General features: G+C 48.5%; 13 protein-coding genes and 1 non-coding gene across 19 annotated transcripts; 9 read left to right on the top strand and 5 right to left on the bottom strand.

The window, feature by feature from the left end:
* The first annotated feature begins 23,023 nt into the window (after positions 1-23,023).
* Positions 23,024-46,724, top strand: LOC131205548 (probable phospholipid-transporting ATPase IA). 6 transcript variants are annotated; one of them, XM_058197691.1, is made up of 16 exons: positions 23,024-23,839; positions 29,956-30,076; positions 30,713-31,255; positions 31,404-31,539; positions 31,636-31,777; positions 32,174-32,283; positions 32,372-32,593; positions 33,291-34,064; positions 34,145-34,501; positions 34,579-34,835; positions 34,902-35,094; positions 35,167-35,285; positions 35,361-35,495; positions 35,606-35,665; positions 42,138-42,229; positions 44,590-44,827. In XM_058197691.1, exons 1-16 carry the CDS (start codon positions 23,722-23,724, stop codon positions 44,685-44,687), a joined length of 3,477 nt encoding a protein of 1,158 aa, XP_058053674.1. In that variant the 5' UTR covers positions 23,024-23,721; the 3' UTR covers positions 44,688-44,827. The 6 variants fall into 6 exon arrangements, with proteins under 6 accessions (XP_058053674.1, XP_058053675.1, XP_058053678.1 ...); XM_058197692.1 differs by lacking the exon at positions 42,138-42,229 and adding an exon at positions 40,919-40,950; XM_058197695.1 differs by lacking the exon at positions 44,590-44,827 and adding an exon at positions 40,919-40,950 and having other exon boundaries at positions 42,138-42,198.
* A 129-nt stretch (positions 46,725-46,853) lies between these two features.
* LOC131205550 (cytochrome b-c1 complex subunit 10) lies at positions 46,854-47,468 on the top strand. Its single transcript, XM_058197698.1, has 2 exons — positions 46,854-47,014; positions 47,185-47,468. The coding sequence occupies exons 1-2, from the start codon at positions 46,968-46,970 to the stop codon at positions 47,303-47,305; spliced, it is 168 nt and encodes a 55-aa protein (XP_058053681.1). The 5' UTR covers positions 46,854-46,967; the 3' UTR covers positions 47,306-47,468.
* On the bottom strand, positions 47,190-49,410 carry LOC131205549 (zinc finger protein 16-like). The gene is made up of 4 exons (XM_058197697.1): positions 49,291-49,410; positions 48,481-49,217; positions 47,676-48,413; positions 47,190-47,610 (listed from the first exon to the last, which is right to left on the bottom strand). Exons 1-4 carry the CDS (start codon positions 49,405-49,407, stop codon positions 47,544-47,546), a joined length of 1,659 nt encoding a protein of 552 aa, XP_058053680.1. The 5' UTR covers positions 49,408-49,410; the 3' UTR covers positions 47,190-47,543.
* Positions 49,411-51,254: 1,844 nt separating this feature from the next.
* Positions 51,255-59,632, top strand: LOC131216757 (E3 ubiquitin-protein ligase SH3RF1). The gene is made up of 10 exons (XM_058211330.1): positions 51,255-51,368; positions 55,836-55,944; positions 56,044-56,419; positions 56,616-56,963; positions 57,104-57,687; positions 57,766-57,887; positions 57,965-58,572; positions 58,654-58,872; positions 58,955-59,227; positions 59,299-59,632. Exons 1-10 carry the CDS (start codon positions 51,255-51,257, stop codon positions 59,468-59,470), a joined length of 2,925 nt encoding a protein of 974 aa, XP_058067313.1. The 3' UTR covers positions 59,471-59,632.
* Positions 59,633-61,756: 2,124 nt separating this feature from the next.
* Positions 61,757-63,766, top strand: LOC131216050 (conserved oligomeric Golgi complex subunit 8). Its single transcript, XM_058210449.1, has 3 exons — positions 61,757-61,840; positions 61,911-62,398; positions 62,470-63,766. Exons 1-3 carry the CDS (start codon positions 61,786-61,788, stop codon positions 63,730-63,732), a joined length of 1,806 nt encoding a protein of 601 aa, XP_058066432.1. The 5' UTR covers positions 61,757-61,785; the 3' UTR covers positions 63,733-63,766.
* Positions 63,767-66,584: 2,818 nt separating this feature from the next.
* Positions 66,585-109,652, bottom strand: LOC131215092 (tyrosine-protein kinase-like otk). Its single transcript, XM_058209469.1, has 12 exons — positions 109,571-109,652; positions 106,412-106,540; positions 106,160-106,342; positions 70,375-70,525; positions 69,807-70,016; positions 69,280-69,728; positions 69,062-69,205; positions 68,392-68,994; positions 67,467-68,317; positions 67,205-67,389; positions 66,783-67,125; positions 66,585-66,716 (listed from the first exon to the last, which is right to left on the bottom strand). Exons 1-12 carry the CDS (start codon positions 109,650-109,652, stop codon positions 66,609-66,611), a joined length of 3,438 nt encoding a protein of 1,145 aa, XP_058065452.1. The 3' UTR covers positions 66,585-66,608.
* On the top strand, positions 97,920-98,046 carry LOC131206754 (U5 spliceosomal RNA). The gene has a single exon (XR_009156810.1). It is a non-coding gene; the product is annotated as a U5 spliceosomal RNA (small nuclear RNA).
* A 3,937-nt stretch (positions 109,653-113,589) lies between the features above and the next one.
* LOC131214872 (sorting nexin-17) lies at positions 113,590-117,877 on the bottom strand. The gene is made up of 6 exons (XM_058209201.1): positions 117,279-117,877; positions 115,691-115,886; positions 114,895-115,613; positions 114,606-114,827; positions 114,434-114,541; positions 113,590-114,322 (listed from the first exon to the last, which is right to left on the bottom strand). The coding sequence occupies exons 1-6, from the start codon at positions 117,339-117,341 to the stop codon at positions 114,155-114,157; spliced, it is 1,476 nt and encodes a 491-aa protein (XP_058065184.1). The 5' UTR covers positions 117,342-117,877; the 3' UTR covers positions 113,590-114,154.
* Positions 117,878-118,127: 250 nt separating this feature from the next.
* LOC131216178 (major facilitator superfamily domain-containing protein 12-like) lies at positions 118,128-120,239 on the bottom strand. The gene is made up of 5 exons (XM_058210595.1): positions 119,787-120,239; positions 119,397-119,719; positions 119,052-119,335; positions 118,509-118,979; positions 118,128-118,440 (listed from the first exon to the last, which is right to left on the bottom strand). The coding sequence occupies exons 1-5, from the start codon at positions 120,211-120,213 to the stop codon at positions 118,299-118,301; spliced, it is 1,647 nt and encodes a 548-aa protein (XP_058066578.1). The 5' UTR covers positions 120,214-120,239; the 3' UTR covers positions 118,128-118,298.
* A 3,062-nt stretch (positions 120,240-123,301) lies between these two features.
* Positions 123,302-126,847, top strand: LOC131211113 (UDP-xylose and UDP-N-acetylglucosamine transporter). The gene is made up of 2 exons (XM_058204471.1): positions 123,302-124,085; positions 125,530-126,847. The coding sequence occupies exons 1-2, from the start codon at positions 124,000-124,002 to the stop codon at positions 126,467-126,469; spliced, it is 1,026 nt and encodes a 341-aa protein (XP_058060454.1). The 5' UTR covers positions 123,302-123,999; the 3' UTR covers positions 126,470-126,847.
* An 822-nt stretch (positions 126,848-127,669) lies between these two features.
* LOC131206597 (CD2 antigen cytoplasmic tail-binding protein 2 homolog) lies at positions 127,670-129,250 on the top strand. Its single transcript, XM_058199214.1, has 2 exons — positions 127,670-127,867; positions 127,950-129,250. The coding sequence occupies exons 1-2, from the start codon at positions 127,725-127,727 to the stop codon at positions 128,896-128,898; spliced, it is 1,092 nt and encodes a 363-aa protein (XP_058055197.1). The 5' UTR covers positions 127,670-127,724; the 3' UTR covers positions 128,899-129,250.
* On the bottom strand, positions 129,087-136,955 carry LOC131215091 (uncharacterized). The gene is made up of 2 exons (XM_058209468.1): positions 134,856-136,955; positions 129,087-130,718 (listed from the first exon to the last, which is right to left on the bottom strand). The coding sequence occupies exons 1-2, from the start codon at positions 136,953-136,955 to the stop codon at positions 130,041-130,043; spliced, it is 2,778 nt and encodes a 925-aa protein (XP_058065451.1). The 3' UTR covers positions 129,087-130,040.
* Positions 131,308-133,834, top strand: LOC131206588 (uncharacterized). Its single transcript, XM_058199201.1, has 2 exons — positions 131,308-132,952; positions 133,023-133,834. Exons 1-2 carry the CDS (start codon positions 131,308-131,310, stop codon positions 133,832-133,834), a joined length of 2,457 nt encoding a protein of 818 aa, XP_058055184.1.
* An 837-nt stretch (positions 136,956-137,792) lies between the features above and the next one.
* On the top strand, positions 137,793-138,546 carry LOC131216724 (vacuolar protein-sorting-associated protein 25). Its single transcript, XM_058211282.1, has 2 exons — positions 137,793-137,931; positions 137,989-138,546. Exons 1-2 carry the CDS (start codon positions 137,882-137,884, stop codon positions 138,458-138,460), a joined length of 522 nt encoding a protein of 173 aa, XP_058067265.1. The 5' UTR covers positions 137,793-137,881; the 3' UTR covers positions 138,461-138,546.
* Positions 138,547-139,484: the final 938 nt, after the last annotated feature.

The raw sequence follows: 139,484 nt of genomic DNA, 5'->3' as shown, positions 1-139,484 counted from the left end.
CTGTGTTGTGATAGTACATTACCCTCGAGGGAATCGATAAGTCGTTGGAATCGCTGCGGAAGATGCCCACCAGAGTGCGCCAGAGCACTTTGACCGGTTCCTGGCCACACGGGCGCAACTTTCAGCGTGTGCTGTGAACGATGGCGTAAATATGTTGGCCGCTTCTTTCGCCCCACCTTCCGGTCGAAACACGTGCGCCCCGGCAGCGTGGCAACTCTCAGCACGATCCGAACAGGAGAAAGTTTTGACGGGGAATTTGTTCCCTGCCGACGTCAACATCACGTCCTCCCGCGGCAACATTAAACCGTTCAATCATCCAATCTGTTCACCGAGCCGGCGACTGGCGCACCAAGCGGAATGCCAAAGGCTGCGCCAGGCCGCATGCCTGTTCGCATTAAATTAATTACTCCCACCGCTCCGGCTCGGCTCGGGCTGTCCTGTCAGATTCGCCGGCAGAAGCAACCGGCCAGCGAACGTCGAAGTGACACGGCCACGTTTTGGCAGCCGGAAGCGATGGCTCATTACTGACGCCCGGCGTGTCTGTGCGTGCGAGTCGATGAGATTTATCCGATACGCTCACTCCGGTGTCGGCCTGAATCCTTGGACACTCGTCCTAGACGTTCTACTCATCTTGGGCTGGTCCAAGATCCCTAGCAGGTCCTTCGCATGTAGAATAATAATAACAACTCGTTTTAACTACTAACCCTTGCTACCCATTAACGAGCCCCATCGACGGGGCTTGTCAACTATTATGGATCTAAATTCCAACGCATGACCCACGTCACGATGTCAGTTGTCTGCGTTAACCGGCTCGGAACGGTTCCGTCGGCACACTCACGGGGCCGAGAGAGGGGTAACGAAAATCAAAATGCATAACAAAACAATTAGCCACTTGTGCATATCAGTGACCGGAGGCCGGACGACGATGAAAGCACGATGGCACCGGAGCAGATTGGATCACTTGCTCCGCTCTCCAACGGCCCGAAAGGCCCAAAGGCTTATCACATCCGGCTCGTTTCCGGTCGAAACACGTCGGAGCCATATGCACGCCTAGGTTGGGCCTAGGTGCCGGGGACATAATGGAATAACATTTGTTTCAATCAATACGTAATTTACCCAGCGATCGGTGATTCCACGAGCGCCCTGGACGCCGAGGACAACGCCGTGTGGGACCATGCTCGGGCATTCTGCTCCGGCATTCCCGGCATAATTTCCACTTAAAATTTTCATCCTCACGGACCGGCACGAGTGCGCGTTCCAGTTTCCGACCGGTTTTGGATGGTAATTAGATTTTAATTGAAATTATTCCCGGTGTCTGGCGGGCGCGCGTAACGCACCAAAGCGGCCAAGCATCTCACGCATTCGGCGGCGCCCGTGACGTCAAACCGTAGCAAATTAGTTTGCATCCTTGTGTGGCCCTCTCGCTGAGACGACCCATATCAAAGGCTGGCTATCGGTAAGATTATAATTGGCAATGTGCGATCTTACCGGCATAGCTGAGGGCGGTTGTCTCGCCGCGGTAGTGCAGTTTTGCTTAGAAACTGCACAAAATATCCTTCTTGGACCCGTGAGCCCTTCGCTATCGGTTCCAAGTAGACGCTCGTTACCGGTTCGTTAGCGAAAGCTCAAACGGACGAGAAACGGTGGAAACCGGAAGTCCTTCAATGCACTTAGATTCGAAGCCCTTGGCATTGGCTATGGGGAAGCAATATATTGAAAATGGGATGGGCAGTTAGCTGTGAAAACTAACGGTTAATTCAAAAAGCTGTTGTCGATTAAGCGGCCGAAATGTTTCACACTGTCGCTCCAACGCAATGTGAAATATTTCGCCGTCTCATCTAAGACAGAAACCACTTCGATATCGGAAAAGTTGTTGTCTTGGATAAGTAAGAAAAATCCATCTGCCGGAAAAAAGCTGAAAAACATAACAGCAACAGTTCGAAAAGCAGGTTGAAAATCGGTTGAAAAGCGAATTAGTGGGAATTAGTGGGAATTAGTGGGAATTAGTGGGAATTAGTGGGAATTTATGGGAATTATTTAAGGAAAAAGAGGGAAAAAATATATAAATATAAAAATATATCGATTATATATTATTATTATATTATATATTATCTATATACGTACTATATCTATATACTATAGTCTATATACTATATATATTATCTATATTATCTATATTATCTATATACTTATATATTATACGATTATATATTATATATTATCTTACTTTATCGATTGATAAGAATCGAACAACGATTGAAGGATTCTTTTTTTTTTTTTAATGAAATCGCGTTTATTGAGAAATTGATTTCGTGATTCCACATTATTTTTGAGAAAGTTTTGTACCTATTCTTTTTGGACCTGTCTAAGACTTTTTCCCAAATACCTTACCTACCTAAGCCTACCCTACTAACTAAAACTATTACATTTAACATTATTTAAACTACTTTCTAATTACATGTGATTGAAGGATTCTGTTTCAAATAAATTCATTAAAAAAATAAATAAACACAGATAGTTAGTTAGTTCAGATTCGTTAGATTCACTGAGATTAGTTCAGATTGGTGTATCATTATCATTATCATTATCATTATCATTATCATTATTATTATCATTTTTAAGAATTTCTCTGTGGGCATAATTAACGGCCCTTTTCATACTGTTATCAAAAAACTTATATTCTACCTGAGGATGCATTTTTTTTACCAAGTTGTAAATTTTGTTTAAAGCACCCATTCCTTTCTTTTTTAAAACTAATTTTGTACCATTGCGCCTTTCGTAGGTGCATTTATCTAAAAAAACAGGAGAAAAAATCTTATATGCTAGGAGACCGATAAATTTGTGTGCATCGAACATCATATGTTGGTTATAGACTAAATTGGTTAAAGCTAGCTTTTCTACTTCCTCCGCCGACGCCTCATTCAGCTGTTCTAGCTACTTTTCGTTAGTTACAGGCAATGATAGACGATGAATTTTCGATGAATTCGATGATGACGATGAAGAGATGAATGAATTTTCAGTATCTTTTGTTGGTGGCAAATTGACATTTTTTCGGCATTCGCATTGGCAGCATTTCGAACAAGTTGACTGTCGTTGAAGACGTTGAACAAGTTGCTGCAGTTGCACAATCATATTGGCTTGTTGCTCAATTACCTGCCGCTGATCAACATGCTTTAAACCAACCTGTTCAACACCAACGGCATGCCCCGAATCTACATGCTCAAAAACAACAGCATGCCCCGAATCTACATGCTCGAAAACAACAGCATGCCCCGAGCAATTGCAATTGTAGGTGGATCTTTCGATTTGGTGGATCGGCCTCGTACTCGCTGGATTTCACCGGAATATCACTGGAACTGAGGAACTGACCAGGAGGAGGATCAGCAGCGAAAGACGTCGGATGAGAGAGTTGAATAAAATCGTTTCGCTTTATTACGCTAATCACACTTGAATGTTTTGCTAGATTGCGCGTTCTTAATGTGTATAAATCGTGCCTTAACATCGTTGTGTGGACTGCCGTTTTAATTGCGATCACTAACATTACGATCCTCTTGGAACCACACCGAATACACTCCAAAAAAACTGATGGTGACAGAGGGACAGCAGAAAAAGCATAGAGCGAGAAACCCCTCGCCCGTTGTATATTTTCAGTCCGTCAGTCTACAATTCGGTACGGGTTTCGCCACGTAAGCCTTAAGTGAGGTCGATATGGCGTGTATATTTTCCTGATCGGGACAACCAAGTGCCGGTTCAACGAAAGGGGGTCGTTGTGTGATCATCCCACCGGTGGCTGCGATTTCTTATCAGTCCGAGCCGTCGGCAGGAGAGAGTGATAATTTGTGTGTTCCGTTGCTTGCCTTGGTCCCGACAAATCGGCTCAAACGTTCAGTGGCCTTTAATAATCGTGTTCGCTTGTTCTGCTTCGTTTTGTATGGTAAACCACCGATTTATTTATTCATCGCCAAAGTGCATCATCGTGCTGTGCGATCGCGCGTTTGTTGTTGGTGCAAAGTTAAATTACTACGCTCGGTGTGCGTTAGTTGCCGGAGAAGTGCCGTTACAGTTCGGATGATCTGTCGGTTGCCTTAATTGTGCCATCTACGGCTTCTCGCGATATGTGTTGATTTAATGTCGATCCGGGAGTCGCGCAGGATGAATGTAATCGCGAAACTGTCGCAGCTGGTTGGGTTACCAACGCCGATCTTCCGGAGGCGTGCTAGACGGCGAGAGTACAGCCCGCTTTTGCACCTGGACGACGACAGACGTAAGTAGACAGAATCGTTGCGTATTGAACCCCTTTTCGCTCCCTTCAGGGCTACTGAGTAATAGGGCAGTGTTTGCGTCAGGCCTAAATGATTCGCAAACTACGTGCTGTTGACCCGAACGGATGGCCAGAGACGAGGCATTCGCTGCCGGGGGAAACGGGAGTGCGCATGCGAACGGTCGATTGCGAAGCAAAACAGAAAACAGCTGATTTCTCGGGCCAGCTCGGCACGTTGCATACTTTCAGGGGCAACGCGTGCTCAAAAAAACCGTTGCTGGCCGACGCACGTTGCAACCACACGCGGATCGTCAACAATCAACGTTTGTGGTTTACTTAAAGTGTGTCGCAACAATATTCACGTTGCATCCGGAAAACGACTACGTAAAAGGATGGTATTGATTGAGCCACATCAAATTGTGATCACTGCTTCGTTCGGCTCCTACTGTTTCGATCGCCACGATTAATATACCCCGTGAAGTATTTTACTTAAGTATCCTTTAAGAATCTTTTTGTACAGGGCCTATCAATCAAATTTGCGATCGTGCGATCGATTAGCGAAATCACGCTATTTTAGTTTCCAACGAAAACGAATCGTGTTTGGGCCGCTGCCTAGTAAGTACCTCTGTGAGCTAAGTCGGTTCCGATAAACACGATTTCGTTATTGTCTTGATGCTTCCTTTATTAAATTCATTGGCATTTGCGTGCTTGTCCTCGCTGCTCACTCGTCTATTTCATTAGCCTGCCGCTGCATGCACAAATCAATTGCAGAATTTCGATTCGATGCAACCTTGATTCCGATCCGGGCCTGCCACGACCCGTTCAATTACGGACGTCGCATCATGTCCGCCAACACTGCCGGTCGCGTGATCCTTCTGCTGTTTACCGTTTGTTTTAATCGATTTCGACCATACCACAGGCGCTACCGGACCGGTAGACAAGAACGACGCCGTATTCCTTCAACTGCTTCCATACATACTTTATGCGTACGCGTGAGAAACATCGAATACGTCCACACCGAAAGCATTCCAACTGCCTGCCTTCGTGGCGGTCATGTCATTTGTGGATAACTATTTCCCAAACCCCGCTCATCGCTTGTCTACTCCTAATGAGAGGGTTCAGTAATTGTGTGCCTCAAGTCTAGGCTGAGCAGCTTTGGAACATCTTCGAACCACGGTTTTTGGCCGTCGAAAAGAGTTCATTAGGTATTTATTGAAGCCAATGTTTCCCGCCGCCGGAAGTGGGCTATAGTTTGTTTATTTGCCTGTCCAACGTTAAATATATTGACAGTAAAAATATATAATCTGGAGCGAATCGATAAAACGAATTGATAGCTCTTTTATGACGCAATGTTAAGCGCTTCGAAAGATCAATATTTTCTGTTGCGAGGAAGCCCAAATTAGACGCATTACCTAACGACTTTATTTTAGTTTGCTTTGACTTATTTGGCTGTTTCTTATTCGTAAATAACAAGTAACACAATTACAACAATACTATTAAACGAATTAAATTATTCTTAAGCATTTTTGAAAGGATTATCGTTTGTGACAATGTAACAATTCTTCCTACGGTTGCATAGCTTTCTGCTTGCATCGTTAATTTACTCAATCAACAACCTCCATTGAACGAGTCTCTGGAGCAATCGTTACCAACTGGGCTGTGACTTGCAATACTACAATGTGCACAATGCAAAACCGACCACGCCTACGTGTCGGTCATCAAATGTTACCCTCCCCGATTGCGTGTGGTTTAAATTGTAACCGTCACACATTCAGTGCGCTGTCATAAAACTGCGAAAAAGAATACGACGAGCCTGCACATCATTACGGTGGGCCACATCCCACACGACTGTAGGACGACGACGTCCTGGCGCATTGTAATGCAGAATCGAAATGAAACATTGACTCACAACTCCGCAAACGAGCGCAAACAACGCGAATGGCCATCGCGCCAAATGGTCCGACAGGTGATGGACTTGTGTTAGCATTAGCTCCGATCATCCCGTCGTCCTGGCCGGGGGCTTGGCAAACCCAGTGCCAACGCCCCGGGCGCTACCAGGCACAATGTGGCACAAAGTGTGACAGCTTCGGGAAACGAATCCATTAGACGTTTCGAAATGTGGCGATAAAAAAGTCAATCCCCGAATTACCTCTCCCAGAGTGCGCCGGGAATGGATCAACCACACCCAGATCGTTGACCGGATTTTTCGGACCCATTACGAGTGTGAAAGGTGTGCCCTTAGCCGTATCATCTTCATCGCCCCATTAACGGACATCCGCATGTCTTTCCAAACTCTCACTGCACGCACCTGCCGAAACGGTGCTGACAGCCGGATAGTGACTGCCCACGAGTCCACTAAAAGCCACACCGAAACCGATTGCTGGTGACGTTGTTGATTTTGCACGCTTCAAGATTTGATTAAGCCTGTCCCAGCGGGACGTGACGGTGCGCCATGCGACAGAATAGCTGACGAATTGAAACCATTCAGCCCTTGGGAGAGTTATTGAAAGCCGGAAGATCCCGTTGGGTGTCTTTGGAAAGGTTCGCTGTTAGAAATTCGGAGCGAGAAAAGTACTGATATCCGAAACACTGTATGGTGACACATTCTTCATCTTGTGATTATATAGCTAAGTGACGTATTCGCTAGCAAATGTAATAAAATCAAAGTACGATTTTTTTAATTAAAATTTTATTAACCCGATTACTTACTCCACCAAAGCCGGGTACGGCTCGTCAAAGAACCGTATGCCGTTTACGAGCCGCAGGCTATTAATCGGAAAATATTTGCATCGTAAATCTGGCCCAATCTGGCGCGATCGGGGCCGACGCACCCAGGGCCGAAAAATAAAATCCATCTTTATTGGCTGAAGCAACCGAGAACGCAACGGTCATTATCTCCTTGACATAGCCTTACGAGCCTTCCAACATTAGAGAGGTGCGGCTATCGGAAAGCTCTGCGTCAACCTCAGGGCCAAGTCCACGTGCTACGCCGGCAGCGATGAGAATGAGCATTTCGTTCCACTTATCGATTCCCCGTCAAAGGAGGAAAGCTCAAACAGCGATACGCCTTTTGGGAAAATTTCGAATCAAGTACGCGGTCGATTATTTTTACTTTTGTGTTTCTGAATGTTGAATGCTTAGCAAAATAACCGAATAAAAAGGCGATTTAAATTGGTACTAGCCATAAAGCGATAATTATTCCACGGAACACACATTAAAGATGTAGCGAGCATGTGTGACCTACAATCCGTCGTTTCCCCAGCATAAAGCTGGGAATCCGGGCCGGACTTATCATCCACCGGCGACAGCCAACCGCCAGTGGCAATGGGTGGATTATAAGCGTGCAACTATCGTGTATCAGCATACATTTTTCCTGCTCCCGAGAGGAGCCAGAATAGAAGCCAGAATAAATAATTTATCGTTTGTTGAATGTTTTCTCTATCAACACGCGCGAATGCGGTGGCCCCAAAAGGCCTGGGATCCTGACAGAGCTGTGCCCAAACTATCGGGTTGTGCAATTTTGGCAGCTTACGATGGCAATGGCAGTACCTTAAGGCTGTCGGCAAGATACACCGTCAGCATAACCTCTTGTTGGATCTGGAGCTTAAAGTGGTTTTTGCTTCATGACAGGGAACCTTCCGAGTGGGCTACAAAGAGTAGTTCAATAAATTACCGAAAGCTAATATTCGAAAACCCAGATGCTTTTAGCCCCGCAGACGAAGTGCTCTGCATTTTAAATTGATTAAACCTGATCGCGTTAGCAGTTGATGCCACAACGGGACACTTTTATAATCAAATAAAACTTTCATCAACCACTAATGACATAAATATTTACTTGCAACACCAAGCCATCGGAACCGACACCGCTTGGGACGAAACAATCTCACCGACACCGGCATTAGCTCACACTCCGTACCGGGGTGGCCTTTTTTCTTCGAACGGCTGCTCCTCTGAGTCACCCAGTCAGGCACCGATGGAGACGCCTGGTCCTTTCGTCCTGGCAGCGTATCGCAGTTGAGGGAAAAAAAACTTCCACAACACACACAGATTGCCGCCTGCCCGACGGGGTGGCAAAATAAAATTGTCTATTATTCATCACTTCCGGCCATCATCTGTGTGTGAGCGGATGTCCTGCTGTGAGCCGGGCCGGTTCGTTCACCGTACACAAAATAGCTCGATTTCAGTCTCTCTTTCTCTCCAAGGGCACATGATGGCAGAAAGTGCAATCCACGAGCATGATCGTAAAGTCGAAGCCCATAAAATCGCTCCCAGCCCCACGAGGAGGCCTCCTAACGGGTCGTTTTATGGTCAAAAGGGAGCCGGCCGGTGCCGAGGGAAAACTAGTCCACCCACGGCCGCGTGACTGCCGGTGGTCACTAAATCTGACCAAAGGGCTAGGACCAGCGTGAGGCCTCGGGGGCGATGCTGTGGTGAAGCAACTTCGACTCACCCGCTTCCGGTTGGGACCCAGCGCTCGATAAACAAACCACGTCGCCAATTTGCCCTTCGGGTCTTGACATTACAGAAGAGAAAGCGAAGCGACGACTAAAAGGGCCCGAGGGTTTCCATTCCGGAGGGGTGTCCTTTCCCAATTATTGTACTTCCGAGCACCACAATTCGAGCCACGGCCTGCCTGTCTCGCTCCCGCCGTAACGGCGTTAGGATAATCAACTTCATTCACGTCCGAGCGTCAATGGAGGCGCCTGGTACGTCGGGGCAAAGTCGAATGGGAATGTTTTCTAATTTCCATGTGCTTTGTGAGTTGGCGCTTTTATTTACTCCCAAACACGGAGCCACATGCGAACGCCATATCGGTGGCCGCAGTGGTGGAAAGCTTAGGCCATAAATGAAAGCCAAAATTATTCAAAAGGTTTGAGGAAATTATTGACCACGGGGAAAATACATTACGGTTTAAAGCATCGAAAATATCGCCGAAGATGGTGCGTGGTTTAGCTGAACCGCTCCACTGAACTTTGTAGCAACGAACGAAGGTTTTCCCAGAAAAATTCCAAACAAGACTATCCTATTAACATCGAGAAACCCGAGATTTCGACCCGCCCGAATCCGAAGGCTGGTGGCAAGGGGGGCGGGTCGCAGGCAAGGGCAGCAACAAACCCATGGTCGGCGATATAAACAAAACCAAGCGACCCTCGCTGGCGTGCCACTGGGCCGCCTCACGCAGCCACTGACCCCGAAAAAACACAAAAAAGGGGCTCCATTCGATCCGTGTACGGCGGTGTCCTTCACCGAGTGCCGCAAATGCTCATCCCTCCGCCTCTCCCCCTTCGACCACGTGGACTGCTCGAAGAGGGAAAGAGAGAGAACGGGAAAGATTTGGCAAGGTGCTCGGGGGGTGCGGATGTGGACGGAATCGCGTGAGTCCACCGCCGCCACCGACGCAAGGACGCCGAAAGGACGAACCGTGCGGTCGGGGTCCGTTCGGGTGGCCCGCCGAAGCCGAGCACGCTGCAGTTCGGTTCTAGGCTGGCATGTCCCAAACGAACGAGCGTCCGACCGTAAGATCAGTTGCCGCAGGACGCTCGGTCCGTGACAATCTTTTGCAGCAGCGCGGACCCGGGAAGCGAATCGTCACCAGAATCGCCACGTGTGCCCGGGGAAAACAGAAACGGAAAAACGGGATGAAGCAAACGCTCCATCGGCGTGCGGTTGGCGCGTGAATGTCGTTATAAAACAAAATCTGTGACATAAAAGTGACGGAAAAAATGAGAGCACATTGGTGACGATAATGCGTCACGCGAAGTGAAGTGAATCCGTGTTCAAATTCGACAACCGACGTCCGGTTCTGTACCAAAAGTGCCCCACAGTGCCCTCGTAGTTCTCTCTCGCGTAGTTAACACCCGAAACACTCAAGTGCCGTGTCGTCCTGCTCGCAGACTCAGGGGCCGTGTGCAGTGTCGCGCTGTTGAAGCGCCAATGAGAAAGGAGCAGAGCTTAGCCCACGGCCTAACAACCACCACAGGGAAGCCCAGATTCCACTGCCGCCCAGCCGTAGTGTTCGCCGTTTTGTTTACCATAAATCTGTAAGGATCAGCGGCGTTTCGCTTGTGCGGGCCATGAGGGCAGACGTGTGAAAGACGTAGTAGTTGTGCGAAGTTACTGTTTGTAGCTGTCTTTTACCGTGCATAAATTAAAGTACCCCTTACTAGGAGCTTATTTTTAACCGGGTTCGCTCTGCCTCAATTTGCAACGCTAACGTGGTCCAATGGACCGCATCTTTCGTGAAACGCTCGGTCGAACTACTCACCTGCACTCGGGGGCTGAGGCCGCGTACTTTTCAAGATCTAACCCCACCAACAAAACGGCGGCACAAATCTCCATCTCAACGGTTGACTTGGCGGTTGGCTTGGCTCCTCCAACTGATCCGACGTTTGTTTTGCGGTCAAACGTAGCAGAATGGATGCAAAACTATTTTCGTTCAACCACAGATGACCGCCTCTTCGATAGATGCCGCAGGAGATGATGTCCCGACCCGGCCCGAGCTCACGCGAACCGGGCAAATCGAGATGGAAACGAGAGAAACCGAAACCCTTACTATCGTGTAGCTGAGTTAAACAAAATAAAATCGCCCCGAGGCCCAGCGTGCCGGAATATCCTGCCCCCGCGGGGCCTGGGTGTATCGTAAATTTGCGCCAATTGTGACCGCTCGTGTTGGCACGTGTTACTTACTATTTTACGCCCCTTGCGTTCGTCCCTTCCTTCCGTCCGGGCAAGACTGCCGTCTTGGGAGACATGGGACATGAGGTTTTCCCTCGAAACCGAATCTGGCGCAAGGCTGGCCCGGTTCGAAGTGTATGTCAATGTCCTGTTCGTGGGGCGAAAAATGATTGACATCCACCGAGCTGTGAACCGGCCTTCTTTTTGTGCCGTCGGAACACTGCACTTTGCTGCCAACTTTGATTTACTTACCGGTGTTTTTCCCCCCGACGTTTGAATTCTATGAATTATACTCAGTCCTCTTACAATCGGCTTCTTGGCCAACAGAGTAGGTGATCCGATCCGGTTGCCGATGGTTTGACCGAAATTTCGCCACAGTAAAGGCCCAAGGCTCTGATTGAATGAAGCCCCCGCCGTGTAACGCGTAATGCTTCCCGATGTGCCACGTAAATACATGTGGTTTTGCCTACCACGAAAAGCCACCCTCGGTCGTTCCACGGCCCCCGGGGCTGGTTGGACCATTTTTCTTGCGAGCCACGCACATAAATAAATTGTTTCGAAAATCCGCCGTACGAAGTCCGCCCGCCGGCCAATTTATTAGCATCCAAGCAACCCGAGCCCTTCGCAAGATGCCGCGCGTTAAGCGTGTGGTGGTGTTTCGTGGAGTGAATCGGGACCCCGTTCGGCGGTAAGATATTGATCGCCCTCTCCGGCGGCCATCGGCTGGCCGGTCTCCTTTTTCGTGTCGTGGCAGCATGGAGCGCTGTTCTGTTTATGTGCTTCAGTTTTTCCGGTATTTACACAAACCATTTCGCCGCGAGCACGGCGGTGTGGCTGGACAGTAAATTAGTTTCCAGTGAACTGCGCGGTGTAGATGACAGGACTTCCAACCTACTAGATGCTCATCTCGGTTGGCTCTGTCGTGTTTTGGGAAGGGCTGAGAGGACGAAATAATTTTCCCGTTTCGTTCGCCAATCGACGACGGTTGAACTTTCGAAAAATTGGTCCGGATTCTGCTCCTGTCATTGCAATGCATAATTGAGTGGAGTTCTCGTTGGTAGCTCAATAATTCAGCCAGGCGTTCCAATTAGATCCCAGAAAACATCGCCTGAAGAGTTGACCGATTTTGCAGCAACAGAACCCGTATCTGGATCAGAATGTATGTCGAGACTGTTCCAAAGCCCCACAGTGTTCTTAAAACATACGGTCGTGCTACATAAAATCTGTATATTATCGCTGCCGCCGTCGTTTCGGGCACGTTAATGTTCAAATGGTCGAAAGTTTAATACCACTTTGTCACACGCTGGTTTCCGGGACGGGTTTGCCCGTAGCGCGTAAAAACTTTTGCCGGCCACACGCTGGAAAGTTTCGGCACTCCTTTCTACTTTAATGAGCCATGGCCGAATGCGTTAAGTTGCGAAAACTCTGGACGGCCGTTTACCGACCGAGGCGGCTTTGGCGGTTTTCCCGGGGCCCGGAAAGTATTCAACTATAGTTTTGACTCTTCGATTTTTTTTGTGCTGTGCTTTGGTAGCATTTATTGATAGTCAAACGCTTCAGTTCTTGGCCGGCAAAAAGCCAAATATCGGTACTTTGCGCGTGTCCGTGGCATAAATCATTTGCGCTCATCCTCGAATCATTAGGAGCGATTAAAATCCATGGCGCATAATGGATGATCTGCGTTTGATCATAAATTAACGCATTCCAGAATTGGACAGAAACACTTAGAGTGAATTCATTTTTCAGACAGGACTTTAAGTCTTTCTTTTTTCAAACCCGATTTCTCTTACCTGTTCCTGTTCAAGATATTTTTGATAAGAAAGTGATACGAAACGTGTAGATTAGGGTGAAAGCTCGAAATCAGTGCAATCAGTTTGTGGCCATCGAATTAATAATTTTTAAACCCGATCGTGTCGACCGCCGACATGCTACAGCCTTCGAAAGTGACCCGAAGGCCAACGTTCCCAGTGCACCACCATGATGGACGCTTCGGGTCGCGCGCCGAAACCGGAAGTGTAGCCGCCGAACGGGCCGCCATCGATTCGTGAGACGCACAAACGAAACGCACGTCACGATGCGCAAGAGTGCGAACAGTCTGTCCCCGATCGCGATCCTACCGAACACACCGCCACCGGCACGCTTCCTGGCCCAGCCGGAAACGCCGACGACGCCGCTCGGGGAGTCCGATGCGTCCACGCCGACGGCCGGACCGTGTGGCTCCGTAATCGTCGTCGAGCTGCCGACATCCGGTGCGATCCGACCCACGTCCGTCCGCACTGCATCCGGATCCGGTGCCGCTGGTGGACCGCAGCGCTTCAGCAGTCTGCTTGATCCGGGCGACATAACGCCCATCACGTCGCCGTTGCCGAACGGATCGGGCACCGGTTCGATCTACACGATCTTCGGCGGGGGCCCGTCGGCACCGGAAGTGGTCGGTAATGGGCGCCGTCGCAGTTCGCTACTTCTGCCCAACAGTGCCAGCAATGGCAGCGCAACGAGTGCCAATCATCGGGAGCCGGCCCGCGAGCCGGGACCAATCTCGAACGCCGGGTCCGCGGGCACGGCCCCCAGTGCCAAGTCACGATCCCGCCGATCGTCGGAGCTGTCGCAGCAGAACTGGCGCACGGGCGAACGGTCCGCTTCCGCCTCGGTGAAGTCGCACGCTTCCGGCAACAGCAGCTCCCGGAAGCGCCACTCGACGCACATCGAGATGAACGGGCCGGCGGCGCACGATCGACCGCGCTGCCTCAAGTCGTCCTTCCTGCGCCGGAAGTGCAAAGAGTATGCGGGTAAGTTTGGGAACCGGAATCGGGGCACTGTTTCACTCATGATGAAATGATGATGAAGTTTTTTAAAACTAAAGGTGATATTAAAGGTTCATTTAAAGACCGGAAGGTCGCGTTATGTTGCACTACTCGTGAATATAAGAGACCCAGCATGGCCACCGACTTCCGGTTATCGTGAGCACGTGCGAAAGTGTATGTGTAAATTTGTTTTTGCTCGCGAATTTGCCACACCTTTGCGCATTAATGAGGCTCACGTGGCGGGGAACTCAGTTAGAAAGGCTCTGTACGGGCATCACAGATACGACCCCCCCATTCTAATCCTTCTCAACAACAACGACCCCGACGAGGTGTTGATAAGTGCCATAATAAGTAATGATGTAAACGACCGAACCTCTGTTGAGCCTTTGCGGAGCTTTGCGGGCTTTGCCAGGAGACACGCACACACGGGCGTGAACAAACGCGGTGGTAAATAAAAGTAAGGCCACTAGGACAGCTTTGCCTAACGACGCGGAAACGTGTGAACAACGATCCGTTCCGTTCCGTGACCTCGAAGTGTTTACCACACCTTCGTGTGCCGAAACCGATCCTTACAACCTGTGCGTTGCCGGCCCTCTCCGGGTCAAGGACTATCTGGCGTTTCGGGTGGAATTGAAGCGAAATGTGTGCACTTGCAAAAAGCATTTGTCATAAAAATGGGAAAAGGAGCTTTCATAGTACGATATTAAACTTCATTAAAAATACTCAATCCCTGTTTAAGTCAGCTCACGCGGAGCTATTCCCTATTTACCGTCATCTGACCCCAAAGTCGATAGAAAAAAAAAACTGTCACACACAGAACAGGACATACAAGAAGGTGATGGGAAAGCCTCCACCGGAAGTTGAAAATCGGTAAACGGGAAAACCGGAACTGGTTTTTATCACTGCTTCCAGAGATAGGGCCCCCCCTTTGCGGTGGCAAACAGTTCGGCACGGTCGTCCGAGTCAGCACAAACAATAGGCGCAGGCTGCGGTCAGGACACAACACTCGGACCCGCTGCCGAGTGTCATCGGGCAAAAAAGGAACGTACCGCAAACGGTGCAAAGTGCAAGCCAAAGTCCTCCCACCGGCACCGGTGGATGCAAATAGTCCTCCGAACCGGACTGCCCTGGGGCCCCTAGTCGGGCACAAACCCCGAAACCGATCTATACACTTTAACCGGGCCCGGAAGGATGCTTCGAACGGGGCCAAACACGTCCAACTTGTTTCGACTCCGGTTGGGTGGGCCGTAACCCCCGCTTTCCCCCGGTCGGCACGAAACCTCCCCCGAGCAGGAAAGGCTGGTTGCACCAAATCTGACTCACGCCATTGCCGGTCTCGTTCGTCGGGGATTCGGGGCTTTTAATCGATATTTATTAAATTTCGAACCGAGTGCGCTTCTGCTAAAGTATCATCCATCGGTCGGCCATCGATCGTGGCTGGCTGGCTGGCGGTTGTCCTGATGGCACGAGTAAACGGCCACCTTCCGCCTGACCTGAGTGCCGAGAAGGAGGCACTTCTCCTCGAGCCGGAGCTCGAGCCAGATCAAAGGTAAACTATTTTGCGGCAGATGCGACAGAATCGTTGCAGGAATTTATTATTACCCTTATCCCAGGGTGGCCAGTGGGAAAGTATTTGCTGTTATTCCGAAACCGAATGTTGTGCCCTTTATTATTTCGTTTTATTTTAAATGAAACGTAGAATGACGAACGTGGGGATGCGACAACACTGCCATATTCCATATACGTTCCCCCGCCGTCCTGTTGACGCATTCACCCGACCCGATAGTAACCGACGATTGAACAAACACTAACTCTTCCACCTATTTTGCGCCAGTTTTTTTTTGTTTTTGGTTCACTGTTCCAAAGTGTCCAAAAAGGTGATGGTTCCAAAAATACTGCCCCATTTTCCCCGATGATGGCTCCGTGGCACAAACTGTTCGAACCGCTCCGATGCGTTGGGCGCCGAAGCCATAATATGTTGTACGTTCCGATAAATTCCGACAGCAATGGGTCGCAGACTTTGGGCCCAGGGACAGGTGAAATATTAAACCATATTGAGCCGCGTGAAGGCTACGTATGCTACGCTTCGTTCTGGGCCGATTTCTGACATCGAAGAAGACTGTTTTCAATTTTCGTGCAATCCTTCGACATGCCCCGACCTGCTACAATCTTGCCTCTCGTGGGCCGCTGGCCAGCGGGGCACTGGTGCGAAGCGTGGCACTAAATACTGCTCCATTTGAAATGAAGCACGATGGGACCGAAATTGAAGTATAAATATTAATACTTTCATTAACCCAAACGGACGAGTTGGCCGCGCCTCTCCGATTCTACGAAAAACAGGCCAAAAGCTTAAATGAAGTTTCCTTTTGCATAATCTGGCCGCGGCTGAAGGTCGATCCTTTCACTTTGTCACGCATGTGAGTCACCCGGGGATGGTCTGCCGGGTATTTCTGCGCTCTACTCGACCCACGGGGGAAGCCCGCGATTACTTGTGCTTCCTCTCCTAACCCCACGTTCTCGCCTGATCCTTCCCTCCGGCCAGTAATAAAAGCCAGCGAGCGAGAGAGAGGGAGAGAGAGCACAAAACTTAATTTACGTTCAAATGTCATGCTATGGACCGGCACCTCGACCGGAACAACTTAACCGACGATGTGACACCCTTTTTGGGAGCGACAAACCGCCTCCTGTGCCGATTCGTCGTAGGCAGCCGTCTTTCTGACATTTCCATCCAACTCTGCGCCCCCGTGTGACACGTGGGAAAATGGCAAATTATGACATTCACACTAAATCATCGCGTTCTGCAGCCGTCGGTGGTCGGTACCGAACCGGCGTCGGCCAGACCGTAAAAGTCGTTCCTAAGCATCTGGGATGCGGAAAAAAAAAACCAATCCAGCAAGCGTCTACGAGCGGACATGCTCCAATTTCCGGCCACGATGCGCTCGACCGAATGACAGGAAATTGATGTTCGCATGTCCCCGGGACCACCACGAGTAAGGGAAACGGAATTTATACAATACCTACGAGGCCGTTGGCGTAACCCATCGAACGAGCCCATCTGTAATGGCCCTTTTGCCGTGGTGGGCAGCAGTTTTCCATGTGACGCCCACCGTGATGGCCAGGTTTTCTCCGGTGCCTTTTGCGGCTCGGTGCGCGTAACGCAAAACAATATGGAAAATGCTGCCCTCGGGAGCAGTTTCTCATTGCGGTTCGACGTCAGGTGTCTTGACTAGTGCTGCTGGAGGACGAAAGTAAACAGCCACAAATTATTGACCATGATGTCATTAACAGCGAGGCCACAAAATATATTACGGGGTGGTCTTTGGTTTTTTCCCCTATGACGAAGAACTGACGGAATTTCCCCGGAAAAAAACATAAATGCTGTGGTACACGGCCACGGCCAGATCCAGTTCGAGGTGCATGTAAACAAATGAGCATGTATCCCAGGAGTTGGTTCACACACCAATGCAAATGACATCTCCACCCGTGCCGTAGCTCGATCGGCCCCGAAATGGTGACATTACAAAATTCCCCAAAACACGGAAGTTAGGCCCGTCAAGGTTACGCAGATGGCTCAGACAAACGATCGATTCACACGGAAAGCCAAACAGTAGCCCCCGGGCTGCCCCAGAACTTGAGTACCTCCGGTTGCTACCGGAAAAGGCGTGTTCCGACGGGATTCTTAAGCAGGTCGGCAGATAAATCATCCTAATCAGAATGGCATAATGGAATTCAGCGTTAATTGGCGATTTGCATTTTCTCTGACGCGGCTCTCAAATCTCAGACCGCGCCGAGCTCGGCTCATTTATCTTCGACGCGAAGAAGGGCCGCGGTCCCATTAAGGTACGTGACTTCCTTCGTAGACGGAAGACTCTGTGTTTGAACTGTGCGCGTCACTCCGTGAGGTTTATGTGTTTGCACAGCTTTAATTTCTTTCGGGGTAAACGGTAAACATATTTTGCTACGCAGACCACGGCCAGTCCCGTTCGTTCCCATTCTTGGCGATGAACTCCCTGGCGCACTTTATTTCACTGCTACACATGCATGTTTTCAACGCACAAGTCCTTGTTCGACACACCAATTCCCATTCGTTTCGTCGCCCGGCTAACCGCTGTCGGTGGTCACGTTGTCCTCGTCCGGTGTGCAGGGTCCGTCACGCAGGAAGGCCAGCCCACGCTGCTTGCCCTTCGGCGAGGCGATGCGACAGTCCAGGATGCAGCGGCTCGGGTACGTCTTCATGTTATTGCCACAGACGGGCCGGTATATCCTGGGGCAACCGCAGCGCTCGTGGCCACCCCGTGGCCCGTGGCCACCACGGTGGTCTCCTTTGCCTGGGCCACCACCGCCTGGTCCGTGTGTCCAGGCGCTGCCCACCAGCGCCATTATGACCACCAGCACCAACAGAATCGTGCAAATGTGACGCATTTTCTTTTCGTTCTCGTTCCTTTTTTCTTCTCTCGGAGGGATCCCCAACGGTTGGTCGGCTACTTTTCCGCACAAGCTGTTCCTCGCTACTGGTGGGTGGTAAATTTTTTGGAACCTATTTTATTTGCCATCGACAGAAGTGCCCCAGCTGCACGTGTATTTGTTGATAAAACTGGCACAGAACACATCACACGAAGCGCTTCCCGTAGGCTGAATGGGTCCGATTTGTTCTAGTTGAATATGTGTTTGTGGAGCACCAACGTTTGACACCAACAAGAACCCCAAAAGTTTCTTTTTTCTCAAAAGCACATGTGATCCTAAACTTAAATATTTGTGGGATTGCCTTTCTAAGTTTTGGTCGTTGCTTGACCAAATATGCAATGGTCTCTCGGAACGAACTGCCAGACATCACAAGACACCACCAGGTCCAATGACGCCACAATGCTCCAACGGGAAAGAGGGCAGCCCGAATGAAGGCACCGTAATTGCCTGCGATGACTCATTGTTAGCACTTCCATTAGTCCACCGAAGGTGTTGGAGCTATGACTCATGCGTTTCTAAACAACGTCCACCAATTGACTTGCGCTAGGACTAATTGAATTTCCTGTGACCATCCGTTTAACAACCGATCAAATACTGCCTGCCGGCCCAGGAGCCAGGTTCTGGATCCGTACCGGGGACACTGGACTGATTCGCTGCCACAAGCAAGGAGAGCACACCGCTAAGCCGGTTAAGCTTATCAAGCGTTTAGCTGCGGTCGATCCACGCAAAACCCGTAAATTGTCGCACTAGTTAGACGCATTGTTACGCGGCCCGCACCATAGGCCCGCCAATCTATCAACCCGGGAGTCGATGTTGCGGTAGGATGAGTCCTCTTGAAACGGGAAGTTTAGTTGCGTTCTCGTAGTTTGGCATAGAGCCTAGGAACTTTTCAGTCAATTATCCGAACCGCATCGCTTCGATGTGGACCAACATGGACATCTGTACCCTCCCGAGCCGCGTGCCACGTCCGTGATCTGTGGCCGTCCGCGACGGCGAAGCAGGCAAATCACGGCTTAATTGAGTTAAGCCCTTCTGCGGCGGCGAGCTTCCCACATAAATCTACGTCAACCGGCGAGAGATAAACGATGCACCTCCGTCGACGACGAACCTCTTGAGCTTCAGCCGAACCGTCGAACGGTTGTTGTTGTTGTGGTGGTTTCTGACCTTCCATTTCTCGAACCATCGATGAAGACCATTGTTGTTTACATTTTTTGTTTACATTTTTTTCCCAATTTTTTGACAGCTGTCAATTAAGGAAATTAGGGAAATTAGGAAATTAAAGAAATTAGGAAATTGAACGAAGAATTCATCTTTGTCCGAACTTTGAACGAAAAAAGTAGGCGCCAACGATGGCTATTGAATAGCCCCCCGGTCGTTCACTCACCGGCATTCACTCGCCCACTCACGCCAGCGATGAATTTAAACGTCATCTGCGCACTATGTGGAAAAGATGGTCATAAACCAACCAAAATATGAAATAGACTATTAAGTATACAATCAAACATTTGATTTAATAATTACTTGTTTCAAAATTCCCCCAAAGTTTTTTACACTCATAACGTGTTTTGAAACATGGGCGGCGACGAACCGATAAATTAAATTGATGAACAGTGCGTTACGCGCCATTGAAAAACTTATCCAGCGAATTTGGTTTTATGAATAGATTTTAGTTTTTCTCAATAGAAGGCTCTTTTCACCCTAAAATAGGGTCAATAATAATTCCTAATTTATCATACTTGAAATCGTGTATTCCACATAAAATGTTGAATTTGGTCAAACCACATGCAAAGAAAACAAACACGTTGAAAAGAGTTCGTAGATTCTTCCTAAAACCAAATATGTCCATCTATGCGGTACAAATTTCCCACTGTGCCGCTCTACCCTGAACTCGCTGTCAAATCGGGCAAGAGTGTTTTGTGTTTTGTTGGCCACGATTCCGGCTGCTCGCGTGTTCCACCGTTTTGTCCGCGTCATTAAATGACCATCGGGAACTTATCTTGCGCCGTGAACTTATTTCACCGCGTTGGCCGTGTTTTATGTTTATGTTTAAGTGGGCAGTGAACTGTGATCCCGACTTTATGTGTGATGATTTTGTGACCAAAGAAGACGCGTTGATCGAATCGAATGGTGTATAATCGAATTAAACCGCGCGAGGCAAGTGTGCGTAATGGAAAATGTTGCGAGCGTGTTGGTGAAAGATCACGCTCCAGCTGCGCGATCCAAACTTTCCGTTTTTTGCCGGCTCAACGGCTACGTCATTAGCAGGCTGAGGAAGCCCCGTTTCCATTTCCCGCCCGTAATGTAATTAAGCTGGGGACCGTGTTTAAAAGTTATTTGTCCCGAAGGGACAATTCATTTACCTGCGCGCTAATGTCCCCAGTGACGCACCGGACAAAGCGGGACAGTTCTGGCTAAAATGTGAAACTCATTTCGGCGAATCACGACTACGATAATTGCATTTGCGAGAGTCGGTTCCCCAGAAGGAACGTACGCCGACGATGTGTGGTTTGGTAAATGTTTGATGACTATCGATCGAGATTGATTGTTTCGATTAGCATCGCAGTGTGGGAATACAAACACAGACATCACGGTGTTAGTAGCTTGAGTTCGCGGTACGCGGTCGCAGTGTCCTCGTTCGCCATGGTTCATGGGCCATGCCACGCGCCCGTGGGAAGTTTGAGTCAATATTGTTGCCACCACAGTGCAGTGCAAACGAATGGCAGATGCTATTGGCTCACCTTTAGAGGCATCAGTGTTCTGTGCATACTTCTGACACATCATTTTGCAATGAGGTGAAGATGTGAAACGGTACAATGGTGTGATATTGTGAAAATCGATGATGATCTCATTAAAAAACTCACCACGCGATCATTTGCTGAACCGCTTTCTCCTATCCACGCGGTGTCAACGTAGCTATCGCGCCAGTAATTGACTTCTTCCCGGAAGCTTGCAAAACAATTCGAGTCAATCTAGCTCCAGTATTCCGCCAGCGCCTCTGCCCGTGAAACGTGTATTTTATTGCTCAACGAATCTGGTTAGCGTAACAATTGATCCTGCGGAACCACCTTATATCGAATAAGTTTCATGGCTCATCGGCAAAGAATGTGCGCCGTCCATGGTGTCCTAAAATAATTCACGCCCTGGCGGACGTTTGTTAATCGGAGGCAGGAGGAATACAACATTGAAACAGCTGCATCCCTTTCGGCGTTTTTCGTGTGTTTTTTCCGAAGAATAGCGTGAACATCAGAAACCAGACGTGCGTTGTTGTTGGGCGGTTTATTCTCCCCTGCTTTTGGAGCGCGCAGAGTCAACTGTTTCTTATTTTAGCTACGGCTTCGAGCAACACACTTCACCCTTGGCTCTGAATTTCGAAAAAACATCTGTTTCAAAGTTGGAGAAACATCGGTGATCGCATTCTGTTTGGTCTATGGATCAGCCGTTGACAATGTTATTAATGCACACGAAGGACCGCAGCATTGCTTCAACAATCCGTCACAAATCAACTATTTCCTTATTTTTGGATGTGTTTGGGTTTCTTGAAAAGGTACATTCGAATTCACAAAAGATTTTTACAATATATTTTATTGTCACTGATCATGCATCTGGAGACAAGAAGCAGCAACGATTGCGAGAATCACGCCGGTATCTCTAATGGGTGTTCATTTTTCATGAGAGAATTACTCGCCCGATTGGCCAATTTTCAGGTCATTTAAGCGAATATTCCACGTGACAAACATATGGTCGGAGTTTATTTTTAGAACGCGAGCAACCAAAGAGCTACGATGCATTTAACACATCCAGCCAACAGTAGTGCAACTAACCTTCCACCCGCAGTTAACGAAGTTGATGGAAGCACTCGCACTCGAAACCCGACTGAGACGCGATCATGTTATAGCTAAAGTACGCGCATCAATTACAAAGCCCATTGCATAACCTAATCGCCGTGTGTCCTCCGTGTCTCCCACATCAGAAACAATAGTCCGCCGTGGCAAGCACCATAATGGTGCCAGGGCGTGACTTTTCGAAGTGGAGAACTTTGCATACCGAATGGCGGCATCCACTCTAGTTGTGGAATTATAAAGTATCCACTCGATGGAGACTCGACTTCTGAGGAATTTAATATAAAGTGCATACTTCTGTTGCACCAGCGCCGGCCAATTGCTGGTGGATGACAATGCCCGCAAGCCGCGAGAACGGAATCCTAGTGGTATGCTTGAATTCGTCGTCCAATGCCTAGTATCCTATCGGTTTCAATTGAACTTATTACACTGTGTGCAATATGGACTGAATGTAAGAACCTTAACATTTGTGCCACGTCGTACGATCCTTCCACTTCAACGCTTTGTCTAATAGAGTTTATGTTATGAAACCGCCTGCAATACACTCTCCCTTGGGTGGTACAGCATTGAGTAGTTAAAATTCATCACGAGCATTACCCGTGGGGATCTGGTGGGACGCACCTCAATGTACAGCTCGCGATAGATAGGAAGGAAGTAGTGGTTTGCGTTGATAACGGATGCTCGTTGGGAAACCCCTGGCAGAACGTGTTGCGTTCCGTATCGCAACCCTGTCAGTTTGCCACAATCCGTTGGCCACATCGAATGGCGCCAAAAACCACATTGCATAGGTTCGTTGTTCAGCTGGAAACATTGGGATGCAGAAGCACCGAAACCTAGCAAGGTGGTGCTTATTGAATTAGTAATTATTTCTCTAAAAAATCCGATCTTTAGCGTGATCATTCGATGACTCCGATGCTCCAGTCCGTATGGGTGCAGCGCCTTTTGTGACATCCAGTTTGTGTTACGTGAGTTGTAGCGGAGGTTATGTGGTGCCTGTGACTATAATTTAATGAGCAATACGTACGGTGTGTTGTTGCTTATCGTGTGCCGTGTGTTGATTCTGTTCGGGAACTAGCGATGTATCGCTAAGACCAACCCACCACCGCTCTGAAGGTTACGTGTCGGAAACGGGTGAAGAAAAAAATAATAACATCGTTTAAACACACCGCCACCTACGAAGCACCTTGCCGCAATCCAATGTATTCACTGACCGTACGATCAGCCATCAGCAGCAACAGTAGGTGCGAACCATCGCCATCAACCAAGCGAATCGTTACGCAGATACGCGAACGGGTAATCAGTCAGCGAGGTCAACAACGAGTCATCTGGTCGCCCACATCGCCGGCACTGCCGAGGCTTTATACTATGCTTGGACTCGACGCGCCCAACTCGTGGGGCTTCGCACCATCCCCAGCATCGCACCGCATTGGCTCTCTTGGTGTTTGTTTACTCGGCATTTACTCTGTCTGAAATTTGGCAACGAGAGAGAGCCACATCGGCGAGCCCATCTGCAGCAATAGCCGATTGCGTTACTACAACTACCAGCCTAAAAGCCCCAAAGTCATCATCGTCATCGTCATCAGTGCAACATCGTCATCAGTCCTCATCATTTTGCCAGCATCATTGGCGCCATCGTCGTAGTCGTCGTGTGCGATAGGTATCCGAAAACGGTTAAACTATGCAACAGGTTGGCCAAGTCTTCAACATACGGAGAGGATTCGTGGCGCTCATCATTCGGATACGGCGGAGTCCAGCCTTATCAGACTTTTGCTGCCAGCGTAAACCACCAGCCGGACGTAAGCTCTCAACTTCTTGTTGTTACATGTTACATTTACTTTTCTTGAGCTTTTATCGTGTTATATCTTGCCGCATTACTTGGTACACCTATGTTTACATCACTGCATTCGACCGCCAAACTCGAGTGTGATAGAGGATTGTTTGATAAGATTCAAGGAGCGGTGCTGCGTGAGACACCGCATGGAAGGTGTGTCGATGGACAAAATATACTCATCGGCGACCCATGTGGGAAATATATAAGGTTGGGGAAAAAGTAATCGACGTTTTTCACGATAGAAGCCTTCAGTGATCGATATCTCGTCAAGTATCGTTCATACAGTTTCAAGTTTAGGGTCGTTTTCAAGTTGATACTTTACACTTAAAAAAAATGCTAACACTGTTTATTGTTTGTTTCATTCGTTTGTGAGTTACGGGGAGTAAACCATAGAAGTCACCAAAGAGAAAATTGAGTACATTTTACTGAAATGTTACGCACGTCTTTTTTGACTCGCCAGAAAGTCCTGGAGCTTGATTGGGAAGTTTTAATGCATCCATCGTATTGTCCGGACCTTGCACTAGACGATTATATATATGACGCTGTTTTCACAAATGATCACTGTTCCATAGCTCAACTTAATGAAATTAAATAGTGTTTGGTCATTAAATGCAATTTATTATCATTATCGTACGTGCAACATAATACTCCCGAGTCTCCAGTTCAACGGTTCTCCTCCACGCTGCAATAATATCCGCCAAGTCTATGTATCTCGTTGTTTTGTTCTTTATTGACTCACCAGCGGCGCGAGATGGTGGTGGTCGAGGGTAGGTTGATTTACGGAACATTCGCCCAACTTTTCTGGTCGGTTCTGAAACCTAGAGCGCGGCGTCTAGCGGGCAGCAGCCGTCATGAGAAGGAAATTGGTGAAAGTGGTGTGGAAAGTGCCATATTTCTATTAGCACGTTTCCCGCTACCTTGAAACGAACCATGTGAGAGTGTGTTTACCTTTGAATTTCCTTTTCCCTCCACGAGTCGGGCCCGACGGCTTCTGTTGCTGGAACTAACCGCCTATCGCCAGCGGAGAAGATTGGGAACGCTCCGGTGGGCCTTCCGCGCGACTGGGGTTAATTGATTTAACGATCAGTGTGACCATCAGATGGCGAGTGTGGAAGGAAAATAGGAACAGAGCATAAACATTGCCAATGAAAGAGAACTCACCAGAAGAGCTTAGTTAACCTTTTACGAACCATCGGGTGAAAACGAGAATAAATAAGTAAACAGACGCACCAATCTGATCGACCTCAATGAAGAACGTTTTTCGCATGCCTGCGATATGTGTGGACGGTGACCGTTTGTTTTGATTAAATCGGACGACAGTGGAATGCCTGAAAATCAAACAGCTGGACAAAGAAATTGAATTACAACACATCGTACCAAATGTTGACCATCTTCGACTCCATTTACCCGTTGTGCACCACAGTACAAAAACATTTTCCCAAGCTAAGCACAAGGAAAGGTAGTCCGTGGTTTGTCCTTTTGCGCCTGCGCCACCATCTGTCAGATGCTTCGCCAGATCGCAACGAAACGGAATGGGAAACGGGAGAATAACAAAAACATAACACCGAACCGAGCTGAAGCGACCATGCTGCACCAATACACAGCTGCGGCACACACGTTTGCGAAAGGACCTTTCCCCGCCTGTTCGCGGGTGTGCGTCAGGATTTTGCTCCTTTTTACAAGCGGTATCGTATACATGTGTAACATTTCCCCCGTGTTGTGTCCTTTCGCAACTGGTCCCGGGCATGAAAAATGTTCCACTTTCTCTGGCTTGCGTCGTCCTTGTTGGGTCTGTGTGTGTTTGTGTCCGAATTTACTTGCGAATGCTAGCAGGAGAGTCCTCGTTTGACATTTGTCTGCGAGCCAGCAGCAAAGCCACAGACTGTTCACGTTCACGGTATCTCGCGTTCCGTGCGTGATTTGCACGGGGAAAAATAAGGAAAATGCAGTTGTTGTGCTAAGCTGGAAATCCCGTGTGCTCAGTGCGTCCGGTTTCCCGTCGGTGGAGAACTGCCACGTTTAGATTGCGCTTTTGAACGACCGGAAAAAGGTCCAATTTGCCAGTAGTGATAAAGTGCATCCTGCTATGGCTTGCATGATCGGAAAATCGATTTCAAATTAAACGCGAAAACGCTGCACGGCGAATGGGCAGCGTTCAAGTGTCTTTCGGCTAATTCTACTACTGTACCGTGTATTAATTGTCGTAACCACTGTAGTCGGTGCTCTTTGTCATGTTTTCTTCACATCAAAGTAGTTTGCGTCTCTGCATGGAAAGCTCTTCCAGGGAGCCCCAATTGTGTTATTGCTACTCATCGTAGCAACCATTGGAGCGAAGGGGCAAACGATGATTTGGTGGATTATCGGCAAGTTCGAATCGTTTCACTCGGGGAATACTGGCTGGAGAAAGTAGTGGCAAACACATCATCTAAGCCAAACGGAAAACCCCCATCGTGCGGAGCATCAATAGCGAGTTTTGGGAACGCATTGTGAAAAGTTGTGTGAATGAGAAGTGGACGGTGCCAAGAATCAGTAAACTAGGAAGTTTCAGAATGTCCTTACGTTCCTTTCACTATTCGGGTAAATGCAAAACGGTGAGACATGTTAGCATATGTCTAGGCAGAGTTTACGATTGAACTTCCGTACTTCCGGACAGTGAGAAAAGCATCGCAAGGGTATGATAATTAGGTCAATGAAATGCATAACCCTCACGCAGCAACGTATCTACAGTATCCATGGAAGTGTACGGTATTTCCGGCTTGAAACCGCAGTCATGTGCAGATAAAATACGAATCTGCGTCATCGAAAAGCGCTTGGAAGCGAACAGTGCACAGTGGAGCAGGAACCGCACCTAAGGATAATCACTTTCGAGCCCCCCACTAACACATCCGACGGCAGCGTAGCAGTACCACCAACCGTGGGATATGGCTTTCAACTCCATGTATCGCGCACTGAGGTTGCGCTTAGTAAACCGTAAGCTGTCCATGCGTTTGCAGATCCCTAGTGGTTTTAGTTTGATTCACATCTTGCACCATTATCTGAGTGACTCCTCAAGGCCAGTGCCTTCCCTGTCCAGTTAGTATCCCGCTGCGTAGGTAATCTACTTCGTAATGATGGGTTTTCCCAGCAGAGACTGGTGTGTTTTTCGTGAGCTCTATCAAAGCATACTGCAACCAGATCGGTGACTGTGTCATAGCTTCTTTCTTTCGGGTAAATATTGAAAAGGATAATTTTTCCGTTCCCGAGCAGAGAACATCAGCTTCATTCCCGCCGCAGGCGGAATTGAATCGCCTGGGCTTCCATCAACGAATGCCTTTTTGTAGTCAGCAGCCGCCTACTCACTGCTGGATAGCGTCCAGCACTTAGTAAGATTTGTGCCTTTCCCGGAGCGCGGTGACCTGTTCGCGATCCGTTGCACGTTGTTCGCAGCAGGGCCACAACCCGCGAAGATCTTTCAACCATTATGATTTTTACTCGCCGACCAGGGCTACGGTACTCTGAAGAGATCTGCACCGTTATGTAAATGGTTATGCTAGGGAAGCAAATGAACGTATTATTATACAATTTTTGCATCGAATTGTTACGGCACCAATAGCGAAGTGACCGTGAAAAGTGGATGTTCGAGGACCTCGTGAAGGACCCTCTGAAGGAACATGTTTTGCTTTTTAGTAAACGTTCTTCCAGCCGTTTTCAGGATCGCTACACATTCCGTTACACAACCATAAATGTTGCAGAGAATCTAATTAAGAACACACGGCGAACTTCGGGAAATGATTAATGGATATGCTTTCGTGCTACTTTTGCAGTAAACGATAATTAGTGGTGGTCTATACATTTTAAACGGGCGCATACTTCCCATGAATTCCCATGACACGACAAGCCGACGGCGGAGGAGCAGTTCAAACACTGTTGGTGTGTTCTAGCTCGCGAATATGTAACTCTTGTTATTTTGAAACTCAGTGTCGTTGCCAGTGATAGAACACTACCCTGGGGGCCATTTGTATACATATCAATAGTTGATGAGACGACCAGACTTGTTTGTAAACACTATCAGTCACTGAATAAGAGAACATGGAAAATATTTTTTGAAAATAGGTGACCGTACTATCTTATCAGGTGCACCCATTGCCTTGTAGAGAAACATACTTAACTGTTATTGACTTTAACCAAGCACTGCGCCATTTGACATGAAAAATACTTCACTCACGTTTTCGTGCAGCACAAAAGCTAATCTTGGCATCATTTTCATGATAAACGTGTGATAAAATAATTATTATTCAATCTTGGACATTGGCCACGTGCGTGGTACAGATTGACACTCTTGTCAAACGGCCAAGAACAATTAACAGAAATCGTTCACTGTGTAGCTATAAGCTAGAATTAGATTCCCAATCCTCATAACAAATCTGCATCGGAGGCTTAAAGGAAGCAACGATACCAAAAATCCTTGTGCATTCACGGTTGCAACAAGATTTGGATCGGGCAAGATACAGACCACCGACGAGCAGCTAATAAAATAATTCAACATGGATTTATAGGTTTTGCGCTACCGGATGTTAGTGCCGCTTGCAGCACCGCACACACGGTTGCACTGCTGTTGAGATACAGGCAACGAGTCTCGAAACAGATCCCGGCTCGGTATGCCTATTCCGCATGACTAAAAACATATCCTAAATTCCCAGAGAATAAAGCAAAGAGTGAAAGAGAACAACGAATATTGGATGTGCAGTCGTTGCCAGTCGTTTAAGGACACGGTGCTCGCATTGTGGAGCCACCTTGTTTTTGGCACCGGGTCAGCAAAACATAAAACTGTAGCCAGCCAAGTGCATCTGCACCGTGGCTATCGCATCTTAGAGCGTTGAATGCATTCGTAGAATGTGGGTGCCCCGTTGGCTTGACTCTCGTACATGATGCCACGCGCCCTTACGCGACTGTGCGACTTTCCAAGGGCAGACATCGAGTCTGATACAAGTGGGTCATCAAGCGAGTCAAGATAACATTCAACGGGGGGAGGATATATGCTAGAGCTGGACAGGATCAGATACTGGCGGAACTTTCGCTGCCTTATGTACCCTGTTAGTTGCCGTTATCCAAAAGTACGACGCAGTGGAAAGCGCAGCTTCTTCATCTTTTGTCGTCTTGAACGAAGGATGCTGCTTTGTGCCAGCAGGTATGCCGCCAGAAGACTCTCTGGAATAGCCAGCATGGCTGGCGTCTTCGCTAACGGTCGCCAACACGCGGGACGCTAGGGCTGTATCGATCTTTCGAGTTTTGCAACTGTTCTCCTTTTATCCGGCGATGTTTTAAGCGAAAATACAAGTATCATAACTACAAGTTCGATTTGATGTTGATTTTCGCTCTTTATGTTGCCATACTCGTAGCCACATCCCATCGTTAGATGCCGAAATAATGGTGATTCTGAAATGTATCGATGAGATAGTTCGACACCTCGTATGAAATATTACTGCACAGAAAGTGTACGAAAAATGCGTTCCTGAGCGTTACACAAATATGCAGCGAGCGTGGAAAATCGTTTCAAAAAGGGCAATTTCATATTTTATGCTCCAGCAGAGGACAAGTGTGTCAGCGAAGGAAGCAATTTCCGTAGATCACCTTCCCTCTGCCGGGTTCTCTACGTGTTTCGTCGACAAGCCCAGTCAAACCAATCCTACCTACCTAGGCAAACCTGAAAGTCACCATCCGGTGGCAAAGTTGCTTTAAAACCATTAGGGGGCAAGTATACAGAATACTGTGGGCATCGATTGGCTTACCCTCCCCGTCCTCAGGCGTTGTTCATGTCCGCAGGCCCTCATATTGAAGGGTGTATGCTAACGACCGACCGGACTGAAGCAAATGTGTTCCGACGTTGACAGACATTTTCGTTGAATTATTGCTGGCCTCAAGCGACTACCTATCAACAACCCATATGACCGTTGACTTTTTTCCAACGTGTAACTAATTCAGTTGTTTAAATTATTTTAAACATTTTTTTACCTAACCACTGAATTAACTCCGCTAACATTTACGAAGATCCATCACCCATTACTGACCGGTGCTTCCTTCCGTTTCGTTTCCCTCCTGCAGATGATGATGATGCCACGACTTCGGGCATAACGTTGGATGACTCCGATAAACGTGTGATACGGCTGAACGAACCGCAAGGACAAAAGTATTGTAACAATCATATCTCTACTGCGAAATATAGGTAAGCTGATTCCGGGTCAACATCCGTTACCTCCGGGGTGTCTATGGGAAACAATGGCGTGTACTGGCTGGTATATCATGGCAGACCACCCGTAACCCAAGGCGTTCGGTCACCCTTAATCGTACTTGTTATGCATAACACATTATGGAATTATGGTCCCAACATCCTATTTCTGGCACAGCTGAGTCATTTATCGACCGTGGATCATAGGCAAAAATGGGGTTTCTTCACGTGTAAAACGAGAAACCGAAACCGTCAATGAACGTTATCTCCATCCATTGCGTGTATGGGAGGTGTTTCCTTATGTGGTCGTTAAAGATTTATGATAATTTACTTTGTTCCGGAATGAGTTTTCGAAAAATTTCGTACGGTTTCGAAGGTTGTAATCATGGTCGATTGTTTTTTTTCATTTTCTGATAAAAATTTTTGGATGTTATTGCATAAGTTAATGTAATTTGCATAAGCCTTGACATGTCCAGACCGTAATAGCTCAAGAGCAAGGATAAAGTTTAATTGTTTACTTTTATCTTACTGGCTGCAATAAGGTATACGCCAGTTGGGGAGAGAATTAAAAAGCTCTTTCGTTTTGTGCTTTACTATCATGTGGTTTTTCTTGTTTTTGTCCCATTCAAACAGTGCCCTTAGCTTCATACCATCGTTTCTATTCGAGCAGTTTCGACGGTACTCGAACTGCTTCTTTTTGTTCATCGCATTGCTGCAGCAGATACCGGACGTGTCCCCGACCGGTCGTTACACCACGCTCGTACCTTTAATCTTCATCCTTTCGGTGAGCGCGATCAAGGAGATCGTCGAGGACTTCAAGCGGCACCGAGCGGATGACGAGATCAACCACCGGGTGATCGAGGTGCTACGCAATGGCCAGTGGCACTCGATCATGTGGCAAGAGCTGTCGGTCGGCGACATCGTTAAGGTGCAGAACAACACCTTCTTCCCGGCCGACTTGGTGCTGCTGTCATCCAGCGAACCGCAGGGCATATCATTCATCGAGACATCTAACCTAGACGGCGAAACGAACCTGAAAATTCGCCAAGGTGTCCCGGCCACGGCCAAAATACTGGAAACGAAGGATTTCGCCCAGTTCCGTGGCACGCTGGAAAGTGAACCGCCGAACCGGCATCTGTACGAGTTCAATGGCGTGCTGAAGGAGCACGATAAATCGTAAGTGATGTAACCTAGCGTTGGTCCCGGAAATGAAGACCACCTGCTGTCGTTTGACACCAGTTGCTTCCGGTGCCCCGTGAAAGGGTGGTTAGTTTGTTTTGTACTACTGTTTACTTTATGCCTTTTTGCATTCCTATCTTTGCAGGGCGGTAGCGCTCGGACCGGACCAGCTGTTACTGCGCGGCGCCATGCTTCGCAACACGGCGTGGATATTCGGCATTGTTATCTACACCGGTCACGACACGAAACTTATGCGAAACTCTACCTCAGCGCCGCTGAAGGTAAGTGGTTAGCCTACGAGCTCTCCCGCTACTGTGTTGCTTGACCTATTGGCCCTTACCACCGATTTTTGTTTATTTCTTTCGTCCCAATTTCAGCGCTCCACCGTTGACAGACTGACAAACACGCAAATTCTTATGTTATTCTTCATTCTGATCATTCTCTGTATCGTGAGTTGCATTTTCAACCAAATTTGGACTAACGAACATTTTAAAACCGACTGGTACTTAGGCATACGCAGTGAGTATACGATATTTTTAGCGCCGTGTTGTTGCGGCCCAACGGGCGCCCTTCGCGCTTCCGATCGTGCTGCGACGCAACAGTGACCTATTTATGAAAGGCTTTCTGTCACGTTTTCGTGCCTGTCCCTCCACGTGTGGTCCGCATCCGGTGCGGAGGATATGCGTTGAAAGGCTCAATATACTTTTGAAATGTCAATGCCAGCAGCCGGGTACCACCGGGCACTGCTGAATGCTGAAAGAATTGTTTATTAAAATTATTCTCCCCCGGAAGTCGCATATGCGGTAGCAGCAGCACGATGATTTTCGAAGGTCGCTTTGGTCGCTATCCTTTAACGTACGGTACTAACACGCAGACACCCGCCTGTGTCTTTCTCGTGTTTGTTTCCCATTTCAGATCTTTTGAACAAAAACTTCGCCTATAATCTGCTTACGTTTATTATTCTGTACAATAATTTGATTCCAATATCGCTGCAAGTTACGCTTGAGTTGGTGCGGTTCCTGCAGGTACGAAAGCACGGGTGATGCGAAACGTGACGTCGGCACTGACCTGTCGATTCTCTTGCTTTACCCCTTTTAATACCACTACCTCTAGGCAATCTTCATCAACATGGACATCGACATGTACCACAAGGAGTCGAATACGCCGGCGATGGCGCGAACGTCGAATCTGAACGAGGAGCTCGGTATGGTGAAGTACATCTTCTCGGACAAGACGGGAACGCTTACGCGCAACGTAATGGAATTCAAAAAGTGCACGGTAGCCCGAACAGTCTACACAGCCGAAGATACTCCGGCCCAATCCCGGCTGGTGCAGGTACGTCATATGGACCACAAGTCGATAAACATATTCCGTTTGCGGCACCGAATTGACCTCCTTAAAACGCGCAAGAGTGTGCGGAAGGAATGCTAATGAATGTTTAATACGCTAGCCACAAAGAGTCGAATACCAAAGCGGGTTGACTTATAAATAGCAGTTATTGTTACTAAATTGTTGATCTGTTACTAAACAAGTTGTTTGAAAAGCCTTAGAAAAGGAGAATGAGAAAAGCGAGAAGTGATAGAGAGTTGTGTTTTTGGTGTTACCTATGAAATCGAGAAATTTGTTTTTAAAACATATAGTTAGCGCGTGTCTTGTTCATGTTTGAAGAAATCGATATCGCCTACGAATGTTGTATGCTTATCATTTGGATCTTCTGAATGACCCAATCATTAAAGAGGCAACAAAATGATGTTTGCTGACACAAACATTCCATTTTCGATTGCCTCCATTGATTCTGATGTGAAATTACGTCAATTTTTCAAACATTGAGCACAGGCAAACATAAACTTTTGTTTACAATTTGAGATTGATCATGAAAAAAACACGAACCTCGTTCAAGCTTTTATTATGCTCTATTATACTCTTCATAATGTAGATGTTGTCACAATGTCTTCGTACAACGATCCGAAAAGAGATATGATTTAAAGCAAAATATTCACAAAATGGTCGGTACGGTTTCTTCTGCTTCTAGAACATTATGAACAACCATCATACTGCACCGATATTGCGCGAATTCCTCACGCTGATGGCAATCTGCCACACGGTGATACCAGAAAAGAAGCCCGGTTGTGACGATATGACCGACATCCAGTATCACGCCGCCAGTCCGGACGAGCGGGCTCTAGTGTATGGAGCCAAGAAGTTTGGTTACGTGTTTCACACGCGCACACCCACGTTTGTCGAGATCGAGGCGCTGGGTGTACAGGAGCGCTTCGAAATACTGAACGTGCTCGAATTCACTTCGACGCGCAAACGAATGTCGGTAATCGCGCGCAACTCGAACGGTGAAATCAAGCTGTACTGCAAGGGAGCAGACACGGTGATCTACGAACGGCTTGCACCGAACGGGGTAGCATATCGAGAGGCCACCCTGACCCACCTGGAAGAGTTCGCCACCGAAGGGTTGCGAACGTTGTGCTGCGCCGTCTCCGTGATCCCGGACGACGTTTACGACGACTGGAAGCACACGTACCACAAGGCATCCACCTCGTTGCAGTATCGAGAGCAAAAGGTGGAGGATGCAGCCAATTTGATCGAAACGAACCTGATGCTTCTCGGTGCTACGGCCATCGAAGATAAGCTACAGGACGGTGTACCTGAAACGATCGCATCGCTGATCGAGGCCAAAATAAACGTGTGGGTACTGACGGGCGATAAGCAGGAGACGGCCATCAACATCGGTTACTCGTGTCAACTGTTGTCGCACGGCATGGACTTGATAATTCTGAACGAAGATTGCTTAGATGTACGTACTTAGCACATTGAAATAGGGCGAAGTGTCTCACGATCGACAGCTAACACGAACAATCTATTTTTTTCCTGTAGAATACGCGTAGCTGCATCCAGCGATACAGCGAACGGTACGATCAATCAATGCGCAAGGACAACAATGCGGCACTCATTGTTGATGGAAAGACGCTTAAGTACGCACTGAGCTGTGACTTGCGTCGAGACTTTCTCGATTTGTGCATCTCGTGTAAGGTTGTGATCTGCTGTCGGGTGTCGCCAATCCAGAAGGCGGATGTTGTGGAACTGGTGACCACGAACACAAAATCAGTTACGCTCGCAATCGGTGATGGTGCAAACGATGTCGCGATGATACAAAAGGCACACGTTGGTGTCGGTATATCCGGTGTAGAGGGACTGCAGGCGGCCTGCGCATCGGACTATTCGATCGCACAGGTAAATTATTGGGAAGGTTTACTATGGTTAGCGTCACTTCTGATAATTATGTACACTACTCGTTTTGTTCATTGCAGTTCAGTTATTTGCGAAAATTGCTGCTGGTGCACGGGGCCTGGAATTACAGCCGAATGTGTAAATTGATTCTATACAGCTTCTACAAAAACATCTGCCTGTACGTGATCGAGTTGTGGTTCGCAATTTACTCCGGATGGTCCGGCCAAATATTGTTCGAACGATGGACAATCGGTTTATACAATGTATTTTTTACTGCCCTGCCCCCGTTCGCAATGGGTCTGTTCGACAAGGTGACCTCGGCCGAGCAAATGCTAAAGTAAGGATCTCGAAAGGGAAAATGCTAAAAAGGGGATGACTTTAATGTACTATTTATTTTCTCCAGAGAACCGAGACTCTACGAACCTTCGCAAAGTGCGCAGTTATTTAACGTGAAAGTGTTTTGGCACTGGATCCTCAATGCATTGATACACTCAGCGGTACTGTACTGGCTGCCAATGAGCTCCTACAAGGGCGACGTTATATGGAGTAATGGGCGCGATGGTGGTTACTTAGTGTTAGGCAACATAGTATATACAGTAGGTGTTTCCTGGTTGCGTACTGCAGGATTTCAGCTCTCATAACGTCATCTCTTTTTCTTTGCGTTTCAGTATGTCGTTGTAACGGTTTGTTTGAAAGCAGGTCTCATCACCAACTCGTGGACATGGTTGACACACTGCTCGATCTGGGGATCAATGGTGCTGTGGCTATTATTTATTTTCATTTACAGGTACGATCAATTGATGAGTTTTTGAAAGAAGAACAGATGGTAATGTAATTTACTTCTTTTGTTACATCCCAACAGTAACATTTGGCCAACGTTACCGGTGGGAGCTGTGTTTACTGGTATGGACGATATGGTGTTCTCTTCACCGGTGTTTTGGCTAGGTTTGTTGCTAATCCCGGCCACTGCATTGCTGCCGGATGTTATTGTTAAAGTGTAAGTAGTTTTCATGTGCTTCTTTTTCTATCTAGCTTGCACTATGATCAAGTCTGATGTCAGTTCAATTTGGTTTTGTGACTCTCTGTTTTTCGGTTTTATTTAAACAGGATAAAAACTCACAAACAAGAGAAGAAACTTGCGCCACCCATCAAAGAATCGAGATCTTCGTAAGTATCATTACAAAAACATGATGCCCGAAAACTACATTCTTCCCCTCTTGCTACTCTGTCGGTCTGTCCTATTCTTCCGTCTCTATTTCGTTTCTCTCTGTGTATGTGTGCCACTTACCATTACGATTTGATACTTTTCCATTGTCAACTAACATCGATTTCCTGTTTGCATCAACTTATGTGCAGTGTCAAAATAAACTTAGCTTTGATCCGCGTATTGGTCTGACCGCTGAGTACGTTTATTAATTGTGTGTATACCGCCAAACCTACGTTTGTACTTAGTATGTTTTTGTATGCTTATATGATAGTTTTGCTAGTGGTGAAGTTATGTTATTTTAATTATTATTACTATTAGTTATTACATCATCCTCTTCTGCTTTCTGCCTGTCATATTTTAAAACTAATATTTTATTCAACAGCATATTAGGGACATGCATCATATCACCAAAAAATCACCATTGCTAAATGAAATTCGATTTGTCGATCGCTTAGTGTGTGTATGTTTAGTTCTGTTACTTTATGCTTATTCCAGGCCATTTTTCATCCGTTTTTCGGTTTAATTCCTGACGAGTCCAAAGTTTTCTATAAGAAAACTATCATTATTTTAAACTGAGCGTTGAAAATAGGACTACGATGTTCACGCAGCATGTTCGCTACAATGAAGGAGGAGGCAAACAATAATTAAGACTTCCACTTAAGAAAAATAGAAGAATTTCAAAAACCTGTGTTCATTTCTTCGTGTCGCGTTTGTATGTGTTCGTGCCTTAGTTCGATTCATTCCTAAATGCGATCATCATGTAACAGTAGTGAACATTGTATGCGTCAATATAATTTCTCAATTGCATTACATTACTAGAAAATAGCGCTTTCTACTATATTTTAGTACTATAGACATGTTTGTCTTTCAATAAATATGAAATCTTATTCTATTTCTCTCAATCGAACGATTGATTGTAACGCAATCAGATGGCTGACACAAGCCACATAAATATTTGAAAGTTAAAATTCACATATGAACTTTGTAGATTCTATCAGACGCAAATCTGGTTGGTACCAATACACCACATGCACAAAACACACACTTTTCCTGTAAAGAGCTACACTGACTTCGAAAGCAATTGCATGAAAAACTAACATCTATGGGGCAGAAACATTGAAAATCATGAAATATGAACCGTAATCGTTAGACTATTCGAGCCAAATATGGGAGAATTACTTATATAACTGATCTCAAGGAAACAGAAATCATGCGACTGGTTACTAGTAATTTACTATGCAATGTAGCGCTAGAATCAATGATAGACCGCACGCATTTTTGGATCAAGTTGGGACTAACTTCGTCAACAAAAATGTATTCCTTAGTCGATCTTCCTATTCCTGTTTCTATTTTAGGTTTTTTGTACACTTGGTTAGAAATATTTTTGTAATAATTTTTTTATTCGTTTAGTCTTAACTAAACTAAAATCGTCATTTTCCACCAAAAAATATATTACGCGTGACGTGTAAACATACATGACATGTTGAACGAACATCGCCAAAGGAAGAGTGTGCGCTTTTATCAATTAACAGGGTCTTGCTTTCTTTGACTAACATTCGAATCAAACTGTAACCTAAGAATCTGGACACGTTCGTGAAAAATATCGTCCGATATGAAACTGTTAGACTATGTTGTCGAAATGGTATAAAAGGTGACCTTAAAAATGGTAGACCTCAATATTGTGTTGCTAATTTTAGTATTCTAACATTCCACGTCATAAAAAGTATTACTAATGCGCAATCTAGGATCTATATTGTGTGATGTTCAAAATGGTTTTGTAAAAATTGTTTATTGTTCTTCTCATGTACGAGCTGTTTTTACATTTTGGCAAGTTTTTGTTGTAAATTTTTTTACCGCTTAACTAAACTGTTACATTTGACTTTTTGGGATAAACACTTTGTTTTGTTCTTGATTGATTATGAGCGTCTTTTTGAGAATTTTGCTCGTGTCAACGATATCTTACAGCAAAACAACATTGAAATAACCGTCCTCGATCACACTCAATGCAAACTTAACATTTTATTTTGTATCCTTACCACGGCTCGTCCACCACCTATGCGCGTTCCACCCGGTAACCCGGTAGAAGCTTAACGAAGATTCTCTCCTGGCGTAGACGTAACTCCGTGGCGCCCCTTCCAGCTTGGCATCACAACAGTATCCGTATAACCGAGTTGCACATGTAGAAGTTACGATTACTACGAGTTGTAGAACGCATAACAAGGCTGTTGAATTTGAATCTTTTGTAGCGTGTCGGGCTCATACTATTGTTGGTTACCGAAGAAGTAAACCGTCAATATTGTTTTTCTCCGTTTTTTAGTGTATAATGTCGATCTAATCGGAACAATGTGTAGGTAGTTTATGTAGCATATCAAATTTGTACGATAACAAAAGGTTTGGTGTCCAGCTGCGATGGAAACAGGCCACAATGAGCGACAAACGTAACACATTCCGTCCATCCGAGGCTGTCGTTAGCTTAGACATTCTTGAAATTCTTTTCTTTCTCATTGTAGTAATTGCACTGGTTTTGAAGACACTTCTCAGGTTCTTTATTTAAAATGCATTTTTTTGATCTGCCATTTCCAACCAGCTTACCGATATATCTGCAGCCTAGCCGTCTGTTGGGCGGCATTCGTTAACAGCGCGTTAAAACTTTGAGCTATACTGAACAGATAATATTCAAAGGCTATCAAAGATCGTCGATAAAACAAAAATATGAACTTAAAAGCTAAGCTTCAACGTAGATAATAAGACGAACGACGAAACAGTGCAATAGGGTCATCCGTGCTAAATAAGATATAAGAATGCACGCGAATATTGTAGAAGAATGCATGTGAATATCGATAGTATGGGAATATTAGGAATACCAAGTTATGCAGGAACGATTCCAAGGAACCAAGTTAGGCAGGCAGAATGTTATTCCAATTGATAGCGTAGGGTTCCACCGGTTGTAAATACATAAGTGTAGTGTTAAAGAACTCCACAGAGCAATTGTTTCTGTTATGTTCATCAATTAAAATGTGCATTATGCTAGATACCACGTCTCGTTCGTACGAGCTTCAGTGTTTGTGTACGTGCAACTAGGATCCGTGTGCTCACGAGCAACCAGTGCGATTATAATCCTGTATGTTTCTTTTGTATTCGTGACTAATGTACCTCGCGTGCTCACGCGCCTGCTCATCAACGACAAAAGTGCCGCCAGTAGCATTATTTTCAGCCAAAGTATGGGCCAGTTTAACGCTTGCGTTCCAGTAAACACTGTACATTAAGACCATCAGTCCTCCATTACAACAGGAAGGTGTTTTATGTGTGATTCAAAGATAATTTTTTCCTACTAAGACAGCACTCGTGTTGTGCGTAATAAACTCATCTTTCTGTTGGCAGTGGCTGTAGCTGTGTATGGCTCTTGTTTGTTAATATAGGTCATTTTATCGTACGCCTCGCTATCTGGCGTAATAGTGGTGCAATTACTGCGGCTTACACTCTCCGTGATACTTTGTTGTGCTTGCCTCAGGATAATGGTGTTCCGCTTTAAGCCCTTTCGTGTTATGTGTTGCCCGAACCTGCGGGATAATCTGATTGGTGCGGAAGCAACCTTGGGATGGGGAGGTGGTGCCCATAGGTCCACAAATTTGTCCACCTGCCGCTACATTCGCCAACACTGTACCTTTTATCCCTCAGTGATACAGAAGCCTACCGCATGATGCCACACGGAAGACGGAATGACTATTACGACGAGCTGGCGTAGGTTGTAAAGATTCGTGTTTTGCTCGATCAGGGCACGACGGTACTGCTGGAAAAGGTTTTCACTTCACTTTCAAAAGTGGTTAAAGAAAAGGTTTTTCAAAAATTCACTTTCATTAACATCGGAAACATTAATACAAATCAAAGAAGCAGTCTATCATCAAGTTTTATAGTGTAACGAAGTGAGGCTCCGGTTTTCAGCTAAATAAAGGGGGTTTTCAATTAAAATCTTTCAATCAAAATCGATCTAAGAAGACGGCGATGTGTGTTCGTTGCACTTCGTTCCTCATTCAATGCAGACATTTTGAGGCAAAATTTATTGATTAGTGTAAACGAAGAAAACGGTATAAAGAGAAAATCAGTCACCTAGGAAGATAAAGAATGATTTTTTGTACTTACTTCTATAAAAAGGGACAAAAAAAGAAGGAATTAAAAATTCGTTACCACTTTTAAAACATTATCTTAAATATACACCCATTTATAAGCTCATCGCAATCGAATTTGAATTTTGTCTTCGAAGCATCGAAGACAGACATCCGTCAATAGCCCAGCAGTGATAATTTGAATACAAATATTTATGACAGCTTCAAAATAGGCACATTTTATATGGAACAATAGCAAAATATGAAACACCCGTACTTACTTACAAAAGCCAATTTCTTTCGGTTCAGTAACGTGTCTGCAATATTGGATTCGTTTTATGTTTATACTGCACGTTATGTTACTTATTGATGAAAAATGATTAATCTCACTGAAATAGTTTCAAGCACGATAAAACAAATAAAAGAAATTTATCTTTACAAACCGAAAAACGAGACAAACATATAATAAGTTCATTTTTATACAACAAACAATACACTTACCAACCATCAAATGTTGAAGTATTACCATGCAAATTCCAAGGGAATTTTACTCTAGTATTAACACCATCCATGGAAATTTATTAGAACTTATCATTTCCCTAGTGAGTATTTCGTTTGAGTTTATTTTTAATTGCTTCGCACCAAGTATCCGAAACGGCGTGTGTGTGTTTTTTTGTCCCTGCAACCTTATAGGAGGAATGTTACCATTATCAGTTGACAGCTTTTTACATCACAATTTTACTTTCTTGAATTTATTATTTAGCTCAATTAAATATATGAATTATTGCATACAAAAACACTTGTTTTCTTGCAGAAGTAGTTTTTGATTGGTTAATCAATGTTCTTCGTTAGATTTGCGTTCGTGCCGTATGTTGTATAGTCTTAGAAATTACAGCATCGCGATCTTTAAAAACAAAAATAAAACCAAAAACGTAAACATACACATCCCAAATGTATCGCTCACCTCCACCACCAACTACATGGAAAACCTGTGTCTGTCGCCAAAGAAAAGTTACCACTTGATCGAGATCGCACCATAGACAAGCGTACTGTAATTCCTATTTACAAACACACCCTTTAAACATTTCCAATTTTCCGACTTTTCTTCAGAACTATGCATGCCTTGGGATCGATTATCCGGTGTAAGTAGCTCAACTAGACATGCAAAGTATTTAAAAAATCGTTAATTCAAATCACAGCATCACACAATTTTAGCGTACACACTTCATCATTACCAAACACGAGCAGTTTCGTCCAGTTTGCCATCACTGAACATTGGATGTTTTTGAACGCTGGCTTGTAACTCTGTTGAAAACTGAACCTAAAAACGTTTAATTTTTTATCGGTTCATCCCATGGCTGCTAGCAATAAAACACACTATTTGGTATGCAGCTTCTACTTATCGTTTTGATATCTTTGTTTGCCAAATAACTGCTCGTTAAATTGCTATTCTACACCGAAAAGTGTGCACGTTGCAATGTAATTTCTTGATGTGATTTGATGTACTAGAATCCTTTCAGTAAAGCAATTTCTGTACATTCTTATGTTGGATCATATTATAGGTTTTTTGAAAGAATTCGAATTATGCTCTCTTTCATAATGAAAAAACAAAGACTGTCCCGAATGCTTCCTGCACATTGCTACGCTTGAGATTAGTGAAATTGCTCGCTGTTGTACAAGCTTTTCATCACTTCCCGGTTGAAGTTGACACAAAGCAAAGCAATGCACAATAACTGATTGGGGATTTAACTTACAAGCTAAAGAAAATCACTGTCTAAAACTCTTCTTACCCACCAGACGTTGCATCTGTGTCCGGGCAGCTAACAAATTGTTTCATTTGCCGTTCTTCGTAGTGTCTTCGTAGTGTTCTTCGCCTATCTTTGAATCCTGAGTGCGTGCGTGCGTGTGTATGTGGTGTTCTTCCTTTGAGTTCAAATTTTGTCACATGAATTTTGCGAATGGCAAGAAACAACATCGGAAACAATGAGCTCGAAAGTACCCTATTCTATGTACTGTTCTTTACCTTTAGTGTGCTATTTCAAATCCATTCTTTTCATTTCGCGGACGTTGGACTGACGAACGTTTTAGGTTTGGTGTTCAAAGACCATTTGTGATGGGATTGTTTTTCTTTTTTTGCACGGTACTAAACAAGTTGCCACTGCGGTTTTTGATTTGTTATGTTATCCCTTTTCTATTTAATCCCCATGGCTCTTGTGCTCTGTTTCATCTCTCTCTGGTGCCCTTTTCTTCCCGTCTCTTTGCGTCGCTCATCAGCAGTTCGTCTTTCTTTGTTGAACTTTATTTTATTGGACCAAACGAATTGTTACAGATTAACCGAAACCGCAAGACTTCTGCGAAACGTACGGCGGGTCTTCACCGGAAGATCACACGCAACCGAAAATAAAGAACTAGAGTTGAAGCGTGAGTATTCACCGTGAAACTGTCCTTCCCGTTTCTATCTTTCTCTTTTTCTATCACAAACACAATAATTGTTGGATTAATGTTTAAACAAGCAACAGTACAAAACAGTTGGCTTCTAACGTTAAACGTAAACGCTAAACAGTCGTTCTTGTAGAATTTAGACTAATAATCGAGACAAAACTAAAACACTTGTTGGAACATATTGAACAGCGGATCAACAGCAGTGTTCTATTCAATCGACGAACTCGTCGATACACGCATAATTCTAAATTGTAGTGTTTATTTTCTCTTCAACGTTACTTGTTTCATGAGACACTGACGACATCAAACTAAAACCTCTCCAATTGATAAAGCGCTGATAAAGACCATGAATTGTGAACTTTTTCGAGTAGGAGATGGTGATTCACTCATCTGTAGAAGGTACCGCGTACCATGCGTCTCCATGGCCAACGCCTTTCGAATTTTTCGATTCTAACCGTAACATTAAAATTGTATTCCACTCGCCAGCGCTAATCACAATCCCAACTGGAGCTTCTTCGGTCCTCGTTCCTCAAACCAACCTTGCTATAAATTTGTTAAAGACTAATATCGTCATCCGCTGTCTGGGAAGGAAAAAAAACACCTTACACAACCGACTGACGCGATTCTACTGGCACTTTTTCGAATGTTATTACCATGAACCACGGCCATGTACATAAAACATTCACGTTTGGCCTTCTAACGGGCACGCTGGTAGTTGATGCGGTGGTGCGATGTTGTTATACTGCGATTCCGTTCTTTCGTCAAGTCGAGAGCAGCTTGTTGGCTGGTCGGGAGTCCTAGGGACTAGTTCCGCCCCATGACTAGGTTCCGTCTCTAAACCCTACTACGGTAGCCTTACACTACTGTTCAGCATTTCAATGGCTGCCCGCTGCTGCATTGTATGTTTGGGCTCTTCGATTGTGTACTGTCGATTGCACGTGATACACGCGCTATGTTTGACCAAGGGAAAAGAAAATTATACTACTTCCAGCGCGGTCGTGACCCTGCCGTTGACTCACTCAATAATTTAATGCACAATCGTGAATGTAATCAGTGAATAACAATAATGTTTCATTCGCCGGTATACATTCTACAGTCCCCTCGAGGTGCAGGACAAACATGGGACTGCTTTCGTTCGGTCAGAAAATGTGTTGTCACCAAGCGTCACAAAGGACAATTTTTGTATTGCATTTTTTATCAACCTCCGCTTATCGTTCTTTTTTTACGTATAGCAAAGTTTTCATTTGTGTTCTCACTTTCATTTTGGACCCGTCGCTAATTGCTGCACACAATTGCACAACACTGCCTCTAATGAGTATCAAACGTTCCTCAAAGAGATAGTAGTCACACTGCTCACACTACTTACTATGTTTCAACTATTTATTCATTTTCGCTCGAACACTTTTGCACCTATCGGTGCGCCACGCGAATGCCACGACGAAGAAATGAAACCAACAGTATCAATAAATAATCCCCGTTGTTCAACAAGGAAGCCCACTCAAACGGCGCTGATTGACACGTGGCATAGATGACTTTCCAACACGTGTTTGTCGGTTTATTTGTTGAACCAAGAAACTAATCAGAAATCGTCGGACATTGAACGAAGTTTCAGGGTTCAAGGATCCATAGTGTCCATGTTTTTTTCCAGAATGACTATGGATTTAGTTTAATAGTTAACAGTTGATTACGAACTCAAATTCCATCGCGTACAAACGGAGACGGACAGTGCTTCGCTTGTCGGTTTGAATGAATTGACAAGCAATGAAACCATTCATAATTGAAGTCAGCTTTTCTTGTTTCTCATGTGTTGTGCAGTATTTGTATTTATGTGTTTGTTTAATGACTTTAAACTTTTACAATATGCATTGTTTATTATTCATGCGGCTTTTTGCACATAATATTCAAACTAACTCATACACGCCACACATTATCGCTGCTTCTTCACCCAAAAAAACATACCACAATTGCTACTCCAAAAATATACATTTGTGGAATTCAATGTTATTATGGTTATATTAAAAAAATCATGAACCTATTATGGAAAAATACGATCTGATAAGAAATGGTAGAAACATGTTACTAAAATTGAACGATATTCAAAATATCCCATTTTCAAAATTAGTTATCAGCGTCCCCAGATCGAAAGTAAATTATCAGTAAAGTTTTAATGATTGTGTTTTTCTCGTACGTTATCTATCTTAAGCAAGTCACATACTTACTCCATAGCTGCTTTTCTAACAATTAAATATTGATGTGAGAGTTTCATTACCATTTAGTATAGTAAGAGTTATCTTTCATTCGTTGCCTGAACTCACAACATCCTTTCTTTCCGCGTCCAGATGGATTTGCGTTTTCCCAGGAAGAACATGGAGCTGTACGGCAGGCCGACGTTATCCGGGCGTACGACACGAACCTGCCGAAACCGGATGGAAACTGAGAGTGCCACGGTTGCGCGTACTGTTACGACAAATACTTTACTGTGTGCTGAGACGGAGCCAGTTCCGGCTGCTTCGGCGACTGTCGCACCGTTGCAGTCGGAGAAAGTACGTTTCCCAACATGCCGATACCGGCTTGAGGCGCGTGTGAGGAATAAATTCTGCGTCTCGATAAAATCGTATCATTTGGCCAAACTTAACATGCTCTTCATGGGTGTAATGGTGTGTAATGAATAAGTAAAGTTTTGTGTTGAGTGTTGTTGAGTGCTCGCAGGTTGCATTTATTGGATTTATTCGGCCCAGATAGACCTGTACAAAAAGGGATTGTATTGTCTGTAACTGACCTGAAAGATGAGGGTTAAACTATTTACAACATCTAACAACTACCTAACAAAAGTATGGAAGCAGATCTGCATCTAAATCTCGTCAACATTTGACTTAAAATGGTGTCGGAGCAAACCACAAGCTCATACGAGCTAAAAAAACAAAACGGCTGACATCTGTACAGTAACAACGCTTTATTGAATGGGTTCAAAGGTCGCATGGTATAATTAATACTAATCAAATATAAGAAAAACAATACACTATCGAACTAAAATTACTACTTATTAGCTTTACAATGCAGGGTAAACTTTTAGGTATGATTTAAGGTCACTTAATACGAATGTGAATGGCATTTGCAACGGATTTTCTACTCTCTATTTGATTCCTGCAGTTTATCCAGGTTTGACAGTTTTTTATTCAATTTTATTTAGAAAAACAACAATTCATTGTACTCTAAATTTCGGTCCCAATGTTTTGAGTAGTCTACCACAAATACTAGATTGTTCAAATTTAACCGTATTCTTTTTTGTCAAGAAATAATTACTCCGTTATTTAACCCACCTTCGAAGTCAGTACATATCAATCGTGCTTTTAAAGTATTCGTTTTCTGTGGCTCTTCACCAGTTTTCTTCGTTGCCTTCCTTTTTATGTTGTTTTTGCCTATTCTTCAGCCCCTATGAAAAAAATGAAATGAGATCTTTATTAAATTTGAATGAAAAGTAGCGTGAACCGTAAAGATAAGTAATTACAATGGGCCTCATATTGCAAATCAATGCATGTATTTATGGATTTGATGTATGTTGGCTGATTCAGTGTCTTTTTACGTGTTGTTAATGTCAAGCCGCAATCAGATGTAACAACGGATCTAATGCAGAACACTGTAGTATTATGAACTTCTTGTTTTTCTCTCTTTCTTACAAATAAGACCTTAACAAAGGTAACAAAGGGCGAAAAATCAATGCCAGTCTGCTATATCTACCATATTGAATCATTTTAAAGATCGAAGCCAATTTGCCCTTGGATGGGAGTTTAAAGTGATTGCATGGAAACGTAAAACGAGTGACACAGATCGATAATCTTTCCCAAGATCTATTTCAGCAAACAGTTAACAAAACGATAACCCGTGAATTTGTACTAACGTGAATATAAGAAGCGAAACAAAGTCCTTAATAAACATTAACAACGGGCTATGGGAAACCCAAATACTTTCTATTGGTACGCAGAATTTCTCGACGCCATTAGACACTAGAAAAGAAATTGAATCCAAAGCAACCTATCTAATGTTACACATTCGGACGCAATTGGTGATAAAACATTTGTTTCGAAAGAATAAATTCTAATGTCCTTTAAAAGAAAATCAGTAGTCCTTCAGTGTACATTAGAATTACTCTACAAATTACAACAAACAATAAAACCGTAGACCTTGTAGCAGTAACCTTAAAAAAACACTGGTGTGCGATCGGTAACGGATGCCGTAAGCAATGTATAACATAATCATTTGGTTCGGTTCGCATGTCTCGTACATATGTGCATTAACCTACAGGAAATAATAGTGGACAAAGAAATAAAAGTCAAAATATGATTCGATGATTGCTATATTCAATGTTGTAGCAGCTGTATCGTTAAGAGACAGACTATCAATGAGAACTTCTTTGCCTAAACAGACTCAAGTTTTATTTTTAAAAAACACTCGAAAGGCAAGCATTCCTGTTCAAATTTTCAGCCTAAAACGGTTTGGATTTGAAAATGACACTCACGATTTATCGCGACATCGTACTGAATCATTCGAGCGTACGATGTAAACTACCCGTACTTTGACAGTCCGTGACGTCGATTGTCAATGCTTGCGTTCGAAGTCCTGTGTTTTTCTTTGAAGGTTTGGAAAGAGATTTATCTACGCTTCGATACCGCGTTCTTCGCTGCTGATCGTCTCCGGATCGTGAATTAACCTGCTAGCCATGAGGATCCCACTTGGACGTAAACAGGCCGAGCAAGCCGCTCAATGGCAAGTACCAAAAAACTCAGACAGGCCACTAGCAGGATTGGAAGGGCAGTGAAGAAAACGTCCTCCGCTTGCAGACTTATATAATGCCCCCGTTTTCGCTTATCCGAGATTTGCATCCCATTGATTGCCACATCCGGTAATTGTAAGTTATTTTTCGCTAACCATTTCAGGGCAACATCTGCTGGAGCCTACGGAGCGGCAGCGGCGTTAATCGGATGCTACCTAACCGACTGGCGGGTGATCGTCTCATACATCCCCTTCTACGGAGGCAAGTTCGACAAGAAAGAATAGAAAGGCCCTCAACTATGGTACTTCGAAGAGTGGGTTAATATCGTTCTAGTAAACCAAAAACTTGGTCTGGAGCAAACCTTCCGGACCACAGTGGTTCTTTGCGTATGTGACATCTCGTGTGCTTCAAATTTGCAGTTTCAATAAGAGTACAGAACTACGGTTATCGATCAGTGTATTTTTTCATTCACAAACTAAAGTACGCCCTGCCGTATCGACTACGATGATAGAGGCGCAAAAATTAAGACAGATGGCTAACCTTTGATTCAGTATTTATCTTTGCCAAAATTGCTCGTTCGCGAAACTCCCTGCGGAAAAGAAAATGAAACTCCAAGATCAGCAATCGAATTTCGGAACACAACAATATACGTACCGTTTCTCTTCTTGCTTTTGCTTATTCTGCTGTGCCAACTCTTCCGGGTGCATCCGCTTTCGGTGGACGTAATAGTTGCCGCTCGAGGCGAACTTTCGCGAGCAAAACTCGCACGCGTACTTGTGCACGCCCGTGTGCTGCACCATATGGTTCTGGAGATTTGTTTTGAGCTTGAATGCTTTGCCACATTCGCCGCAGACATGCGGACGTTTGTTCGAATGCTTAACCCGGATGTGATTCTGTAGGCACTGCACGTTGACGGCAGAGTAATCGCACTGGTCGCATTGATGCCTGACCTGAGAGTGTTGTATCATGTGTTTGCGCAAGCAGACTTTGTTTTTGAGCCACTTGCCGCACTCCTCGCACTGCACTTGATGCAATGGTGGCTGATGCGTGGTCATATGGTACGCCAAATTGCAGCGATTATTAAACTGCTTCGCGCAGATGTGGCATACTACCGGTCCATTACCGTCCGGCTGGTGGTCGGCGTGCACCGCAGCCATGTGTTCCTGCAAGCCTTTAGTTGAACGGTACGACCGATCGCAAATGCTGCACACAAGGAGCGTGTTCTGCTCTTTGCTGTGATGCGAGGCCTGGTGAGTTGCCAGCACGCTTGAGTAGCTGAAGCGACGAGGGCAGTGGCTACACTGGAGAGGTCGCTTATCTTCCGGTAAATGATTTTTAATGTGCAAGCGAAGCGTCTGCTGGGAAGTCATAATTTTTCTACAAATCGGGCACCTGAAATAATTGCTCGGTTAAAATGGATCAAATACGCTACGCTATGCTTCCTGTTGATAATACAAACTCGAATGCTTCCGGCTGGACATGGGTAGCCATGTGTGTTGCCATCAATTTCAGTCTTCTCATCTTACGGCCGCAGCACTCCACGTATCCAGTGGTACTGTGCATCGTTTGATAGTGGTTGAAAAGCTCTTCTATCGTTTGCCACCCACCATGGTTGCAAATGTCACATTCAAGATCATAAAACTTTTCCATGTACTTGCGCAGCTGTCCGCCACGAACAACAAACTTTCCATCCTGCAGCAATTTGGGTATGGTAATCGTATTGTCGGCTGATTCTGACCCTTCATCAATGTCCACAACAGTACCCTCGTCGTGGCCACTGAAATCACTTCGTCGATCGCTGCCATCCTCGCTAGTTGGTTCTTTTTCGAGTGCATCATCAGTTTCTTGGATTTGCACTTCTACGTAGCATGGTTCTACGGCTCCTTCGTTCGCCCCTTGCACGGTCTGGATTGTTATTCGGTGCGCCACCTTAAACTGTTGAACCTCATCGTAGGATGGTGGACCGTTTTCGGCTTCCGGCGAAGCGGTCGGTGCAACTGCCACAGTGGCGAACTCTTCTTCCTCGGCGATGTAGGGTGGCTTTGCGGAGGGCTCTTGATAAACGATCGAATCCGGTTGGTTGAAAGCAAGGATAACCTGATTATCGCCCACCTCTCGGTAGAATTCTTCGAAGGCCTCCACTTTTTGCCAACATTTGAGGCAAATATGTTTCGGCAGCGAACTTTCTTTTTTCACCTGCAAGGTTCGAAAAAAATCCATAGATTCAGGCGGCTTGTAAAATCGAATTAACTCTATCTCACTAGCTTACGCTTAGATTCAAATGGGCTATCAGCTTCTCGCACACTTTCGCCTCGCACGCCCGTTCGTCGAAGATGTCTATCATCTCGCCGGTAGTGTAAAGGCACAATCTGCAACATACTTCCATTACTGCATTTAACGAAGTTCCGCAACAAACCCGCGAAACCCACTATTGTTTTGTTTTTGTTTTCGCACAATCGCGAGGAAAACTCGTTTTGTTTACAATCCTTGTGGATTGACAATCGAATTCATCGAAAACATCGATCGCGAGTCGTTGCATCTGCTCACTTACATAGATTTTCTCGCTTCTCACTTTGGCAGTTGAGGCGGATGACACGAATTATGGCCCTTTCGGTCTCTCTGGTATGCCGCCTGCCAAAGTTAAGCCTTTCGTTGAGTTTAAAGTAATCAGAAATATGAATTATAGCGAATTCATAATAATTAATCAGATACTTCGGCGTATATTATTTGAATTCGCCCAAGCCACACTTCAGGCGTGAGCAACATTGTCAAACCATGTGAAACGGGTTACAACCGCGGTTTGACGAGTTCGAGCGACCGTTGCTCTCGTGCAGCATACGAACCTAACGGAGGTTCACCCGGACGCGTAACCATAAACGCAGCGCTCTGCGTTTCTCACGCATATTTTCTCTATCTATCTCTATCATCAGCTGCTATCTCTTTCCCGTTCGGTCACTTTTAGAGGCCAGGAACGCAAAAATGTTTGGTTTGCGAACCTACAAGCGAAAACCAGCGACCGGGAACGCCAAAAACCGGGCCAAAAAAACGAGAAAGAATAGAGAAATATGAGAGGAAAGTGTAATATGGAGAGAAAAGAGAGAAAAATGAGAGAAAAGTTTCCTTCCTAACCCTTCCTGTTTGTGCCACGGCGAATTCCACTGAAACAAACTCTACGAAGGAGACGCTTTTTGTGAAGTGCTGCGTGGTGCAATAATATAATATTTACTAGAACCCCATTCGTGCGACTTGAAAATTTCCAACGGACCCGAGGTCCTTCGCCCGAAAAGTGCCCTTGTCGCCGCGTGTGTGCGTGGAGCGAGCCTTTTTGCCGAAGGATTCCTCCTGCCGCCCCAGAGTCAGAATGTGCCGTTTCCAGGCGCTATCGAAGTAGGCGTCTTGCAATTCGCAAATCAGCGTCGTAATCCTTGCGATTAGAGTGAAGCTTAACGAGTCAAACAAAAAAAGGGGGCAGATACAAGTGGGCGCTGCAAATTTCTTCAACCCAAACACTCGTCGTAGTCGCGTTCGTATGCGTGACCCACGGAAGAGCTGACTCGAGCAAAAGTTGAAGACGCAGACACAGTTTTTTAACAACGCCCGCCGGATCCGAAGATGGAGCAGTTCGGAAAATGCTGCTGAGTAAATATTTACACGGGCCGCGGCGTCTCTGCAAACAGAGTGAAGAATTTCCACCACCACACGCTCGTCGGAATGTAGTTGTGTCCCGGGTTGTGTTTGCGTGAGTGCTTGTGTTACACACGCTGGTTGTCAGGATATTACAACCAAGCGCCGAGAAGATAATGTGCAATAGTGTGATAAATAGGTAGCAGACGTGATAAGCGCAGAATCAATCGACAGAGTTGTGTAACCCAACACACCGTACGAAGCGTGTCAACAGGCTCAAGGCGTTGGACCGAGTAACGGGTGAGACGGCAGGGGCTTTAAAGGGTCCTGTGTGTGAGGCATTCCTGCGCACGGCCGAGGGCCGCGGGGTTTCAAGTGGACCCTCCATCGAGTGCGGTCAGTCGGTGGCGAGCGAAGAAGGGTCTCTTAAAAAGGGTCAGCCCGAAATATTGGCCGCCCCGCGTTCCCACTGGCAGGTGATGTGTGGTGTGAAGTGCGGGCTCACGATATGCCAGAGAGGGTAGGCGACTGCGAGCGAAGCAAGAATCGGCGCCATCGGCTCGATCGTGAGCTTGTGGCCGAGTGAGCCAGCAACAGAACCAAGCCGAGATGGACGAACGTTTGCTGAACGATCTGCTGGAATGCTCCGTGTGCCTGGAACGGCTGGATTCCTCGTCGAAAGTGCTGCCTTGCCAGCATACCTTCTGCCGGAAATGTCTCGAGGTAAGTGGTCCGACGGTGTGACCGTAATTTCTGCGAAATCGAGGATCAGCGAGGATCTCGGTTTCGGAGATGCGTCTTACGCCAAAAATCCTTTTCGCATGAAACAATGGACTACTCAGCAGAAGGCAGCAGAAATGCGGAGAGACAACGAAGACACCAGAAACTGGAACAGCAAGCTTTGCCGCGCACGGTGGCGTATACCGGTGGCTCATTTGCGATGCTGGAATGCGCGATCAGTATCTGCTACTCCCACCCGTCCCGTGCCGGAAAGGTCGACCTTCCGCCTTCCGTCGTCGCTGGGGCTGAGAACCACGCTTGAAGCATCGCTCCAGAACGGTACGGTTGTTCTTTCGTCTCTCGTTGCTGGCGCGCCAAAGGCCACAATGGTTGCGACGCGTCGTTGGCGGAAAATTCACTCCGCCAACGGAACCGGTGTGGCGGCGCGGCTCGCAGTACGGTTTTCTTTCGCGCCCCCTCTCCTCGTTCGTTCCCACAGACCACCGACCCTTCGCTCCACCCGAAAGGTGGTGGCCCGCGTCGCTACGGTCGATCATGATTCTGCCGTTTTGTGAATGGGCATTTCAGTTTAATAATATGTATGTTGCCTTCTTTTACGCGTTTTCTGCCGGTTCTCTCAGGGCACAGCAGCATTACACAGCATTCCATTCCATTCGCCCGGCACCGGTCAAAGTCTTTCGCTCGTCGCTTCTCCTTCTCGCAGAAGCCCGGGCCACAGAATCTCTGAGAGAGAGAGAGAGAAAGGGCAAGCTGGAAAAAATAGCTTCCGGAAGTTGGTGGATGATTGCTGCTGCTGGAGGAGAAATTCGGTGCGTCTGTCTGTGTGCTGCCCAGCTCCGGATAGAAGTGCGAGGATCGATGGTTTGATTTTTGATCTGGCCCGCGGATCGGACGGGGAAGCTTTTATCGATGATTGCGCGATGATTCAGGCTGGTGGTTATTATAATTTTCGGGAAGATCGGCCCCGGATCGGGCGAGAAGAGTGGCCGAAAAGATATTTTTATTTCGAAATTCGTTCTGCCTGGTTTTCTTCTGGCGTCTCGCCCTACGCGGGGGGAATGGTTGATGAATGAAGGTCATTACTTTGTAAGCAAATCATAGCTTTCAACGAAACGAAAGTCGGGTTCTCTGCTTACAAAAATTGACTCTTGTAAAAGGTACACCAATGTTTTCAGTCTGCCAAGTAATCCCCAATCCGTTGTAGTCCCACAATCGCACCTCCTAAAGCCGGTCTGGTTCAGGTGTTCGTATCGCACTTTCGTCCGGTGGTCCATCCCGGGACCAGGTGACGGACGTCCAGCGTCCCACACAAACATTAGAATAGCTTTGGAATGTAAAATATCAACCATTTCTGGTATCCCTCCCGCAAAACAAATAGCTCTGTGCAGCAGCGAGTAGGCCCTTCCCACCCAGACCGGCCCCACGCTAATTGGGTTTCAGGTTTCGTGTAAACAGTAACTGCTCTCCAAACGGTTCGAAGAAGAAACCCATCTTCATATGGGCCGCAGGCTTCCGTTGTTGGTCCAGTTTGTTGCCGATGATGGATTATGCAAACGAAGTACATTTAACGTGCACTTGAGAAAATTATTCTCAACCAGCGCCCCAAGACGCGCGTTCCGGCGGCGGACCGCGACCCATCATCTCGTTGCTGGGTTCCTCCCGCACGCCCGAAGCTATCGGAGGTTGAGGAAAAGGAACCAACAATGGCGCAGAAAATGGCATTAATTGCAACGAAATCCACAAAATTACCTCCAAACAGTAATTGTTTCTTGCTGCGTGCGAAAAGAAGCCTTCCCACTCTCTCGATATTCCTCGTGTTTTTGGTCTCGGTAAGAGGCCCGTTCGGCAGTTCTAGTCTGCTCCGAGTCCTATTGCGATTCTTGAACAAACCTGTCGTAACGTGTGCACAATTTTTAACACACCCGTCCGCTACTGGTGGGGTCCCCGGGTCCGGCCTGCCTTTTTGCCTTCCAAGTGCTGCTAACGTCATCAAACCGGTTTGCTGGTTCCCCGGCAAACACGTGCAAACGTCTCGATGGCGAGAAATGTTGAGACCTTTTCTATGCAAAATGTGTTACCCACAAACGCGCGGCCATTCGGCACTCTTAGCGATTTGACCACCAGTGCTACTTTTTTGCTCAAGGAGTTCGTTAACTACCGATTCATCCGCTCGTTGATAATTTATCGCTTCTTAGCCTTGATCTTTAACGATCTTTGAAAGAGATTCTCTATGGCGGTGATTTTTTCACAACTCCATATCGTTAGCACAGTGATCGCGACCACGACAACTAAACGCGATATTTTCCTCAAACTCCATCATTTAATGGTGTTAAAATGAGTCAACATTTGTAACACATTTCATCATCCAAGAGCGCGCCCGTTTCTGCTCTCCTTCGTGGCCATACCCTTGCAATATTGCTCACACTGCTAATGGCTTAACCTAAACTCTCCGACCTCTGCCACCGGCCGAACCGAAACCGGATTCTTCCGAAGGTGGTTCCACCGTCGTCGACTGCAGACCGCCGACCAGCGGGAGTCCTCCTCGCTGGGTGGGGGGAAAGGTCTCTCTTGTCCCTTGCTGATGCCTTATGCAATGCACCGCTTGGTCCGTGAGGCAGAAAGCGGTGCACGGTTCTCTGCCAGCGACAACGTACCCCCAAGAGTCCGCGCATGAGGAGGAAGGAACAGAATGAAGAAGAAAATGGAATCCAGCGGGTCGTTTATGACTCGGTCGCCGCTGCTCCTGCTGAGAAATTTGCAACAGGCAGCTGACAGCATCAGGCCGGCCAGGACAAAAAATAAATCGAAAAGGGGAGAGATTATCTAAAACCCTGCGCAAAACCATCGGTGGTGAATGTTTCATCGGTTTTATTGTGATAAAAAATTGAATTTAAATAATATTGCATTCCATCCTGTCGGTTTTGTATCATGCAGTGGCATTCTCGGCGGACCTTTCGTTAGTCACCCCTTTGCCACGGGAAAGTAACCGTAGTCAGTTGAAGAATGATCGTATGCACGTCTTAGATAAAAATCTTCCAGAAAGTACCTCTCTGCTCTGGCGTCTGTTTGTGGTTTTTTTTTCGCCAGTGAGTCGCTTCCGGTGGCAATAAGAAATTGTGTTTCTCTCGTTGCGCAAGAAGACACGCACAAGAAGCCTTTGTTTCTCCAGATTGTTACCGGTGCCAGTTGGGGCCAGTTAGTGTTTTTTTTTGTTCTGCGCGCAGTCGTTGTCCAGTCGAATAATTACACGAATAATTATAATTGCCCATCGAGCACTCTGGACGCGCGTTGAGCAGACGCCGACAAAAACGCGCATGAAACAGGAAGCGATAGAAAACCTTAACGCAAATGAAGAAAACCACCCCTGAGCTCTTGCCGGAGGCGGCTTACGAATTTATGATTCTTTTGCGCGCCACTGCCGCGAAGCGCTGCCGCCGTATGCTGGGATCCCGGAATGGCATTCGGAAGGATCCTCGTAAGGAAGAGACAGAGTTGCCTTTAGCCGTTGGTGCGGTTTTGCTGCGTGGTTTTTGTAACGTCTGACGCGAGTCGCATAGATGGGCAGCACATGGTGGACTCTTTCCTTTTCCACATCCGTGAGAAGTTGCTTCACGCGCCCTGTTTGTAGTCCGATGCAAGATTCCACTTGGCACTGTTTATTGTTAAAATATTATTCCAAAGCCCCAGATAATACCGGCTTTGCTCGTTTGAGAATTCAGAGCTAAAACAAAATAAAGCGAAACGCCTTCAACTTCAATCGTGCATCACCCCGGATTAGAGCGAATGATCTGTCCGTCCGTCCGTCCGTCCGTGGCTGTGTACGCTTTCTTAAGATCATTTTTCTTGACTCTCCGCAGACCCGAAGCACTCCGACCCACGGCTTTCAGATCAGAATGCTTGCATCGAGCGGCCCATCGTCCCATTCTCATAATTTAATGTGCGACGCGGCATCGGAACCTTCCCAGCCGTGATCCGGTTTGGGTTTATTTTAAGATCTTCATCTCATTCGCCACTTGCATGCCATCGAGGGCCATCGTTCACCCGCGGTACGGTACGGTCCTGGCCCGCTGGAAGATGTATGGTTTCGTCGAGAAGACTTTTGAGGTTTCTTCGTCGCGACACGCAACAAAACTGTCGTAGATGTTTTGTGTTCTTTTCGCTTTATCTACCACTGTCTTCGGTGTTTGATTCCGGCCTTAAAGCACCCTTAACATTGCGTTCGCTTATTGACGGTACATCCACCTGCGCGGGAATCTGTGCTCCGATTATCGGGGCGAACGCTGTTTAATTGAGGCCTTCAGAGATATGAAGCCGTTCACCGCCGCGTGGGGCGTCAATCGCTTGTATCAAACCCTAATAAGAGAATCGTAAACGTGACATCTCTGCAACGCTGTCTAGTACAACAAGTTTTCATGGTTTTTTGCTTTCATCGTGCTTTCTTCGCCACAGGAAATCGTTGCCAGCCACCAGGAGCTGCGCTGCCCGGAGTGTCGCGTCTTGGTCGAGGTGCGAATAGACGAGCTGCCGCCAAACGTGCTACTGATGCGTATCCTCGAAGGTAAGATCCTCATTCTTATGATACGCTTTCACCGGTCCGGTGCCTCAAACACCTGCTCGCGCACCTCTTATCATCGTTATCATTTCACCCGCTCTTCAGGCATGAAAACCGCGGAGCTAAACAACCAGAACACGAACCAGAACGCCACTAGCAACAACAAACCCACGGGCAATCGCAATCAATCACAGGGAGCCTCACCGCCAACGGGTGGAGGCAACTATCAGCAACCGCCGCCGCCACCGCAGCAACATCCATCATCGGGCGGTGCTAAAATAGGTAAATCGTTAGCCTCGGGAGTGGCTTCCGGCCAGGCAACGGAGCAAGGGCAACCGCATCCCCAGCACCACCACCATCAACCCCTGTCGCGCATAATTGGCTCCAATGCTTCGTCGGGCACGACCAACAGCAGCTCGCTGGACCTTTCCAAGATCCCACACGCGAAAGCGTTCTACGATTTTTCCTCCAGTGAAACCAGGTACGCCCACCACCACCCACCACCACCCACCACCACCGGAGACCTTTAACGACGACGATGTGGGTCGCACATGCACCGGAATGCAACTCACCAAACACGCGCATCTAATGCATCTGGCTTATTCTCTCCCACTCTCTCTCTCTCTTGCTGTGTCTCTTTCCCCGTCGTTCCGATTCCGCTTCCTGACCATTTACAGTGATATTAGTTTCCGCAAGGGTGACATCATAATTCTCAAGAAGAAAATCGACCACAACTGGTGCGTGGGAGAGGTGAACGGGAAGGTGGGCGCGGTACCGTTGAATCACATCAAGGTGCTGGTCCCGCTGCCGTTCCCGCAGTGCAAGGCTCTGTACGACTTTCGCATGGGACCAACCGAGGAGGAAGGCTGCCTGACGTTCAAAAAGGGCGCCATTATCCATGTGCTGCGGCGCGTCGACCAGAACTGGGCCGAAGGGCGGATAGCGGACAAGATTGGCATCTTTCCGATTTCGTTCGTCGAGATGAACGGGCTAGCGAAGCATCTGATGGACTCGTCGCTGAAGCAGTAAGTAAACGCTCTACGGTCCTTCGGAATGACCCCCAAAGACAACCCAACGGTCAAACCGCAAGAGAAACTTTCGTTAACGAATGATATAATTAAAAACTGACCTTCCCTCGTGTCGTGTCGTTTGTGTGTTTGTCTAGTCTCTTGGGAAACAACTCCAACCGTACCGTTCCTCCAACGCCGTTTGATTTGAATGCCAGCGCGACGAGTAGCAGCGACACGAGCTCGAGTGTGACCACTAGCCCCAACTCGTCGACGAGCACCACGAGCTCCAATTCCAGCACGGCTCCGAGCAGCCCAACGGCACACTTCTTACAGCAGCAGGCTTCCGGAGCCGGACAGACCGCTACCAAGTCCCAGCACCATCACCAGCATCATCGATCCGATCCGGTGAATCGTGAAAAGCGTCACTCACTCACGACGGCCACCTTTGCTGCGGCCGGTGGATCATCTTCCGCCGGAGCACTGCAAACCTCCCAACCCGTCGCGCACCGACATTCGAGCGAAATGTTGAACCATGATGGCGCGGAAGGTGCCTCCGCCGCTGGGACCAACACGTCATCTGCGTCACCTGCAGCGTCATCCACTACTGCCGCATACCAGAAGTGCAACCAGCCGAAAGCTAGTCAAATGTACCACCAGCACCCACAACTGCCCGCAACGTACGTCGCCCTCTATCCGTACAAGCCGCAGAAGCCAGATGAATTGGAGCTTAAAAAAGGATGTAAGTGATCGCGGTGGTGAAGTCGGTGCAAAGATTCTCCGAACTAATTCCCCGCACTCACTCTTTCTCCCCCCTCAGCGATTTATTACGTTACGGAGCGATGTCAGGATGGTTGGTTTAAGGGATCCAACTGGCAGAAGAAATCCGGCGTGTTTCCCGGTAACTACGTTGCGATCCACAAGGGAAGGGACGGTTGCACGGTAAGGGAATCGATGGCTGATCGCCCCAAAAAGTCGGTAGTAATTGTTGCTTTTCTTTTTTGATGATTCCCGTTTAGTCTGGAAGCCGCTCGGGAAACGCTGCTTCGAGCGGGAAGCTGAACACCGTGGCCAGCCCCGGACAACAAGGAACGTCGGTGTCGAACTGTGCAGCTTCCGGTGCTCTGACGCCAACCAATGGATCATCCTCCTCCTCTCATCAGCAGCCACTTTTGTTGCAGCTTCCGGAATTGCCACCTCGCAACACAGCAGCACAGCCGCAAGCGCAAGGAATGAAATACATTGACTCGATATTTGGCCGGCAAGGATCGCACGATGGTGGAGGAGGTTCACCCAATAACGAGCCACAGGCTGGGACGTTGGAGAACAGTGCCACGACCACGACTCCGACGTCAACAGCTACGTCCGTCGCTTCTACCCCGACGACTACGCCGACCTCGGGCAAGGTGAAGAAAGATTCATCGGCTGTCAGTCTGATGAAGCGATTGACCAACATGAAGCGTTCCAAGTCACCGACGGGCGCCGGGTGCTCAGGTGGAACAACAAATCCGGCGTACACCAGCGACGGATCACTGTTCGATGAGATGGCAAGCAATTCTCCGACCGGTGCTGGGGCTCAGTTGGCGAAGGCAAACTTCCAGCAAATCGTAAATCCGGTCCATGTTCGGTAAGCAACTCTTACGCTACACATTTCACAATTCTCGCAGACATTGAAGAGCGTTCTCTCCGTTTCTGGTTCCCTTCCTAGATCCGGTTCCTGTCCCAGTCAGCTGCTGCAAAACCTGCCCATGGATCTGGCACTGAACGGTGGCGGGGTTCCATCACATTCCCATCAAACGTCGCATCATCATCAGCAACAAAATCTGGTGGCTTCGCTAATGGCTTCCCGGGTTGAAAACGGAACCACACCCCTGATGTACGGCTCGCAGCGTATCAAGCCGCACAAAGAACGTCCTTCGATGCATGGGTAAGCTTCGGAGAGAAGAAAGCTTGGTCGTTTTCGGGGGCAGCTATTTTAGACGAATTGGTTTTTGTTGGCCATTTTGCAGCTTTAAATACGGCGACCACAACGCGGGGATCGTAACGGCCACCCCGAAACACATTGCGCACGAAGCGCCAGCCTCAACGTCGCATCTCGCCGGCAAACAGCAAACGCAGATTTATCACCGCAAATCGCAATCTCTCGACGCTTCGGCAATTATCTCACAGCTTGGCCCCGGACAGCACAGCTCGGCGGCAATGACTGGCTCTTCGGGCAACATGAACGGTGGAACGCCTTCGAAATCTTCTAAATCCTCGCACTCGCAATCGGTCCGGGAGCGGTACGTATACTGTTGAGCGAGATGTCCGAGTTTAGAGGCCATCTATCATTTAATTCCTCTCTTCTTTACAGCTTCAAGTGCATTGTGCCGTATCCACCAAACAGCGAGTACGAGCTCGAGCTGCGTGTCGGTGATATCGTAATGGTGCACAAAAAGCGCGACAATGGGTGGTACAAAGGGACACACGCCCGGTCCGGCAAAACGGGACTCTTTCCGGCTTCGTTCGTCGAGCCGGACATATGATATCGTCACTGAGCGGGCGGCGCAATGGGAGGCGCAGCGACAGTAGCGTAAAGTGCAACAAACCTTTGAGTACCTTTGAGATTGGTTCGATACTATCGGCAACCTGAAATTGGTTTTCTATTGTGTTAACGTGTTCGTTACGGTGGCAGTGAACAGGCCAGCGACGCAGGCTCTGGACTTAGTCTGGCGGGTGCAGGGGCAAGTAAAGCAATCCAGTATTTTGCCACTTGGAAGATTGTTGGGTGGGGCTATTCTAGATTGATTGACAGCTAGTGGACAAACACAGGGCAACTGAAAAAAGTATCGCCGTCGATTCGCTTGTAAAGTGGAACTGACCTGAACTGAACTATACGTTGCTTCTCTCTTAAAGCGTAACGATGGAACACGGCGTGTGGCACGGAAGATGGCAGTATTAGTCTAGAATCTCTATCCTACGCTCTCGATGACCCACATCGTGTTCCGTAGTTTAGGTACAATTAGCTGATATTTTAACGTACTACCGTCATTTTGTGTTAGCTAACTCTGATATCATTGCCTGGTGCGAATTCTTTTGGCAACCGATAAGAAACGGTCAGAGATTTCGATTGATGGGTGCTCAGTAGTAGAGGAGGAGGAAATTGTTCCTGAAAACTGTATTTGTCGTCCATTTTGTTATGTTCAGCACATTACTCTTCGTTCATTGCAATAATCCATTTTTAATGTCTGTTTTGTTACAATTTCCGCTCCAAACCGTTCCGTGCATTTGGGCTACAGTGCTCTCCTTTATTCATAATCGCCATACGACAGCAATAGCTTCATTTAAAAGCATTTTATGAAACTTCTTAATAAGCAACGATTTTATGTGTTGCATAATTATTATCCTACATTACCCTGCACGTGGACCGTGCCTGTTTTAGTTACGAAACGGAAGAACTGCGGTAAGTAGTTGGCTTAGACCCCCGTAACTCGGGCCCAAAATATTGTGAAACGATCTATTAGATAGATTACACATACTAGACTAGGCGGTACGTAATTTAAGTAAATGTGGCGAAAAAAAACCCGAGCGCGGATACTGTACCACTGGATACTGTCTAATCGTTATCTGTGAAAGCGTGATTAAAATTGAGAATATTTTAAATACTAACACTGTTGTCTTGCATGTGAGAAAAATGTATAAAGATCGCAAAACAAAACTATAAAATTGTAATAGGAGAGAGATAGGGAAAAACAAAGATCGTGTGTTAATTGGTGGTGATTTTATTTTGTGTCGTCCACAGAGAGAAACCCCTAAACACACCCCCGAATTCGGTACACTAAAGCGATGCTCTTCTAGCACAAAATTGGAAAGAATCGCGCAAAGAGATTAGGTAAATCGAATATACGCGCACACGTTAATCGGAACTAATGCGCCCAACTAAAAGGTGTCGCAAAGTTAGTAGCAAACAAAGCAAAAAACAAGTAAAGTGTATTAGCCATAATAAAGCAGAGTTTAGTGCATGAGGTACAGAACGCAACAAGGAGCAACGGAACCGAAACGAGGGAAACTTTCCGCCCCGATACGACTATACGACAAACAGGGTGGACCTAGCCTAGATAAAAAACGATTAAATCAATGAGAACATATTCATAGATATTTATTGGGCGGACAGAGAGAGGTGTAGCAGGCTGAACGAGGTGTGGTTGAACACGTCTCGAGGACGAGAGCCGTTCGCAACCTGTAACCTTCGCCGTCACGCCTTCCCGCTAACGATACAGGTTTGAAACATTTAGAAAATCGTCACAAAACACCAAACGAAAATTTTTGGATATCACATTTCCCCGCTTCAGAATTGGCGCAATCATTTTTATTGAATGAAAAGACGAGGTACAACCAAGGAAAAAACGACACCACTGTCCATCCGTACGTTTCCACCCTCCTTCTAGTGAAATCGTTGGCCGCGAGGTAGCATTGAAAAGTTTCCATTTCCGTTTTCCGGGCCTCGAGCCTCTAGCAACATTTTCACCTGTAGAATGCACCTGGAATTAGACGGAATTGGCACTTCCGCCATAATCTGTATGTGAGTGTTTCTGTGTGTGCGTGCTGCATGTCTTTTCTCTTTACTGACCGGTGACGAACTGTACCTAGGAAGAAATATAAATTGCGAAAATCATACTTTTTTATTCAGTTAAAATGAGAAAAAAAGCAAGATATATCTTTTTCATGGTCACTCAAGGGTTATGTTGCTCGGCTGCTTCTTTTGTTTACCTTTCAGAATCACCCTGTAATTTTGACAGCTCCAAAATATTGAAACGTCAGCTGGAAATTTTCGACGGAGTGTTGATTGCTTGCCCGCCACATGGATTACGAAAGTGAAAAAGTTCTGAAATTCATCTTTCCCGATGATTACGAAGGTGCCTCCAGCTCGAATGCTGTTTGGCGACGACCATTTGTTACACTTTCGCGCTTTTTCTCGTGTCACAGAACTCACCAACCAGGAGGACGCGGCGGCAACGACGGAGGTGCTGGACTACCTTCTCAAGCTCGGCACGTACAAAGCGGAGGAACTGAAAAAGGAACGGGTGCGGCTGCAGGACGAGCACCGCCAGAACGTGGAGCAAACGCAAGAGCTGGCCATCGCGCACTATCCGACCTTCATCCGGACGGCGGAAAGTTCGCGTGAAATTTACCGACAGTTTACCGACACCGAGCGGAAGCTCGATTGTCTCGACGAGAAGTGGCCTCGTTTCATAACGGCCTGCCAGACGTTCTTGCAGGGTTCGGCCGACATCAATGCGGCTCGCCGGCTTAACTCGCTCACGCTGCGTCGCAACGCGGAGCTGCTTGAAATTCTCGAACTGCCGCAGCTGATGGACGGCTGCATCCGGGAGGGCAAGTACGAGGAGGCCCTAGAACTGTCGGCCTACGTGCAGCGATTGGCTTCGAAACACGGGAACATTCCGATTATCGCGGTACGCGGGGATTTAATATCGTTCGATTCATATCGGTAATTCACTGTGTACTTTGATTTCCTTTTCCACAGAGTATCAGCGAAGCAGTTGAAGGCGCTTGGCACACGATGCTGATGCAGCTGTTGGCGCAACTTCGAACCGACCTGCAACTTCCAAAGTGTCTCCAGGTGGTGGGCTATTTGCGCCGGATGCAGGCTTTTTCGCCGGCCGAACTCAAGCTAAAGTTTCTGCAAACCCGAACCGGCTGGCTGCGTGAGCTGCTCGTTGCCATCCCGGCGGAGGACGCCCAGCACCATCTGACGAAAACGATCGAAGCAACCCGTGTCCAGCTGTTCAACATCATCACACAGTACCGGGCCATCTTTCCCGAAGATGACGACGGCGACGGAGCGGCCGCTGGTAGCGACGCGGCGGAACGCGGACGGATGGCGAGCGATGAAGGCAAAGTGTTCCACAGTTGGCTGCACGACCAGATCGCAGAGTTTGTCCGAACGCTCGAAAAGGACCTCAGCTCGGGCGAGATCACCTCGTTCGATACGATCCTCGGCCAGTGCATGTACTTTGGGCTTTCGTTCAGTCGCGTTGGCATCGACTTTCGGGCGCTCGTTGCTCCGGTTTTCGTGCGCGTCATCGGTGGGCGCTTCCGGGCGGCGGTCGCTACGATTACGGCGCAGTTTGCGGCAGATATTGAACGGTACACGCTCATCAACCGCGTGCCGAGTATGATTCGACGGCTGGTGGCAACACTCCCGCTCGATGATGCGGCCGGCGTTCAGCCACCGGAAACGCTTCTCGACTTCGAACCGCTGGCCGTATACTGCAATGCGCTGCTCGCCGTGTTTAACGAGCTTCGACTGTGTTCACCCGTGGCGCTGGCCACAACCGTTTCTGGCGCGCTGGAAGACTCGCTGGAACGTGTCGCGCGTTCCATACTGGACCTGTACCGACAGGAGCAGCAAGCGTTTTCACCGACCGAACGGGAGTGCTTCGTGCGATTGTGCACCTGCTTTGCGTATGACCTGCTGCCGTACCTGCAGCGCTGTGTCCACGTCATCTTTCCACCTTCGCTGCTGGCCAGCCAGCTCGGAATCAATGTATTAACGCTGCAAAAGCACGGCCTAACGTATCTTGCGAACAGCCGCATTCTGCAACCGATCGCGTACCTCTTGCCGGATCGAATCGATACCGTCATCAAGTTGCAGCAGCAATCGATGATCGACGACACGTTAACGAAAGCGTCCACAGGCGAAGCGAAAGAAAAGGATGCACCGCTTATCGGTGGCCTTCCGCCGGCTGACGATGCCCCAGCGGAAAAGCCATTACCCGAAACGTAGAATAGCGACGATGTAGAGAACCGAACCGTGTAAATATGTTATAAGTTTGCGCTAGGAAAATAACGTTCAAAGCGAAAGCAAATAAAGCATCGAAAAGCATAATTTATTGTCTCAAACTGCCTTTTAAATTTTGGAAAATATTGGGAAAACTGTGGAAAACGATTCGCCGGCATCTAAATAGGCCAGAAACAAGCCCGGCGAGAGGTAATTTGGATCTGTTTCGCCGTTCCGCATTTTGGGAATTTACGGTTAAAAAATAATTTTTCTGGTCCCCCGGAACGTTTCGAGAAATTTTCTGCAAAACCGCAAAAAGTACCAGGGGAGCAGGATCGACGATCGCTGGTACGGGTAGCGCAAACTGGTTCCATCGACCACCGATCTTTTCGAACCGCTCGGGACAAAAAATTTCGCGACAGATTTCAAAATGCAAAATTTCACGACAGATTTCAAAATTCAAAATTTCGCGGCTGATTTCAAAATTCAAAATGCCGGATTTTTGCGCGGAAATTTCGGAGAGCAAAAATAAAGAAATGGGGCATAGTTTTAAGCTTGTTTTTCATAATACTTAATGATTTTATTGATCTGTTTTCCACATCACGGTTGTGTGGGTTAGAAAATCGAACGCTTAGAGCTATAAATTGATTAAACCATCGTGGTTTGCGGGGTGATAAAAACCGAGAATCGCGGCGTTCTTTCGCTCGCCCGGATGGATCGTGATGGCTGTTGTGTGCGTTCGACGTTCCTTCGCTTCCTTAATCTTAATCTGTTGCTGCCCCCTCTCTAAACTTTCTCGTTGTATGGTACCGAGCCATCACTTTGATGATCGTGAGTATGTATGAAACGGTTATGGGCTTATTGTAATTGTTTATCTATTTTTTCTCGATAGCTGCTCTTGGTTTGCCGAATTAGTTTGACGATGGCTGACTAGATTTTTGTTGTGTTCCTCTGTTTGTTGGTTGCAAAATTTGTAATACCTTGTGGCCGAACGAAAACTCTCACCGGTGACGGAAGAAGACTGTGACGCCCAGCAGAATCGAGGGGTTAATGATTGGAGTTATAACTAAGTTCTTCTCAGCCCAACGGCACAATATTTTCACAGACTTTTCGCCCCACTGCTGGCCAGGAGACTTAAAGAAAAGGAAGAACCTATCACTAACACAGTACACAGAGTTGTTTAGAATTTTACTTTCAATCTTTCAACGGTTGCTTTCTATGTACAGACAAGACCAAACAGACGAATGAATGTAATCTCACAGAAAATGGCGATCATCTTTCCTTCCCCCGAGCATTACCTTAAATTTAACGCCAGCCTTAGAATGAATGAAGAGAGATCGGAAATACGGCACACGGGCTGTCGTCATCATAGCGCGGTGTCTGTTTGGCACGGCCGCCGAACAGTGGCTACTATGATGCAGATAAATGCAACTCACTGGCTTCGTCGCACGCTGCGATGCAGCCGATCGACCGACGATGGTTACGCGACGCTTGGCTTTAAGAGTAATATTGTATTGCGTTATTCTAATTGCATATTAGGCAAAATGGGGCGACGACGACGACAAAAGCACGAGTAGATACTATTCGCGCCCAATAACGGTCGAGATTAAATGCAGTGTTTAATATTGATGGCACGCGCGGTGCGCGTTGATTACATGCTTTGCACTATGCTGTGTCAATTGGGGGGCCCAATATATTTTACTTCGATCGTTCGACCGCTCGGTCTGTCGTTCTTTTTCCGCCGCTTCAAAGCGCTACTAGAAAGAGAGAGGATGTAAAGATATTTTCGTTTTCTTGAAAACGATGGCAGCTCGTTCAAAAAGCGAACAATAAATGTGTTCCCACCCTATAGAGAGGAGCAGGACCCGATTAAGTATTATGCGATGAGTTGTGATGATGTGAATGTTGTTTCGTGTTGTAGGTTTGTGTGATTACTTTAGGATTGTTTTAATCATTTTTACTTCCTGCTTCCGGTGAACGATGAGTGAGATCGCTCGTCATCGACCGGTGGCAGTGGCGGAACTCTGGCAGTACGTCGTCTGAGAATGGAGATTATGCAGGCTTGTGATGACTCCCCCCTGTCGCTGGCTGATAAATGATTCGATGCATCCTTTTCTTAAACCCTACCTACCGCTCAAGGTCTTTAATCGGTCCCAGGGGGGCGGCGGCACAGGAAGACACGTTACACGAGCCCCTACTAAAGTCACTATAAATAGTTGCCTGGCTATGCGGCTACTCTCTAAATTACCCTCACAAAACTCTAACTACGGAGGTTGGCTCGTTACATGAGGTTTGCTTCAGGAATCGTCCAAGACTCCGAGATCAAGCCGTTGTGTCTGCATTCGTTGTTTTCAAGTGGTTAACAGAGAGAGAGCGATAGAGAAAGATAGGTTGTCAATAAGTCAATCCTCTGAAGACGGCTAAACGATCTAGGGGGTCAATACTGAAAGCCCCTCTGAATAATAAATTACAATAGCAAAGGTAAGAGAAGTATTACGATACTTAGGACTAAAAAAATGTTACGTCTCAAAAAAATTGTACAAAAAATGTGGTTCCGAATCGAGTTAAAATTGTTTCTCTCTCACAACTTGCCTCATAAATGCGTTGCCTAACTCCTAGTCCCTACCCTACCGAATCTTGTCTTCCCGCACTAAAAGTCCTCGATCTCGATCGCAAATCACGGCCAGCAAACTATCAGCCAGCACCCTTCCCGAATTCCTTGTGGCCTTTCGCGGCTGGTGTTCGGTGTATATTAAGAGATAATTCCGAATCCGGCACGCTGATAATGATAGTGCGTTGGATAATATAATTTACAAAAAGAGAGATAGATAGAGATGCATCCGATGCACCCGAGTGTGATGCGTTAATAATGATGCGCCGGCTTATTCCGCCGGTTCCTTCGGGTACTCGCTCTGCAGGCAGTTGCCGATGGCCACCACTAGCTGGCTGAAGGAAGGTCGCTCCTTGGGATTGACCGACCAACAGGATGTCTGTGAAGCGAAACAAAGGGCATATGAAATCGGTGCTACTGCCTCAAACCGGACCGAGCAGCTTACCAGTATCTTGTGCAGCGCCTCCGGTGTCCCGTCGGCCACCTTCATCTCGAGCTTGCCCGGTTGTTGCGTGGCACTCGCGATCAGCTCCTCGTCCGTCAGCTCCTTGAACGGTAGCTCCGTCGCGTTGTTGAACAGCTCCCAGACGAGCACGGCGAACGAGTAGATGTCGCTCTTGATCGACCAATCGTCCTCCTGGAAGCACTCCGGGGCCATCCAGCGGATCGGCAGCAGTTGGTTGCGGTGGCGACAGTACTCCCGGCTGTACTTGTCCCGGGCCAGTGCCGGTAGGGAGATTTTGGCCGAAAAGTCACTGCTGATGATACAGTTCCGGGTGGCCAGATCCCTGCAGGAGAGTAAATGGAACAAGACGGACGTTACACATACCCTGCAAACGGCAAAAAAGGGCACAAACAGGAACTCACTTGTGAATGATGCGAGCCTTGTAGATAGCGTCCATTCCACGTCCGATCTGGTGGGCCAGCGCAAGAATCTGTGGCACATTCAGCGGTGGAGGTTTGGAAGCCCCGTTGGCTACCGTTTTATCCACCGTACCATTCGGTGGTGTGGTGCTGGGTGATGTGGCCAGCAAGAACTGCTTCAAATCTCCCTGCAATCGGCAAGGAATGCACGCGGTTAAGCAGGTACTGATGCTACACCAAAGCGCGGAGGGCGGCCCAATCTTACCCAATCGGTGTACTCCAGCAGCAGATAGTGTGGGTCCTTTTCACGGCACAACCCAAACAGCTGCACCACATTCCGGTGCGCCACGGTGCGGAACAGTTCCAGCTGCCGTCGGAACTCCTGGCAGCAGTGTTCGTCCTTCACCTTCGTCAGTGCCTTCACCAGCACCGGTTTGTAGTCGTTCTCGGGCCGGATTGCATTCAGCTCCCCGTTCGATGGGCGTCGGCTACCACCACCACCGGTCCGTTCGTTCTCCGTAGCAATGTCTGTGGTCTGCGAGGGTACGCCGACTTCATCGCCGGTGACCGGTTCCAGTGGTGTGGTATCTTTGCGCGACGGAACCGGCGGCACGCGGCAATCGTTTTCGCGTATCTTCCCGATGAACACGTCCCCGAAATCACATTTGCCAATCTGGAGCAGCTCCGCCAGGGCCGCCCGTGGCACGGACAGCTGCTCCAGGAGGGCTCCGCCGGAGGTGGACGATTTTTTCGACCGACCCGAGTTGACCGTATCGTCGCTCTTGTCCTGCCCATCCTTATCGCCCGCGCCCGCCGATCCATCCTTGCCACCGGTGGCGGAACCGTTCTTCAGTTTCTTCGACCGCCCGGGCGATGACGATTTGTCCGGCAGACACGGTTCGATCTCGCAGTTTCGCATATCGACCGCATCGCCGTTCTCCTTCGAACCGAGATCGAGCCGAGCCTTGCGAGCGGCCCGCCGATGACGGCACCAGATCATCAGTCCCACCACCAGAATGATGTACGCGAACGCGACCGACATCGTGATTAGCACGGCACGCGTAATCAGAAATCCGTCCTCGGCCGACTCTTCCGGCATGGCCACGCCATCTGATTCTGCCGAGATGAGAGGGAACGCTACAATGGAATGCTATGCCGTTGTTACCATCGAGCAATGGGCTGGAACTTACGTCTGACGATGAGATGGACTTCCTCCCGTTTCAGTCCGGCACTGTTGCCAATCGTGCACCCGTAACGGCCCTCGTCCTCGAGGTGTACCTCCGTCAGCACGAGCGTGCCGTTTGGCAGGATCCGGACCCGTTCTTCTTCGGTCGCGTTACCAACACCACCCGAGCCCGGGACGGCACCCGGAGCACCGCTGTGCAGATACTGTAGGTCTTTGTCCCACTGAATGGTTGGTTTCGGATCGCCGGACGCTACGCAGTGGAACTGAACCGTTCCGAGCTCGGCAACCTGCACCGAGCCTTCCGGAGCCGTTACAAACTTGGGCGCCACAACCACGTTGACGGCCACCGATGCCCTTATCTCGCCCTGACTGTTCGCAGCGACACACACGTAGTTGCCCCGATGGTCAGCCGAAACGGCACGGAACACTAGCGTCCCGTTAACGTCCTCAACCGCTTCCGGCAGGGCGGCAATCGACGAGCCAGCCGCTTCCATTGTCCAGTGAACGGTCGGGGACGGTGTGCCCTGTGCCTTGCAGTGAATCTTTGCGATCGAACCAAGCTCCAGATTCTTCGTCGTCGGCGGCTTCGGAGTGAAGCGAAGGTTTGCTGCGGGAAGAGAGGGTTTCGGTTGGTTAATGTCGCGCACTATCGTGGTCCCGTCCCGATTACTTACAAATAATTTGCAGTTCCGCGACCGCCGAGCTCACCAGGAACTCGCTCGCGTTGTTCGTTATCTGACAATCGTAGCCTCCCTCATCGCTGGCCACCACGGAGCTGAACACGAGCGACCCGTTCGTCCTGTCCACGTGTATGCGGGCTGTTGGTGCGGAAGGAAAATTAAATGAATACAATAGCCCGTCAGCCCGTATCGTGGTCCGTTTATCTGCTCACCATCATCGCGGAACATTGAGCCGCTGCTGCTACTCTCGGTTGCACCGGTCGACTCATCAATCGAAGCCGTTGTCGTGCCGGAAGACACTCCACCGTCGGCCACCAGACTGTCCCACTTCCGGATCACTTTGCCATCCTTTCGCCAGCGCAGCACAAAGCCACCGCTTTCGTTGGACACCGAGCGGAACCCACAGTTAAAGACGGCCGGCTGGCTCTCGTTGACCACCGCTGTGACCGGGTGCAGGACGATCCGGACCGGTGCATTCATCGTTCCGGTGGCTTGCAGTAGCTGCGCCGGAGGCTGGTGTTGCTGGTGGCGCGGTTCATCGCTCTGCGGAAGCGTTCCAAAGGCAAGATCCTCGATAGTGGTCGCCCCGGAAAGCTGACGATCGCCACGTTTGCCGCGGCACAGGAGCAGGTTCCGATTTTTGCTACAATCAACCATTTTGCTGCCCTCGCCTGTGAACGCAGAAAAAGGCAGATGAATGAAAGGTTCTCCGCAAATAGGCTACCGTCCCGGACCGTACTTACCGCCAGCTCCGTAGAATGTTCCCGATTTCAGCTTCAGTCGATAGTTTTTCACACTTCGCAGGGTCGCGTGACGGGTTGGGTCGGTGCGGGATGTGACCACCAGCGTGCAGCTGTAGATACCGTTGTCCTTGGAGGAAGCGTTTCTGATGTGTAGCTTCCGGCGCTGCAGCTCCAGGTGTGCCGACTTTGTGAGCTTCACATCATTCCTGTTGGAATTTACAATACACGAATCAGCATATTTCCTTTTTAATAATTTATTTTAAAGCTTTTATCGTCTATTCTTTTTTGTTGGAACCACCAGCAGAACATCCCTTTATAAAACTAAAAATTCCGCCGAAAGCCACCAACGTCGCGGGTTTCAGAACGCTTCGCTGAGCAATGCCGAACGGAGTGTAGTGAGGCTCGCAAGAATTGCGAGCCAGGAATTCAACTTTAAATCGTTCCACCGCCAAATTGCTGACCGTTACGCGGTGAAAGGCGACCCACAACATTGCATCACGTGCGCCTCGGACGATCGTTCGCTTCATCCGGCCCAACGAGCCCCCTTCTTATTGCAAACCGTACCTGTACCACTCGACGTGCGACTCTTCTCCGGCCGGTCCTTCGACGCCGCTGCCACCGACCGTTTCCAGCGGGCTGAAGGAGTGGCATTTCAGCGTAATACTGCCCCGATCCGCATCGTGCTTTAGCAGCTGCACCACCGGCGGTGAAATTCCTGCGAAGAAATGGGTTTAATTGAGAAGAAGCGAAATATGTTAAATCCATCGAAAGGAATGGCCAAAATGCAGCGCAACGCGACTTCGGTACTTCGGGTTGGCTCTTAATTGGAAATAATGGCCCACAATTATGTGTTGGCGTTTTGTTTCGCGCCATAACGCGGAACGTATTCGCGAAAAGTCTTCGATTTGTGCACTCATTTGGCAAAAACAAAATCCGCCTCTAAGCGTTTTCCAGGAGTGGATCGAGAGGCCAAAAGGCACTCTACAATTTGACGGAATAAAACCCTAAATCCACCACGTTGCTTTAGCCATTTTGTATGTGTTTATACATTACTTTTAAAAATGAACAACTAAACATGCGGAACACGGGTGCCCCAAATTGGAAACTTATGTCCCACTTGAATCGGCAAGAAAAAACGACCCAAACGTGCTCTGCACTATAGGTTAACGGATGCCACAGCTCCCGGCGACCGTGGAGCTGGAAACGTGAAAACCCGAGCGTGGAAATGGCTTTCCTATACACGCTGACCGAAAAGTGTCACAACAGATCAATAAACAAAACCGAAACACGCCTCACACAAAACCGGATTCGATCCGTTCGTTCCGGATCCATAATTGGAGTCGATTGGTCCCTCAGCTGGGCGGGCCAATGACGTGAATCGGAATGGTATCCTTTCTTTGCCAGGCGGCACCACGTGTGTGTCATCTTTATGGCCGTTTGTGGTGGCGATAATCGCACTGGTCTTAATTCAGGTCTCTGGGCGTGCCCAGATTGACCGCTTAACCCACACCCAGTGAGCGAGGAGTCCCACCCGAGGGAGGGGGTTGTGAATGTTTATGTCTTGGGAACGCCATCGGACTGCTAAATGGACATCACCCCGGCTTCGGCCTTCGTTTGCCTGCTGCTGCCGCCGACCGCAGGCAATGCTTCGCTCCCGATGGAAACATTTTCCAACTCGTAAAAAGTTACGATTTTTTCCGCCGTGCGCGTCTTCCGTTCGCCGGTGGAAGATTTAAACTCTCGGCGGCTTTAGTTGGGGAGGTTTCAAAACAACTTATCGTGTCGTCAGAAAGTGGGCGAGAAGGTAGCGGACAATAATTGTGTCCTCGGAGGGCCATCCCGGCCCTCTTCCCGGCGGGTGTCGTGATTACTTCGTAGACTTTTTCCGGTGAAACTTTTCCGGCATTACTTTACGGCAGTTTGTTGCGGTTTAGCTGCCTTTATCTGGCCGTTCTCGAATATCCGTGCGTCAGCTCCAAATGCCCACAATATACTACTACTATCTTCAATTTATATTTAATAGTTTGGAACATATTGAAGAGCTAGTGACAGTCAAGCGGCACTCAGCAGCCGAAAGCATTCCGGAAGAAATATGGCAAAAAGTTGTAATGACACGAAATTTAATTCAATAGCTACTCCTGTGTTACTGGCGCGGCCGTTAAGTTGCCTACCGGCCGCGCCTGTCGATTGAATGGTCCCAAACAACATCATCCCAAAGTTTATTAGGGCTCTTTTCGCTTTCGCCACACAAAATCCGGCCGGTCAGGGCAGAGTTCCAGATTCGCGCCCTGCAAAGTATGTTCAGAACCGAATCCAGGGCGCCGGGCACTTGGTTTTCCCAACTTCCCGAGGTCAGTTCGAGGTGATGTTCACGTTCCTCGCCGCCGCCGCCGCCGCCGCCGTGGACCACCCCGAAAGCAGGTGGAAGAGAGTTAATTGAATAAATAAACTTCGTTTGGCCAAACGAACAGCGGAACGGGCGCAGTGAAAGATTTGTGATTGTGATTGGAAGGAATTCGTTTAATTGCCACACGCAGTCCGCGAGCGTTAGCGAAAGCTTTCCCTCCTCGTTCTCCGAACTCGTAAGAGCACTACCCGACCCCCAAGGCAAGCGGCGGTTCCTAAGAAAAGCGGAGAGGACATTAATTATTAAGGAAAACAACCGAGAAATTCGGTAAAGTCAGCTCGCCCCGTTCGTAGAGAGGAACGTGCGGACGTGACGGAACACCGTTGGAGAGAACGTTACCAGTCAAGTGAACTTCTTACGAGGAACAGAATGAGTACCGGTGGAGGTATTTTGGCCATCACGTCCGCAACAGTTTTTGGAATCGGTTATGCACGCTCATAATTCATAGCCAACTTTGCGTGCCGTAGACTGCGCTACGCCAACTCGAGGCCAATCCTCTCTCGCCGGCCATCAATCGGAATCATAGTCACGCGAATGCCAGGAATTGGCAATGTCGGTCCTCTTCAGACTATTAACATGCACTCCGGGAGTGCCATCGCCGGAGCCTTTGATGCGGCCAATCAAACACCGACACATTGTGCAATCTCGTCCGGTCCGTGTCGCGCGCCCCGAGGAATCATAAGAGCCCGTCATAAATTAAAGTCGGCCGAGGCGAGTTCGGCAGAGTCCGGCGGCGGCGGCGGCAGTAGCAGCCGAGTGGAGGCCCTCGAGGCTGGAGGCGAAATTTATTCAACCTCCATACGTAATCCTTCGATATCAATCTTTCGCCGGGACCGGGTGGTGTGCACACATCCCGATGTCGTCGTCGTCGTCGGGACGGCGGGCAATGTGCCCGTACCTTCTCACCGCGCGGCAGATGCTTTTCCCACACAGACAATAAAGAACTCATAAATCTTGTCCGGGTGCGCCTTGCCCTCTCGGGGGACGTCTCTTTGCCGGAGTCTGCCAAAGTTGCAGCGGAGCCCATAATGCGCGCCAGTCTTCCCACCCAAGCTTGGTGATGCACCCGATAATTGTGTCGTATCTGGGAAGAGCCCGCGAGACCACGGAGACATCCCACGATGGGATGCAAAAGAGCTTTGAAGGTGGAGTGAAAAGTTGGCGGAAAATGCATTTTCCGCCATAAAATATTGTCGACATCAGCACAACGCGAGAAGTTCTAGTCCGAGCCATGCGAAAGTTTCTGTAGACCCTCTCTCTCTCTCTGGGGGGGAGCCATAATTTCTGAACAAGTTTAAAGTTTCACGACCGTCGCCTAATTGTGTTTATGACGCGGGGTGGAACTCTTGGGAAGTGCCGCAAAGTGACCACCACTGAGATAGGCAATAGAGTTTGCCTCGGTTGGGGGACAATTACCTGTGCCTGCAATCTAGATACGTATAATGCTAATCTAGGTTGGCGATGAGATGAGCTGCGCACTTCACTTCTCAGGAGACGTCAGTTTACGCGGTGACTGAAGGATGCCCACAGATTACTGAGATGTACCATCATCGCTAGGGGATATCCCAGAACAGTAGGCATCAACACCGGCCACAATACTGCAGAACTAATTATGGTCGGCAAAAGTTGGTCTTCATAATCCCCGAAGTCAACTACCGGTAAAACCGAAAGCGACGGAAGAGGAAAAAAAACTGAAAACTTCCTAGACCTTTGACCCGAAAAGCGAACAAACTTTGCAGACGATGAATCCAGCAAGTTTCTGGCCGGCAACCGGAGAACGACAAACATCCCCCCCCCCCCCCCCAGGAAGTCTGGAAGGCTTAGCCCTGTTTGCGGTGAAGGATGCTTCTCGTTGTTCGGGCTGCCAGGAGTGAAGAGTGCGTTCGCTCGCTGGAGGAGCTCTACTTGTCCAGCCTTGCAGAGACACAGTAGTCTGTGCACTACAAACAGAGCGCTTGACGACGGGACAACACGCGGTGAAAAGTGTAGACTTCTCGGTGTCATCGAATCTTCGTGGCTGATGAAACAAGCTGATTGGGACAAGCGTGTGTAACAACAGGTGGCGGTCGGTTCGCTTCTCGGCCAATGGACTTTATGGCTTTAGGAAGCCACTTTAAAAAGCCCCGTTAAATCTACCTTTCGGTCTCGCTTTCAGGTCGATCCGGCACCACGTTTAAAATGGAATCCAGTCAGCCCCGCCACACATTAAAGTAGCAGCATCTTAAAGCCCTCCGCACACGGGAGACAACATCAAACAGGAGGGCCAAGAACAGTGCCGGTTCTCCAGCATAATCCTTCAAAGGATTCCAACACTCCCGGGGGCCCGCCCAGGATTAATATGCACAAGTTGCACCCGACGCCGAGCGGAGTGTGATTGCATCTCTGTGGGCCAGGGAGGCACTCTGGCCCACAAACAATGGCGGGAGACACAGTAACAGCACGGCAGCTTCCATTCCATGCACTAGAGCCTGGTTTGCTTGTGGAACATAAAACGCATCATGCCACGCCCGAATGCACGAAGACACGGGAGCAGGTCCTCCCAGCGGATGAGCAGGTGATGGTTCCCCGCAAGAGTGACATTCGCGGGCTGCTTTTGGTGTGAGCGCTCCTAGTGTTTCGGGGAGCGACGGCCATTGTTAAGCCACCGTCCTTGGACGCATAATTTTCACACTTCACTCTTTTGTAGCCGGAGCCGCACCGTTGAGGAGCCGAGCCGCTTCGGAAGGAGTGTTCGGTGAGTTATGTCGGCCCAACATAATGAGGAGGATGATGATGGGCCCCCAACACCAGCCCCAACGCAGCACACAATAACAACGGGGAGGTGTCAGATCACAACATTCCAGAGTGTTACGACGACGAAGGAGCTCGCCGCTTACTCATCATCCGGAGGATGATGTTGCTGTATGCTTCATTAGTGTCGGGCGCGCCCGGGAAATGAGTCAATCCCCGATCAATGACATCGCGCACACGCGGTGGGTGGTGCCGCCAGAAAACACTTTAATTTCGCAAATGAAATGCCGTCACAACAGTGCCGGATGCTTCACAAAAGGACTCCGCGGAGTTGTCACGGTAGTCAGGGGCTGAAAGGATGTTTTCCTTGGAAATTCGTTCTTCCTTTGTAGTTTTGCTCAACCCGACGCCTGCGTGTGTTCTTCAATTTATGAGTCGCGCGCCTACATCACACGCCCAGAGAGCACCTCACGAAAGGCGTCAAAAACGATCAACACCAAGCCGGGGGGTACTGAGAACGCGAGGTGCTGAACTCGCGCTTGCAACATAAAAAAGGAACGTGCGACGGGCTCAAAACTGAGCCCCTCTGCGAGACAAAAAGGAAAAAGGAGGAAAAAAGGAAGTCTTCCCGTAATTATTGACGAAAGTGGATGGCACAGAAAATGCAAATGCACTTTTGCCGGTGATGGTGACGACCGATGCCGGGGCGGATGCATATTTATGCTCTCGAACATAGTTGTTGGTCCGTCCGCGTTCGCACGCGGACTTGATGATTACACACATCGCCAAGAGACACGCGGGGCGCAACCATTAACATAATTTTACGGCCAACACAGCATAGAGTCGATGTGTGTCATAAAATGTGTTGCAAAATCGACAATCGCCCGTTCGCGGTCGGGATTTTGGGCGCCACCGATTCGATTGCCGCGGCTGAACCAAATAAAGCCACCGCCAGCAAACAACGCCTCAACAACGTCCATGCAGTAAAAAGGATGGCTGTCGAGTTTCGCGCAGGGCGTGGATCGATCAAACATCGCGCGCTCGCGTTCAGGTCCCATTTTCTCGGCTCGGTCGACGAAAAGCGCCGGTGGAATTTGCATATGCAAATCGATGTGCATTTTCTTTCGAATCGCCGAACGACGGCGAACCCGAGAGAGAGAGCCACTCGAAGAGTGAAGAGTGTTCGGCGCGGCGCGCTGTTGTTGTTGCTGAGGCGTTGATGTTGAGGCAAATGTGGCGGAACCCGCTGAGTGTGGCGAATGCATCGGATTGAAAGCAGCATCGAATATTGCGCGCCGCCCCTGGGTGGTGTTATGCGCTTCATGGGCCTGCTCCGAGATGCAATCATCGTCACGCGCCGTGACATAAACGGAGAGTCGAACAGTGTTTATAAGGTGTGAAGAGGAAGGATTGTTTTATTATGGAATTCCTTCTTTTTCGAGTTTAAAAAGCATCGATTGATAATATCCTTGCTACTCGTCACAAACGCAAGTATCTACCTTGACTTGACTAGCACGTCCTTCAAAATATTTGTGTCAACAAAAAATGGTGTAAAAATAAATTAAAGAACACTTAATAAAAGTTTTTACATCATGAACAATAATCAAGATAATGTTGTCTCCTGTCAAGCCAATTCCATACCAATGGATTACTTTCGGAACAAAAGTCACCCAAAACGGGGTGCGATTAAGCTTTCGGCCCTAATAATGATTCGGATGAAAGTATCCATTACGGGTCCTCCTCGGCAAGTTGGAACACTGATGTTGCTTGTCACCAAGAAGCGAACACTAGTCATAGAGGGTAGCAAAAACCAGGACCCACCAGCACACGGAAGTAAGTCGACTCGACATCCGGCTCCGGAGGGCTGAACATTACTCTTCCATCAGCACACGGAAACTCAATCCCTGAGTCCGTCCGCTGACCGGAACCAAGAAGGCGTTTGGGGCAATCTGCAGGCGAAGGACCAAGAGCCTGGGCGGGTTAATTAGGAAGCACTTCTCATGTACCACAGCGCGATCCGTTTTCATTACTTTACCTCTTTCTCTCTCTCTCTCTCTCTGCCAGGACCGGCTGGACTAGGTCAGAAAGAACGAAGGCAAAAAGTTAGGTGTCATTCTGGCCACCGGCCAAGAAGGACTACTTTCGGCTCGGGCGTCGACGAAGAAGGATTTCTTTCGGTGTGTCGTTCCGGCTGGAAGCCAGTAGAGCTTTGTGTGTTTTGGTTTTTCGTGGCCCCCATAGGAAACCCTTTTCGCGGGTCCCAACCCAATAGTTCCCACCCAGGTCCAGGAGTTAGCCTTTTGACGGCCACCGCACGGTGCTAATTGGTCTCTGGCTAAATGGCTTGACCTGCCCTTTCTGGGACCTTCCTTTTTGCGGCTCGGGGTTTTCGCAATTTATCGCTTGAGTCGCCGCGGATCGCCAGCCAGCTACGGAACTTCAATCTAATTACCGAAACGCAGATCTGTATCCTGTACTGAGAGGCAGAAGCAGTGCTGATTGTTCGGAGTACAAAACATGTACCACGTGCGCCGTTTATCAATTGCTCCACACTGATGAGCCGGAGCAGAAACTAGGTGCCGGACACGGACGTTTTTGTGCTTGCCAGGACCCCATACACCATCCGATATCACGGGGCTCATGTTGGCCATTAAGCAATATGGGGCATCCTCCTTTTCCGCCGTGATGCAATCTCTCCCTACCACCGGGACCGGGTATGATACGTAATTAACCCATTTTCGCTAATCACGAACAGCTTGAACAATGTGGCCGGGACCGGCAGAAAAAAAAAGAGTGGCACAAACACAGCGACGGGCGCACAATCAGGTTTCGGGTTTCAATCGTACATTTCATCCCACGCGGCTCAAGCGAGGGCGAATATGGAACAATGCGCTGGGCGGCGGCGGCGGCGTTGTTATGCGAGGCGACGAAAGCACATCAACATCTAATCAGGACACGGCGATCTAGTTCCCTGGTCCCGAGGCAGAAACGTGAGCCAACAGGCCGAGGGTTCAGGGGTGGCGCAAAAGCGACACGTCCGCGTCGTCCATCGTTTGACTTGCGGTGGTGATGACGATGGTGCCGAGTAAAGCGGACGATAGGAGAAGAATATCAGGTGCTATCCCATCGTGCATCGGGTGCGCCTATCTCGAGGGTTCTCCTCGAGAGGAAGCCAACGTTCTCCGGCAGAGCAAACAAACTCCTCCTCCGGTATGTGTTACACGCTGTTCACCTAAATGACTCTATCCGGAAAGTTAATTGTTGCGAAGAAACGTCGGCGCCGCCATGAACCACCAGCCGAAAAACCACCAGCAACAAATCAATCGATACGTAGAGCCCGGAACCACACAACACAACAACAGCATCGGTTGCTCATTAAAATGATATCCTTTCAAATACGATTCTTCGAGAGGACGGGTGAAAAGGTTCGACGCATCACTGAGCATTTGTTGGGTGTAACAAATGAAAACGGAAATAACAACGGAGCAGTGGCAGGGCGCCCCATTTCGATTCCGGTTCCTCCTGGACGAGAGGCAGACTTTTCTGCTGTTGCGAGAAAAGTCAATTTCCGTCGGTTTCGGTTTCCCGTTGCCCGTTCCGAGCAATCCGGGAATTGAATCGAATGCATCATTAATGTGGCGCAGAGCTCGAGAACTAGGTTACGGTTCTAAGGAACGAAAATGCTATCCGACAGGAAGGGTTTTCATATAGGACTCATTTAATCAACATGTTTTACAACATTCCACATACAAGGCCCTGTTGCCTCTGCCACTTTGACGGGGCGCCGATTAGATGGCGCAATTTACTTTAGTGGCAAAACATATGCCAATTTACATATTCGTCGGGGCAAGTTGCTGTGAATGTGTCTGCCGGCCGGGTCCGATCGGCCGGGGGGGATCTCTGAGCGTCGAACACTTGACATAGTCGATGTGCACCGCAAACGCCATCAAAACGCCGACAAAGATGCCACCATCTTAGGCGGGGTGTCCCACCAGTGTCTCAGGTCTAGGGGATCATTGGGACCAACAACCCGGCCTCGTACCAGCCTAGATGGATATTTTATGTTCAACTCCGTTCCGCGATCCGACGCGCACGAACACCGTCCGTGTCAGCGGGATGGCTGAATATCCGATGCGAAAAAGCCATCTACCGCCCGTTCCGTTAGCCGGCGGCGTAAAATATGGCCAAGACCAAGTCCCGACCCATTTATGGCACACACGGGCACAGCGTTCACGCAACAACAAGCAACAAGCTACTCTCGGCTCTCGGTTCGGCTTCATTGTCGGTGGCGGCGCGACAAGGAAAAGCCATCCGCAGGTCGGGATGGGAGAAAATTGGACATGATTCACGGGGTCTCTGGTAGGCGACGTCCCGTCGACATCCTGCCGTTTGCCGGTGCCGATGCAAGTGACATATCGATGAATGGCGACTGAGAAAGGGGTTCCCGTTTCTTCCGACGACGTAACTGTCAGGAGCAAGAAAACTGCTGGACGGACCCCGGGCATTTGCATGCCCCGCCATTAGGCTGTGCTGTGCAAACGGGGAATGCAGCTCCCTCCTCATGGTACCATCGTGCACGCCTGTTAGTGTCATGCCGCGACATGCGACCGGGATGACTATTTTTATGCGAAATTACATCGTCGCCGCCAGCACCGCCAACCAAGCGAAACGGCGGCCGTGGATTGACGTAAGACGTCAGTGCAATGTTCCCAACTATGATGAGGCTATTTTAATTATTTTGTTTGATTTAATTGGTATTGATATCCAAAATGGAGTTGGAAACTATGGCTCGTATTAAATCCTGGATATAGCGCGAATCGAATGGCCACCAGAGCCTATGTTTCGTCACAGTAATAGCCTGCAATAACTATCGAAGGACGCCCAAAACTCATAAAACTCAGATTGAATTTGGCCACACAATGGAGCTCCGATTCCCCAGTAATGCATGTGGTGGAATTTTCTATCTGATCCATGAAAATCAAAGTAAGAACTGAACAGTGAACGGCTGCACTGAAGACAGTGGCTAAAGGATTCTAAAGAGACAATGTGCCGGTAGAGCCCATTCGTGTAAGGTAATGTTTTCCTCAACCTTGTCTAATATTCACAACGTTTCGTTTTTTAAATCAATAAAATATAATTAGAAACAATTACGATTTCTGCTGGGTTGTGTGAAGATGGCGATGTCAAAAACTCTGTGCAAATTCAATTTGTCTTCGTCAAAAAAAAGGAAGATTCGAACAGGGCACATTTTGTTCGTGCTTCCGGTGCCAGATTGGAACGAAAGAAATGGGCCATCAAAGAATTAATTTGTTTAATTCAATTCTGCAGTTCAATTGTTCGGCGAAAGCCAGCGGACGATCCTTGTCACCACCGGAAACGGTTCGCCATCTGCTCGCCTACCGTCACCACACCCAAGGGGTTAGCATCACACCGTCCGCCTTTTCGGCTTTGGTTTCAGGATTTTTATTCAAAAAAAACGGAAGCATAGAAAGGAGGCCACAGCGTAATATGCCGGCGTTGCCTGCCAATTGCACTCTCAATTTGCTCCGAATTCGAACCCGGTGGAGCGGTGGTTGCATTTCTTCTTCGCAAAAGTGCACTTGCACCATGCTCTGTTTTTAATTTATCAAATTGTACCGTCCACGGTGAGCAAAAAAGGATCGATAGGAAGAGGAGTCGTGCCACGGAGCGAACCAAGCGCCGCAAAAGGCAAAGTATCCTCCTTAAGGACCTCCGAGTCCGTCGGAAGGATGACCCCATTGTTCTGTGCTTCGATCTTTTTGCTTTAATTGCAATCGGAGCAAAACTTTTCGCCCCGGCCGAGCCGTGCGCAACTTTTAAAATAAATGTTTAAATAGTTCAATCACTCGGCGGCGCGTGGCCACGGGAAGGAAATGACGATACACTGCTACTTTCCCGCTGACCAACCCCGATTGGATTGGAAATCCACCCTCTTGGGGGGGGAGGTTCTCTCTCGATTGAAAATGGAAAACTTTTACTTGCGATAAAATTATCTTTCTCACAAAACTTTCCACACAAACTATAAAACGAGCGCGATAAGTTCCCGTAGCGAGGAAAGAACGTCGAAAAGAAGGTTCTGCCCGCTACCAATGTTCGAGCAAGCGGAAGATTGCACAAACTGGCCACATTCCACCGTCTAACGAGTCCGAGTAGCTGTGGGCCGTAAATGGGGAAACTCTGCGCTTAACGGGATCCGATCCGATCCGAGTGTTTTGAGAAGTGCAGCGAAATGGTTAAGAAAATATTAACCCCTTTTCTGGCTCGTAGCTGCCACCGGCAGGTGAACCGGGGGCGTATCCTGGCGCTGTAGATTAAAAGCTGCTTCCCGGTCATCGAACATAGGTACACGGTACACGGTGGAGCACCTTGCTCCTTACAAGTGCAGGCACAGCAGGATTTTTAGTTTATTTTGTGATCAGTGCCCGTAGCACCGTGTGTATAGTGCGCCATAGGGACTAGGCGTGCGAGCGCAATTTCCCGCGCCAGCATTTTCACTTTAATTATAAATCAGCAAAAGTTCGCGGTGGCCGTCGAAGTTTCGCAAGTTATGCTGAAACCATCCCACGGTTGGGCGAGCATCTGAACGAAGGTTTTCTGCGTGAGCTGCACGTTCAGTAAATTCGCAACCCGTTTTAGAACCCTTCTAATATTTAAACAAATTTATGTACAAACCGAGTGTCAAACCTACAAGATAACTCGAAAGGTATTAAACATTGGTTCCATCGTTTGGTGTTGAAGTTTGTGGACAGGAAATTTACTTCCCCAGCTATATCTTCGACTCGGTGGCAATAATTGCATATCCTTGAAGATGGAACGACTCAGCGAAGGAAACCCAGCAGGGAAACAGTTTAACGGCAAACCACTGATCGCCACGGCGTGTCCTTAGTTTAGCCATAAATTGCATCCCAAGCCGGCCGCTAAAGAGACTAGACTGGTGGGGACCAAGACCAAGAGCTGCGGTCCAAGAACTAGGGAACAGTCGGCAGCAACCGCAAACGTTAATGAAGTTTTGGTTTCTGTTACTCTTCGCGGCGCACCCAATGTGGCCCCCGGGAAGATGGCCACGGCAGAAGCAACATACCACCACCACACCCTTTCAGAAGTGCCGCCGTCGCGCTGCAATAGTCATAAATATTGTGTTTCCGCCGTTCTGGTCGGCATGCATTCAATTTGTGTGTTCGTTCGGAGAGCCGCCAGACGCACGCCACGGAATAAAGTTGGACCGTAATTCGTAGTGTCGTCGTTTGGCGCACAGGAAATATCGCGTAAGTTTTGAATCCGTTTTCGGGATGCAACGATTCCCAAGGGGAACATACGGTTCTTCGGCGGGCTCTCCTTCATCCAAGCGAGTGTATCTGAGAACGGCACTATATTCAAAACTCAGCACAACATTAATCTACGCGAAAACGAGAGTAAAGTTACTTCAATCCTCAAAACCAAAAAAGAGTTCATTTTGCTATAGAAATGGATTCGTGAAGCTCATGGTTTGGAGCCGGAAATGGCGTCAACACAGAGTCGTCACAGAGCCATCTGATGCATGCTAAGTGCATGTGCATGCATCAGACCAGACGGAGAGATAGAGAGATGGAGAGAGAGAGAGAGAGTGGAAGACACCAAGTCGGATACGTCGGGACGACATCATACAAACGAACCGCCGGTGGGAAGGCGCGCCTCTCATAAACATAATTATTTATGATTTATCTTGTCCGTGGCCGTCGCGTGTGTGCGCCTTTAATGGATTTACATTTGTCCCGTAAAAGGAGATGTGAATGTGTGTTGGGAGCGAAAGTTCATAAAAATAAAGGCTGCACATTCGTTTGGCGGCCAGTCGTGTAAACAACGGATGGTAGCAACGGCATCATTCGTTCACTACTCCAGTCAAATGCCGGAGTGTACAGCTTATTGGATGTGGACGCCCGCCATACGACATGTGATTAGTTCGCCACCGCCACCATCGTTCAAACAGGTATCTGCCTCGGAACCAACCCTTCACTCGCCCGAGAGAGAGAGAGAGAAAGAGTTACCAATTTGTGGTCACAATCTGCAGGAGTGTCGTTCGAGCTCCGACCGAACAGACCCAAACACCGCCGACGGGAGGGCAGATATTGCCAGGATTAGATTGCATGTGTGCAGTTTACGATTAACTTTTCGGTTTTGGGACCTCCCTCCGGCCCGGGTCCAAGCGGTCGATGAAGTATCGCCAGGACCCGTCGTCCTCTCACGGAAGAGCTAAACCCGGGGCGCACCGGGGCTAATAACTGTCAGGACGAGTTTATGTCAAGTCATAACCCCAACCCGAAGGCTCTCCGTGGTCCTCCGTGGTCCTCCGCCCAGACCGAATGGAGTGGATCGTATCGAATTACTCCTGACCTCGCCCTCGGGTTGGGTTTAACCCGCCACCGCCCCCCAGCTAATGGCAGGCGAACTTCAAAAAGGCAGCAACCAACCCGACCCCCGGCCGAACGGAGAGCGAAGTAAACTTTCGACCGGCCAGATCTCGGCTGAAGGGTTTTTGTTTAGGTTCGCCGGGGAACACACCATTTTACGCCAGAAATTATCCACACATGTTGCCCCGGGAGCCCCAGAGAGCTGGGCGTGTAATCCGAGAATTGGCTTCGGGCAACGAGGGGGAGCCACTGGGAGCCTGCTCCGTCCCCGTCTTAGCGCTTTGATGCTGCCCCGGGGGCCCAGGCGTTCCGGGCCGGCACCAATCCAGACGAATGTGAGTGCAGCAGCAGCGTGCCCGATGGAAGCGAAACATTAAACATAAACAACGGACTTTTCTGGCTCAGATGCATTACTGGAGCAGCCGCGGTACGTGGGAGAACCGGCACGTCGTGACCGTCGATCGGTGGCGGTGGCGGCGGGTGCGGAACGATTTATACTTTATATTGCGCACTAATCAGTGAAATTATGAACACCACCAACACTCGGGCCCATCGTCGTCGTTGGAGGTCCCTACGTGGGGAACTTATGCCTAGCTAAACGCCCCCATGAAACAATCGCATCATCGCTGCAGGGTGAAGCGATCCTATTCAGTTTGTGCAGTTTAAATAGGTCTTATGTCGTGCATCGGCATAATTCTATCGGGGGGGCACGTTGGGGCTGCAGGAACCAGTTGGCCCCCACCAAGCGGGCGCTAGAACTGGTCGGCCAAATCCCTTCGTTGGCTTCCTTCATCTTTCGGGGACCTGGGGAACGGACCGATTTCACCCGCCAGGTCGATCGGTAACCCGATCCTCTGTGCTCGAGCAGCGCACTTGAAGTGCACCCCGGGGTTGCACTTGAGCCAATCTTTTTGGGATTAATTTCACACACAAAAAAGGTAGCGAAAATCCCCAACACTGGCCTGGCTTGGCCGCTGGGCTGGGCGGTGGTTTAGTGTTTCAGGATCGATCGCTGTCGGTTGGGCATCTCTGGGGCTTGGCCATTTTCCTTTAAACGGATGGCCGCTTTTTGATTGAACGACGAGCCGTTGGTAGCCGAAAAGACGTAAAAAAGAGATACATTCGTTAGAGAGCACCCCATCTGGCGTGGTTCGTAATCGCAGCAATTTTGGCGCATTAATTTGCATCCAGCGTAAAAGAATCACTTTAGCTGTGGCCGTGGTAGTAAAATAGAAGTTTTATCATTAAAGTTGGAAAATAAAAGTTTCCATTCGACCCGAGTGAGTTCTTTATCAAGTTGGTCTGAATTCAATTTCGAAATTTTCGCTTGGCCAAGAGCTGCTGCTGGGGATTGCCTCCGGCCTTCACGGAACGCAACAATTTAAAAACTTATCTCTCCCGACGCCGCCAGTAACGTTTGGATGCGATTTTTCCCACATGTTTATGATCTCTTCGAGAGCGATGACGGGTGGCGTGCACACATACGACCGTTAGTTGCCCCAGGTTTCTTTTTGCCGGGTCGGGTGGCGAAGCGTGTTGTCTCAGGACGAAAGAGTTTTCGAACCTCTTCGCTAAGATGCGTTCGCCAGCTCAGCGTCAAACCGGGCGTAACGTTCGAAACGAAGGATACAGGAACCGGAAAACCGAAGCCAGGGCAAGAAGACGGCACGAGAACGCAGAGCGGCAGCCCCAAAGAGCGAACGCGGGGCCTTTGTAACGGCAGGTTGTTAAATTGTTTATCGCTCCGCTTTTACGAGCGAACGGCACCGCGCAATTCTGTCCAGATATTCCGGGGATCCCTGGCCCCCAGGAACCGGGCGGCGAAGTCAGAGAACCGGAGGGAGTGAGAGAAAATTAAAAGAAATAAACGACTAGAAGTAAACCCAATCATGGAGCACTTTTATTGGGTGCCATCGAACGTTTAGTAGTGACCACTGAGCGCGGAGAGTCCATTCGGAGCGACGGACGCCGTTTGGGCTCATCAAAGCGCGCAGGAATCGTTAACGAATTAACCGGGAGGCCACAGTGGGAAGCCCGGCCGAGTGCACTTAGCCGCCGACCGGTGCTCTCCGGTGTCCATAAAAGTCGAACGTTCACGAATTTATGACCATCGGGGCCGCTTTCTGGCTGGGTCCCGTCAGTGGATCGTCACAGTGGCCACGGATTCTTGACACGCTGTACCTGATGGGGTGTGTGCGCATCATCGGCCGGTAATGAGCCGATCGATGGTGGGGGCTAAGCCCGAAAGTAAAATAGAATTTAAAATCTCGCATGTGACTTCATACGAAGTCAACGAAGAGGTGCCCGTAACATTATTGTGGCGATAATATTTAACGGTCTCGGTAAGCAATCACGCAGCACACACCGGATGCGTGCCCTTTACTGCAATTTGCTGTAATTTGCCATTAAACGGTACCTTGGGTTTACCGGACTTTATTAAAATCTGCTCCTAACCCACCAGCAACATGCGGCAGATCGAGAATGCAAATGGCCACCATTTAAGGGGTGCGCGCGCAATTGTAGTTTCTTTCCGTCACAATCTCGCCCATCTTAAAACGTTGATGAAGGCGAATTAAGATATTTGAGCGAAAGCCAGAACCATCCCGTTAATTAGGCACAATTAAAAATCAACCGCATCCGGGGGCCCGAGAACAGCCTCGTGAAAGATCATGCACCGGAATCAAGTTTCTGCCGGTGCAATAATCAATTTGCAGCTGCAGCGTGGCTTGTCCTTTAGGCTTGGAAAAATTATCGCAAGAATTCATTAAAACTCATCCAAGACCCGTTTCCCCGCAGGAAATGCTCCACGCTCCGACCGCTCCACGAAACAAAAACTCGGCTCAATTAACATCGTTTAGCGGGTTCTCCCCGGAGGACCTTCTTATCAAAGCGAGTAAAAACACGATTTGCATTTGAAGAATTAATCGAACGACAGCGATAAGCCATGGGCGACCCAAAAAAAAGAAGGCGCATCAAATTGCCCGCTTATCGGCAAAAGCCCATCATCAACAGGCTGGCTGGCTGTTTGGCTTTTAGGCTCGCAGTCTGTTGGCGGTATTCGGACGCTTTTGGCAACGTGTTAGTAGTTCTTCTTTTCTTCCTGGATCACCCCAATCGGATTGTGTTTTGTCATTTAATTTTATCGCATCCCGGGATGCCGGGATTCAATCGACGGGCGGCCGATATTATGCTGAGAGGAATGCTGCTTCCCATCGGACACAACCTCACGCACATGTGTGTATGTGTGGCATAATCTCCGAAAGGGGCGATAAGGAGGAACCCATACACTCCTCCTCGGTGGAATCCGGAGCCTCCGGAGCCGGTCCACGCCAATGTGCAATCTCCTCCTGTCTGTTTTATGCTGCGAACGGCTGTGTGCGAGAACCTCACTTCCTATGCTCACAGCCTCCGCGCTCAAAGCGTTCCGCGCGCCAAAACCCGATGAAGGCCAACGATCCTCTCGCAGGCGCAACACCCACCACCGGCGACCGTAGGTAAGAAGCAAAAGGAGAAGAAAGTCCGGTTTTGGCGTTTGAAGCCCAGGATAGGCCGCAGGGGGGTTGGCGATGGTGTGCGCGCCGCTGTCCGCTTCCTCCATCCCGAAGAAGGCTTTTGTTGCTGTTGTTGTTGATAGCCTGCCCGCCTCGCGCGGGCTAAGAAAGCGCGTGAGAATCGTCGATCGTCGAGGGACGCAGATAATTCGCCAAACGTTGGATCCGCGAATTCGGGTTTCTCGAGGGGAGGGGCGGGCCCGAGCGGGGAGCATTTAATCCGAGTAACGATGACGGTGCGGCTCGATGGAAGATGATGATGATGCTGCTACGCCCATGGTGGGGCAAATGGACGGGAACGGCCGGCGGAAGATATCGCGATCCAAATAATAATAAAAATACCTGTATATTTGCTCTTTATCTCATTTTCCGTCTGAAGTCAGGGTTGAAGGCGGCGAGAGCAAGCGAACTCTTCCGCCGTTGCGGGCACAGTGTCCGCACCGTTATGGGGCCCATGGCCAGAATTCAAACGTTCAGGAGTCTTTCATCTTGACAAAGTAAAAGTTCTTCAAACTCTCTGTACTGACGAGGAAGAGGAAGGATGTTGAACAGTTCAACAATTGGCTCAAGTAACTGCATACTTTGATCGTGTCACTCATAGAACATAAGGTCCATTTGGTGTGTACAGGAGCTGTCATTTTATGGGTTGCTTCTCCGAGTCTTCAACTCAACTAACCTCAATAGGTCAGTTGTCAGTGAAATGTTTAACTGATCTAGTAGACATTGTCGTCAAAAGGTGTCCATTTCAAAACATACCACTCCAAAACTACAACATTTTTCATGCGGATTCGAATTATGGCTCCAACGGTGCGATTTGGCCGTACTGTCCACGCAGAATGATGTGCAACAATTTAGCATAGGTTTGATCCACACACAACCCACGGGCCGAAGCAGCGAAAAAAGGCTCTGCAAATGACGACGACGCGATGATGCTCTGCGTTGCGCTCCATCGTGCGGCACATTCGGCTTGAAGTCAATTCATGGCACCGGGGGCGAAAGAAGTTATCGACTTCACTCCACTCGCCCAAACCCTCATCCTTCTCTCGCTTCTTGGGGATTGCAAAACTGGCCGTGGTGTGGCAGCAGCAGCACCATCATCATCACCGATATCTTATAACCTCTTTCCCGGCTCCGATGCGAAATGCTTTTAAATGTAGGTGCTGAAAGCAACTAATGACTTTAAATTATTATCTCCTGCTCTTCGGCATACACCACACCCACGACCGTCGGCCGGCCTCTGCCCGGCGGATGTCACGGGCTTACCTTACTTCTCTGCATACTCTAGACCCCCCTTGGGCCCCAGTTAGGGAGTGCTCAAACCCCAACAACAGGTCAGCCGCCGCCGTCGTCATGGCGAGAGCTCCGATTCCGACTGGGTGCCCCTGCGAAAGAGGAGGCCCAACAGGTTCTACGCCTTTTTTCGGGCGAATCCAGCATCCGATGCCAATCTTCGAGGGACTAAGAATTGGGTATCCGACCAGCAACACTCGGCTCGGGTCGACCCAATCTCGGAGGATAGGCCTCGCTATAAGCTCCCGACCCGACCCGAAATGCAAATAGACATCACGCCTCACGCCGAGCTCGTAGGGCTTTCGATAGCTGGCGCCAGAGCCGAAAATGGCGCCAGAGCCGAAAAGAGCCGGGAATGCAGAACCGATCAAAGTGAATCCTAACACCTCCTCGTGCCTCGCGCCGCTGTCCAACCCTGGTGGCCCATCTTCTCCGGCTCCGCAAGAAAGAGGTTTCGAGAATTCTCTTTAATCTTGGCCCATTTCACGGGTCTAATGTGCGCTCGCACCGACCTCTACTGCTAGCACTCTGCATCCTTTTGACTCTCGTTTTAGTGCCTTCTTTAAGACGGCCTTCCATTTCTTGACCCTTTCTGCGCATGCCGACTTCTCTTAATTTATTTGTAGATAATAACCGCGACCAACTGACCGGTTGGTTCGTGAGGCCCACGCGAAAAATTGCGCCGGAAATAACGGTCAGAGCATAGTCCTCGGGCAACCTTTCAAATTCAAAACACAGCCCACAACCGAGTGGCGGTTAATGAAAACTCATTGGTGCAGCATCAAGATTATGCTTAGCGGCACCGTGCCACGTCTTTTCTTGCTCCCGCGAAAAATGGCCCCAATCTCGTCGATTGCATTCATCGTCCGCAGCATAACACAATTGGCGTTCTTTTCGACGGCGGCGCGGTGGCGTCCGTTTGTTCTTTCTCGCACCGGAGTGCGAATGAAGGGCCTTTGGGTTGGGCTGTTAACGGCTTTCTAACTTGTGGCCACGCCAAGAGTTGTTCGGGATCACTCGACACGGAAGAACTAGAAGTTCCGGCGCTCAGGAGATGGTACCATTTAAGAGCTTCTGCTGTGACGATCAAGTCTTTATGTCCAGTGGATCGCTCTTTTGGGGAACAGAAGATTCAAATCGAGGCTATTAGATAATTTAAGCATGACTCGGGGATGCGGCTCCACTTCGCCCGATGGCTGTGCCGGTGTTTTGCAAACGGCAAGAAGGCCCCTGCGGAATCTGTCTCTACATTTGTCTCACGTTAATCCGCTTACTGGCCGCGGTCGCTATCGAATCAGAATGCAAATCACGCGCACGAAACTCACGGGGGTTTATACGGGGCCAGTGGACGTTATTCTTCCGCAGCGCGGTCCCCGATGAAACAAAGCAGAGCATCGGAGGCGCATAAGCATATGGGCGAATTAGAAACATCTAATGTCTAGACGACCTTACATGAGGTCTCGGCAGTCAATGCTGTGGCCATTCGAAAACCATTATGAATAAAACATCGTCCCTGCGCATTAAGCCACTGCCAGAGTCCGAGGGCTTAACTTCGAAAACCAACAGCCGCAGCCACTGGGGAAGACAAAAAATCACACACCACCATTTTCCAGGTGCTCGTTCACAAGATGTTTGGTATTTTATGATTTTCCTAACAAAGAGCTAATGTGGTGGATTTCTTTGGCGAGCATAAAATTCACATTCCACTGCATTCCTCCCGAGCAAGCAAAAGCTTTCAGATTGATGAGCCCCACACACAACGGAGCGGCTTCGTACGCAAAAATACGCACGGGAAAAAAAGGATCACCCGCTCTCGTCAACGTCGCGTCGTATGACCTGCCGGAAATACCTTTGCATTCAACACATTCGCCCTTTTTTATTACTGCCGAGTGGCTACCGGGCGGGGACAATGCCGCCCCGTTGCCAACGAGCATAAATTAGCCTCGTCGAACTGCACCGAAAACAAAGACGAAAAAAAAAACCGGGCCGCACGACGTTCCGGTGAGCCGTGCCAAACTCGGTTTGGCACGAACGAAGGACCTTTCTTCGGGGGCAGCAGAGCTTGGAAATAAAAGGCCCCCCCCCCCCGCCCGGTTCCGTAAGTCGGCGGATGCACAAAATATAATCCTAATTCTTTATAATCTTCCCATCGGCGGGATGCAATTGTATGCCGGCGAATGCACGGCGCGTGCATTCCACCGAGCGTATGAAAGACAGTGTGATAAGAGTATGAAACGGTGAACACAAAATTCCCGCGTGCAGAATGCACAATAGAGAGGTGGCCATGCACAGTGTGGCCAAACCCCAGCATCTGTGCAGTCTGTGTGCACTCTTCGCTTCTCGGACGGAGCATACGGTTCCACTGCCGGAAAGAGTTGCCGAGGATCGAGTTCGAGGCGATGATACAGGCAAACCCCAAACAATGAAACAATAGACCCCCACAGCTGCAGAACACCACCTGCGCGATGCTGATGCAACTCCATTGCTGATGATGCACATGCAAAATTGGCAAAAGTCTGGGCTCCCGATGCTGCTGCTGCTGAAATCATAATCTTATCCTTTGTTTCTTAAACCTGTTGTGTGCACACTCCATTTTGTTCCTCCGGGAAGAAAGGTTGCATGGAGAAATTTAATTTCATCGCATCGCCTCTCTTTTTATAAACCGTAATCCCTTCCACGAAAGCGCCAGGAAGAAGCTCTTCACCGTCCTGATCCGTCTCGCTCGCTCTCTCTCACTCACGGCTAATGTGTCCCCCATAACGAGTGCAACAACTCGCTAATTTCGTGCCATCAAATGCGCACCAGACCGTGGGTCCGGGCAGCGTATAATCCAGGAGTGCAGGACACGGCGCGATGCGCAGCAATCGGTCCGGTCGGCAGCACAATGAGCCGGCGAAAGGGCAACTAGCGTAAGCTCATTAGATAAACGTAAAGGTCCTGGACGGGCGAGGCCAGCGCGCCAGGAAGGAAGCTGCATTTATTCGTCTCGATTGTTGCAGGCGCGCATAAATCTGCGCACTCCTTCCATATGGGAGAGAGAGTTATATAGACCGAAGCAGCGGCAGGTCGCGCAAGAGGTCGAGGTGGCCCCGGGGGCCACACGGCGGCACGGTTCCCGTTTCCGTCTTGTGAACCGCATAAAAATGCATTTCATATTCCTTTCTTTTTTGGGTTGCCGTTGCATATATGCAGCTTTTACGTGCGCTCAAGTTAACGCTCGTCGGCCCCGGCGGCAGTGCTGCCGATGATCCCCGGCGTGTGCGATGAGCATTCGCGGATGGCTGCAAAAAAAAGGGCAATGTGCAGGAGAACGTAATCTCGTTCGCGATTGTGCATCGTTGCGCGCCCAATGGCCACATGTGCACACACGTGCAGCGGCCACAATCGGCGGTGTCGTTGGACTTCGATTGTGCCTGTGTGTCTATTGCGAGCTAACGACCCACAGAACGGAGCATATGCTGCTCCGTCCGGCTGCCCATCAAGTGGCGGGGTGGTGGTGGTGGTGGTGCATAAGTATGCCCTCGGGAACTCCGAGGCAAGGCGAGCACATCCGCAGTACGGATTGTGTTGAGTAGAGACACTCCCCGGACTGGCGCACACAAAAAAAGCTACGTATTTATATCCGTTGCCGCGACCCGCAAAGCGCATCATACGCCACAGAAGGAGCGCTGAACCGGGACACGGCGGTGGGTGCGGGGCGAATGAATTGGAAGGATTCATCATGCTCTCGCGGTGCGCACCGGATTTTTTTTATACGCTCCGCGGTTGCCGACATTTTTTTCTTCTTCTCATTATTTTGGGCTCAGCGCAGCGAATGCGTTGCTCGGTCGTCGGTCGTTTCTTCCGTTTGCAGAATGGTTTCATTTCCGAAAATTTAATTAAACCCCCGCTCGTGAGCCGGTTCCGTTGTGCTTCCGCCTTCAAGCCTTCCCGTGCACAATTCCGTGCAGTTGCGGTGCAAGCATGTTGGCCATTAGTTGGCCGGCCCGTCGAGCGTTGAGTGGAGGGCATTAAAAACAGAACATCGGCACTGTCGAATGTCTCGTGCAATCGATACTGCATGATGGATGATGGTCAATCGTTCACAACATCCGAAATTAACCAATCCGAGGTGGGGCGCCATTTCGCGCCATTAGTGAAGTTTAATTTAATTTTTCAATTAAAATGGATTCCGTAAAACATCCCCCCTCCATCCAGCGAGCGAGAGATGTGTTTAATGCACTGTTCACATTAATGATGCCAAACATAATTAGTTGGACGTCAATTTTAGTAGCCCCGAGAAGGGGACAAGTTAAGCTCCACATTCCCCTTACTCTATCCAACCGCTAATGACAGCTTCATTAAATTTGTTCTGATGCTGAGTTTAGTTGCAGTAAGTTTGATAGAAAAACTCTAAACTCGCTATAAAATGAATCAACCTCTGACGCATTGCAGCGTGGCCACATCGGAGTTCATGGATTCTTAATTATGAGATTGCTTTCTCAGATACGTATCTTTTGCACTTTGAAACATAATTTCGCGTACGCTGCCCGGACTACACTGAGCCTAAGCTGTACAGGATCCCCGTTCTCGTTGCTTACCTCACTTAAGCCTTATTAGGGAAATATCTATGTTACTTTCCTTTTATGTTCTTTCCCAACAAAAGGCTTCTGCCACTGCGGGTAGCGTCTTGAGTGTTTCGCAATCTTCATTTCGCGCGAAACAAAAGTTGTCCCCGGCACGAAGCTGGGAGAAAAGATGATGCTGGCCGCCGGATGGAAATGTTCCGTCAACCCACCCCCCTTCCCTCCCGGGGACACGGCTGCATAAATCATAAGCGACAGGATAATGAGATCCTTGCCGAGGTCGGCCCATCGCCACCGGAGTCATCGGAGAGGTCAGTGGTCCAGTCGGCAACCGAGCCGAGAGGGGCCAAGGATCGGCGACCCGGATTTGCTTCACCGACCCCCGGGGATTGCATAATTATCCGGTCCGGAGCAGCACACCAGGCAACCAGTGGTCACAACGCAGCCGCGCAGTACGGCACAACAACGTGGCGTGGCGGTGTGCTATTTTAACTGCAAATGGAATAGCAAATATTTGCATCGGTGCCCCTGTGTGCCTTGCACCGCGCACGCCCTCACTGCGGTCAGTGGGTGAGTGAAGGAATGTGTCCTCCTTCGCTCCGCTGGGGTGGTGGCAACGTGCGCGGACTCTTCTTGTCGGCATCGCCCCAAGAGCTCTTGAAATGTCAATCGAGCAGCCGGGCCAAAGCCCCCGAAGGCTTCCGCGAGCTACGGAGTGAATGAGAAACCCCTCAAAAGCTTGCACACGACCAGGACAGATCCCTACCCAACCCCGGGCACCACTTTCGGTCGTCGGCTTCCGTTCCGCGGAGCTGATCCTTCCCACCTCCGGCTCAGTTCAGACCCCGCGCGCCAGAGCGCTTAACCTCTGAACCATAAATCATTGCATCCTTTTTGTCCGTTTTACGCCCACAGTCACCGGCAGTCCTCGGCTCCCGGTCGTGGTGGTGGACGGCGCGCAAGGATGTGATGTGTCTGAGTGGCACCGCCGCAAGTAGCTGTCGCAGAACATAATAAAAAGCTTCACGACCATGGTCCACTCTCGCCGGCAGAAGCTGTTGATCGTATTTCACCGGCGACCGGCGCGCGGCTTCGAAGCAAACGGCCGTTGCATACTTATTAGCCGACCCGGCTTCAGACGTCGGCATCGGATGGACGGGACGAACCGGGTGGCCCTTGCTGGAGGCGGGCGGAATGCGCGATATGCTCTGGGGCCACGCAACGGGATGTCGTATTCCAGTTCTTCGTTTTTTTTTGCACTCCAGAAACATGATTCCCATACGAAAGCCCATCCATCGGGAAGGGTATCGGAGAGCGCGGATCGTGGCAAGGAACGTGGATCAGATCGACGCCGAGCGGACACGGCGGTTTCCGGGGCGGGGAGACTCTCGAGTGGCTCGAGTGTGCTTCAGTGGTGGGTGAAGGTGAAATATCACCTCGCCGACAGGTCGTACATTCAAAATGCATCCACCAGCGGGGCCTCTCCAATGACGGCGATGGATGGATCGACGGACATCATTCGTACGCGCTCTGTCTCTGGTTAATGTTGGCTCGCTTTGGGGGTGGTGGTGGTATCGATTCGTCGAATGCTCATATCTGATCCGTGAATTGGCAGACCGATACGATGATGGGGGGCTAATAGATGGTCCGACAGTGAGATATTATAATGTGTCTGCCCGAGTCACACCAGTCTTGTGTGTGCTCAAGTTTCCACAATTCTCGGAAAAGGATATTCTAAGCCGAACCAAGGGGTCAACTAAACCGGTCCCCGCCGTTAACTCCATTTTCAAATGCGCAACAAAACACTTGCTAGCCGATTGCCGACACGTTGAGGTTGGCGTTTGAAATGTTCATTAGCGTTCTGCTGGGAGTCGACCCCCTAAAATTCGTTCTGACAGGCTACCTCTGTAATGGGACAGGCTGAACAACTGACCGTTTAACACCGCTAAACATGACAGGGTAAAACAAACCCGTGCACAAACACACACCGGAAAAAGCCGGGTTCCCCTTTGCCGGAAACGAGGAAAACAAAAAGCCTCCCTCGGGCGTTACTATGCGTGGGTGTGTGTGCTTCCTGAGCCAGTGGATTTTCCGGCCATGTTCTCGCACCCTAAACTGGACTGCCGGGCCAGGCTCAAACCCTCCAGCGAGTAGCAAGTGACGAAAGAAATCGCCAACACGAGTGCCATCTGCAAAGCATCGGACGGTAAATCGGTAAATCCCACGTGGGATCGGCTACCAAGTCGTCGCAGGGATATTGAATATCATATACGCAAAACAGCGTATCCCGGTGGGAGAGCGAGGCCGGCCCAAAATCAACGAAGGAGGTTAATCAATTCTGGTTTCCCTATTTTCACCCGCCGCCGAGGGAGCTACGAGTGAGCCTTGTGTTTCATTAAAACATACACCCTCCTTGGGTCGCTTGCTGCTTGCTGGTTCCTCCGATGACGGAAGAGCACCACACCCTCAACCCTCCCGGAAAAGATGCAAAGCTAGTTCCTTGACATGGGCCCTAACCTAAAAAGGGGTTAGTAGCAAGGAGGCAGGAACAGAATTTCGGTGCGTTGTTTCCACCGTTTTTATGTCCGATTCTCATGCAATCGAGCATGCGGCCAGGTTGTACGTTTGCGTTTCTCGTCCTTGTTATTGTTGTTGTTGACTAACTTCCTCCGCCACAGTAAACCGACTGTAGGTACGGTTCCGTCGTCGCGCGCATATCACATTACGCACGACCGGACGAAAGAGGGATTGATGACTAATCGGGAAAGTTGCTTGCATAATGAGGACACAACGAGCCGGTCGACGAAAGGATCACTTACGAACCCGGAGTCGGTATGAGTCAAGGTTTGCCAATTGAAGGGCTACTCTGTCATTGTAACCACGCACGGATCTAACCACTGATTGTACGGAGTTTTAGATTCATCCTCAGAGCACTCATCTACTCTGCGATTATTATGATCCTATGCGAAAGACGTCTTTTGTTATTCTAACAGTGTCCTTCGTCACGGGCTGATACGGTGCTGTCCATTTTAACAGATACAATAAATAAGTTCAGCGAAACATAATTTTTCCCTTCACACAGGGTTGTTAAATAAGCTATAGGTTGAAGGAAAAGCTATAGTTTAGCTGCTGCGAAAAGTGCATCCTTCAAAACAAATCTAAATTGCATTAATTGGGATGGTTTTCCGCTTTTCCTTTAAATACCAGAAAATGAAAACCTTGTTGAGTTTTTCATCATTACTTGCGCGGTCGCTACCTCGAGCTGGCTCCGAGACATAACTGGACCGTGGCGGGAATCCCACGAAACGCCGGATGCCGGAAGGGAAAAGCAAAAGAAAGAATAAATAAATTAAAATGCTTTGAAGAAAATTGTGACCCCGCAGGACACACCCGGCCAAGCATAGAACAGAGCAGCTGAGCTGGAGCTGCTAAAGGCGCACCAGATAGAAATGAAAATACCGTTCCGTAGGCCGCGTGTCAGGATCTTCCGTGGAACGTTCGCTCGCTTATCGCGTACCGCCTCGTGGAGTCCTTGAGCCCGGCACCAGACGGTTGGCCAACCACTCGCCAATAGTTTTATGCAAACGAGCAAAAGTCCAGCTGCTCGCTCGCGGATGCTACTGCTGCTGCGGATGGATTGGACACACGTTACAAAACCGCACTGACTCGTCCTCGTCCCTCGGCGAAACCGGGACGTGTAGTTCCGAGTAAAGAATGTAAAACCAAGTATGGCAAAGCTTATCCAAAGGCGCCTAAAAAAACAGATGATAACAGCAAGCAACACAATCTTCCCTCATGAGACCTTTGAACTAACTAACAGCAATACTTTCCAACTCAACTTCCAGCCGTAAGAACGTTAAGTTTTCGTTGTGCCACTATCTCCAAAAGTTTGCTCAAACAGTAAACAAACCCTCTGTCCCGTTCTTGGTTGTACATTCTTTAGTTCCGACCGAAAGCGTCGTCCTCAAGAGGAATGTGCGATGGGGCCCCCGCAAACCTACCAACCAGCGAGGCGTTGGATGTGCCCGTTTTTCAGCCTCGAAATATGACCGTAAGTTTCACCGCGGCCACCTCAGTTGACTTCTTGCCCAGCTCGGTCGGATGCAATTCTTCGCTGGGGTAAAAACTAACGACCGACAGCAAGGTCCTTCTTCCAGCGAAGTGCGGCTAGAAAGATCCCGTCCGACCCGGCTCCACTTCAGCAGCCAGGCTCCGTCGTCGGGGTAGAGCACCAGAGTAGAAAAATTTGTCACAACCATCGTGCCGGGTGCACGACGACAACGGAAAAGTGCACTCTACCTCGCGGCGCACCCGAGCGATGGTTTGAATTACATTTTCACATCGCGGCGCACTGTCACCGGTAATAACTTTTCACCGCGCGGACATTTACGTTAATTTTTCATAAGGCCGTGGCGGCGATGAATGTGTTGGTTCCACTGTGAATGCAAAAACTGTCACCACAACCAACGGCTACTTGATTGCCGCTAATTACGATGTCAAAATCTTGCACTTTTATACAATACTTCTTTGAGTTACTCTAGAAAGAAAATGAAAATGATTTTGTGAAAATCTGCCTAAGCACGCGTTCGTGATCCGTTGATTGCTTCATAACCCAATTGGTAGGTGCGAAGACGATAATTTGCCAAAAGGACTAGTCTTCGTAAGGGTTCATAAATAGCTCGAAAACAAATCACAACGAAGGTAATGACTGTCAAAACCACCCGGGCACGGGTTAGTCCTGAGCCGTTCCATACGAGTGCGTTTATTTTTCAACAAAAGCAGGCGTTCGCTATAAAACTCATGTCTCGCTCCGTTGCACACGAATGAGCCCAACTACCTGGAGCACTACAACAGTCATCGTATGTCAGCGTTGTGTGTTCGCAAAAAGGGTTGCCGCCGGTGTTTCCAGCCTGTCCCGTTCTGTCTCCTGCGCATTGCGACCAAAACAGGGTCGTCACTCCGTTAACACCATTCGGGTTGGTTCTCTCTCTAGCGCAGGTATCACCATGGAACCGTGGAATCGTGGGTATCTTCCTCATGGGTTTTGCCCACCTAAAACGAATCGTACGTCTGCAAACCGAGCACGGTTTTTCGTTACGTATCGCCAGCAAAACACGGCCGAGCATGACATGGAGGGCAGCCCGGTGGCCAGCACAAGTTACTCTGATCTCTCTTCAGTTGTCGAATAAATCTTTCGCCTTTTACTAAAGATTTCCGTGGAGAGGGATACTCTAAGGAGTCTAAAGTAAATTTTTGTTCCGTCCTGACGTCCCCGCCTGGGGAAACAGGACACCTAACGCTTAAACAGAAGTGGTGTGTGTTGTCTCCATACCGGAGTGATTCGATGAACTGGTAGCTGTATCTAGTAGGCCTGTTTTTCGCACTTCGCGAATCGACAGCCACATCAAAAGCCATCAGAAGCTATTTCGGTACAAAAATGACCCATCAGCAGCCGTAACTGGACATAGTCGAGTCGGCGAACTAGCGAATGCCGCCGTTTAAACATTCTCCTGTGACCAAGTCGTCCGCGAGTAAGTTCACACACAACTGGCCGTTCGCTCTTTTTCTCACCCTTCGTTCTGTTCCGCGTAAAGGTTGTCCATCTTTGTCCGCCCTGTCTCCGGTTCCCCGCTACTGGCTACGAGCGCGCATTTTATTACCATTTATTGTCGGCTGGCCGAGCACCCGTGCGCGGCGGACTTCAAACGCCTGCCAATACGGCGGTCTGGCTCGGGGAGTCGGTCCAAGAAGGTAATACCGGCCAGCGGCAGAACCTTTCGTTTCAGCCTCAGACATGCTCTCTCTCTCGCTCGTTCCATCGCAGACCAGCGAAAGAGTTCTGTTTGCTTTCCAACGGTTACGGGTTCGGTAAGGTTTTCTGTAAAATAAATTCTTCCTTGTTTACATTCCCCGACGGAACACGCACAACTTGGACTGCATCAGTGTTCCCGGGCACACGGAATTCTGACAAACTTCGCTACGGATCCTCAAGTCAAGTCCGAGTTCTGGATTTTTGGCTTTGAGTTTCGGGAGCACGGTTTGTTTTAACATTTATTTACACCCGAGAGATCCCCGAGATGGTAAACAAATCGGGGCTATGTGGAAGTAATAGTGGCGTGTATTTTTTTTTCTCCTCACAAGTCTAGTGACGTTCCGGCTACGACTGACCTGGCCCCCGGTCCCGATGCAGCCGCGGTTCCTCACAAACTTCAGAAGCGATTGGACAACCGGCTGCTAAGCCGAGAGGCGTTTATCACCGTTCCCGTTTGTTTACAATCGATTCCGAAGCGTTTTCGTTTGGTGAAGCGAAGCAAAAAAGCCATTTCAGCTTCCCAGAAATGCATTTGGTCTCTTTGAGAAATGCATTTCCATGTCGGGACTGCCAGCTACTTATGCCACGGTTGACTGTTTTGACTACGCCAGCGACAGGGACACAGAAGGACAGAAAGAGAGCGGGCGTTGTTTATTAGTTCTTCCGACACCGCGATGCGTGAAGCGGGATCACACACGGTGGGGAGAATAAGTCGTTTTCTTGCTGGTCATGGGATCATTACGACGATTAAAGTCACTGCCGGGCCAAAAGATGAAATACATCGGATGAAAAGCGGCTGTTCCACTGAGACCCCCGGCAACCGTGCAGCGCGGTACGGGGACGCAAGTCGTAGCGAAAGACATAAAAAGGGCTCCAGAAGAGCTGGGGACTAATTTTGTTTCCCAAGATACCAATGAATCCGGATTTATTTGATCTACCAACGTTCAGCGGGTGGGCTCCTTTGGGGTACGTTTTTACAGTCCCTTTTAGTGAGATATTATGTAAAATTACAACGGTTCTTTGTAAATGTACAAAATCTACATTTTTTAAAAATATTCATTCATCTGAGTACAAATCTACGAATGCGATTAAATTTATTCCAATTACGGTCCGAGCGCCATTCAAATGTTGAGCGTTGGTGTTGTTTCCTTAATTTTGATCAAATTTAATTTACAAATTCCGTTTTTTTTGCTCTCTCTCTCCTACCCGCTTTCAGTTACCCTCGAGGGGCGGACGAACCGCGAGCTCAGCAAAAGAGAAAAACCCCGGAAAAGGAAAACGGGGCAAACTCTGGAACAGACAAGGGCGATAGGAACTCAGAAATTGCAGCGGCCATAAAAGAAATCAAACGACCGAGCAGAACCGGCGGACGTTAAGCCTACGCCGGAACAGTTCCCCGTGTGGCCCGCGAGGCCCAGCAGCGGTGGTGCAGCAACCCATGCAGGCACAACCCGAGGGATTGATGGCCGTGATCCGGGCTGCGCGATAAAACGAGTGGCGGGGGATAGGAAAATCCCTACAACGAGGCAATGCTCAGCACGGACCCTCCGACTCGGTCCGAGAAATGGCCCTTCTCTGTGGCCCGTTTCATTAAAGTTCTCTTCGCTCTCTCCCTCGCTGCCTCGCACCCAGAGTGTCATAAATTTCGTCCATTATTATCGCTTTAACATTCACCGGGACATCGCCACCCCGAACGAGGTCTCGCCGAAAAGAGGTATGCACTCTCTCTCGGTGACCCCTGCACACACTCTGGATTCGCGCCCAACGGGAGAGACGGCTGTGGCCAACCTAGTGTAGCCCCTACGTCACCAGAGTTCACCCATCACGCCTGCGATCCAGTGGATCCCGGACGAGGAGCCCATGGCGCGGGGTCCCGAGTCCTTGCGTTTCGACTTGTTCCTGCGCGACACAGGAAAGTCGGCATAAGATGGCGTAATCGTAAATTACATACTTTACGACGGATTTCGGTTTTTATCGCTGCAGATGCCACGCCACGTTTTGTCGGCGGCCCTCTTCCCGGCCCTGCCTGCCAACGTAGGGTGGCGACCTGACCCGATCAAGAAGGTGAACCCAGGGGCGCGCGCGTCGACAAGGACGGCATACCTTCCCGCCGTGGCGGAAGTCGGGGAAAACAGGAACTCGCCGACCGAAGTGGCAGTGGTGCGCCATTGCCAGTTTGTTTGTCGTCCGGCCGCCGCCGCCACACAGTCGGAGTGTGCCGGATGTGTAAGGAGCCCAGGAGTACCGCGTGGCTGCTCCCTCGCACACTTCAGACTCGAGAAGACCACTTGAAATGTATACCACCCACTTGTTCGCCATCATCATCATCGTCATCGTCACCACCGTTACAGCTGCCGTCGCTCCGAGAGTCGATGAGATGAATCCCCGCCGTCCTGAACTCCGGTCCACGGCGACGGATCGGACCGGAACCAACGGGGATTGTTGGTTCGCACAATTTCGGGACCAACTTCAAGGGGACTCCGGTTGTGTCCCCTCACTTCACGCTGGAAGCCCGCGGCCCGGAAAGTGGATTTGTTGCGATACATCGACGTAATGAAATTATGAGCAGCAGCTCCGTCGACGGCGGCCGTGGCCAGAGATCAACCAGGGTGGGGGGCCCAGACCGCGTTCGGTTGGTGCGGAGTGTCGTAGCATTTGTTTATTTTCTTCTCCGCCAAACAGGACGAAGGACGCGCGTCCCGAACCACCCGCCGACCGCGGTGGCTGTGGTGGGTTTGGCCCCGTTCGCGCACTAATTTGCAGTAATCTCGGGAAAATTAATCAGGCTCGCTGCTCATTATGTTGCAATCGCGACACGGCAGATGAAAGAAAATGCCGCGGCCAACAAGACTTCATATGTCTGGGGTTACGTACGCCGGTGAACTGAGCCGGGGGAGGGATTTTAAAATGAAAGGTTCTCGTCGGTTGTAAGCTCCTTGCGGAAGTGAATTTAATTTTGACTAACAACTTTACGATGATTTATATTCACAATAAATAAATCATTCAATCGGCACCGAAGGTAACAAGGGTCCAGATATTAGCAAAATTGAAAAGCAAAGAGCATTAAATATTATCAAATTGAAAACTTTTCCACTTCGATCCCATAAAAGGAAAAACACATTCTTTTACATCATCAACAAACCGTCCCGGGGGCAAAGTGTAATTTCTCAAATAGCTTTAAGTAATTCACTTTGATTCATGGCCCAGGCGGACCGTGGGCGAAACCCTAGCGAGGTCAATGAAAAGAGTAGAAATACTTTCTCCCGACGGCCAAAGTCTCAGTTGCGGAGTACCCAGGCACACAATTACGATCGCCTTGCTTCATTCATCACCATCGCGCGCCATCATCTTGCCAGTTTTGTTCTTCGGTTGCCGCCGGGACGAGGAGGAGCCTGCTGCCTTCGGGAGCCTTGAATTATGGTTTTGCTTGATAAATGGATTAAACGTTGCCGGAAACCGGAAGCCGGACATTGCTTGCAGCAAAACGGGCGCGAAGAAGGTCCTGTGAAGCGAAAAATCGGTTTCGCACTCACTCCCGAAGATCGGTGCAAACACCCGAAACCCTTGCCTTAATGGGCGACCCGTGCCCAACAGTGGCCAGAAACATTATTGTGTGAAGAGCCAGAGCACCAGGTACTAGTTCCTTTCCCTTTTCCCAGTGTTGCTGCGGACGCACTGCTGTCTCTAATGGTAATTTGAAAGACGGTTCTCGTGCATTCGATCAATTTTCAACACAAATGCTCGGCAGAAAACCGGTCGAAACGACGCAGCATTATGCCGAACCCAGCAGATAGCGGTCCGATTCTGGCCCCTGCCAATCCATCGGCAAGGTAAGGCACGTCCCCAGAACATCGTTCCCCAACATGCCAGCCCCAATGCATCAACACACTTTCGGTCTGTTATCAGAAACGCATTCACAACCCGGCGTCGGACTCGATTTGAGTCTCTCCCTCTGTTTCTCTCTCTTTCTTTCTGGCCCTGTTAATGCTAATGCTGAAATAAATATGTTTGTTCAGCAAGAACGCCGGCATACAGAGCCGTCGTGTTGTTGGCACACATACATGCGCCCGGTCCGGGTCCGGAATGATGATGATATCCCTGTTGCCAGTCCCGGTCCGGAATGATAAGTCCACTCCGTCGTCTGTGCAGATCTCATTCCTTGCTGAGAACGGAGTGACTTCCCACAACATAACCTTCCCCGTTCTGGTAACCTGTGTACCGGTTTCGTTCCAAATTTTGGTTGATTAGATCTGGGGACCGCGTCCGGAGCCCCCAAATGCTAGTAACTTATCAAACCGGTACCGGTAAAAGTTCGAAGCAGAAACAAAGAACCATGCCAATTTCCAACACGAACCGTCAGCGCGAAGGATCTCGTTGGTGCATCCGGAAGAAAATGCCGGAAAACTTCCACTGCCAAGTGCAGAGTGCAGCGTGAGCGGAACTAGCCCGACCCTATGGGGTGCTTCTCAGCCTCTCTCAGTGCGCCCCGTTATCTCGTATTGTGGCAGCCAACTTTGCTGTGGCGTTCGACGGGAAGGACACTAAAAACATAAGTCACCCCAGGCCCAGGCCCAAAAACGGGATGATGGCGCTCACTAGAGAGAGAGAGAGAGCGAGAGAGAGAAGAGACACTCGCACACGAAGACACAGCAGTAGCCATCCTGGTCCACAAATACACGAACAGACAACGTCGATGAACTAATATCATCTAGGGACCCTACCCCCCGAAAGAGTCCTTCATCGTGTGCGGTCCCCCCTACAGAACGCCGGGACGAGATCTGGCCGGCCGGTCCACGTGTCTTTCAACCCACCGCCGGCCGGGGCGCAGGCATTAGGATGTGCCATAAAATTTTATGGTTATTTTCTTCATCCAGTGTCCCGGGGACGCAACCCGAACCCAACAACAACAGGGGAAAACTCCCGGCAAATGCACGCTAGTGCGCCACTGGGGTTCGAGTTTTGTTTCACTCGCTGGTCTGGAAGGCAAACTACCCAAATCGACCGCCGAAACCTTGTCCTCTTTGGCTCTCTCTCTCTCTCTCGCTCTGCGTTGGAGTTGAAACAATCTCCTTCAATTCGGAGGCCAATGACGAACAGAAGACGAAATGCCTCGTTACGGGAAGAAGTAAAAAAACCCACGGCGGACAAACAGAATCCGGGCCCTGGCGAGACAATGATTTTGGAGTCGGTCCCAGACCTTCTCGGACGGCGCCCGGCGAGCTCGTAATCAACTTGGACTTGATGTGTATCCTCTCTATCCGTCCGGCTCCGTGGGCGTCCGGAAAACATCATTCGCAATTGCATTGGTCTGACTTTTCCCGAGCCGGGCTGCAACAACCGTAACACCAGCACAAGCCGAGCGCAACGAGGTTATGTCTGTACCATTTTACCGTTTTTTAAGGTTTTTCCCTTTGATTATATTTCCCCTGTTCCCACTCGGCGAACCACGTGCCATGCCGCGGCGGGGATGGCGTTGATTGGGGTGGTCTTTCGCCCGGTGCAAAACACCCCGCGAGTTTGGTGGTGGTTCGGCCCATCTCGCTCTGGCTTCCACTTCCACTTCCGGCTGGATTTTACGGCCATTTAAACCACCGCCGTGTGCCCGGCGGCGGCTGTGGGAGAGGCCATTTTTCCAACTCGCTAAAGAGAGATTATTTGGACAATCTGTGGTGTGCGAGCGGCGCACATCGGGCGTTTGATTGGGTTCACATCCCGCTGATGTTGGTACCGTACCGGAAAAACAGAGACTAGCCAGCCAGCCGGCCGGCTGGGCTAGGCAGCCGAAGGTCGGCGCTGTTATCCTTTACTGGCAGATGGAACCGTGATTGAACTCTGTTTTCGAAGCGTTTGCAAAACTGAAACAAACAAGTTTAGAAGCCAGCTTTGTTCGAAGTGAGATGAAGCAATCTTTCAACTGGACAAGCTGGAGGCGATAATATCTCAGTAGGCTTGGTTTCGGGAAGATCAAATTTGCGTTACTCGAAAACTATTGATTTCACAACAAATTAAAAACGGATTTTTTTGCAGCAAATCCTGCTACAGAGAGGAGAATCCATTAAAGCAAAACGAAGCATTAAAGCAAAGCAAACGCAAACTTCGTGAACAGCCTCTTCTCGTCACGTGACTCACGCGACGTATTACCGACGGATATGTCCTTTGAATTTAAACGAGTGCAGTTCCCCATGCGACTCGCTTCTGCGCAAGGACCAAGAAAATTATTGTTTCTTCCAACGTCAATGTGGCCTGGTCACGAGTTGGAAACTCGTCAGATTTGTTTGGGTGGAAAGCCTGGAGGAAAGCTAATAAATACCTCTGAAATCAATGATTTTCCCAGCAAACCCGTCACTCGGGCAGTGCCAGTTGTAAATAAATCAGTAACAAAAATTGCACAATGACTCCGGACCGGAGATGTACATAAAATTCGACGCAGGCCTTTTAATTATGTATAGCATGTCGTCGAATCGACAAAGGACGAGCCTCCGTGGTTCGGCTTCCTGCAACAACAACTGCCGTTTAGCATAGCCAATATGGCACTGCGGATGTGACTTTGGAATTCATTAACTTTTTAACGAATGAGAACTAATTACATATTTATAAGCTGCAAACACAATTTTCCATCATCATTATCATTATGTGCATGCCGTTCTATACACTCCAACATAATTCGTATTCTTAAATTAGCAAGATGTAGCGTTATGTACGGGCACGCTGTCTAGTTCTGGGAGCATTATAATAAGAACGATAAAAAACAACAGCGTCCCGTGTCCGCAATGTCGCATTTTGCAAGTCGCTTCAAGGCTTAACTTACAACGAAACGAAAAAACATGTCCTTCTTACTGTCTTTCAACCCGAAGCCGACGCCGGCGTGTAATGGTCTGGCCACGCATTCATGTATGCAACTAGGTCGAGCCCATCCGGATCCGGCGTCCGTACCACATTTGCCCATTAGCCTGGGCCGAGGATAACGACGTCGACGGGACCCCAAAATTTCCCCGGAGCGTTATCGCCCGGATTGAGGCGGAGAAATTCAAGGAGCCGTCTCCACGGTAGTGTGCACTCCGCGGTTCTATTCCGTCGGTTCCATACGGTGTGCCCCCGGGGTGGGATTAATTAAATCTAATATTTTTACCGTACAATACATCCTGTCTTCCTTATGCTGCGCTGCGGGTCCACCCGCTCCGGGCCGGCTGGTCCCCAACTCAAATCCCTGTCCCACAGAAAATTTACTTCCCAACCCCGGTGGTGTCCCACGGAGAAGCACAGCCAGCCGGCCAACTCCCCGCGGGATGTCACACACAGAGTAGCCTCGGCCGACCGAAAGTAGGCCAACCGACGGAAAATATGTGCGTTTAGGCGTTAAATTCGGCGGCGACCCGGGTCCGATTTTATCCGCTCCCTGCGTTCCCACTCTTAGTGTCCTTTTTTCGCAGCACGCGCCACTAATAGAGCAATAACTTTGACCACGGTGCGGGGTGCCCGTGAGCCCGCAGGACCCACAGGCTTGGGCTCCATTTTCCCCGGTCGATCGCTTAGGGATATGGCAAAACCTTCGGAATCTCTAGTTTGCGGGGCTTCCACTCACTTACCGATAACATCCAGCTGGGCCGGTGGGGAAGCGACCCGGGCGCCGGAAGCTCGGGCCGTCGCCAGGCACACGTAGTCACCCCGATCGAGCGTTCCGTTGGCGGCCCGGATGTGCAGGTTGGAACCGTTCTGATAGATACGTTGCGGTCTGTCGCGCTGCCGTCCGTGCACCGGAACCGGGACACCTATCGGGGTGGGGCATGAAAACGGTCACATTAGAGCTGATGGATACTGCAAGCAGGAGAACAATTTACCGTTCAATGTCCAGGAAAAATCGATTTCATCATCGAACAGGGCACGGCACTCGAACGTAACCGCTTCCCCTTCGTACACCTGGCGGCTCTGGGGTGTCACGGTGAACTGGAACTCGCACCGAACCGAATCTGTGTGTCGTCGTGTTGGGGAAGGAGACAAAGAGATATTTGATGAGAAAAAAGCGTGAAGGAACTACGAAAAGGTGTGATTTAGTCTAAAATTCTGATAAGACTTTGTCGGAAGTAGACACCGGAAGCAGGAGTTCCGACCGTGGGTGCTGAAAGCGTTAAACGATTTTCTATCAACACGCGATATCTCGGCGGAACCAGCGACGAAACTAGTGTCGTCATCAACTTCCGATGGGGCTCAGGTGTGTTGAGCGAGCGAACCAAGATTGCCTATCTACCATTTGCCGGGGGGGAGGGCAATAGGGCAAAAGGAGAACGATCTTATCGGAAGGGCAACTTGCTTGCCTCTTCGCGGAGGGAGCGAGGTGTGAAACTGATTTCTCTAGATTCACGATAAGCCCCGTCCTGCCCGGTCCCGGGGTACGGGCGACCCCGAGAAACGTTGTGCTCGTTCCGTTTGCCGTGCCATTTTATGGGATTCGATTTTCGACTTCCGCCAAAAACCGGTCCAAAGCGTGGTTGCTCCTGCCGACTGCCAAAGTCCGGGCCCCTGGGTGGGAATTTTCTTTCGGGTGCCACAACCCAGTAGCACCACATGGTCCTCCGATAAGCGACTCCAGGCGTGCTCGGCTGGGAAATTATGTTGTTATCATGGGTGAGGGGCATGCCATAAAATTGGCCTGAATAGAGGTGCACACACATTAGGTGCGTCGCCGATAGGGTTGCCTGACGGTTGATTCGGTTTGCGGAAGACGAGGCCGCACAGTCGGGAAAGGGTGAGCGGTTTATGGCGCACTCTGTTTGGCAACATTCGCAAAAACACGACGCGCGGCACGGTTCCTTTTTATCATGCGTCGCCGAGCCGGTGCCGAGTTCCGCTGTTCAATTTATCGTAAATTCGTGCTTCGAAACGCTATCGAAATATGGTTGTTGCTCGCGTTACTGCGCAGCGATTGGTATGAAGTATGCATTCAAATTCGGCCCCGGAACGAGCTTTGAAAGAGTGTCCTTACCGGAGCACCGACAATCCTGTTTGTTTTTCATGGAGCCAGCCAGGCTCAAAATATCATAATTGTCGAACGTTTCGAAAAACTCGTTCAAACAACTCATAAATCCCTCACTAAAATTAACAGTTGTGAGGGCCAACATAACACCGCACGGATTGCATGGGGATTACAAGCGAAAGTCGACCGAACGGAGCTCATTATGACTTTCATTATCCGCCGTTGAGCCACAAAAGCCATTAGCCTGGGCCGGATTAAACCCGGATCGTAATGCAACCCGGACCGACCCCGGGCCGTACCGTGGCCGTTGGTTTTTTGTGGCAGAAATTGCACGCCCAATTGCGGCTTTTTCGCGGTGTGGACCTCGGTGAAAATTTCGATTAATAACCCAAACGGCCGACGCTATCACCCGGGGTCGAACGAGATGCAAACCGCCGGCCGCCCACTCGGTAATCCCTTCTCGATCGGTGTTTTCATTCAAATTCCATTTCCGGAGCGGCATTAGAAAAGAAAGCGGAAGTGCGGATGACTCACTGCGGAAGGTACCGACAGTTGCAGTTTCAGCTTTTGCGCAATGGCGACCGAGCACGGTGGCATCATAAAAATTAATGAAGCGCTTCAACCACTGCGAAAGAGGACGACTAGGATTTGGCCCCCGGAATGTCCGAAATGCTGCCGCTCGGATTGATGCCCCCATTCACGCAGACGATTTGCGTTGACAGGCAGACCGCCACAAGCACTTCCGGTGCCCTGCTGGTCACGGGAAAACGATGAATTTATCACCTGTCTTTTCCATTTTTTTTTACTAAAATTTTCGAGTTTCGGGCACCTTCGGATTGCGTGCCGTCGAAAGGTTAATCCCAGCGGGCCACTTTATCGACAGCCGTTCAGCAGTCCCAAGAAGACAGGTCCCGGTTTCGAGGTTGAATGGGAATAAGTGGGTCCCTGGGTGCGGGTGCGTGCAGGTGTGCGATTTGTCACACGTGGCCACGTGGCACGCACTCGGATTCCGTGCCGAAAGGAAACGAAAGACAGTCCACCAGCTCGGGATGTTTTGTATTTTTATTTCCCTTCTTTGGCGAATAAACAGGACAAAGTTGGACTAGCAGATGGCACAGGAACGGGCACGTAAACAAACCAAGCGTCGCTGGTTTATGGGAGACGCGGCACTGCACATCATTCCGGAGGAAATGCCGAATACGGCCGGCCTAACAAGGACAGACACGGGCGCGCGACCCACGAAATATGGCATCGAATCGATACCAGCCCCCACGGTGATGTTGGAGCTATGCAAATGGACCATTTAGCATTCGGTGCGGTCGCCGAAGCACGAATGAATTAATTTGGCCGGAGAAAATTCTTCCATCGCCAGCGGCACTCCATTTTTCCAAATGGCTCACATTAAACAAAGATACCACAAAATAGTTTTATACAATTAATTTCCAGTACATTTCACAGGCGGCTATCGGCGAGATGACGCTTCGCAACTTATCGCCGGCCGCCCAGCCCGTAACCCATTAACGGGAGGTCCAATAAAGTGGGCCCCCGTTTTCTCTGATAACAAACCAGCGGCAGAGCAGCGAAGGCGAAACATTCGCCGGGGCCACTCTGTGTGCTACGGGAAAGGGGCAAAATTAAAACAAAGTTCAAACACGTTGCCCGATGGATGCCGACGCCACCCGACGAAAGATCACTCGAACCAGATAAGAAAGGTCCGCAAGGCAGCGGCGAACCGTCTTGAAGGAGAAGAACGGCGGGGGGAGCTCCGGGGCGCACGCCACACCTTGGGGCCGTTATCGCTGGGCGTGTGAAAGAACGGCGCACGGAGAAGCGGACGAGAAATTAATCGAAAAGTGCTGTTTTGGTTTGGCCTTTCTTACGTTGGGTTCTTCTTTTTTCGGCGTTGCTTTTGTTTTTGGCGAGAATGGCCACCCCTTCTTAGAATGGCGATGCCCTTTGTTCGTAGGAAGAATTTCTCAGGCGAAGTTGAAAAACTAACAAATGTTGAAGATGCAGAAAGGCTTACCAAAAGTCAGCAGCAGCAGCAGCACCGAGATCCGGAGCCACCGGAACTCGGTCGTCTTGGAGGGGAGCAACGGTGGGGCCATTTCGGGACCGATTTCTGACCGAAATATGCACCACCAAACACACAATCACACGCGCACTTGAGAAGGGAACACGAAAATGCCGGCTTTCCGGCGGCCCACTTTAGCACCTCGATTCCACTTCCAGCCAAACTTCACTTCAACAGACCGGAAACAAAGGGGATCACAGTGTGTCGATCGGGTGGATCCCGATAATTGGTTTCACGCGGACCTATCCTTTTGCAAGGCTCTGGCAAGGAATTGAGTGCACGCGGAATTCAGGCGAATTCACAATGCGCACCAATCGATGGTGCCGGATGCTGGATGCCGAAGAGCTGCATCTCGATGCGTGTTGTGGGTTGGATGGTGCACTCAAACCGCCAGTACTTGATCAAAGTACCATTTGAGGAGCTTCCGAATTGACTAACTGCCCGTTTCAAATGGATGTTTTCGCACGCACACACACAGACACAGGGAGGGATGCACTCACATGTTTGGCCACTATCGAGGAGAAGACTTTTCCTTTATGTCTGCCGACGCCGGTGCTCCGGAGAAAAGTGCATCACATTCACACAGCAACACACTTGCCCGAAAAACCTTAACTTGGCACAGCACTTTCACTGCAGACCCTCTTTATGGCGGAATAGGTCTTGCTTTTAATTCATCCTTTCGATTAATTGTTACACGCTTTTATCTGCATTCTGCATAAAACCGGCAGCACGCAAACACAACCGGAACAGCTCACTTTTGTAACCAAAGGGTACCATCTGCCGGCAGAACAAGGGCTCAAAATTAAGTTGGAACTGCTAACTAAAGCACCGCTCAAGTTTTCAGCTTGGTCGTTGTTATCATTATTGTAGCGAGTCTGGAGAGATTGGAGTTACGGGCCGTTTTAACTCCTTCCTATCCGGATGTTTAGTGATAATCAATTGACCGTACTTAACGTCCTCGAAAATATTACCACACGAGCGTACTAAAACTGCTGACTAAAGAACCACTCTAGTTTTCAGTGAAACAAACACCTCTTGTAGCGAGCTTGAGCTACGAGTTTTCAAATATTATTGCTCCTTCTTGCTCGAATTTATTTTAACGGTGTTCGCGCAGCAGAGTTAGCAATGTTAGCACCATGTCAGCTTGAACGTATTATTGTTTATTGTAGCGAGATACGAGAAGTTTCAAATATTCCTTCTTGTTCGAATTTTAGTTTTTTAGACTCTGCACTTTCTGATGATGAAAACAAATTACTGGTTCCGGTGGCATTCAAGTTCAATATTGTGTTCAAGATTGTTTGAAAAAATATTGTTTCCTGCGTTCCCGGTCCCTGGTTTTTCTCCTTTCACTTCGGTTTCACTTCGGTTTACACACACTTTCACGTTTCGCACTTCGGTTTTTTTCGCCGCGTTCTTGGTCTCTGGTTTTCTACATGCGACTTTCGCCGATTTTTCTTTTCTCCGTATGACTTACGAACGGGAAAGGGACATCCGACGCTAGAGCGAGATAACACCAACACCATGTTAACGACACGTCCACACACGTCGGTGCGTTCGCGTGTGTGCGTGCGATGGTGTTTAAATTGGATTGTTCCAAAAGTTCTGCGGTTCAGTAAAAGAAGGAACATTTTGAAAATGGCCAACATTTATGGAATTCATAAATTGGAGTCTCTTTGAAACTAGTGTATTGATGTCCAGGGAGACCATACTGAATAAAAAAGTGTTTTTCAAACCAAAAAATGGTGTTTCTCTGATCGAGGCGAAGAACTCATTGAACAGCCTAGTGTTGCGGTGGAGTTAGCCGGCAACTTTTGCAGGTTAGAGTTGTTATTTTGGGCGCAAAGTGGTAAAATTGAAAATTGGAAAATGGATTTCGTGTTTCGGTTTTCCGCCAGTTGACCCTGATCGGTGTAATCTTGGATGCGACCTGAATATGAATATGCACTAAGAGAACGAATGTTAGGTTTTGATATCTACGACAGTTTGGGAGCTCCAGGAGATTATGTGGTCAAAAGTTTGTGCAACCGCTCTTTGAATCGACTTCCCTCATAAACTCACCGATTGACTCCTTGTTCAATTAAAACTTTTCTTCACTGTTTTGACTCTAATAAGACCCTTTGTCCCTTTGATTTGCCTCGGTTGCTGATTTTAAGTTTTAAGTTTCACTGGCTAGCCACAATACATCGCCACGTGGCATGTGGCTTTTCAAACTACGATGTTTAAGTAGTTCAATTCTGTTACTAAGTTTGGCATCGCAAACACAAATCTTTACACCGAACGACTGAACGAATTGGTGAGGTTCAAATCGAACTCTTTTTGGACGCCTTTTGTTTTCAAAGACGCCTGGCAAAACAGCCCTCGAGACTGTTCGTTATAATAACTAATAGGCTACCAGCCATTAGGATCTTACTTTGCTACATTTTGTTGGTTATTTACATGAGCCGCTTTGAACAATTGCAAAGCACCATTGTTACAACCAAGTTGTCTCGAAATTGATCTTCGCCACCTGTGCTGATGGGCTATCGCTGGGATCCGGGAACTCGGTTGCAAATTGTTATCGCAAAACATTATCCACATCACGCTGTCGTTGAATTTATGCATAAAGTTAGAAACCGACTTAAAATATCAAACGGTTCGTTGCTGAGTGATATTTGCTGCACAGCGCACATTAAATTTGGCGCCTCAAAATAGAAAAAATGCCTTAACAAGGCTTCGGATCGATGTATTTCCGATCGTCATTAAACATCTAGTTTAATTATTATTATGTTTATGGAGTTTATGTTTATCTTAAAATCTTAAATCTTAAATCTTGCCCCGGTTTTTGCTTTCGATGATTTCTATTTTAACATATTTACTGTATTTTTCCGTACTATTTTTTTTTCAACCCAAAAAATCCCGAACACGAAACGAGAGAGAGAGAAACTTTTCTCTCCCCCTCTCTGCGTTCCCGGGAAAGGGATAGCTGACGCGCTAGTGCGAGATACCAACATTTGTTTACGTTTTTTGACACACCGGGACGCTAAAAATGGCCGCGTACTGTTGGTGTGAGCAAACGCAGCCCGAAACGTTGTCAAGATCATTCGAGCATTCGAAAAAGCGGTTATGCGAAAAACTCGCAGTAGGCACAAACAATTGCGCTATTTTCGTTCTACCTTTGGCAGTCCACAGTTCACTTGGCACATTTTTGGCTTTTTTAAACTACTCTCTGCACCAAATTGAAACTATGAAAATACGTACCACTTCACGGAAAGAACAAGGGGTGAAGAAATTGCCCATGAAGCAGCAACGAAAGCGCAAAATTAAGCAACCGACACGCCGCGAGGAAAGCCCCCAGCCGGGGACCTCCGGCATGAGGATCAGACCGCCGCCATCATCGTCGAGGACCGTAGTACCGGCGACAAGGTACGACATTACGGCCATGGATATTCCGGTGGAAGCTCGACGGCCAGTCATCTGCGACGGGGAAAATTTGGCCTACGACGACATCACGGAGCGTTTCTTTGCCGAGCGGATTCTTTCTGCCGTTGCCTGGTTCGAAGGGATTGGCCACCAGGTTCTGGTGCTCGTGCCGGAATACCTACATCGCCTGTTGGACACTCCCGCGTTGCTCGCCGATCTGGCGAACCGGGGGCAACTCGAAGTCGTATCGTGTACGCAGACGGGACGCGGCACGAATTATGATTTGGAAGTCGCACTTTTGCAGCGTGCCAGAGATACGGAGGCTGCCGTTGTATCGGAACGTTCGTTTCGCACGTCGTACTCGTCGTTTAGCGAAATCGTCCTGGAGCGCGTGACTGGGTTTTGCTTCTATCGTAACCAAATATTCATCCCGGTTGATCCTTATGGACGCGCCGGGCCTTGGTTGCGGGTGATTCTGCGGAAATCCTAATAAAATGATCAAATGCCGCTCCCTTCGGATGCTGTTCAAATCTATTCCCAAGGCCTCCATCTTTCAATGTGAACTTTTTATCAACCATCGGCCGCACCTTCGGGATTGGCCAATTTTATTCATAGGCCACAACATACGCATACACCGGTGACCGAAAGAAATACAAAAAGCCACTCTTCTCCTTCGACAGGCCAAAGTTGGGTGTATGTGTGCGTTGGGGCTGTTTTTACTAAGAAAATTTCGCTACATTGATACAAAACATCGTCGATTGATCCTCGCCACGGCAGGAATTAGCAACATTCAGTATGTTACAGAATATAATGGGTATGCAACGACAAGCCTCGCGTTTCTGTGCGTGCCCTAGCGCTAAGTGGATGGACAGCTGGATGGGGAGCATGTTTCCAGACAAAAATGGAGGGCATCAGGAATCTGTCCACAACCGGACGGGGGGTTTACAAAAGGGAAGACATAAACACGGTAAAATTTCACCTTCTTCTACCCACGGTGGAGGAGAAGCAAAATGAGGAGAAAAATGTCGACCGAGGATAGCGTCGAAGTAAATTCGGTATCAAAATCTGTGCAGTGCTGCGCGGAAGAGTGGTTGGTGGACCACGAATCTCTGCTTTCTTCGCCGGCCTTCGCTTTCCCTAGAGATCATCATCGCCGATCCACTCGAACGCTTCGTTGTGCACCGAGTCCTTTCCGTTCCGGAACCTTACCGTTGTGTTGAACTCCTTCAGCTTGCGTCGGATGAACGAGGACCCGTTGGCGTTGGTGCTGGAGTGCTGATTCGATGTACCATTGCTATTATCACTCTGAACCGGGGAGGAAAGTTAGGTGGGTCAAAACACAGGCACAGATCAGGTCAAAAACAGGCGATGTTAGCACGATGCGTGGGGATTACAATAGAGTCACATTCAACTCACATTTGCTACGTTGCAGAGAGTATCCGTGGAACTGGAATCCGTCATGCAGTGGTTGGAACCATCGCGTCTTATGTACGAAAGGGGCGCGTACTCCAAATGCTGTGGGCTCTGCAAAAAGGCAACCCACATTAACAAACGCTCGGGCAGGAAGGTTGACGCCGGAGTCGGTTACCTGTAAATGGGAAGGATCGGATCCATTCTTCTGGTTCAGCAACTCGTCAACGATCGACTGAAGGCACACGGACATAAGCATCGACTGTTCGCTGTAGATGGTGATCCACTTGAGCTGGTTTTTCGCCATCAAGTACTCGAACGAAAGTTCCAGCCCGATGAGCACCGACTTTTGTGGTGCTTGACTGTGAGATTGATGGCCGTTCGGGGGTTGATCCTCATTCTGCAACAAGTTCGGTTCGGTTCGAATGGAAAATTAAACGAAACGCGGACCACGCAGCTATGCTTACCGCATGAATGGGAGTAACGCGCCAGCAGCGGATTCGCGTCACTTTGAATTTGGTTTCTTGCACATCGTCGCCGCAGAAGGTTAGCAGATTCAACTCCTTATTGCCGAGCACGACCGTCGCAATGGTGTTCGGTTCCGGATAGTCGACGCAAGCACGCGGAAACTGTAAGCAACCGTACAGGGGCAGCTTTCGCACGATCTCGAGATACTCGCTCTTGTTGCCCCGTGCCTGAATGTTGGTCAGCTCTTCGAGCAGATCACGCGTCGTAACGATCCAACCTCGATCGACATCGCTCAGCGCCTGGAGGTAGAGCAGATTGAGCGCAATCCGGTCACGCATCAGCACCAGATCGTAGCACGGATCCCAATAGCCGGTCCGCAGAACCAGCCGGCAGTTGTCCCAGCGTTTCTGCGAGATGAACGGCGCCTCAAAGTCCATCAGGCGCTTTACGATCGTCAGCTCGCCGCTCGCCTCCTTGCGCATCAGATAGAGAGCAAAATAGCAGAGCCGCTCGGGGGACAGATCGATCAGGGCACACGCCTTCTCTAGCACCTTCGGCGAACAGTCCGTGGTGTAGACGCTGGCCGCGATTCGGTAGCCATTCATGAGGTATACGTCCAGCGTTACCTCGCTGCACTCGGTGAAGGACGACTCTTGCTGGGACTTGAGCAGAAAGGCGCGCAACAGTTCCGACCGACATAGTATCGGGTCTTGTCCAACTGTGACCAAGCCATTTGGGGCGAAAAGAGAGGCGCTGTTAGTCATCGCAAAGGTTCCGGACTTGAATCGCTCTTACCTAGCTGTATGTATCGCTCCAAACTCAACCGTCGTTGTTCGATCTGATTTGGTGTGAGCGAAAGCAACTTTTTCGGCGGAAAGCTGGGCAAAACCATCGACGATGGCAGGGACCGCTTGAGCTGCTCGTGGAAACTGTGTAGCTGCTTGTACCGAAGGCAACAGTGAAAACAACCATTGATATGAATGTTAAAGCCCTGCAACGGTACGTAATATACAGAAAAAGATATGAGTGAACCATGAATCATTAGCTATACTTTGCTTATTTGCATTTTTTGCAGCATTACTCATTGGTGCATAATGGTGCCACACAAACAACAAACAACTTTGTCGACAAACAATAAAATTTTGTTTCCGCGCACCGATCATCACCGATAAGAGCACAACTTAAAGGTGTAAGATAATACATTGCTTGCCACAATTATGTATCTACACATGTTATTTTAACATTTCATCCTCATTTTCGTTGCACTTATCGCTCCTTCATCAAAATGTTCCAACATTCATTTCCCCAAGAAAGGCAAACTCCAATGGAAAGGGTAAAAAATGACCAGCATTACTCAGAATTAACATAAAACGCATAACGCGCCAATAAAGACCCGCGGTCGACATTCCGTTTCCGCCGAAAAGATCGATTTCAGCGCATTGAATGCGTACGCGCGAGCAGTATGCGTGTTGAGGTCGTGTTATTTTTTCGGGGGCCGATGTTTATACATTTGCTTCACTGTCGGCCCCAAAAATGCGGCCAAAAATAGAACCACACAGGAGAAAAAACATTATTGGATGTAGGACTGCAAGCAAAGGGCATTCGACTTTGGAATCGAACAAACATATCGCAATTACACCGCTCCGCAATTGGATCAACAAGCGATGGCAAATAGCAAACCCAGCCAACCGCTAGGGAGCCACATTGGCATCCTGGCGATGATGGTGTGCTTCGTAATTTTGCCTTTCGGGCTCCATTTGTGTAGACAGCGACGCGGCAAGTGCTTCAGCCGAAATCCCCCCCCATCGAGGGCCATCATCTTTGCAAAGAGGTCGAAGGCTACGTCAGCTGGCTACCAAAAAACCATCAAGTGGGTAGCATTCACAAACAAAAAAAGCCTAAGCTTGACTCCAAGCAGCAGATCGTTACGTGTGGCCCGCGGCATTGGGTTGGGGTGGCTTGCGTAAAACTACTGGCAAGAACTCCACTTGTGGGCCTAATAGAAACTACTGTGAGTGGCACAGACTCGTTCGGTCTTTTTGCAAAGCATCACCCGCCAACGATCGTATGCGGTTGTTCCGGGTTGAGATGCTCTTCCACTTGAAGACGGTTTACTGCCCACCCAACTGCCCCCCGTTCGTGCCATTTTCTTTATCTTCCAGAACCCAGACCAGCGCCATAACACGGCCCACCGTTCCGCACAGTCAGGCAATCAGAGCAACAGTCCAATCAATTGGTGCTAAGCGAAGAAAATTTAATTGGATAAACCCCGATACGGGCCGCGCACGCTGTCCGGCTCGCGTGGATCGCACGTTATCTTCACAATCGCGTGGCTGATACGGCGCCGCGGGGTGCGCGGAGCCGTGCTCTACCGAAACCTTACCGTGAACGATGATCCGCTTCCCTCGGAGCCGAACTCTTGCGTGCTCGGTATCGAAAAGTGCATTCTGCAGCCTCTTTCACGGTGAGGGAACAGTGGCAATCGACGGGTTGCCCTTCGTCTCTCCGCTTGAGACGATGATGGAGGCGAGTTTCTATTTTTCTGCGTGAGCACTGGAGGGCGTTTCTCGATGCTAATAAAATTCCTGTCTGGGGGGGAGGTCACACCGCCACCGCCGCTTGGAATGTTATCCGTATTGGGGCGGGCCGGTAATGAAGTATCGGATGGCGTGTGGGTCGGTCACTTTGATGTTTGGGGCGCGTCTTCAAGTTTTAATCTTCCTTCCTTCAGAAAGCAGTAACCAGCAAGTTGTGCACTGAAGTTACTCATGGTTTTTTCGCCTGCTTCGAACACATCTGGTCACCGTTCACTCTTTTCTTATCATCCTACGCACGGTATGCAAAACTCTCCACCACTACCACTTTGTGTCACACGGAGCTATGCTGCCCTGCACTTCACCCTGCAAGATGCCACGAGATTACGGAGCTTATCAACTCTACGCACCTCGCGAAGAAATGGCTGAAACACGATCTTTACGCGGAGGAGTTTTATTGCCTGATCTGCTGGCCAACTTGGAATTATCAACAAGCAGAAAAAGAAAAGAACAGAAAAAACAACATTGCCAGGGTTGCCAGTCCGGTTGACAGCTCGGCCGCCGTGCTGTCAGTTGACCGTGCGTTAGACAGCACCCAACCCTTGAGTGCCAAGGTGCGGTTTCACCCCAATAAGTCGTATCAACTTAGTGTACTTTCGAAGAATTACAGTCGGTTTAATAAATCCACGCTTTGTATAAATGGTTTCATCAAGTAAAAAAGGCACCATAGACTGATTTATCTGTATTTCGCACTATGGTCCGAGGGTACATTATCTAGAGGTGTTCAGTTAGATTAAACAAATAAAATATTTAAGAAAATATATAACAGAGCCTCGCTTTGCTGTCTGCTTTCCATACTACCTCAAAGGCTACCGGGTTCTGGCGCGTGTCCTAGCAGTTGTGCAAAGTAACGTGGTCAGCGTGAGACACCCGAGAATCGCCGCCAATCCGCATCCGTACGACAAAACGCTCCGATAATACTCTGGACAATCGGTTCGGTCATGGCATTTACTAAAATGGAACGGACGGAAAGTAAACCGATCAGCATAAGCAAAACAACGACTCAACGCCCAACATACACCGATTCGATGATGACGACAACCACTCCAGTAACCAGTTTATCGGCGAAAGTAACCGCCGAGTAGATGATTCCGCTCTGATCCGCGTGCTTCCCAATCATGTCCGCGGTGATGCACAAACTGCTGACCATGGTGATGGAACTGCCGGCCCCGAAAAGCGAGGCAATCACGAACAGTGCAAACGTGCTGAAGGAAGCGGATGTGGCCGTAAGCGCAATCCAGAGGCAAACGCTAATACTGACAATGGAACCGATGAAGTAAACCAGACTGTTGCTGATGAAACGATTGGTGTACTTCAGCACCAGCGAAGCGACGAACGAGGCCAGAAACGATACCAAGGGAACGGTGGCCAAATGCTCGACACTAGCGTTACTTTCCGTTGGCGTAGTGTCTGGCTGGTAAGCGCGTTCATCTAACCAAAGCGGCATGTAAACTAGCGACGTCGTCATAAACAGTCTGGAAAAGACGTACCTAGAAGAGGGAAACGAAAAATTACGCAGATTATTACACGTTTGTTACATATTTAGGACCACCAGTACTTACAGTAACGCATTTTGGTACAATAGAGGGGATTTGAAGAAGTTTTTCTTTGGTTTCCGCAGCACCACTGCGTCCGGCCCGTTTGAAGAACCCCCCGGGTGTTGCGATGGGGGCCCAAGCAACCTTTCACGCTCGGGATCTTCGTCCGTGTGTGGGGCCGTAGGAGAACGGATAATGTTGTGCTGGAGGGCAGTACTTCTCCGGTGCTCGTACCCGGTGAACGTGAGCGAGAAGTTAAACAGCACCGACATGGAAACACCCACCAGGGTCAGTATGAGCGAAATGTCCTATGGATAAAGATAAAGTGGATGTCCAAAAAACGCCAAAAAAAACCAGCACGATGCTTACCCGGAATCGGTAAGCATCTCCGGGACCGATCTGGTTATCGGTGCTAGTTCGATTGCGAAGCACCGCCCAGGTGACAATGTACACGACAACGTTCGAGACGATCGACAGGGAGTAGCGGATCGCCGTCAGATCCGAACGGTCCTTCTGGGTGCGCGATATCTCCGGGATCATCGCCAGGTGTGTGACCTGCACAATGGGCCACCCAAACTGGAATGCCAATATCACAGCCACGAAGTAAACGATCTCCCACCAGTGTGGGGCCACCGTGCACCAGGGACACAGTGAGAAGATCATCGGAAACGTTAGAAAAACTATGAAGGTACCTGAAGAAAAAGGCGAAGATACATTAGTTTGGATTTCTGGAAATTTCGTAAGCAGAGTTTTGTTTACCGAAAATATGCCACTGACGCTTGGTCCCATACCGATCGGTAAGAAGCCCCACGATGGGCGTAGCGATGGCGTCACCAACCTGGCCCAGCATAACCATTGCTCCGGCCTCGGCCGCCGGCATGCCCAGGGCGCCCTGCATAAACAGAAGTGTGTAGCTAAACCAGACGCCGGCGCAAAGATCATTGTACACGTGACCCAATCCGTAGCCAATTTTTTCGCACATCCGTAACGTGGACCGTTTTTCCAGCAGGCTCCTCTCCATTTCTTCTGTCGTCTGAGCTGCTATTGGCGTTATGGTATCTGTTTCGATGGGGCTGTGGTGCTCCACGGGGCCACCATTTACCAGCGTTTCGACCGTCGATCCATACCGATGGATCGTTGTGCTGCCGTTGGCGAGGGGCGTTTTATGGCCGGAACTTTTCGACATTTTGCACACAAACACACTCGACCCGGAGATGAGCTAGGATTGAAAAATGATACAACATAAAATAATGCTTCGTTAGATGGTTGTATGAACGAAAATGTATAAAAGAAGACTCCCTTACAGAGGAGGGATTGAAAAAAAAACTATGCGATCCTCAGAAGCGCATACGTGTCGTTTCGCAAAATCTGTTGATGCTTTGTTCCTCGCATTACTCACGATCCATATTCGAGCGAAAGCAAAACAGGAAAGTAGCGCGACAGAAAGCGCGATCAGTCACCGAAACGGTTTGTTGTGATTGGGACAAAAGCACGATATTTGAGAACACCATTAAAAAAAACTGAAAAGTGTCCATCATGAATCGTATGAATTTGACAGAAGTGTTTAGAAAAAATAGTCCAATTTGGGGTACTGAAAATTAGCTTTCAATGTACCATATGTTTTCTCATCCACTTAGCGTGATTTTGTCTTTTTGATCGCGCTGCCGCTAGTTGATCTATTACCTTTTAGTCCAAGATAACTCCTTTGAAGTAGCTGTAAATCTAGTTTTTTTAAATTCAAGTTTCCATCGCAGCCCCGTATCCCTTGGCAACGTTCACTTGCACCCTGCTACTTTTGCCGGATCATTAGCTCAGGATCGTTGCTTTAACGGGTTGCCAAGCTGGTGTTGTTGCTAGGGAGCTGGCGTTACAATTTTGCAATCAGCTGTTCCGCAGGAACCACGAAATACGCAGCGGCCGGAGATATCACTTTTCGCAAGGCACTGGAGCACTATCCTCACTATTTACGTTTGCCGATTGTGGAAGTAATACTGTGATACCGCGGGACCAGATTTCGCTGGAATTGTACGCGCTTCGCACAAAGAAAACTTGCCCAGCAATCACCAACACAAGCACTCGAACGATACGGATTTACGGTGGGGATGAAGCCATCCACGCCACTTAAACGGGCTCTTTTGCCACCAGGTATTTCCGTCCCACGGTGAAGCTGTACATGGCCGTAGACGATTCCGTTGCGAGTGAACCACCTTGAGCCCTTTCACCACCAATTCGCGAGGAAATGGGTTGTCTCTCCGTTCATCTCGACGTGCTGACAACTATGGATTTTCGGCTGACGACAGAATGGCGCGCTCGAGCACGAACTGTTTATCAATAACGATATCAACACTGGCCTTAGCGTCAACACAATAATTCGTCCCCTCGTGCCAGCCAACCAGATGGAGTCGTGCACACCACTACACGGACGGCGCTGGATGATTTCTCCAACTGTTTTGCTCCCCAGTCTCACACCCACACTAGTGGCGATTCGCTGTGTATCCAACACTGGCCGGAAGGTAGGCGCGCATTGTTCTTCTCGCTATTACACGTGTTACACGCCGATCGAAGAGATTGCGGGAACCGGATTTTAATTAACGCAAATATTCTGCAATCACTGAACCCAATGGGCAGCGCTTTTAATCGGTTCGAACTGTGCGCTTGTCCTATCGCGAAGCCGGCCAACCGGAGACTGAGCAACCCATCGGGACCGGATCTTAATCGCAGGCCAACAACGCATATATGGCTTCGACGACCTGGTTGGCACCGAAACAATGTATGGGCCGCGGATGTCTTGCTTCTTCTGCGAAGAGCCGTTTTACAACTTTGATGTCCATTAACTACAACTAGGATCGTAGGTACTTTACGGAATTTTCGGTTTAATATTTTTAAATTTCAATTTGATCGTTCCATGATTTGAGGTCAGCGAGGGGGAAAATTGGCGACTCAATATAATTTCAACCAATTTAATGAGATGTCGAAAGGTTAACGAGATTCTGTCCATCAAAAGCCCATTAACACGGCGGAGTAAACGGAAAAACAAGTTTGGAATTGGAAAACCTCACAGCAATTTTTTTACAGAATGTTGTCTTACTTTTGTACCCGACATCATTGTCGGTCAAGCGCCAGGGGAACAAAGCTGTAACCGATACTAACACGAATTCGAAACTAATGATATTTCGTACGCAACGTGAAAAGCCATAGAAGTGAATTCTTGTCGCAGGTCTGCAGAAGGTAGACATGCTTCAAAGGAAAAGACTCATTCACAAACGAGCTCGTGAAGACATTGCTCCAGCGGCAAGAGAAGTTCTACACCTTGAAATGCCTCGTGAAGAATTCAGTTTGAACTCGTTGCAAAATTCCAGCCACCACAATGTTGCACGTGAGGATATTAACACGTGCTCCTAGACTGCACGCTAAAAGCAAGGTCCTTGTCGGCTTAGGAATCCCCGAACCCGATGCCAATCCTTTCTTTCCTCGTTCACATTTCAATTATGCAATGTGCTGTAACCTGTCGCGTAATGGAGTCCGTGTAAAAGGGGTAAACCGGCTTCTTGCCGGGCCGCCGGAAACTTTCATTTTCCTACCCAAACGCCGGTTTGTCGGCGAGTGACAGACACAGGACTCAGTTTGCCGGCGTCCCTTTAGAAGGTGATTACAACACAGTGACCGAAGCCTTAAGAGGCAGATTTTAAAAGATGAGTGATTATTGCATTATCATGTAAAGTGCGATGTGCACTGGCTGGTGCACTGCATTTTCACAAAGAATTTATGACTCTTTCTCGTGCGGCTTCGGAGCCCATCATTTCGTGGTTGGTCACGAGGGAGGGTAAATATTTATTCAGTTCGATGTTCAATACGCAGCTCGTTCCCAATCCAACGGTTCGCTGAAAGGGCGTTCAGTTCTGATGAAAGGGTGCGGAAAGAAAGTGTTCTTATCAGCTGGTGTTTGTTTACTCACGAGCGACACGTTAGGCTTGTGCGTTCTTTAAGATCATTCCGAGGAGCGTTATTTTCCAATTTTAAATTGCAGAAGATGGAATGATGGAGCTAACCAAAAGTCTTTTCCGACGTCGTTTAAATTAGGAACAAGTCGTTTAAATTTCATTTGTAAATTTCAAATTTGTACCATGTTTTTAAATTAGGTGAATTTTGCACCATGCACTGATCTCTCTACTGGCAACACTGGCGATGTAAACAAACGGAATTCACCACTCGGGTTCCATCTGACAGCTGTTTCTTACCAACACAACACTAGAAGGGGAGGGGCGGGAGTAAATTCTTATTTGCCGCATCGGCAAAGAAAGCGTTTGTGAAATAAAATCGTGGCCTTGGACCGGAATCAAAAAATTTCCGGAATGTTGCTTCGTTTTATGCGCGATGTTAGTTGTTGCCTGTGATTTTTCTCTAATAGTGATTGATGTGAAACGACCACAAACGTCTTCTATGAATTCTCCTAATCGTGTGTTCGTAAGAGCGCTACCTATTGTGCTCGGTTGTCTCCTTCTCAAACGGTTTCGCGGTTCGTCTCCCACCCACGGACCGGTCCAACAGTGACTTTCATCTTTGCAATCATCAAACATTGGCCACGCCGGGAGCGACTGGCGCTCGTCCGCATGCTGAGAAATTGGCCGTCATTTGTTGCCGGGTGGCCATTCGTAGCGGTATAGACTGAAGGGGTGTTACGCGATCACGATACACCTTGCGCACCGAAAACTGGATTCGGGTTTCCGTCGGTGGTGAAACCCGAAAATAAAGTCCCCCACACAGTTCCTCATTCAGCTGATCGACGTGTGCGATCGTCAGGTCAGGCATTGGCTAGTGTAATTGTGCTCCGTTTCGCACTTCCGGTGTCCTTCGCAGTGTGACCTTGGTATTGAAGGATTGCCAGTGTTGCCAGCAGAGGGTCTCAATTGCGATAAAGAGTAACTACCGTTGAAGTTGACACGAAATCGTTATCCTCCGCCCCGTCCTAAAAATGGTGAACATGAAAGCCGCCCTTGCCATTGTGATGGTGTTTGTTGGTTGCTGTAGCAACGTGGTGTTTCTCGAGCTGCTAGTGAAGTAAGTCATTCCCAACGCTGCTGCTATCAAATTTATGTATTATGCGTGTTGGCCTGTTTTGGGCTTATGTAATCGTTTCTCTTCCACTTTGCGTGCCGATGTTTGGCGCGTTTGTCGCATCGTGCTACGAAGCGAACCCTCAGCTGTTTTAGATGCCGACGTTTTTTCTTGTCATCCTCACGTTATCACGTTATCACCCATTAAAAGTGCGGATCATGGTGCCACACGTTTGCGTCTAGACACCACGCCAATGATCAGTCAACAAAGCAACGGAGAAGAAACGTGAGGGCACTTTAAAATCTCACGCAACCAGCGTCTTAGTTGGTAACGACAATATTTACTGATAGTCAATCATGCACCTTGGCCAAAATATAAAGGGCAAATAGTTCAATAGGGAAAAAACGAATTGAGTTAATGTTCAAACAATAGAAAGTTGGACGGCATTTTCACTGTGATACAATGTTGGACAAATGAGGCCACCGCTTCATACGATTAGCGCAGTGTTTTATGGTATAGAAACGGAAACACTAGACGATAGGGGCGTATATAAAACGGGCAATCGTCGGTCGGTGTAAAGATCTGACGCACTGATGCGATTTGCACGAACGAGCACGTGTGTCCGTTGCATCGTGCAGTGCATGGCTGCCGATCGTTAATTCACGAGAGAAAGAACCACTCACAGGTTCGTTTGCGCGACCTTGTTCGTTTGAACTTGACCAATACATAAAACAAATTCGTAGGTTTCAGCTTTATGAGTCGATGAAATTAGCCTATTAAACTATTAAATCAAAATTAACTTAAATAAAAGTAAAATTTTGCTTTCCGTTTTTTCTTACGAGGCACATGTCTTGGGATAAATTAGAAGAGCACTTTTTTTTAGCACAAGACAGCTGTCCAAATACTCACCTTGTCACTTCGTCGCAGAAGCAACTCAGGTTAAGTAAGTTCACGAGGCCATGGCGCGTGCGTTGTTTGGCATGGTTTGCGTACGTCAAAGGAATGAGTTTCGCAAACAGAGAAACAGGTGGCCGAAGGATCTTTGAGTAGCGCTTCGGATGATAAAGATGAAGCAACGCAACGGAAAGCAGAATTGCATAGTGTAATATTACACGCATTTCTATTACAATTGCATTTATCATTTTTTTATCAAATGCTCCGTACATGATGAACCATTGTTTCATTCCAACCAGGAAAGATAACATTGCGTCTTGATGAACATTTCTCAATGATAAGAGAACAGTAAGCACCATCGAACGGTAGATAAGATTTGAAAACGTGTAGAAAATTTATGTTTTCTGAGCACCATGATCAATTACATTCCCGTCTTGTTTTTTATATGCATTTGACATTCGCTGATCCAGCAATCGCTTTGCGACAGGAGTTATTTGTTTTAAATTGGACGAAATACTTACCGCCTCATTGCGTACATTCCTCTACTCCCCAGAATCGATCCCGGTTCCGGTAATCTGATCACCTTCCTTCAGTTTCTGCTGATCGCCATCGAGGGTTTCCTCTTCACGTCGAAATGCGGCACGGTGCGGCCACGGATTGGGCTAAAGGACTACACCATCCTGGTGATGATGTTTTTCGTCGCCAGTGTCTGCAACAACTATGCTTTCGATTTCAACATTCCGATGCCGCTGCACATGATCTTCCGGGCCGGGTCGCTGATCGCCAACATGATGATGGGAATCGTGATCCTGAAGAAGCGGTATGATTTCTCCAAGTACCTGTCGGTTGGCATGATAACGGCCGGCATTGTCACCTGCACGATCGTGTCCGGCAGCCGGGTGGAGAGCACGCAGGTGCTGAAGGGTGAAGGCGATGACGATCCGGTTGCCGTGTTTTTCTGGTGGACGCTGGGCATTGCGCTGCTGACACTGGCCCTCTTCGTGTCCGCGCGGATGGGCCTCTACCAGGAGGTGCTCTACAAGCGCTATGGCAAGCACCCGAAGGAAGCCCTTTTCTACACACATCTCTTGCCTTTGCCGTTCTTTGCGCTGCTTGCGGGTAACATTTGGGACCATCTGCAGCTGGCCAACGCGAGCCCGCCGCAGCCGCTGCCGCTATTGGGCATCTCGGTTCCCATCACGTGGCTCTATCTGCTGGGAAATGTGTTGACGCAGTATGTCTGCATCAGCTCCGTGTACGTGCTTACAACGGAATGCTCTTCACTGACCGTGACACTGGTGGTAACGCTGCGCAAGTTCGTTTCCCTACTCTTCTCGATCGTGTACTTCAGCAATCCGTTCACCGTGCACCACTGGATTGGCACACTGCTCGTGTTTGTCGGAACGATAATCTTCACGGAGGTAGTGGGGAAGGTACGAGACGCACTCAGTGGCGCAGGGAAGGCTGTGGGAGACAAGAAGAAGGCGAATTGAGAGGGTAGCAACATTTTTCAGTGATCGCTATAAGAATATTGTTGTCACAGTAAAACCGACAAACAAGAGGCTGGTGTAGTATATAGTAAGGATATTTTAAAAGATGTAAGAAAAATTGAGAATGTTGATTTAGATGGATAAGCTTCTGGGAAGCGGCCCTTTTATGTTTAGCACATAAGCAACCAGAGCGTTTTTGTATGTAACTCTTCTACTATCCTTCAGTTTTACGTTCTCTGTACATTGTGCGATTTGAGGGATCAAATGAGCCATCAACTGTGCAGAATAAGGTTGTGATTAAACATGGTTTCAATTCATTCTTTTAATCAAAACCCGACGTTCTTGTTGTCAATTTCTTTATACTTCAATAGCGGAATAAATTCGAATAAAATAGATGATTGGTTGGGTGCTTGAACTTTAATCTAACCTCTAATGGCCGGTCTACACGCTACGATAACGATAACGATGTCTGCGTAAGTGACGTCTCTGGAGACGTCATTAATGTCACTGACGCAGATCTACAAATCTGAACAAACGAGCATCAATTTGTGAACAAATTTCAAACAATTGCCAGTTTGTCGGTTGACTTGTTGATGTTTTGTTTTGGCCTCTTATTTATATTTCGGACGCTTCGTCAACGTTCGCGAAAGTGTTTAACTGAATTTATAAAAAATTACGAAAGTCTGCCATGTCTTTGGCAACTAAAAAATAAAAAATATAGTGATCGCAATAAAAAGACGGAGGCATACGATGCCATTTAAAAGCCATTTCTTCGACAATGTAACCTCTTCGCACGTTCTTTTTTCGCTTTTTAACCGAAAAGCACAATGGTAAGGCAAACCAACACAGTGTTGCTTCCATGGCTGATTCCAATATGTCCAACCGACAAACTGGCACTTGTTTGAAATTTGTTCACAAATTGATGCTCGTTTGTTCAGATTTGTAGATCTGCGTCCGTGATATTAATGACGTCTCCGAGAGACGTCAATTACGCCGACATCGCATCGGTATCGTAGCGTGTGGACCGGGCATAAGGCATGAATAAAACTTTTAAAATATATCAATGTTTTCTTCAAAATGTAATTTGAACTTTCTTGATGCTTAACGGAGAAATAGACAATCTTTGCACTGTCGACAGGTTTACCGACAGCATGCGCATGCTGTCAGTTGGCTATCAATGATTGTTTATGTTGTGAACGGCAAATGCCGTTCGTTTTCTCCGTCGGATCTAACTCGCAGTGTTTTAGCTCAAAGAAAAATGCCCAAACGCAAGGCTAGTTATGTCGTTGAGGAAGATAACTATCTGGACGATTTAGTGCGTGATAAGCAGAACAATCAACCTTCCACAAGCAAGCATACGCTCGATTCGGACGAAGAGGACGACAGTGGCGATGACGCGCCGTAAGTATCCGGGTACCGCGCAATAAATAACTGGGAATGTTTTCCACACAAAAGTCACATTGATTGCTTTAACGATTTTCAGGTACAATGTGCTGGATGATAATGAAATCATGGGCGAGGAAGAGGGGATGGCGCGGACAGATGGTGAGACAAAAATTACTCCCTTCAACATGAAAGAAGAGATGGAGGAAGGCCACTTCGACGCCGACGGACACTACTTGTGGAAAAAGACAGCTGAAGTGAAGGACCATTGGCTGGACAACATCGACTGGGTGAAGCTGAAGAACGATCCAACCTACAAGGAGCGTCCGGCAAAGGGCGAAAATCGTGGGTTGGCTGATTCTTCCGATTCGGAAGATGATGACGCAGAAAATACGGCAAAGTTCGATTCCATTGGCACCTATCGCCAGATGCTGGAACTTATGGAGCCCAAGGAGTCGGTCAAGCGAGCACTTCAACGGTTGGGTAAAGGTACGGCGAAGCTGACTACAGCACAACGTTGGAAGCTGAAAAAGGCTGGTCAAACACCGGACGAAGCCAGTGCCAAGATCACCAAACTGACGGCCCTGTCGAACGATATCCTCACAAACAACGGCAACATGGACGTGTACGAGGAAACGTTCGAAATGATCCAGCGGAAGGTGTCGGGCGCGGATCGGAAGGCACACCCACAGCCAGAGTCGGGCGAAAAAGAGCCGGCTGATGAGCTGGATATGTATGCGGACGATTTCGATAGTCGAGAGAAGAGCAAACTGGACGGCGTTACTGGACAAAAGAGTGATAAGGTTGATACTACGACAGCCGCTGATCGTGGGGAGGATGACGAAGACAACAAGAAGGGGAAAAAACTAATGTGGGAGTACAAGGAGCAACAGGACACCGAAACAGTACATGGTCCGTTCACTACGGAACAGATGCAAACATACGCCGAGGAAGGTCGTTTCGGAAACGGGGCTTTCGTGCGCAAAGTTGATAGTGACGACGCGCGATTCTATTCCGCCGCTCGAATCGACTTTGATTTGTATTTGTAGACAGAAACTACAGTTAATAAAAAGCACATCTGCCAAAACGAGTTACACAACCCCACTTAGCACTGATGTGATGGAATTCTCACATGGCTTCGAAGCGGGTGAACCACACTCTGAAGATGATCTTTAACAAGAAACTTTATTTTATAAAAAAAAAAACTATCAAAAACTCAATTGTGCTCGATAGCCCCCTTTGCGATGGTGATGTTAGATTAAAGTGGGATACCAGCAAACGTGACGACATGATGCACTTTCAACAGGTTTAAGCACAAACCTTTGCTTCGTTGGTTCTCTTTCTTGTTGGCTGCCTGTCTGTGTTTAGTACCTGTTCCGTTTGCCATTCACTATGCCAAATTCCGACTTAAATAAATTCGCTCAAAAGGGGTTCTTCTGCACTCTTTTGAGGTTGTGTCTTTCCAGACACTCTACTGCTCAGTCGCTATGTTTGTTCTTAGGAATAAAAGATAAAACTAAACCTAAGTCTTATTTTGGATGCCGGTCGACTTGAAGGAAACTCATTGGCTCAACCTAATCTTCGTCTCCGTTGCGACACTAGGGGCACAATTAAAAACACTTAACTAACTAAATTCGAGGCCTGAGAAAATGGTTGTCTACATCGCCGATGTTCTCGAAACGTGCTATTTGATTAATACTAAACCGTGGTCATGGGGGCTGAAATCTCATATGCTGTTGTCTTTTCCATCTTTTAGTCACTGAATCTTCCCAAAAGTCCCAAGAACGGTCAAACACTGTAAAATTCTAGAAACTTCTGCTCCATTCCTGATGTAAGTCTGAGTTATCTTTTTTCCACTTTCACTATCTATTCGCTGTCCGTTGGCTTCGCTGACACGCGTCTCTCATCGTCACAACACCGTCCTTAGGGATTTCTTATGACTAAAGCTGTGGAGGATTCTATTAGTTTAAATAATGATATCAAAAATTGAATGGAAAACCTCAAACAAATGAAAAAAAGGAGTGCAAAACAAAAAGTACGCAAAATATGAATCAAAAAAGCATGAAGTATCAAAAAGACGGACACATTGAAGACATAGAAAAAATGAACTGGAATGGAGCGATAATCGCTTACTACTTGTACTGGTTTTCACAGAGTCCACTGATCACGATCATTGTCCTGCATCGTCCCGCTACTTGCACAGTCGTTGCAGGGAGCGACGGCTTTGCCGGGTGCAAGCCACATTCGGTCGGCCCCGTTCTTCCCGGCTGGGTGAGTTCGGGGCAAGACCGATGCAAACATGGTCCGGATGATGCTCGCACAGGCACTGAATACAGAACGTGAACCCACAGTTCTGTCCGCTGCAGATAGCGTAGTCACACTTGGACTCGTTACCCGTGTCGTCGGCCACTGCCAACGATGATTCCACGCTTTTGGTGCCATTACTTGTCATGCTGCGCAGTTTCATGCGATCGACGACAGGTTCAGACGAATTTTGGCGACCACTGGCGACATGATGCTTTTGTTTGCCCGCAGAGGGGGTAGTTATTAACCCGTTGCTGTCGCTGCTGGTGTTAAACAGGTTGCGCCGTATGCGATCCGGAGAGTTGGTACTCTTGCAGTGATCATTTTCAGTACTTGCGTTGCGTCTTTGATCCTCGCCAATATATCCGCTGCCGTCGGCGATCGCGGTGTTGCCATTAGTGTCCGGATCAGGCATCGTGTATGATTTATCTAAACGCGCCGCAACCACATTCGCACGCGTTGATCGATTTCCACCTTTTGTGCTGCGTGAGAAAATTATTCTGCTGGGTCTCTCGCACCGTGGGCAAGGTCTTAGCTGTTCCGATTCTTTCAGATGAGATGCAACCTAGAAAAATAGGAAACAGAGAAATAAGTTGTAAGGTTTTCTCTTCTTCGTTTAATTCTTCGTATCTTCGTTAGGGTTTTAAAATAATTGCCATCACTGTGTTTTGTTACCAGCCGAACGTAAACACATAGTGCGATTATTTGACAGCAAGTAAAATATCCCTTTTTCGTTCCTATGGTAACTGTCAAACCCGCTTCACTCTTGCTTAGTGGTGTTGGTGAGCTCGCATTGTATACGGACGACGCTTATCGCCGAGTTTAAGCATTTTGTGCTGTAACGGACTTCCTGAACGATAGTAAAATTTTATTCTATTTACAACACTAAAATCTAATTCGTCCCACGAATTTTAAACTGTTGTTAAGATGATATTTTCGCACAATATTTGATGTTTTTTGGATTGCGCAGAAGTGAACCGATCATGCTAAACGCGTAACACTTACGCATTCGCTGCTAGCGTCGTCATTTTGCGGCGTTGCATCCCAAACTCAGTAGACATAGCGTCACCGCGCCATTGCGTGTGTTTTGCTATCGTGTATATTATTCGCGCACCTTCGTGTTATTAAATAAGTTTGTCTTTGACTGCCCCAAGATGTCGCGCGCAGAAACATATCTGGCCCTATGTCTTCTCGATGCTATCGAGGATAAGTGCATCGATGGGATGCGCGTGCTGCTTGAAAAACATAAGGCGAACCCAAATACCATTGTGCTTGAGAAGGACGTCGCGCCGATACATCTGGTCATCGGAGCCGACGAATTGTGCTTTGCCGAAAAGGCGACGGCCTTGATGCTACAATATGGTGGGAATGCCAATCTACCAACCTCGGTGCAGCTGGTGACACCGTTACATGTGGCCGCCAATCTGGGCCGAACAGGAATCGTAAAGTTGCTACTGCAAGCCGGTGGAATTGTGGAACACGTCGACGATGATGGAAGGACGCCGATAGAGCACGCCATCGAAGAGGGCCATTTTGAGGTGGTGCAACTGTTGCAGAATTATATTTTTGAACAGAAAATGGAACAGAAGCGAAAAGGATTGCAGCAAAAGCAGCAGCATCTGGAGAAGAACTTAATGCTGTCGCCCAGTATGCGCCTAAGAAAAGGGTACGGAGAACGAATGCCGCCAGGGAAAGCGCTACCGGTGCCCCAGGCACTGGACGATAGCGCTTATACACCGAATAAAGAACACTACAACTTCGATGTCACCAGTCCTTACTATGTGAACATAACGCACCGCCGCAAGAATCGCTTTAAACCCCTAAATAAGACTGTTAATACAACGCTTTTTCCGGATGAATCCATTACCAGTGAGCGCGAAAATACTCCTCCCGCAGCAATGGGATCTTGCGAAGAGATTGTGACTGCGACCCCACCCGTGACCGAACGCACCAATCTCTTCGAGTTGACCGAGAGAAACCTACAAAATTTTACGCGACAGGAAGAACCAGCGAGTGGACGCCGAATGTCCTTCGTTGCGTGCTGGCGGGAAAAGGTAGCCGAATTGCGCGAACGTGATACCATCAGTCGTAAATTGGATGATATAGACCGTATGCTGAACCTTTTCTCTGATAGCCTTGCGCAGCATTCATTCATGGATGCGGTAGAGGAAACATTCATCACAGCAACAGAACAGAGCAAGCGGGAACAGGTCTTGGAGTCAGAGCATGAATCCGTGTTTGAACTAGAATGTGAACCAAGGCAGGCACCAGAGTTGGATAAAACCAAATCCGAAGACGATCTAAAAGACGAACCTATCGATCCACAACCGAAAAAAGATCACGAAATCATCGAAGAGATACCGGCGACCGATGAAAGTATCGGAGAACATAATACCAGCAATTTGGGCACAGTTATTGTTCAAATTAGTGAAGAATACATTCACACCGATGACGAAGCTGGAGTAGTTTTTCGGGAGAAAAAAATGACCACCGTTCCGATTGCACAGACAGCATTGGCTGTTCCGAAGGTGCAGATTCTATCTGAGGAAGGAGAGATTGTTTTTACCACCATAGGCAAGGGCCTTCCGAATAGAAATCCTTCACTAAGCAGTCAATCTACAGCAGTGACGCTACCTCCGCTGGACTACGACACCGATGCGCTACGAGTGGAACTGACCAACTTTGGCGAACCGCCAGGACCAATCACGAAGGGCACAAAAAAATTGTACCTTCGAAAGTTGATAAAATTTCGACGCCATCCCGAACGTTTGGCCGCCAGAAGCGACACCGTAACACCAAGTGTGTATCCGCTTTTTGGGACTTCTGGCGTGTTGCATTATTAACCAACAAAATTTTATTTTGTTTACAGACTATTCCGTCGAGCTGATGGCGACCGTACGGCGGGAGGACGTGTTTGCGAAAATCATCGACGACTACCAGCGGTTGGAGCAGGAAATGGCGAACGATTTTCAGTCAGTCAACCCCAAAGTGGCACGCACTCTTCGAGAGGGACACCTGAAGAAAAGCTTCATCTATCTACTGATTGATCCATGCATTAGCGACAACTTGCCCGCCCAACAGCAACACCTGGAGCCGCACGAACTCTGGAAACGGTTCCTGGCGTCGGTGTTCTACGTCGGAAAGGGAAAAAGCAGCCGCCCCTATTGTCACCTTTACGATGCTATGAAACTGTACCAGCAGCGAGATGATGCCGTTGTCTGCCCGGTGGCCAGTGACGAAAAGAATCCTTCCGATGAACTGGTGGTCGAAGAGGAAGAAATCATTTTTCAGTTCGAGGAAGAGAAGGTCACGAACGATGGACACATTTCTGCTCGACACCGGAGACAGCAAGGGGCTAGAATTGTCCGAAAACGACAGCTGGCGCCTGACAGCCGGAAGTTGAATCGCATCATCGACGTTTGGGGCGCCGGAAAGGGTGTCGTTTGTCTGCACGTTTTTCACAACATTATGCCGGCAGAAGCGTACACACGGGAGGCGGCCATCATCGATGCGATCGGGCTTCCAAATCTTACCAACCTCAAGCGGGGCGACTACTACGGCAAGAGCCTGTCATGGCCGATGAAACAACGGAAACACCTCGGCATGCTGCTGCTCCGGAAAGCGTTGCTCATCTATTTGGCCGAAGGTGAAACGCAACTGCTTCCAAGCGATCTGATATGAGCAAAGGTCGGCCACACGTTTTACAACCCACTTAAGTAAATTTTAGATGACGGGAAAGCATTTTAATTACATTACAGTTCGTTATTGTGATATTAAAAATAGAGTAACAATTCTGCTTCGAGAGTGGGAGAATCCTTCACGTCGTGTTATTTGGAAGCTTTTTCTTCGACGAAAGAATCTTGCTGTACCGTCCATTTTCGCGCCAAAAAAATGCCCGATCGATGGCACAATTGAAAGTGCGCTTTACCTGCGTTCTCGTCTGTGGGCATAAACAATTCCAAAACAAATAAAGTCAACCAAGCGAAAAGTGATCGCCGGGTACGTTAGAGGTACGCACATACAAATCTTTTCGCGCCTTTTTACGTGTTTCTTTTCCCGCTTTGGCCACCGGACGGGGGTAGCAAACAAAAAATTCATAACCACAATGAGGCGTGAGTTCATCGATACTTTATCCTCTCATCCATGCGCTAGACGCGCACTTGGCGATCGCGGGAAGATAAAGGGAAGAAAACTTGGTACAAACATCTTGGCTCCTTGTCGTTTGCGGCCACGAAGATGGGCGGTTACGAAGCAGCGACAGCGAACGAGTAACGCAACCCAAAGTAATCAGTGCTCCGCGAAACACCTCCCATTTTCGAACGTTCCTGAGCGTTGGGTCATATTCCGGCGTTCTGGGGATTGTTGGCAAGGCACTGGGCACCGGCTGGTTTTACGGCCCCGAAGGACCATAAATCCAGAATCCAGATTTCGTTGGAGCATGGAACTTGCTTTTTGGCCGACCAAACCAATCTGCGTTGATGTTGGCACAAGATTGAACCAGTCGACAATAAAATGATTTGCCCACCGGCAAGAACGTAGTTGATCAAAAATTTATAGACATTTTTCACTCCTGTCCTTTTTTTTAAAACAAAATGGTAATATTGAACTAGAATATAAAATTCCTCATTCAAACCAAAAACTTAAAAAATATTGCACAGACGTTAGGCATTAGAAACGTAAAAAACAAAATAGCTACACTCACCTTTTGGTTGTTGTAGAATTTGCGTTTCGATGGGCTGATGGGTGGAGAGTGCGATTTAGCCATCGCGATCCCTCCCGAAACACTGGATCGACGACGAACTTCTGGTATCGAAACATTGCCCAAGTAAGCAGATGCAAACGAAGTCCCCAGAAGGCTGGTGCTGCTGCTGCAATTTCGGTCTAGCGAGTTACACGGTTTGAAAGGCCGGCGCTGCGCGATGCTTGAAAATGTGCCACATAGATCCGCCGGAAGGGATTCGCCTTCGAGATCCGGTGGCTGTGGATTCGGATCCGGTAGCGTGCCGTCACCGGATGCGGCGAACAGTATGTTAGGGGAATTGTCTTTAGTCAGCTGCTTGGCAAACGCAGCACCACCCGGAGCGTCATAATTGTTCTCTTTCTCTTTGGCATCGCTCTTGAGTTGCTTGTGCAATCGTAGCTTGCTTTTGGTGTGATTCTTAACAATCGCTCGCCAAGTTCGCGACACGCGCACTACCTGCACCAGATCACTGCTGGTCAGATGGCCGAGGACGATTTCGAGCGCATCCTTATCGTCGCGATTGAGTCGGTGCAAGATGTCGACGTATTCTTTCCCATCGTAGTAACACGTGCGTCTTTGCTTGGACAGCGGAAAGGGACAAAGCTTCGGGGAGCGACACTTTGTTGCGGAGCGAGATTCGAAGCGTGGTCCTGGGCTGCTGAGACTGGAACTGGAGTTACTCCCGTTCGTGCCAAGACGCTTTAGTTTGCGCACCGACTTTGCGACAGAGCCTCCCTGACACGGTTTTATTTTGGCCTGCTTCGGGCTGGCAAGAAGATGCCATTTAAGTGGAGATTCTTCGACGATCGAAGTAAGCGCCGCACTGTAGGAAAAGTTTGGCGCATGGCGTGTCACGCAACCGTCTTCCGTCGCGAAGGCTTTCGAAGGCGTTAAACTGCAGTCGTCGAACGATGGCACCCTCGCGATAGTGTCTTCGAGCTGCCCACTTTCGTCCTTTGAACCTTGCCCCTCTAAGATGGGTCCCGAGAGAAGCGCTCCCAAGTTGATCGATTGCAGCGCGACCGTTTCTCCACCGACAGCCTCTTCGTCCCCTTCCTCCTGGATTGTTTTCGGCTCTCTTACGCGCAGCGGTTGCTTCTCTTTTTTCTCAGGCGTTAGTGGACCGCAGGTGAACGCATTCTGGCGCACCAGACCCCCTTTTCCAGGAGCCAGTTGCTGTTGTCGCAGGGCGACCTTTCCGTGTCGAACAGTTTGCAGCTTGCCCGGGCTAAAGCTCACAAACTTGCGAAGCGTACGCTTCCCGGCCAGCACATTGGCGTCCTGATTTTCGTCGGTCTTGAAACAGGCCGTCTTCGGTGTGCTGGAGCGCATCAGATCCGCAATGCCATCGTGACGCTTGCGCCGTTTCGTGTTGGGAATCGGTGAAATGTCCTCCGGAAGACGCTGGCAGTCTGCATCAAGCGAATCATTGGGATCGTTCTCACGGTTTTCGAGGTCAGCCAGAAGTAGCAGCTCGGTGTCGCCCTCGGAGCGCAATTTGTCACGAAAGCTGGGCAGTTTGCGCTTCAGCGATTGGCCACTTTTCACCTTGTGTGGTGTCTGCTGGCTGTGCTGGTGGATCGAACGGTTCACGGAGCGCAAGGGCGTTTCATACGTTTCAAACGATTGCGAACGCAAAAACGATCCGAAGGAGCCGCCTCGTGAGCCGCTGCGTTCCGGTGTTGTTGGCAGCGTGAACGATCCTTCGTGAGCGTCAACGGGACCTACGCTCGGCTCGGCCAAGCTGTCGAAAGGCAAGCGGCGTGTTTTTGGAGTGGTAAGGTGGAAATTTGAGATACGATCTATGCTGGCGACTGTGTTTGGAGTTAGAACTTGGGCTGCGATCGGTAAACCGGAGCTGCTATCGTTCATGCTGCAGTCCGTTTCATTTGCCTCGTCGATGGTGGCCAGCGTCCCGGAGGCGCCGTGGCGTGACGACGCATTGAACGTGTTGTTCGGCGTCACCGACTGGTACGAGGTGTAGCCGCTGTCCTGGCCGAAGGACGAGGTGGCCGAGCCGCCACTGGAATTGAATGACCATTTACTGCCGGCCGCCGCCATTGTTCCGGGTGGAAACGAAGATCGCAGAGTTTGTTCCGCTTCTTCCATTTTGGCGTTTCTTCGCTGTGCTCCGCACCGTTTCACTCACTGTTTCCCCCAATCGTTTGTTCACAGCAGAGTCTTATGCTGTCAGAGCCAGCTGCGGTCCCCTTTTCGGTTGTGTACGCACCGAAAGCTATGCGGCGTCTCACTCTAGCTCACGCACGGCGGCTACTCTTCCTGGGTGCGCCATTCATTGGCTATTTTGTGGGCTTCACGAAAAGGTGCACACATACACGCGATGCAGAAACATTCGTTGCAGCGCCAGCGGGAAGTAGATCGTTTCCGTAGCGAACACTTTCTATGCAGTTTGTTGCATTTTGCTTCACAGTAAAACAACTTTCGGCAGACAGTTACATACACAACACTTACATACAATACACTCGTCACTTGAAACAGATATTAAACACAATCAACGGAGGGTTTACTTCGCCTAAGCGAATCACGCATTCGCACTTTCGCAGAGGTTTGCCGGGACGGTACTGGACGGTTACACTAAAGCACACGATTCACATTAAACTGGACGTTCACAACAAGGAATATATAGGCGCTCAAACGCACCCTTTCGGATACGGCGCGTTGCTGAGCACAAATAACGATATTTTCTCGGCAACCACCGACTTTCGCCTGATCTCGAAAGCAGACACACACCTCCATACTTTGCTGTTTCTACATTACGCACACTGCCTTACGAGGGGTATTTTCGGAAAGAAGGGATATTTTCGTGCCGTCACCCACAGCAGTGCTGCCATCCTCAATCGGCGATGCTCGACAAACTTCAGACTGAAACGGATGTAAACAAAAACATCGGCACGTAAGTTAGGAACTGAGAACTTTTGGTTCTAAACTTTAACTTAACTTAACTTCAGTGCCTTCCTGGCACCACCATGGGTGCTTTCGAGTGGCCATGGGAATATTCGTTTCCACCATTTTTCACGTAAGTTCAGCCACCTCTTCGTAAATGCAGTGTTTAATAGTTGTTGCTTGTTTGCAGAGTGCAAGTTCAGCCAAAAACCAAAGAACAGCAGCTTAACACTTGGAAGGAGCTGGTGCTAAATTATCAGCGACACGAGCGGCAGGCGCTGCTCAACATTGCCGAAGATACTCCGCTGTTCGTGAATAAGGAGCTGTCGCGTAAGCTTTCGTCGGACGGCCGACTGTGGGTGTTGGAGGAGCTAGAGAAAACGGGTCACGCTGCCCCGATCGACAAGCGGAAGCAGCAGTGGGAAGTCTACTGGCACACACTGGCCGAGTGGGCCAACCTCGTGCACGACTGGGCCACCGCTAACGGGATGACAAACACGGTGTGCACCATTTACGAACTGGTGGCTGGCGACACCAGCGTCGGTGAGGAGTTTCACGGGATCGATCAGGGAGTTTTTAAAAAGATACTGAAAACACTCGAAGCACGGGGACGCTGTGAGTTGATTGCGTTCGACGACAACGAGGGAGTGAAATTTTTCTGAGCAATGAAAGCCACCGGAGCACCAGAACAGGATCGGAAATCAAACAGATGCATACAATGTGATGGCGGCGCCAATAAAACGCAACGGGCGGAGTAACATTTCAAATTCCAAACTTTATTAATCTCATTCGTTCGGTAGATGTTCGGGTTTGCCCTTCGGTACTTTGTTTTTCTGTAGTCTGATAAGTTGAGCTCTCGTTCGGGTCGTCGTGACGGAACCCCGTTCGCCAGACGGGTTTCGCACATGTTTTCCGAGACCTTTTCGGTCGGTTGCCAATGCCTGAACAGTGGCCATTCTTCGAAGGATGCATGCACCTTTCTCATAATGGTGGTCGTTGTACCATGGCCACGGGGTGACTGGACTATTCATTGCGTTTCCATCAGGATTCAGCAGCTTTCGCCACGCCAGCTCAAAGCTCGACACCAGTGGGCGTTTGTATTGAATCGGTTTGTCCTCATCTTGCGCCCTTACCGCTTGCCTGACCTAATGAAACATTTCCGACATTCTTCGCTCTGGTGTTATATTGTTTTGTGTTCCATTTTCTTGTCCACCGCCACTATAATTCCGTTATCCGTTGTTCGTTTGTGTTTTTGCTGTTTAGGCTGTTTTGTGATTCGTTTCGTTCGCTAATTCAACGCCACTCGTAGCAATATGGAGCGGGTTCACACAATGTTAGTTTAATTTCCAATTTTGCATCCAGAACTACGATCTACAGTATGCTTTCAACGCCCATCGGAGGGAGCTGAAGAGAATTAGCAGGTTTGTTTCATTTTACTACGGTTTGGGGTTGTGCTTTGTGTTTCGTGGTGTTACTGTTGGTTGCGGTTTGTTTTCAGTAGGTTTCGAACTAGTTTTCTTTTCCCATGTCCTCCTCCGTGTCGCCCAAGTGGATGTGGCCTATTTTAGTTGCAACTTTTTTGTGGCGCTCCCAGGCCCGCTCTAACCGGGCCGGAGTGAGAGAAGAAACAATCGTTACACGAACGAAAATCCTAAACCAATGGCATTCAATCTGTTGGCATTCTTG

The sequence above is a fragment of the Anopheles bellator genome, chromosome 1 (genome assembly GCF_943735745.2).
Source record: "Anopheles bellator chromosome 1, idAnoBellAS_SP24_06.2, whole genome shotgun sequence".
In the NCBI taxonomy this organism is placed as follows: Eukaryota; Metazoa; Arthropoda; class Insecta; order Diptera; family Culicidae; genus Anopheles; species Anopheles bellator.
Note: the sequence above shows the minus strand (reverse complement) of the source record. Positions and strands in the feature narration are given on the sequence as shown.

Excerpts from the sequence above, each read along its gene's own strand:
- LOC131205549 (XM_058197697.1), bottom strand. The coding sequence starts at position 49,407 with ATGGAAGTATGTTGCAGATTGTGCCTTTACACTACCGGCGAGATGATA. Across the intron at positions 49,218-49,290 it reads TAGCCCATTTGAATCTAAGC|GTGAAAAAAGAAAGTTCGCT; the intron begins GTAAGCTAGTGA and ends CGAACCTTGCAG. Across the intron at positions 48,414-48,480 it reads GTCCAGCCGGAAGCATTCGA|GTGCCCGATTTGTAGAAAAA; the intron begins GTTTGTATTATC and ends CAATTATTTCAG.
- LOC131216050 (XM_058210449.1), top strand. The coding sequence starts at position 61,786 with ATGGATTACGAAAGTGAAAAAGTTCTGAAATTCATCTTTCCCGATGAT. Across the intron at positions 61,841-61,910 it reads CTTTCCCGATGATTACGAAG|AACTCACCAACCAGGAGGAC; the intron begins GTGCCTCCAGCT and ends CTCGTGTCACAG. Across the intron at positions 62,399-62,469 it reads GGAACATTCCGATTATCGCG|AGTATCAGCGAAGCAGTTGA; the intron begins GTACGCGGGGAT and ends CCTTTTCCACAG.
- LOC131214872 (XM_058209201.1), bottom strand. The coding sequence starts at position 117,341 with ATGCACTTTTCGATACCGAGCACGCAAGAGTTCGGCTCCGAGGGAAGC. Across the intron at positions 115,887-117,278 it reads GAAGCGGATCATCGTTCACG|GGCTTTAACATTCATATCAA; the intron begins GTAAGGTTTCGG and ends GTACCGTTGCAG. Across the intron at positions 114,542-114,605 it reads CCGATCCTTCCCATTTACAG|AGCCCACAGCATTTGGAGTA; the intron begins GTAACCGACTCC and ends GCCTTTTTGCAG.
- LOC131206588 (XM_058199201.1), top strand. The coding sequence starts at position 131,308 with ATGTCGCGCGCAGAAACATATCTGGCCCTATGTCTTCTCGATGCTATC. Across the intron at positions 132,953-133,022 it reads AAGCGACACCGTAACACCAA|ACTATTCCGTCGAGCTGATG; the intron begins GTGTGTATCCGC and ends TTTTGTTTACAG.
- LOC131205548 (XM_058197690.1), top strand. The coding sequence starts at position 23,722 with ATGCAACAGGTTGGCCAAGTCTTCAACATACGGAGAGGATTCGTGGCG. Across the intron at positions 23,840-29,955 it reads GCGTAAACCACCAGCCGGAC|ATGATGATGATGCCACGACT; the intron begins GTAAGCTCTCAA and ends TCCCTCCTGCAG. Across the intron at positions 35,095-35,166 it reads TAGGCAACATAGTATATACA|TATGTCGTTGTAACGGTTTG; the intron begins GTAGGTGTTTCC and ends TTTGCGTTTCAG.
- LOC131211113 (XM_058204471.1), top strand. The coding sequence starts at position 124,000 with ATGGTGAACATGAAAGCCGCCCTTGCCATTGTGATGGTGTTTGTTGGT. Across the intron at positions 124,086-125,529 it reads TTTCTCGAGCTGCTAGTGAA|AATCGATCCCGGTTCCGGTA; the intron begins GTAAGTCATTCC and ends TCTACTCCCCAG.
- LOC131216178 (XM_058210595.1), bottom strand. The coding sequence starts at position 120,213 with ATGTCGAAAAGTTCCGGCCATAAAACGCCCCTCGCCAACGGCAGCACA. Across the intron at positions 119,336-119,396 it reads GAGATGCTTACCGATTCCGG|GACATTTCGCTCATACTGAC; the intron begins GTAAGCATCGTG and ends CTTTATCCATAG. Across the intron at positions 118,980-119,051 it reads TTGTACCAAAATGCGTTACT|GTACGTCTTTTCCAGACTGT; the intron begins GTAAGTACTGGT and ends TCCCTCTTCTAG.
- LOC131206597 (XM_058199214.1), top strand. The coding sequence starts at position 127,725 with ATGCCCAAACGCAAGGCTAGTTATGTCGTTGAGGAAGATAACTATCTG. Across the intron at positions 127,868-127,949 it reads GACAGTGGCGATGACGCGCC|GTACAATGTGCTGGATGATA; the intron begins GTAAGTATCCGG and ends AACGATTTTCAG.
- LOC131205550 (XM_058197698.1), top strand. The coding sequence starts at position 46,968 with ATGAGGATCCCACTTGGACGTAAACAGGCCGAGCAAGCCGCTCAATG. Across the intron at positions 47,015-47,184 it reads GCCGAGCAAGCCGCTCAATG|GGCAACATCTGCTGGAGCCT; the intron begins GCAAGTACCAAA and ends TAACCATTTCAG.
- LOC131215092 (XM_058209469.1), bottom strand. The coding sequence starts at position 109,652 with ATGGCCCCACCGTTGCTCCCCTCCAAGACGACCGAGTTCCGGTGGCTC. Across the intron at positions 70,017-70,374 it reads TCGCACGTCGAGTGGTACAG|GAATGATGTGAAGCTCACAA; the intron begins GTACGGTTTGCA and ends AAATTCCAACAG. Across the intron at positions 66,717-66,782 it reads AGGCGCTGCACAAGATACTG|ACATCCTGTTGGTCGGTCAA; the intron begins GTAAGCTGCTCG and ends TTCGCTTCACAG.
- LOC131215091 (XM_058209468.1), bottom strand. The coding sequence starts at position 136,955 with ATGGCGGCGGCCGGCAGTAAATGGTCATTCAATTCCAGTGGCGGCTCG. Across the intron at positions 130,719-134,855 it reads AATTCTACAACAACCAAAAG|GTTGCATCTCATCTGAAAGA; the intron begins GTGAGTGTAGCT and ends CTATTTTTCTAG.
- LOC131216724 (XM_058211282.1), top strand. The coding sequence starts at position 137,882 with ATGGGTGCTTTCGAGTGGCCATGGGAATATTCGTTTCCACCATTTTTC. Across the intron at positions 137,932-137,988 it reads TCGTTTCCACCATTTTTCAC|AGTGCAAGTTCAGCCAAAAA; the intron begins GTAAGTTCAGCC and ends GCTTGTTTGCAG.
- LOC131216757 (XM_058211330.1), top strand. The coding sequence starts at position 51,255 with ATGGACGAACGTTTGCTGAACGATCTGCTGGAATGCTCCGTGTGCCTG. Across the intron at positions 58,873-58,954 it reads GAACGTCCTTCGATGCATGG|CTTTAAATACGGCGACCACA; the intron begins GTAAGCTTCGGA and ends GCCATTTTGCAG. Across the intron at positions 59,228-59,298 it reads TCGCAATCGGTCCGGGAGCG|CTTCAAGTGCATTGTGCCGT; the intron begins GTACGTATACTG and ends TCTTCTTTACAG.